Genomic DNA, 129,790 nt, shown 5'->3' on the forward strand with positions numbered 1-129,790 from the left:
CACACAAACTGCCATGTAAACTAGATGACTAACTAACATACAGTAGTGGGAACGAAAATTTTACATCATTTACTGAATTGCTCATTTCACTCTCATTGTGATTAGGTATTAGCGTCTCTTTAAACTTTAATGCTCCTTTGGGTATGCTAAAGTTCCAATACTTGATGTTTCCCCCTATCTCTGACCTTAGATTTATAGCCTGTTGTTTGATGCTTTGAATTGCTAATTTTGTTTTAGGTAAACCACTAAATTATTTAAAAAAAACTGTAATTTTAAATCAAGTAGGAAATCTCTGTATTTTAAAACCTGTTTTGTGTACTGATTATAATAAAATGATTGTTTTTTTTTATAAAATCATCCCGTAAAAATATCCTTTCAAATGGGTAATATGCTCTTTTCAAGAGTTGAAAATGGTAATAATCATTGCAAAACTTAAAATATTTTGCTTTTCAAATAAGTACAATAAGTTACTTATATAATCATCAAAAAAACTAATTTTAGATGTGTGTCTGCTTGTAACTCTTGTACAATGAACTCTAGAACTCGGATTTGTTTTGAACATAAGTGACATTTTGAAATTGAAACTAACTGTGAAAAAAATCAGACATGCCATAAAACAGGTACCTACCCATGTTATAATATTTAAACAGGAAATTATTTTTATTGTATTTTCAAAATTGAAATTATAATATCCCGTGATTTTTTCTGTCTGCTCTAAAATATATTTTTGCCGTTTTGCATTTCGTCTGTCTATAAAATTATTTGTACGTTACATTTCCGTTTCCAGATGGTGGACGTTTTAATGAATCGGAAAAATAAAATATTATTTTATATGGTCGATTAATTTAGACTTTATTATTCGCATTTTTTTCAATTTATGGTACCTACCTACTTGAAGACAGTTTGAAAAAATAATTGTTATTGAATTAGTGACGTTTCTTCGAACAAATTGTTTAATTCCTAACATACTTAAAAAAACGTTCCACAAAATATAAAATGGTTTTATAATGAAGTAGGAAGGTATTTAAGTACCTAATTACAAATCGTATGATTTGTGAAGTAATTTTGGTTTTGAAAATAAGAGAAAATAAGAAACTTAATTTTTTGGACCCGAGGTCCACTGTTGACGGAACTAGTAGTATTACATTCTTATAAGATTCTTTTGGGATTCGTAGAAGCTACACGGGCGCCATTGTTAGTAATTTGCGGATGGAATTCTATGAGAAGATAAATTATTAGATTTTCCCCAATTAAATTAAAGCGGCAATCGCTCAACCAATGGGAGTAGATAGTGATGTGTACGAACACCAACGAAGGCGAACGAATCTTGTATGGCAATGACAACCTTCTAACCAGGGGCATTTAACTAAGCTTTGGCCTCGAAACTCATTTGAAACCGCCACGCCCACCTCAAAATTCTTATAGAAAACGAATAATATGGCTAAAAGCTCAGATCTCATTGGTGAGAACAGAAGGATTGGTTTGATCTCTCGCTCTCTACCATAATGACTCGTGTAACAGAAAGAGATGACGGAATTTTGACAGTTTCAAATCATTCAAACAAAATGACAGTGGTTTATTTATACACGCGGGTTGTCATTTTCTGCCGAAATACTATCATTTCCGTCGAAAATATTGCGTGTTAAAGTTGTTCGTGATAAAAATACAATATAAGCCAGTATAGTGTTAGCGAGTTACAAACATATTATATTCAACCTACCTACGTAAGTTCAAGTTTAAAGTGAATTAACAGTTTTAGGTTATTCGTTCGGTTTTTTGAACAATGCTTCATACTTGACATTATGTCTTCCTCCACAACGTATAAATGTTATTTATTATATCGATAAACTTATTCATGTTATTGATTAGTGTTATCCTGTATTATCTTATTGTTTTGGTGAAATTAAAGATTTTTAAACATATGTAACCATGAGTTCATGAGGCTGAAAAATGTCGGAATTCTTCGTCATACTGTCGGACAATCATGTTTTGGAAATTTTCTTCAGTGTTTTTGCAAATTTCTTGTCATTTTGGGTTTCTTCTTCTCAGATTTACAAGTTTCATCTCAAGGAAATGCACTGTAAAAGTTTATTTTCTTAGTCAGATGAACCTTGCCCTTGGAAAACATTTCGACATTTTTCTGCTTCAAGGACATTTTTATTTTTAAAATATTTTTTTTGGGCTAGTGAATGAATGGAGTAGGCCGAGAGCAATTATATTGTCTATGGTTGCATCTTACTTTTAGATGACCTTGAGTTTTTTCTATCTTGTCTACTGCTCTTTTCCGCACGGTAGGTACTGCTTGTATATCTGTGGTTAAGTATTGTATAATTCTGTTGTATACAAAAAGCCCGAAGATATCGATCTAGAGAGTGGTATATTTATGCTTCTAACTTATACATTCCTAGATCATAATATATAAACACTGTGAATCTGTGACGTCATTCGTACAATCGGCGACGACAAACCGTGTAAAGCAGATTTCTTCAATAAATCTACAGAAAAATGATAAAATAAATATAAAGAATTATTTAGATATAACTTATTGTTATTGTACAATCCAATTTATTTTTTTCAGTTGTGCCAATGCTGGATAAAATGATTTTTAGAGAAGTTTTTCCACCATTTTAGGTACTGTACACATTTAATTGATTTTAAATTTGCCGCGTATTACGTCAGCACTGACGTCCGACTCGTTTGCATTAAAGCGCTCGTTAAATATTGGAATACTATACTTATCTCGTTCTGGTGCGTGGTGTTTATATGAGAGACGAGGAAGAAAGCGAAATCCTTCAGCGCGGATTGGTGCGTAAATTTAACATGACAGAAGGACAGTGTACCAAAGGCCGCGCCGAGCGTAACATTTTGTGGTAATCTCTCGCAGATCGCGGACATTTCGATACATTTTCGATACTTATCAAAGTGCCAGTGCAACGTTGAAGATGCGGTGCGTTTACACGAGTGATTTTTACCCATTTTTAAATAATTAAACGGTCGGCGGACGCTATTTTGGTTTTTTGCTTTTCGCGATGACGTACGTAGACCGTAGTGCCATCTCCACAGGCCTGACCGCACCATTCAAAAGCATTATTTCATCTCGGCGACACAATAAGAAAGGGCCCTAGGATTAACAAACACATTAAAATGGCTTCGACTTTCGCACAAAACACAAAGCTGAACATTTTCCCGGTAGACAAGTTAGTGCGCGTAGGTTATTATGAATTGGAAAAGACCATTGGCAAAGGCAACTTCGCCGTAGTGAAACTGGCTACACATGTAGTGACCAAAACGAAGGTAAGAGTTTTTTCCTTGTTTTATCTTATAAATACATCACATATCATGTTGTTTGTTTTGAAGACATTCTCCACATCAAAATAACACTTTAAACATAGCTAAAAGCGGTCCAAATCTATATTTCTTGCTGTTTTTCTTTCGAAGCAAGTCGAGTTTGACAGGAGCCTCGTATCGATCTTCAAGTGCATTGGATTCTGTGAATGGACTTCTTGTATGGACCCCATGAATGAACTCTCGACAAATCTCTTTAACAAGTATACCACATTTGTATTCAACGAAAACAATATATTTTAAACTATTTCAACGCGATTTATATATAAATATGTCCAAGTGTGCCAGAGTAGGAACGAATCGAGATTTTCACGGTCATATTATTTGACATTTTGAAAAAAAAACTGGTCTGTCTCGAAAAGGCATCGTGATAACGTTTTGACAGTATCCTGCAAAATGTTAACACATTTTAAACAAAATAAAAGTGTTATAAACATTACAATGGTATTATATAAACAGAAACGAAACGATGTGACAATTTGTCATCTCTGCTCAACCCTACACACTACACACCACACACCAGACATAAACAAACACAATATTATTATTTATGTAAGTAGGTACTTAATTAAAAAGATTTTTGTTGTTTTTTTATGAGCTATGGCTTCGCAACAGGTCACAATGTCCGTTATCAGGGCAGAGACGTCCTTGAATGAAAGATTAATAACAACTTTTTTACGAATTCAGAAAATTATCATAACAAACCAGTAAGTACCTAAGTAGGTATCCATCTACAATTCTTGTATGTCATTGGAAGTTGTAAATAAATTGCAATAATTCGCGTGTTGTTTGGGAGATTTAAATAATAATAATAGATGGTCTTGATTCTTATCACTATTACAGTCACGTCATTTTGTCAAAATTGTGTCTCTGAATGCGTGCACTCAACGGTGCCTAATAAATATCACGCTTGATTGTCTCCAAGTCAGTGGCGTACGATTCTTCAAAAAGCAAAACAAAATTATTTTCATTATGATATTTGGCATTTTATAATCAATGTAAATTAACAACGTCAAACTTTAAGGATTGTTGGCCACGCTTAAGACAAAGATTTTTTTGAAGTACTTAACCCATTGATTCCACTTAATTTTTATAAAAACCCACAATTAAAATATTTTTTTTATTATTTTGTATTTTGACTAGATGATCATTTGTGGAAGGGTTTAGTTTTTCCTGTGGGGAAGATTTAACCCGGTCATAAAATCGGAAATTTAAAAATCAAATAATGATTAATTGTTTTGTTAGTAACATATAGAGATAATGATTTCCTCACTGGGATCTCCCGTGCTGAGGATTTCATTTACATATTATAATTTAATTATAAGAAATTAATATTACAACAAAGTAACATATGAATTTAATTATAAACAAATTGTTGCTTTTCTCAAACGTCTCCAGTACGGCACGCCACTGGTATAATAACTGTAGTACATTATTGTATCAACCATCTTTCATTATTATCTGTTCAGAAAACAACACTTGAGTTACTATTAATTATCATCCATTAGACAAACATACTATTAGGAATACGATAAGGTTATACTGAAGAATGGCCAATTATTTTATTATCCCGCTCTTACCACAAAGTGTCTGTTATCCAGCCACTGAGAGCTCCATTGTAGCCACTGTTCGACGACCTCCGTGGCCGGACGGCTAAGACTATACAGGGTGTATCGGCACGTACCCGACAAACTTTAACCAGCTATTCCTTAGCACATTTGGAGTAAAAAATGTTATGGGCACTTTGCTGTCCGGAACATTTTTTTAAATAAAAAAATCACTATTCATATTTTCATCACATGTCACCACTGTTTTATCCTTTGTCAAAGTTTGAAAACCCATCTGGCAATATTTTGTTCGAGTTTCGTTAAATAATGTACGTACGTACCTACATTAGCGCGCTTTTACAATCACAACGAAATGGCATGGCACCATGCGTCTCATTTTTAACTATTATTATTTAGTGTGTATGAAAGAGCGAAGACGCTTATTGACACACTTGTTAATAACAGCTGTTGGACACGAGAAACAATGCCAATGACAGTGACGGAGTGTGGATTTTTTTTATCATTTTTGGTTTGTAATTGAAAAAAAATGTAACCGGACAGCAAAGTGCCCATAACATTTTTTACTCCAAATGTGCTAAGGAAAAGCTGGTTAAAGTTTGTCGGGTACGTGCCGATACACCCTGTATATATGTCGGGACAGTTACTTTGAGCCTTTCCCCAAACTCTCCAAATGTCCCCGAAGTATAGGCGCGCTCGAAAAACTGTCCTCATTCCATGCCGGTCGCGGGCTTAAAATCCGGAGAGCACAAAATAAATGTTATTCATCACTAGCTGACTTGTACCTGGCATTGCTCGGGTATTGTACCTGAAAACTGGGTCTATTTTTAAGGTGGAAATAATATTATTCTAATGAATTGAGAGTTTTTGTTTCCCTCGATCGTGTCTTCCTCGGGCATCCTCGACTTCCACCATTCACTACTGTATATCACATTATTAATATTAAAAAAATACATTATATCAACTTTTATTCGACTCCGTATCTCATTGCAGTGCAGTGATAATTCGTTAATTTTTCCTCTGGCGTCCCCGAATTTTTCTACCGTTCACTACTGTATACCACATTGTTACTATTTAAAATCTACATTATATCAACTTTTATTCGTCACCGACATTTTCTACTCGTACCATTCAAACCACCACTCTTGGCACTAATAAGAACAAACTTTTAAAATCGAAATCGGTCCAGTAGTTTTCGAGTCTATAGGGGACAAACAAAGAAATATAATTTTTATATATATCTACAACCGCACATTCCGAAACGGTTCCAATTGGCCACAACGTCATTTTAACATAGAAAACGTCAGTGTCCCCGACTTCTTCTACCATTCAAATGACTCTCTAATCACTAATAAGAACAAACTTTTTAATTTTCTGCATTATTGGTTTACTTTACATTAAATAATAATGGAACTAAAATAAATGCTATCCGTGAACCAAAAATGTGCGCAAATATTTTCAACAAATTTTTCGCTACCGTCGGTCAAAAACTTGCATATAAAATTGACCAAAATTATCAACCTGATGAAATACATATAGATAAAATAACAAATAGCAATCTTTCAATTTTTAAACCGACTACAGAAAAAAATATTGAAAACATAATACAATCACTTAAAAATGGTAGTGCGCCAGGATACGACGGTATAACTACAGAAATCTTGAAAAAATACTGCAATTTTCTAACCAAACCGATTACGCATATAATTAATGTAAGTACTAAATACGGAATATTCCCGTCTAACTACAAAAAAGCCATTATAATCCCAGTATATAAATCCGGAGATTCAAAAGAAGTAAACAATTACCGCCCAATATCCTTATTATCCAACATTGCAAAAATACACGAAAAAGTAATAAAAAAACAAATTACTGATTATACAGATAACCAAAAATGTATTAACCCTAGTCAATACGGTTTCAGAGATAAACTTAGCACACAAGACGCAATTGCAGAATTAACTAAGCTTATTTACAAAACATTAGATAGAGGCAAAAAGTGCCTAAGTATATTTATTGACCTCCGTAAAGCTTTTGATAGTGTCTCACATTCAAAATTAATTAATAAACTAAATAATATAGGAATTACTGGCAAAGCTAAAACATGGTTAAAAAGTTATCTCTATCAAAGGACTCAACAGGTTAAAGTAAACAACGAATTAAGTGAAATAGAAAATATAGATTTTGGAATTCCACAAGGAACTGTTTTGAGACCTTTACTATTTATACTATATTTAAATGAACTTTTTGAACTCCCAATCATTGGAAACATTATATCTTACGCAGATGATACAGTGATAACTATTGAAGGAAATTCTTGGAATGAGGTCGAAGTATCAGCTAATAATGCCATAAATATCGTTAAACTATGGTTTGACGAAAACTTATTGACACTAAATGTCGAAAAAACCCATTTTATACCTTATAGCCTAACAGGGAATATCTCAAATGTAAATCTAAACATAAAAATTCACGAAAGAAATTGCCTCCTTAGAATCGCACCCTGTAACTTAAACTGTATAAACATTAGTAGTAAAAAAGAAATAAAATATCTTGGAATAATTATTGATAATAACATCAAATGGAAAAGTCAAATAAATTCCACAGTAGACAGAATGCGAAAACTGATCTATATATTTTTTAGACTAAGAAATACTGTATCATTAAAAATACTAAAAGATATTTATTATGCACTGGCGCACTCTGTCCTACAATATGGAATCGTGGCTTGGGGGGGTGCATATAAATCATCCCTACTCCCACTGGAAACTATCCAAAAAATACTAATAAAAATCATCTTAAAAAAGCCATATTACTACCCAACTATAAATGTTTTTCAAGATTTCCCGGTTCCCCCACTTACAAAAATTTATGACAAAATTGCACTCCTACAAATACATAAAGATTTCTTTAGTAAAAATAATTTACCACAATTGAATATTAGCAAAAGAATAATATCTGTTGGAGGACTAACCGTGCCACTAGCACGAACCACAACAGCACAGCATCACTATATATTCAAGGGTGTAAAATTATTTAATAAATTACCCCTTGATATACGATTGGAAGAAAACTTCGAAAAATATAAAAAAAAATAAAATTAAAATACTCTTGTACCACCTCATAACTTTACTTATTGTTTAGAAATATGTTTTTGCCTTTTAAATTCTTTGAATCATTTATTAACTAACCTATATTTTTATTACTTTTATTGTTATTTTTTGTTTTATTACTAATATTTTTTGTTTAATTTAAACAAATGTTAAAATATTTTTGTTGTCCTCTCCTAAACACAAGCAGCTGCTTTATTAGGAGAGTGATTGAAATATTTGTGTTTATATTGTTATAAAATTGTAAATCTTGTTTATATGTTTCAATAAAAAAAAAAAAGTTCTACTTTTCGAGTTGTACAAGCGCAAACATACGCTGGCCGAATTTTTATATATTAAAAAAACTACTCAAAACCTTTTTTTGAGTAGTCTTTTACGGGTTGAATTTTTAATAATATTTTCCGCCACTTATCTTCCTCCCCGAATATAAAAGTTTAATAACCGTCGATGAATTTTGTTTCAGCATTTGATAAAAGGAATATCACCGACTTATCTGCACGCGTTTAACCCCCTGAACTTTAAATTTCACCGCTTCGAGTGATATTATTTCCTGAATTACCTTCTTTGATTACCGTAGTTAGTAATATACGTATCTGCAATAAGCTACTTGCATGTTTTTTTCTTTTCCGATAGCATTCAGTATTTTTTGACTCCCTAGAAAATTCCTGTTTTGACTCGACTCATTTGGCATTTCGTTAAGTTCTGTAAATTTGTTAAGGGTTACCAATAATTTGAAGAGATTCTTAATAAATTAGCAATACTCTTTTTTATGCTTTAAACGGCGCACAGTGGGCTGAAAATCTCTTTTCATGGACATAAAGACTTGAATTTTCAAGGGTATTTTTTTTGGCTAGAAATGGAATTTCTGCTGAATGCAACTTTGAGGATTTGAAAACAAAAATCGCAAGTTGCGCTACAATACGAAGTATATCAAAAAATACAAATAAATAGTAGTATATCTGTGTGTAAGGATATAATGGTCAACCTTATGATTCCAGAGATAGCCTCATTTTTAATGTCAGTGCCATACAATTTTTTCTTAAAAAAATGATAACTCCTTCATTTGTACACGCAATTGCTTCATACGAAATTTTATAGCATAGTAATGATCAGCAGAATCCAATTCTAGCCAAAAAAATACCCTTGAAAATTCAAGTCTCTATGTCTATGAAAGGCGATTTTCAGCCCACTGTGCGGCGTTTCGTTAGGTGTCATTTTTGTAGATTTTTTTAACCAATATAAAACGTGCATAAGTGGCTCGTTAATGTGCAACACGTGGACTGAAATCGTTAGTAGATAAAATTCACCCTTGAATGAATTCCATTGGTAGATAGATTCGTATAATGCATAATGTTGGATTCCCATGTGACCACGTAGTGAAGATATGGTTGTGTAAGGGAAAACTATTTTTAGTTAAATGAATGAAGTTCTGCGAGTGAAAAGTGGATTGAATGAATATACGACAGTATAAATATATATTTTTTTTTCACATTAACTCTACACATACTTGGGGATTACAATGTGTCCAGGAGTGACGTATGTATCCATCTCTCCGACTGCGGTGCAAGCCTTGGGTCGAGAATCCAGCTGGAGAGGTCAAAGGGACATACTCAACCGGCTTCTCCCGTTCCGTCCCGTGGGCAGACGCTTCCGTCAGCCGGACAAATCTCAACCCGGAACTTGTATGTGAAACCGCACAAGAGCCCCAATGTCCCAACCGTCTGGAGCCAGTGAGACTACGGCATACCCAATTGGGGTATGTTGTGAGGCTGACGGTAGTGGGGAGGGGAAGGAGATGGGGAAGAGGAAGGAGATGGGGAAGAGGAAGGTTGTGAAGTATTTCGCTATTCAGATCTGGATACCAAACACGGCCAAAGCCATTTTCTTACACCAGGGCGATACTGAAAGTATCTTCCACTCTGGAACGTGACCCAAATTTATTATTATATTGTTTTTAATATGAGTAATTTGTGAAATAACACGCCGTGATTTGAACCCGCGACCTCCGGCTTGATAGTCGAGAACACTACCGCTCGACCATGGAGGCAGTCGTAGCTTGCCACTTGCGTTGACATATGGCAAAGGTGTTGGTTATCCAAAGAAGGGTTCCCGGGGTGGCGGTACCCATACCTCCCTACCAATATCAAGCTGCTGCATACAAAAAGATTATCCGATTTACAGTTAGGATCGTGTCGTGGATTACCCTCTATTGCAAATTGCTATTATTTATTATTTATTTATTTGGTACAATATTTTTTACATTTTAAGTTTTCCAGTAATGTAGGCCTCACTGGGTGGCTTGCCCGTGCTGAGGCCTTCATTTTATAATATGAAAATATAATCTACATAAAATATAATCTATTTTATATATATAGTGGGTATAGTCCATTCACACGTAGAAAAATGATGCTCTTAAAAAAGGGATGGCATGTCAACTTCCTGATAAAGTATTAGTCATTCAGAATATATCGAGATCACGTGTTCTTTTCCTAATAGATATCATGACGGAATTACGTCAATATCAGTATTTGTGTGAACACGTGTTCCGCCGTCCACATAAAACATTCGCTTTTGACTGATATTTTGTTAAGAACTCTTTCAATTCATTCGTTATAGGCCTGCAGTCCAATTTTTCACAGGAAAACGAATAATTTGACCACGTTTTTAATTAGTTAACAGTGTTTCATATCAGTAAGTGTTCTCCGTGCAATACCTACCCCACCCGAACCACCCAACCCACCCCTTGTAATGGGGTGGCGGTGGTACCACGTGACCAGACCGAGTGAATGCTGCCGCTGTGTATGTGTATATTATATTATTGTAAGTCTGGAGCAGTGACCAGATCTCATCTAGAGAAACGTGGTTTAGCCGTTGCGTTGCGCAACCAAATGGCCTGTATTCGTTATTGATCGGGATTTTAGAATTTAATACGAATCTTCCTCTGTGATAATATGAGTGAATTCAACACGCACCAAGTACCGATTTTATTTTTATATCACATCTGCCAAGAATTCTTCAAATAAAAAAAAAATGAAAATGCGTGACCAAATGGCATGAGTGTACTACTTGAAATTTCTAACTGCACTCGAAACGCGAGAATGGTTTCCCTTGAGTTGCATCTACAATTGAGTCCGAAAATTGAATTTTAAGTTGCGTTCAAAACACACGACTGGTTTAAACTTAAAGAGTAGTTCTGCATAATAATCCACGAGCTTAAATAATCGTTACACGCGGAACAAGCAAATGGTTTTCCTAGGAATTTTGCAACATATGGTGTGAAACTAGTATTTAAACTGCACTCAGAACATGCGAACGGTTTCCTTCGAAAAGCGTCAGCAGATGAATCCGAAATTGAAATTTAACACGTCATCCAAAGACGAAACTGCTTTTAACTTAAGGCGATGCCATACGTAGTAATGCAAAATCATGTGTTTTTGGTTTGAAAATTTGGTCGCCTAGAAATGTTTCAGATGCTTTAATTAAATACTACGAGTAGAATACATCTTAGCCTTTGAAATAATCGAGTATTTTTTAGATAAGTCTTTTTATAAGCCCAGAAAAAAATAATGTATAGGCCTATGAAAACTGCTTTAAAGTTCAAAATCTCCTACTTACGAACCCATTTTCGGTTATGATTTCATTGTATAATGTGGCAAATTAAGTTATTTATAAAATGATCGGAAAAAAATAAATATTTATGCCTGAACAACCACAAAATAAAATTAAAGGCACTTTTTGGCCATGTTTTTTTCTTGCATAATTCAAAACAGGCGGATGGTGTTGAGCGGGAATTTAAACCTTATCGCCATCTACGTAAGGGTTGTTATTCATAGCGGCTCAATTTAAAATATTACACTACGTAGTGCATCGCCTTAATATTGAATCTGTGTGCAAGTCCACAGCTTTGATTATAAAACTGCACCTAGGACATTAAAATGGTTTTTCCGATTTTTGCAGCACAGTCTGCATTTTGACTGCACTTCGAACACGAAAATGATTTCCTCAGATTTTTACAGCACATAGTCTGCAACTAGAAGTTGCCCCTACTTTGCTAGATCCTTTGATAAAAATACAAAAAAGTAATCCTGCGAATCATATTTAGAAAACTCTTCAGGCATCTGATAAAGTCACTTTTCCAGTCTTTAAGAGTTCTTAATGTCAAGCAATTATACCTAAAAATAATAAATATATTAAAAAAAAACCTTCAATGTATAGTAATGACAATGACACAAGAGCAAAAACACAAGAAAGACTTTTGGTACCGAAATATACGACAACCTTTGCTCAAAGACACCATATACCTTGGATCACGCATACAACAAACTGCCACTAAAGACCATAGCAATAACTAATATGTTTTCCTTTAACAAAAACATCAATAAATGGCTAACGAGAAAAGATTACAAGGAAATTGAAGACCTTATGAAATAGGACTTGTTATTCTTTATTATACTCGAAGTACATATTGTTTTTTTTGTTTACATTATTTATTTTTATATTACCTAATCGTCACCTTTTACCATATGTCTAAAAGAGCACTGTTTTTTTTCCTTTGCACACTACATACTTTATTAATTTTTGTTCATTATTAAAACACAAAAGTATTTAAATGTTTTTTTTTTACATTAAACCCACACAGGAGAGGCCCCGAGGAAAATAATTTCCTCATGGGCCTATTTCATCTTTGGGAATGCTGTGTGGGGGTCTTTTTTTGTATTGTGTTCATTTTAAAGTTTTTTTGTTGGTGTCCAAACATAAAAAAAACTCCTGTTTTCACTGTATTATGCGGTAAATCTTATAAAACACTTATCATGTAAAAGCCTATCAGGGCGTTTGTAAAAAGTACAAATAACTTTTATTTAATTTTTATTATTTTTTATTTATTAAATAATTAATCAATTTACAGTACAATAGTATTACAGAGTATAATCGATGTTAGCTAAAATAATTCATATAATTAGTTTTCACTGCTTTTAATGTTCCTCTTCTATAGAAGCTGGCGCTTGTGTCTAGAAGAGTAGTGAGCATCAAGATTAACAATATTTAGTGTTTGTAATTATGAATATAAATTTTTTATAATTAATTAAAAAGATAGTATAGATACTTGAAATGCATTATTTGATAAAAAGGTTTTTAATCAAATAATAACCTCCAGTTTCAGAAACAATGGGCTAGATAATGTTAGACTATCCTAGGTTAGTTAGTTTAGGTTATGTTGGGCTAGGTTACATTAGGCGAGGTTAGGTTAGGTTAGGTAGATAAGTTTAACATTCAATCAACTTCGATTACATGATGCACAACATTAACCAATGTTTATAGTACAACATGCAATTACCGCTGTTGTCACTATTTCAACGTGGAATATTCCCGTTACAGACTAAATTTAGTATTTTGGCACCCGTTTCCACCCCCCAATCTCCCTGAACAATGGGTTCAGTAACGTGGCCCGTAACGTGACAAAGGCTTCCGATTCGTAAACAATACATACCCTACAAAATTGACTATTATTTGTAACGATAATAATATTATAATTAAATTGAAATCGCGTATGAAAATATGCCAAAACAAATGTTTGAAAACGTATACGTTCGGATTTGACATAGGTAGGTATTGTTTTATGTGACTTAGGCCCGGTATATCAGTTGATTTTAAAGTCGGTTTGGTTGGAATGTCGATCATAGCGCGGCTTGGAACATAATCCACATATAGGTCATAAGCCTAGATATCACCAATATTACACGTTTTGTCTATGATTTTAATAAAGGAATGTGCTTCTTTTTTTTATGTAATATCTAATTACTTTCTACGTGAGTGGTATATCTAGACTCTCTAATGTCATCGGGAGATAGAGAGCTTTCAAAATGTCAAACGTTGTAGGCGGGTTTAATTTACGAGTTGATTTTTTATAAAGTTCCACACTTCAATCGCCATGGTGCTATATGCGAGGATACTAATTTTAAATAGTGTTTGTTTTGATGGAGTCAATCCGCTGAAAACTCGCGTCTTGAAAAATCCCTCTTATAATACCTTACCAGACTATTTGTCTATTTTCGATTGACCTCATTGCTCTATGAATATAATAGTCCATACTGAAAAAGTTAAGAAATTTACCTGAATTTCGCGATGAGATAGAAGTATGCGCAATGACGTTATTACTCACGTAAACGTCATATTGGACATTTGTTCCTGCTATAGCCTCAGCGTCTAAAAAAGGAACTATTGTGTGGCTTACCAAGGCTTGAGCGGCCGATTTAGCCCGCTTATATTTGAGCGAGGATTGTCGAACAATAGCGAGGATACGAACCGACTGATATTCCGGGCCTTACGATAATTTTATTGTTCCTTCTGTCCGGAACCAGTGAGATTATGATTATTAAATATTTGAGGCGGAAGGAAATGGTGAAAAATACCCCCATAAAATGTGAATGTTTGTCTTACACTATGGGGATGCTGAAAGGATAATATGTTCCACTGTGTAGTCAGAATACGTATGCATTTTTCAATAATTCCTGTTAAGGCGATGCCATACGTAGTAATCTAAAACATGTGTTTTTGGTTTAAAAATTTGGTCGCCTAGAAATGTTTCAGATGCTTTACTTAAATACTGCGAGTAGAATACATCTTGGCCTTTGAAATAATCGCCTAATTTTTAGATAAGTCTTTTTATAAGCCCAGAAAAAAATAATGTGTAGGCCTATGAAAACTGCTTTTAAGTTCAAAATCTCCTGCTTACGAACCCATTTTCGGTTATGATTTTATTGTATAATGTGGCAAATTAAGTTATTTACAAAATGATCAGACAAAAATTAAATATTTATGCCTGAACATCCACAAAATAAAACAAAAGGCACTTTTTGGCCATGTTTTTTTCTTGCATAAATCAAAACAGGCGGATAGTGTTAAGCGGGAATCTAAACCTTATCGCCATCTACGTAAGGGTTGTTATTGATAAAGGCTCAATTTAAAATATTACACGACGTAGTGCATCGCTTTAACTAACAATCACGCCGTTTCCGCAGGGGTAGGCAGAAAGGACGGACCGCCAAACAACTCGGTCGATTCGATTCCCAGTTGATACCATCACCTTTTTATTTTTCTATATTTTCTTCTTCGATGATATATTACATTGATAGGTATAACCTTTAAAAAAGTTTTTCCAAATAAAGTTTAATATTCTTATAGACTTTTACAAAAAGTCAAGAGGTATACCATATAAATAAAATATTATTATGTCTTGTCCTGTTTCATGTTTCGTTTAGTTTTATTAGTGCATTTTACCTTCTTCTTTACTGATAAAGTATCTTTGATTTGATAGGTCCCTGGCAGCTCTTCTAATCCCAAAAGTGTCCTAGACAATGATGGAAATTATTTCCCCCAAGGCCTCCTTGGTGGAATTAATTTAAAAAATACAATTTTATTGTGTGTTAATTTGACAGCTCTGTTTCTAATGGAGCATAACTTCTTTATGTTTCATTGTATCGCTGATAGATGGCATTAGATGACATATATGGTGCTAAGGTACACGCTTAATTGATGCTTTGTGCAAATTTATTTGCATTTTAGCAGAAGTGTACTCCTACCGCTTTGAGTGCCGTTGTTACCTCTCTTTCAATTACACGCCTCGTTTGTGGGAAAGAGGGAGAGAGGCTAATGAGCTGAGATCTCAGCCTTACATCCATATAATTTATTTTATTGTTTCTTACGTTAATAATTATATATTTTATTCGACCTCATGATATATTTTCGTTGATTAGTCGTTGATTAGTCGGGGACGTCCGAGGAATACATGGCACGATGAAGTGAATCAAATTCTGAGCCGGGCCATTGAAAAAGTCAGAATAACAGAAGAGTATGTATGCATGTTGTTTGGCTGTCTATCTTCTCTGTATACTTCTGCAGGGAAACTGCGTGATGGTTTGTTAGTTAGTTAGATTTTTCCCAGCCAAGTTTATGTACACTTCCCAATAATAGTGTAGGATTAACACAATATATAATAATGTATTTTCACGATGAAAAGGGTAATACATAGTTAGTTAAATAATGTCTCCTTCTCCTCTCCGTTACCTTCAGCTTCACAACATACCACAATTGGGGAAGATATAGTCTCACTGGCTCCAGACGGTTGGGAGCAGTTGGAACTCTAATGCGATATCCACACTAAAAAGTAAAATTCGAGCTGCGGACTCATCTGTGCTGACGCAATTCAAGGGAAACCATTCTCGCGTTCTCGAGTGCAGTTATTTCAGCCAGAATGTCTGGTATTGATAATATACCGTTCAGAAGTTTGTAAGCCATCGGCCGTAATGCGACATCCCTTATAGAATTAAGGTTTCAGATATACCCAGCATTCCCGAGATAAAAACTCTCTTATGTAGAGGTATTGTAAAAATTTATATTAAACTGTGCATTTTCAGGATTTTCTTTGTGAATATTCATATTATTGTTATCAATTAAAATCTCTATTTTATTCTGAAATTTGTCATCTGTATTTTGACTGCACAGTATTGTTAGAACCTGAATGAAGTGATATTAACTTGAATAAAGTGTTGCGCACAGTGCACTAAGATAAGTTTTATTTTGTTTGTAGTTAAAACATTTTTTATTTACTTACTATTTCAACCCCATTTGAGATCCCTTAGACATACTACACTGGAACCTCACTATTCAGATCTAGTCACTAAATAGGTATTCACATAGTCCCATTTACTTTCAGCTGTCCGAAGACAGTGGGACTATAAAATACCCGATTGGGATAAGGAACACTGACTCTGAAAAGTGGGAAAGGGAAGGTGAAGGTTAAGAAGTACCTGGCTATTCAGATTTTTTTAAATGTGAATACTGCACAAGAGTCCCAATTGCTTCCAACCATCTGGAGCCAGTGAGACTCCGGCATCCCCAATTGGGGTATGTTGTGAGGCGAACGTAGTGGCGAGGGGAAATAAATGGGGAAGAGGAAGGTGGGGGAGTACCTGGCTATTCAGATGTGGTCACCAAACACGGCTAAAGCCATTTAAAGCAATATTTAAATTCTGAATGGTGGTATTAACGTGGCGATACTGACAATCTCACACGTGCCGCAAGTATACTATATATTATTTCAAATAAATAAATTCATCAAATAAAATTTACTTGCGCACGCCGGGATTTGAATCCGCGACCTCCAGCTTGCTAGTCGAGAGCCTTACCTTAACCTTACCTTTTGATGTCAACCGTGTACAAATGTTGTAAACGATTTTTTAATTTTTTTTTTTTTTATTTATTTTAAATTTTTTATTTTTTTATTTCTGTATAATATTTACAGTGTTCACATAATTATTTATATTTGTACATGATATATTTAAAACTTATAACTATAGTATGTTGTGTGTAAGGTAGGTTTGAGAAGGTGAACCTGTTTGTGTGTAATATTGTATGTTTCGTGATTCCAAGCAAGGTTTCGATTCTGAATGGTATTCTTTCACCAGGGCAATACTGAGAATATCCATCAATCAAGCATCAAAACAACTTTTTTCAACTGAAAGTGAGAACGTACGCTGATGTGGATTAATATTATTTAATCACCTAAATTAACTTTGGGGCTCACTTAGGGTCAGTTTTTTCACAGAATTTTAAAAATTCCTCAAATTTCATTACTGAAAGTGAGTACGCTGATGTTGATTAATATTATTTAATCACCTAAATCAACTTTGCGGCTCACTTAGGGCCAGTTTTTCACAGAATTAGAACAATTCGTCAAATTTAATTGGTAATTTTCATCTTCTCTGTACACGGATATTGCTGATTTATTAAAATCCTGTTAAAAACGTGGTGGCATGCCATTTTATAATAAAATATTATTACATTCAGAATGTATCAGAATACGTATTCAATATAATGACGAAATGTGAAAATATTCCTCAATGTACTGATAGTTTGTTAGGAAAACTGTCAATTCATTCTTTAAAGTTATTAGTTCATTCCGCTTTTAGTGGGAATACGGATAAATTGACCAGATTTGAATAAATTAGCAATATCAAAATCCACTATGATTCCATTGAAAAAATTCAGCATAAATTCCTTAGATTCATTAAATATAAACTCGGTCTACCAATTGAAACAATAAACTACAATCACTTGATGAAAGAACTAAACTTAATAAAACTCTCAGATAGAAGACTTGTTTCCGACTTGATTTTTATTTATAAAATTGTTAATGGTATTATAGACAGCCCTGCTTTATTAAGTCTAATTACCTTCCATATACCTATAAGAACTAGTCGATCCAAAACTCTTTTTAATTGCAATAAAAATATCAGGACTGAGTCATTTAGATGCTCGCTTGTACCTAGATTGCATGCAGTTGGCAATGTTTTCTCAGAAATTGTAGATGTTTTCAACTGCACGGAATATAGTTACAAGAAGGCTATAATAACATACCTCAGTAATAATAACAATTAAGTTTAGCATAATACCATTCTTCTGTATGGGTTCTGTATAATTTTAATATTGATAACTGTTTCACTGAATTATTATGTTCATATAGGGTTTTCCAATAAGAGGTGTTATTTTGATATTCAATCGTAAAAGATCAATGGTTTCGTTGCGTGTGTGGCACGTAGCGCCGTCTTGTTGAAAGAAAACGTTGTCCAGATCAATACCATCCAATTCCGGCCATCAAAATTAATCATCTCTCGATAGCGCAATCCATTCACCGTAACTGTTGCTCCAGCCTCATTTTCGAAAAAGTAAGGTCCTATGACTCCGCCGGTCCATAAACTGCACCAAACAGTCACACGTTGAGGATAGAGAGGCTTTTCAACAATAACTCTTGGGTTTTCCGAGCCCCAGATGCTACAATTTTGCTTGTTGGCGAAGCCACCGAGGTGCAAATAGGCCTCATCACTCAAGATGATTTGCATTTGATTCACTCAAGTGAATTTTAACAATTTCAATGCGTTGTTGAAGCGTGTATCGTTCCATTTTTATTAATGGCGTAGTTTCTACTTGTCAAATGTCAAAAAATGACATCTTCAAATGTAACATCTACCGAAATAACGGGCTATTCAAAATAACACCTCTTATTGGAAAACCCTATATTATCAAATGTTTGCAAAAAGCTCTTATGGGCGTATAATAAATAAATAAATAAATATTTCATATGAGTGATTTTCCTCCGTGTAGGTTCTATTCATGTTCTGTTATTATGAATATGTCATTATGGGCCAGTTGCTTCATAGAACTAAAATAATAAAACAACATGATTAGAACTAATTAAATTTGAAATTTGATGAACTGTTAAAATTCCGTGAAACAACCCGTTCTTAGTGACCGCAGAAAACAACTTACAGATCACATAATACCTACTGTGACGTCACTGACGTAAAACGTTTTGACTTAATTAAAAAATATTCACCCTTTCTACGGAGGGTGGAAAACGATGGGGGGAGGGGGCTCACCCCCTGCAGCACGTGATGCTGGAAATTAATAATTAATTAAATAATAATTACATCTTGAAGGTTCTTTCGGTGACCTAAAAAGAACAGTCACGTTCATTGAAAGGACAACAATACTATCAAATAAATAAACTCTTTGAAACTTATGTAGTCTAAACATTAAAAACTGTAAAATGGATACTTCAATATGGTAGAGTAGGTACGTCATTATTACTACCTATCATAGGATATATGATGCAAATGCGAATGGTAGCAGAAGTCGGGGACGCCCGAGGAAGACATGGCACGATCAAGTGAATCAGATACTCGAGTCGGGTCATGTCAAGAGTCAGAATAATAGAAGAGTATGTATTAGACGATGTATAAATGTCAATGAGGCAAAAAGTGTGTGCCAAGACCGAGTTGTTTGGCGGTACGTCCTCTCTGCCTACCCCTGCGGGGAAACGGCGTGATGGTTAGTTAGTTAGTTATCATCAATGACATTACAATTACACCTAGACCTGTTTATGTCTCATAAAATTTTTTGACTCCGCATTCCTAATGATAGAAGTGTATGTATGAATGTGAATGAGGCAAGGAGTGTATGTAAAGACCGAGCTGTTTTGCGGTCCGTTCTCTCTGCCTACCCCTGCGGGGAAACGGCGTAATGGTTAGCTTGTAAAATATCTTCTTATGCTATACTATACAGCCGTAATAAGAAAAAAGGCAGTTGGAAAAATGCGATGGTCACTTTCTGGTGTGAAAACTTACTGTTAATTTATAATTTAGTCATATTATTTATTTTCCTTTTAAAAACGGGACTTTTTTTTTTTTTTTTTTTTTTTTTTTTTACAGTAATACCGCACAAGAGTCCCAACTGCTCCCGTCTGGAGCGAGTGAGACTATGGCATCCCCAATTGGGGTATGTTGTGAGGCTGAGGGTATTGGGGAGGGGAAGGAGATGGGGAAGAGGAAGGTGGGGAAGTACCTGGCTATTCAGATCTGGTCACCAAACACGGCTAAAGCCATTTCAAGCAACGTTTCAATTCTGAATGGTGGTCTTACACCAGGGCGATACTGAGAGTATCTTCCACTCTGGAACGTGCCGCAAATATACTATATATTATTTTAAATTAATTAATTGTGAAATAACACAAATTAATCAAATAAAATTTATTTGCGCACGCCGGGTTCGAACCCGCGACCTTCGGATCTGTAGTCAAAAGCGTATACCACTAGACCACGCCGGCCGTCAGGGACTGCAGGCCTTTAACGAATGAATTGACAGAGTATCAGTTAAAATCGAATGTTTTATGAGGACGGCGGAACCCGTGTTCATACAAATACCGATATGTCATAATATGTCTGTCATGATATTTATTAGAAGAATAACACGTGTTCTCGATATATTCTGAATGACTAATATTTTATCAGGAAATTGGCAGGCTATCACTTTTTATCAGGATCATTTTTCTTCTCGCCGGATTGTGACCATTGAATTTTTTTTGCTTATGATGGCAGTGTATTGCTGTTTGTTCAGCCAAAGTAGAAGCTGCATGTAGATAGGTAGGTATTGTGTGTGGTGGGGCAGAGGGGGTAGATTTTTAATTAATAAAGTATGTCTTCCCAAATATCTTTTGTTCGATCAGCGAACACGTTGTTCGCCCTGTGGTCGCCTGATCGTCATCATTTTTGTTTTCTATATTCTTGTTTGTGTACTTCCCAGTAACTGTACATGTGCGTTACAGCATTATTATGAGATTTACGGGGATAACGTATCGTTAGGGATTAGGTATTTCTTAAAGTCTTATCTTTAAAGCGGAAAATCTCCCCTGGATTCTGACGACATGAAAATTAATTGTTTCAACTTTTGTCTATCTGGAATTTCTAGGTTTCTTTTTTAGCAAATTTTGAAAATTTATTAATATTTTGGATTAACTTGGTGAGTATAACCTCAAATTGTAATATTTAATCATTGAAGACATAAGCGACTCTCAAATTTGAAACAAAAAAAGATACGGTAGCTTCTCGGAATCGAACCCATGACCTCAGCCTTGCCAGGGCTCTGCTCTAGAAAATATTCATCCTGAAAAAAAGCAATAGATGTCGCGCATTAAAATAAAAATTGATATATATATATATATATATATACCCAATACACAATCTAGATTGCATTTAGTTCGGGAAGTATCTTGCAATCATATATAAAGATAGCAGCCAATAAAAATATGCGTCAAGAAAATGAAGACAATGCTGGTAGTTCTTAGTTTAAAGTATGATATAGTTAAATATGACCGAAGAGAATAGGGTCGAATTAGTTCAGTGGTAGAGCAGATCTCCGGCAAGACTAAGGTCTTGGGTTCAATTCCTAGATGCGACCGTATCTTGTTATGATTTTTCTCTTTCAAATTTTCGTTTGAGAGTCGCTAATATACAAAATGACGCAAATCGAAATTTAAGTTTTGTAAGAAAAAGTCTCCGAAAATTTGTTTTTCGTTGGGATTTGAACTCATGACCATGAACAACAATCTCATCTTCTTCCCGTTGTTTCTTTCGGAACCCGCTAATACCGTACGAATATGCACTAATACAACTAAATTAATAATCCTTTTTATACTTTTTACTATTATATTTTGGACTGTCATTGACCAAATGACCCTCAAAGAAGAGCCGCCACTGCGTGTAACCCACCTGTGGGATGTTTTGACTCTCGTATCTTGAAAATTTGTGTTAAATGAATTTTATTGTAATATAAATTACATTTGTACAAATGTTTTTACAAAATTATTCATTAAGGGGACTTTTAGTCAGGCACAGTAATCAGAAAAAAATACATAAAGGAAGCCCACTTCGGCTTTTCAACTGTTTTTCACCAATTAACTGATCAATTCACTGAAATTTTCAAGTACAAAAAAAAATACATTTATTATACATTCTCAGGGACCTCTCCTTCGAAAAACTCCCCCATGTTACAAACAATTACTTCCTGGATATCTCGTACGTTATTCCTTTAAAATGACAGTGATCGTGTAAGAAAATAACGATAGGTACAGATTTGAATTAAGAATTAATTGCAGTAATTTTTTGCGTACGCGATATATGTTTGTTTTTTATATATCGTATCATGATTTAAAATGAAGTATTTGTATAAAATTATACTACATATCTTCCGAAGTAGATTTAATTTTTTCAGATCCGAAAATTAACACTTTGCACCATTAGCGATTAAATGCAACTGAGCATTCAATAAATAAATGCGTTTACGCTGGCATTAGTCAAAGCTGACAAAGCTCGTAATATTCGCACCAATTAAGCATGCATTCGTCTCACTGTCTAGCTGGTAATACCCCCGTGACGTCATCGTTCAAGAATTCGAAAGTGCATTTTTAGCGTCTAGCTTAGGATATGAATTGAAACAATGCATCGCTTCTAGTTCGCTTCCTGTCCTGTTCTTTTTCGGTGGCCTCCGTCCATAGCAGGCCCAGCCTCTCCTCGCACACTTTCCCAAATTTTTCCTGACACGGCCCACGGGTTAGTTTTTTTTTCTGCAATTGCCGCCAGTTTTTTTCACGCGGAAGTTACACGGAAAAAAATGAGTATGACTGATTTATTGAAATCCTGTTAAAAACGTGAATGCATTCCATTTCCTAATAAAATATTAGTTAATTCTGAATATATCGGAACACGTGTTCGTGCAGCTGTGATACGGCCTTAGACACATTACGCTATATTATGCGTCCATAAATTGGGCGTGGCATATGTAGGTACTCGTACATATTATATGTTGGGCTGACACACTACGCTATAATCTTCCTTAGGAGAGGGTGTCAGTTAGATTGGGGGCCTGCCGCGGAATATCATTTCTTTGTATGGGAGCTATCTCATTGACAGATGACAATTACGGCGCTCCGTAAATTGTTCTGACCCCTTCTCTAGCCGTATGTAGGAGAGGGGGTCGCATAATTTTCGAATATAGCCTGGCTAGCAGATCACAGCGCATATCGTCGCCACGCCCACACTTATAGCACATCATCATTTTTAGATGGTCTGTATGGGATTGTATGGCGAGCAATATGGAGTTATATAAAACGCTTTGAACTTATAGCGTATATATCACCCCTTTATATATGTATAATGATGAAATGCGACAATATTAGAAATTTTGAACACGTGTTCCGACATCCTATTAAATATATTTGTGTTTTACCGACAGTTTGTTAGGAGCAGTCTCGTTTTTAAAAGGGATACGAGTAATTTGACAAAATTAGCAATATTTTATAGCTGTAAGTTTTTTTTTTATCAGGAAGTTTTCGCAGTGTAGTAAAAAACGTTATAGTACAAAATGTATAAAAAAAATAACTATAAAACGTATTAAAAAAAGCAAGCAAAGCTAAGTAATTAATACCAACCAATTTTATAGACAGACTACAGTACAATACAGTACAGTACTAAGACAAATTGATCGGCTACACCAAACAATATTTATTATAAAGATTTCAAAATATTCTATGAACTCCCCTTAAATGTTAACGAAGTCAAAAGTCTTCGTGGGTCCAGTTTTTCGTGGGTTATGTCTCAATATTGTGAAGTCTAAATACTAGTACGTAGGTAATAGAATATTTTATAGTAGTTTTATAATGGATGTAGATATACTAGATATAGATATACTAGATATAAATTGTTAAATTTTATAACAAAATAAAATATAATTTAAAAACAAAGAATTTTCACACACGACACAAGACAGAAAGAAAACATCGGAAAAAATGAACAAAACGAAAACACAGAATTGCTTACTGTTAAAGGAATCCGAATATATACCTTGGTTCCTAGTGAAATTAAATAATTTTAACAACTTTTGAAATTTTTTGAAATCTAGGAAAATTTGAACAATTCATCAAATTTCAACTTTCATTTTCGGGTTCTGTGAAGGTCCTTTATAGGCTAGTTGCTTGACAGAACTGAAATAATAACAACTAGAAAAATCTTTCACAGAACTTTCCGAAACATCCCATCCTTACTGCTGTAATGTCATCCATGCGTACCGCACATGTCCGCGCTTGTGTACGTGATTATTATATTAGAGAAATGTGTATATGTGCGATTGCCACCAAAAGTTGATGGAATGCATTGTCATCTACAAGGAGTCTATCTGCCGACTTTCAGCTCGATCGGATGTCGGGAAGTGGGAATCCATGAAAACATAATCGAAATTGGACGTATTTAATGACTGTTATGAGCTTTCAAAATCAACTTTCGTAAAATGTATGCATTTGTGTCTTGTGACGTCTCACGCATTGAATGACAGTGCTACAGTACTGTCCCCTGTACCGTGATGTCCCACGGTTTTTGGCCGGTCGCAAATATCAATGAATTTTTATCATATCTTCGGTATTATTTAGTATTAAAAAAAGCTGTCCTCGACATGCTCCAATTAATATAATCAGTTTGTAAATAACACGAAGTTTCGCTGTATAGGGTTTTCCAATAAGAGATGTTATTTTGAATAGCCCGCTATTTCGGTAGATGTTACTTTTGAAGCTGTCATTTTTTGACATTTGACAAGTAGAAACTACGCCATTAATAAAAATGGAACGATACACGCTCCAACAACGCATTTAAATTATTAAAATTCACTTGAGTGAATCAAATGCAAATCATCTTGAGTGATGAGGCCCATTTCCACCTCGGTGGCTTCGTCAACAAGCAAAATTGTCGCAAGCATCTGGGGCTCGGAAAACCCAAGAGTTATTGTTGAAAATCCTCTATATCCTCAACGTGTGACTGTTTGGTGCAGTTTATGGACCGGCGGAGTCATAGGACCTTACTTTTTCGAAAATGAGGCTGGAGCAACAGTTACGGTGAATGGATTGCGCTATCGAGAGATGATTAATTTTGATGGCCGGAATTGGATGGTATTGATCTGGACAACGTTTTCTTTCAACAAGACGGCGCTACGTGCCACACGGGCAACGAAACCATTGATCTTTTACGATTGAATATCAAAATAACACCTCTTATTGGAAAACCCATAAATGCGAAAGTGCTTGTTTGTCCTTCTTTCACGTCGCAGCAGAGCGACTTATCGACGTGATTTTTCACTTGGAGGACTGGAAAGTGACATAGGCCACTTTTCTTTACGGAAAAACATTTCACTCCCTCGGGAAAATTCTTTGTACACTAAGTTCTTCCTTATACCACGCGTAAAAGCTATTCAATAATAATTATTGATACCGGTACATATTTTCGTAACACGTTAATCTTCGTTTAAAATCAGGGTGGCGTGCGCATTGAATTCACATTAGCGATGGGTTATGACTCTTTTTATTAAGAGCAGGAGCCACGGTACCAGCTTATTATTTTCATTCGGCTCAAAGAGTCGACTCAATTAAATTACCGCTCATTTGAACGAGAGCTGTGAGCTCAGAGCGTATGAGCAATGAGAATACTGTGCTCCCCCGGTACGCTACGGATCCCCCGATTCGTTCCCAGCGTACGCGTATGAATCATCGTACAGTTTACCGGGAGTCGTACGAATACGAATCATCAAAAAGAGTTAGCTCAACTGTGCTGCTCGTTCGCGAACGATTCATCGCTAATTCACATTCTATGTACATATTGATCGATTTACACCGATACACCTGTACCTGCCTATTTTACCTGGGTAGGGGTATCCGTTAGCAAACAAAACATAATCATAACAAGGGAATGACATGCGTCAGTGACACGCTTCTCCCTTCTGTGCTCCTAATACCTATAAGCTTCTGATAGGGATTCTACTGTACAATCCGGGTTGTGTAACATTACTATTATGTAATCTTTTCTCTAATACATACGTATCGGGGTAGGGTAACTTAATCCATCGCTTTGATCCCTTTGGGCTAATGCGTTTGCTTTTGGGAAGAGCTCATATGGCTTCACAGAAATCCTTGTGTCTTCCTTACTGTTGTAGTGAGAAATGTGATCTAAACGGTGTTAGAAAGAGAAAGCACCACGCTTTATATTCAAACTAGAAGTTAACCACAGAAGAATTCATATGTGCACCTTTATGAAACAATTATTTAACAAGGTACAGACCGCAATTGAAAAAAAAACGATTTCGTGAATTCTTCATTAATTATTTTTATGTAAAAAGTTTCCGGTCAGCTAAAAAAAAATTATAAGCAGTAATTGTTGATTGAAGTAGGTACTATTACATATTGAATTATTTGGCGTGGTCGAAATAAGCCGACGTAGCTCAGTGGTCCAAAGCACCTGACCGGACATCAGAAGGCGCGGGTTCAATTCCCGTCGGCGGTATTTATTTTTACTCGGGAGATATTTACAATTTGTATGGATATTTCAGGCGACTAATTATTGTTTATAATAATTTGGTAACCTTTGTGCCATACATTAGAAACCTTGTCTGATAAACATTAGTTAATAAGCAATTCAAAGTAAACTTTTAGTGTTTTATTATTAATTACAAAAATAAAAAATATTAAAATTTCTTTTAGGAGTTTGTTGAATCTTTTTTTATAAATATTTCCAATATTGTTTCATTCAACTTAACCAGTGGAATGCCGATGGGCATAGACTAAATTAGACTAGACACGGCATATTCATTTAAAAATAACCCCAACACAATTTTGGTTTGGTTCCCATGCACATTTATGAAAAGGCTCACGCATTATGTTGCAATGCGAAATGGGCACTATGCATTGCGTTTTACCTTTTGTTGGTCTATTTTGCTTCTCAGCTATGCTGGGCAAGTTTATTTTTTCAATCACAAAAATAACCGAGTTCCAAATATTTAAATTCGAATTATGTCCATATTACAACACCTCTGACAACAAATTCTCCGTGGTTTCGCTTACGAGTTTGAACGCTTGTACAAGGAGTTTAAAGAGAGTTGGGTTGTTAAGTACATCTCCATATTTGTGACACGCTACGTGGCGTTATTTTTAAAATGAATTTAACTAGACAGGGCTAATCTAGTATAATACATCAATGCCGATGGGTCTCTGGAGAACATGTCACATTAATATTTTATATTTCACGGGAGATCTCAGTGAGGATATCATTATTTCTATTTGTTAAAAAAAAAATAATGACACTTATTATTATAACTGGCTTTCCGCGCAATCTATTTGAAATTTGTTTTGTCACTTTTGTTTTTGGTAATGAATGAACGCAAATCTTGGAAGCGTAAATGAATCCGCTTCCCGACATCCGATCGAGCTGGAACTCAACAGATAGACTCGTTGTCGACTGCAATGCATTCTATCAATCACACATGCCATGGGGAGGAAGGCTAAATCCTCAGTCAGACCATGTTTTAATAGACATTTTCATGATAGATTATTTTAGTAAAACAAAACATATAATTTGTTTTTTCTCTGGTGCAATGCATTCTATCAATCACACATGCCCTGGGGAGGAAGGCTAAATCCTCAGTTAAACCGTGTTTTAATAGACATTTAACTAATAGATGTATTTTAATAATCAAAACTTAAAATTTGTTTTTACTCTGGTGCAATGCATTCTATCAATCAGACATGCCCTGGGGAGGAAGGCTAAATCCTCAGTCAAACCGTGTTTTAATAGACATTTTACTAATAGATGTATTTTAGTAAAACAAAACTTATAATTTATTTTTACTCTGACTAAGTTGGGTAGTAACAACCAGATTCGTATTAGAATTACAAAAAATAAAATGTTTTCACGATTGTATACAAACTTTTAATATAATTGTTTTGTTGAGATCTTAAGATGATCAGATACAACTCCAGCTTTTGCAGAGGTCACATCCTGTCCATTGTGGTTCCATTTGCTCTTGACTTCTCAATATTAACTCTATTCAAATGCACTGCAATCAGCATCTACTGGGTTTGCCTCTTTATTTCTTTTTTTATCTGTTCGAGAGACCTGATGGCCAGATGCAGTGCATCTTTGTCATCATCAATAATTAATTATATTCAAATCAACTCTTAAAAAGAAAGTTTTTTTTACTATAATATATCTATTTTCAAATGTCTTTTAAAACTTAGTTTTTTTTCTGTAATGTCATACAATTTCAGAGAAATGCTTATATATTCGCGTGATTGCCACCAAAACTTGATAGAATGCTCTGTATTGAGTCTAGCTCGTCGGATGTCGGAAAGTGGTGGTTCGTGAGCGGGTCATAATGATCAGGTAGTTCACCTGATTTAGATAGATCACGAAATACCCGATCATTATAACCCGCTGTGCGGGGTTAATGTAAAAAAAAATTAAATTGAAGAACTTTCGGAGATTTAAGATTTTGAACAAACAAACATTTCAATTTTATTTATATAGAAGATTTACTAAAAGTTTAAAAGTTTATCAGGAAACGGCATGCAGTCCCATTTTTAACCAATAAGAAGAGATTCAATAAATTAGCAATACTCATTTTTCTCCGTGCAGTGGCCATAAGCCAGCCAATCTTGAGACTTACAGATCTTTCGATAATTGCGCGCACCCGTTTTCTTCTTCTTCGATGGCTTTAATTATTTGTGTTCCATTTTCTAACATTTCCGTACTGGAAGAGTTAGTCATCCACAATAGGCTTTCAACTATCCGCTTACAACGTATTTTAAGATACAATGAACACGTTGCTTACCAAACTGAGGACTCCAACTTCTTGGAGAAACTCCTAGTCGATGGAGTGTCCAAGTATGTCCCTGGCCCTCCACGAGGCGCAGAACCGCGTTTCTCAGCAATGAGGAACCGAAGAATAATCTTTTCTATTATATTATTTATAATGAATTATTGTTTGAAATCGGCGCGGCGATGGCTTGACGAATGCCCACATCTCCTAAATGGAAGCGCAAACAAATCAATAAAAAATCATTGCCAATCAATTTCCGATTCGATTTTATTAACGACACTATTCGTTGATGGAATTGATCATCGCATACGGTGTGCCAACTGGGAAATTTTACACATAATTAATTTAGATCGAATTAGCATGAACACGTGTAGCGTTTTTAGTTCAGAAGAAATATCTCAGATTTCTCTACATTTATTTGGCTTTATCCTACCGACTTACTTTTGTGTACGGTCAGAACGAACCGTATATGGGTCAGATCAGAAGGGATGTACACGTATCTACATATTTATTTGGGTACGGTCGGAAAGAACAAACTACGGGTCAGACCAGAAGGGATGTACACGTTGCTTCATATTTATTTGGGTACGGTCGGAAAGAACCATCTACGGGTCAGATCACGAGGGAAGTACACGTAGCCACATATTATATATGGCCACGGTCGGAACGAACCATCTACGGGTCAAATCAGAAGGGATACACGTTGTACATATTTATTCAGACTGATTCGTGGGTGGTTTGGAAACTCGGCTATCATGGAGAGCATTTAAAAAAAGATATATATTCTTTATATTAATCCCACACTGAAGGTCCTGAGGAAAATAATTTCCCTCGGAATCTATGTCATCTTTTGGATCGAAACATCTGTAATCTTAGGATGAAAAATCTGGGATGCTGTGTGGATGGTCTTTTTTAAGGAAAGGAAGAAGAGAATTCTCGGAAGGTAAAAGGTATGAAGGTTGTGTAGGAATTTAGGGATCATTGTGTCCAGGAGTGACGGACATATGAATATATCCCTCGCACCGCGGCGCAAGGCGATGGCTCAAGACTGGTTTGCAACTGGTTGGAGAGGTCTTATCAAACCAGCCTCTCCCGATCTGGCAAGCCACGCATCTGGTGGGCAGGCGCATCCTGAACACACCTCACCCGATGAACCCACTTAGGGTGACTTATGGCAGAGGTTTTGGATATCCATTAAATGGTTCCCGGGGCTATGTTCGCGATGATTATCTCCTTCACCGTCACCGACATCATAGACTGTTCTGTCTCCCAGCCTGCAGAACGAACTTGCCAATGGGGAGAGCAATCTCGCTGTTGAACAGAATCAATACGGACATCGACATGTTTATTTATTTATTTATTAACGGACATCGTCCAAATTATAAAATAATAACACGAATAAAGTAAAATGAAAAATACAGGAGTAGACAAAGGTACATGAAAGCAAAGACATATGGTAGATATAATATAAGAAAATAAAGTGACAAGTCAAATCAAGTCAAGAATACGCCGTGGGTCAGGACCACAGGACACTTATAATATTCCGTCACTTGTTTAGCGACTGCCAAAAATCATTCAGACTTATCCCAAAAAAGTTAAGGTTTTGACTTGAGTTGACCAGTCTACACATTCTGGACAATGGTGAATAATATCCATAATTTGTCGAATTATGGTTGAGGAAGAGCAGTTCATTATTTCTGAGTCTTTGCGAGGGGATATTGAAGGGAATGAGTTGCAGTAGAGTAGGTGAATCAATAATACCATTTATAATTTTGAAGAAGCAAATGAGGTCATTTCTTTCCCGACGGACTTCCAAAGGAGAGAGGTTTAGAGTTAGTTCAATTTCATCATAAGAGTATTTGCCTTTTTCTAAACCTAGCCTCCTAGCAATCCCTTTTAGGAACCGATGTTGAACGAATGACGAATATGGATAGCATAAAAAGGAGACCATATAACACAAGAATATTCAAGATGGGGGCATATACCAAGGAGCAGTAAAGAGTTCTAAGGGAATTTTTTATATAATGTTAAATTTATTTTTTTATTATAATTTTTTTTACTTTGTTTGGCATCAATGAAGCTGACTTTAAAAGGCAAGCGTACTACTAGTATAGGCGATACCCACTGTTTATATTTATGTAATTCTCCTTTACAAATGTTTATAAAAACGCGCAATTGGCAAAGGCATCCATCATGAGTTATACATCTTTGAAACAGCCTCGGAAGCTGGTTATCATCAGGGCTATCCTCAGATGCAGCCCAGAACAACTCAAAATAAATAAATTTAATTATGAGCGGGCGGAGCTCGAACCCGAAGCCTCCATATTTTTAAGTAACGATCACGACCATCGCTCTACGCAGTTTTCTTGTTGTTTTGGCATTCGTCTACTCTTTTCTGATGAAACTCGGGTCATTGTTTTTCTGCCAGTATTGTTTTTCTCGTTCTGTTTGCTCTTTAAATTCAACCTCTCGGCTGATAATGCTTTGTGTTCACACGTTACATAGTTACTACATACTCCGCATCAATTGCCAAAAGCCTTCGTCTTTGACGGTTCTAGCCTGCCTGATGATTTTTGCTGGACCTCTGCACAAGCGAGAATTCTAAGCCATTCTACGCTATACAATTCGAAATGCAGATCTACTACAATCTATATAAATAAAAATGTAAATGTTCGTTTGTTCAAAAGCTTAAATCTGCGATAATTCTTCACCGATTGCTTTGAAATTTTGACAAAACATTGCATTTGAATACGCGTGTGTTTTTATATATTTATATGATATAGATGTTACCTGGTAAAAACAACTGACAGATAAAAACATGTTTAAAAAAAACAGCGCCATCTGTTGGACGTAAAAACAACACACAATATTATTTCTTTTCTTTTCTTTCAATATTATTTCTCTATCTGCACATACAGACTGAGCTACAGCAATGCGTGGCGGGGTACAGCTAGTAAAATGAATACATTTTGCTATGTTTTAGTTTCAACAGACAGACAACAGAAGAGAGGAAGGGGTAGGGGGGGAGGGGTGTTGACCTGTGCATTATGGCTGTGACAGATCACGCTCTATATTCTCTCGACTTGGCCTATTTCAGCATATTGCTCGTTATACGCACTCATTGGGAATGCATGGGGAGCGATAAGCTGAAATTGGCCAAGCTACGAGAATAGAGTGTGGTCTGTCACAGGCTTAAATAAGCCTACCTACCTGCTTCGAAAGTTTGAAAAAACAATTGTCCTTGAGATAGTGATGTTTCTCCGAATAAATTGTATAATTCCATATTTGGATAACTATAAAAATGGTTATAATATTTATAGTTTATAATTAAGTAAGTAGGTATTTAAGTACCTACTTACAAATCTTAACATTTCAGAGGAAATTTTGGTTTTGATTTATTAAATTAAATAAGAGGAATTTAAAAACACACCTCTTTGAACGTGAGGTCGTCCACTGTTCACCGAATTATTAGTTATAGATATTACTAGAAGGAGATTATTAGAGTTGAAGGAGACCTTTTGACTTCTCCAGCCGGACTCTCTCGCACCGCAGTAGAAGGGATCGATTCATATGCCCGTCATTCCTGGATATATTGACCCCCAGATTCCTAATCACTCCTCATAATTTTTTCATTCCCAGAACATCCTCGCCTTCCTTTCCCAAAAAGACCCACACAGCAACCTCAAAGATGACATAGGCCTTAAAATTATTATTATATTATTTATTAGCTTTAAAAAAAGACTTGTCTCTATACCTTCCAACGTTTAACTCACATACTCCTTAGTTTATTTGTTATTTATTTTTTTGACGCATAATAATTACTGTATGCATGTACGGTCATACTTGATATGTATTTTAAACTTTGATTTACTTTACCATTTCAAGTACTATTATTTAAATTCAATATTAATCACGGCGTTGGTATTTTGCCATTACTTATTAGTTTTTTTCTCTTTAGATACAACCAGAGATGTGCTTTATTTCAAATAAATCCATTTCAAATGGAAATGCAAAATGCAAAGGGTCTTCTTTGGTACATTATTATAATGGATAATGAGGGAGATAGCAAATATAAAAAGCAACCGGTGCATAATCACACAACAAGATTCACTGAAAATAAGGGCCTCATTATTCCAAGAGTAACAAATAAGTATGGAAGCCGAACGCTTAAATATTTAATACCAGAGATTTTCAATAAATTTAATAATTATTTTAAACCTCAGAATAATGAGAGACCCTGCCCCAAAAACACTAAGCGTTGGCTAATAAGCGATGAATCAATGTATCTCTGAACATTATTATTGATGTATTCCTGAACATCTCAACGTACCTGCCTAAATAATTTGTATATAGGTAGGTACTTTGATATATATTATTTTGTGATATTGTTTATTGTATAATTTTGTGTCATACATGTATTAAAAATTAAAAATGTTTTATATATATTATTTGTAGAACCTACAGACAAGCCGTCATGTGTGACAGCTTTGTGGGACTGCATATACCTGTATCTTTAAAAATTTATAATAAAAAAAAAAATAAAAAAAAAAAAAAAAGATGTTGTAGGGACGGATTAATTCAGTGGTAGAGTATACCCAAAGGTTGTGGCTTCAATTCCTAAATGGGTCAATTCTATTGATGGATCAGGTCTATTATATATCAAATATTTTGTTTGAGATTCGCTAATATTGTCTTCGATGATTAAATATTATATTATTATCTCTTCAATAAATATGAACGCGAAAAAAAAAAAAAAAAAAAAAAATGGGTATTTTGCATTTTGCATTTTAAATGCTTTTCTAAAAACCATTTTGCATTTTAAATGCTTTTCTCAATGCATTTTCCATTTTAAATGCTTTTTTGCAACATTCTTCCTACTATCTCCACTCATCTTTTTTTCATAAGCCCCAAATATCAGTCGGTCCTCAACCTCGCTATGAGAGATAATTTACATTTGTCAAGTTGCTCCCTGGTAGGAGTCCTGGCAATTGAGTGATACCATTACAAAGAATACTGATTCAAATACTGAAAACATGGGGCCATGACGCTGTAATATTAAATGGTTTCTATGTTTTCAACATAGTCAACATGTCAACATTAGTCCCGCGCAAATTTTTTGTGGTTTCATAATCTGTAGTCGTGGTGTTTTTGGATTTACCATTTGTAATATGTTTGTTCTACATTGATGTCCATTATTAAATGACAAAATTGTTTAAAAATTCTATAATTATTTTGATTGTTTGACCTGAGAAACCATTTTGCATTTTCAATGCATTTTGAAAATAGGTATTTTGCATTTGAAATGCTTTTCTAAAAACCATTTTGCATTTTCAAATGGAAAAATTTTGTCCCATTTCCATTTTGCATTTCAAATGGTTTTGGGTACCCATTTTGCACATCTCTGGATACAACAGACGTTACTTTTCTTCTTATTATATTACATAAATTTATTTTCTAATTACCTTATGAGTAAATTATATTTAGCTATTTTATCCATGTATTATGTTACACTTACATACATATACTGTCAATTTACTATGTAAAAGCCCGATAGGGCGTTAATAAATAAATAAAAATGATTTTTTTCCTCAGGGCCTCTTGTGTGGAGCTGATGTAAAAAAAAAGAAAAAATTAATTTGTCAATTTAGCTCGATAATAAATAAAATATATTTCTCAAAATGAATCGAGTTCAAAGTGTTAATCTATAGATTTCCTCGGTTTGATGAAGTAGGTATTGTGGTAGATTATTGGATTTGACGACGATATTTATAAAATTATAAGTTCAACTTAAACATTATTTTTTTTTTCCTTTTCACCTTCATAATATTGACGGCTTGTCAACAGTTCTAGTTAATTTAACACGATGTTATCTCAACTTATTTTTACTACCGCAAAACATGTAATTTCTGAATCTGCTTTATGGAAATTTTTGAAGATTTTCCTCGTTTCCTTACGCATACATACGTACCAAAATAATCTCTGTTTTAAAAGTTTCAAGACATTAGCATGAAGCTAAAAGCCTTACAGCTTTTCGTGGGTTATGCCTAGATGCTATAAGTATATCTATCTACAGGGTTTTCCAATAAGAGGTGTTATTTTGAATAGCCCGCTATTTCGGGAGATGTTACTTTTGAAGCTGTCATTTTTTGACATTTGACAAGTAGAAACTACGCCATTATTAAAAATGGAACGATACACGCTTCAAAAACGCATTAAATTATTAAAATTCACTTGAGTGAATCAAATGCAAATCATCTTGAGTGATGAGGCCCATTTCCACCTAGGTGGCTTCGTCAACAAGCAAAATTGTCGCATCTGGGGCTCGGAAAACCAAAAATTTATTGTTGAAAAGCCTCTCTATCCTCAACGTGCGACTGTTTGGTGCGGTTTATGGTCCGGCGCACATTGGGCTGAAAATCGCCTTTCATAGACATAGAGACTTGAATTTTCAAGGGTATTTTTTTTGGCTAGAAATGGATTCTGCTGATCATTACTATGCTATAAAATTTGGTATGAAGCAATTGCGTGTACAAATGAAGGAGTTATCATTTTTTTAAGAAAAAAATGTATGGCACTGACATTAAAAATGAGGTTATCTCTGGAATCATAAGGTTGGCCATTCTATCCTTACACACAGATATACTACTATTTATTTGTATTTTTTTGACATACTTCGTATTGTGGCGTAAATTGCGATTTTTTTTTTAAATCCTCAAAGTTGAAAAAAACACTTTTTTATGTTAATGATGCATTTTAATGCTTAAATGCTTTACATATGAGTAGGCTTGCAGTGTAAATAAAATATTGTAAACTAGACAAAGCATACTCATATGTAAAGCATTTAAGCATTAAAATGAATCATCAACATAAAAAAGTCAACTTTGACGATGTTTAAAAAAAAATCGCAAGTTGCGCCACAATACGAAGTATGTCAAAAAATACAAATAAATAGTAGTATATCTGTGTGTAACCTTATGATTTCAGAGATAGCCTCATTTTTAATGTAAGTTCCATACAAATTTTTCTTAAAAAATGATAACTCCTTCATTTGTACACGCAATTGCTTCATACGAAATTTTATAGCATAGTAATGATCAGCAGAAACCATTTCTAGCCAAAAAAAATAATCTTAAAAATTCAAGTCTCTATGTCTATGAAAGGCGATTTTCAGCCCACTGTGCGGCGGAGTCATTGGACCTTACTTTTTCGAAAATGAGGCTGGAGCAACAGTTACGGTGAATGGATTGCGCTATCGAGAGATGATTAATGATTTTTTATGGCTGGAATTGGATGGTATTGATCTGGACAACGTTTACTTTCAACAAGACGGCGCTACGTGCCACACGGGCAACGAAACCATTGATCTTTTACGATTGAATATCAAAATAACATCTCTTATTGGAAAACCCTGTATATAAATAAAAATGTAATTGTTCGTTTGTTCAAAATCTTAAATCTCGGATAGTTCTTCACCGATTGCTTTGAAACTTTAACACAACTTTGCATTCAAATACGCGTGTGTTTTTATTTATTTTTACATAAACGTACATTATATATATATATCACCTGTGAAAAGTAAAACAAGTTTTTTTTAAAACAGCGCCATTTGTTGGACGTAAACTCAAAATGTGGTATTTTTCTTTTTAATGCCGATAAATCGGCGTTTATTAAAATGCTATTCTTATATTTTCATACAAAATAAGAGATTAACATCTTTAGAATTTGCCAAAAGTAATTATTAGAGACACCCATTCATAGCATTAAGGCGATGCACTACGTCGTGAAATATTTTAAATTAAGCCGCTATCAATAACAACCCTCACACGTAGATGGCGATAAGGTTTAAATTCCCGCTCAACACCATCCGCCTGTTTTGATTTATGCAAGAAAAAAACATGGCCAAAAACTTAATTTGCCACATTATACAATAAAATCATAACCGAAAATGGGTTCGTAAGTAGGAGATTTTTAACTTTAAAGAAGTTTTCATATGCCTTTACACTATTTTTTTCTGGGCTTATAAAGAGACTTATCTCAAAAATACTCGATTATTTCAAAGGCCAAGATGTATTCTACTCGCAGTATTTAATTATAGCATCTGAAACATTTCTAGGGGACCAAATTTTCAAACCAAAAACACATGATTTTGCATTACTACGTATGGCATCGCCTTAACTATATTTTCGCGTATTAAAGCAATAAATGGTGTTTTTAGCCATAAATAAAAAGATTTTTTTGGTCGCTACAATCTTGCATTGACAGATCGTAGAACGAACGTGACACACTCTACTGTAGAAACATGTGCCATGTTGAGTTTCAATCAATAATATAATAAACATGTTTCAAGTGATTTTGCTAATTTAATTGTTTTTCCTCTCTTGCCGACTCCCATTCCTTGACGTTATACTATTTAGCCATAAACGCTATGAAAAGCCAAAATTAAAGCTATAAAAGATTTTTAATTCCTAAATAAAAAGAAAATAAAAACAAAAAAAACTATTTTTTCAATAATTAATGCTGCATTTCTTAAAAATTAAAGCTATGAATGGGTATCTCTAGTAATTATCTATATAATTTAATTGTATGTTTTACATTACCTTCCTCACTAGGTGTGACAAGTTCTAAGGTAGGTGACAGGAATATACAGTAAACCACAGACATAGGAATTAATAGACGAGAAGATAATGGCGAGGGGTAAAATCAACTGTTGAAGAACGAAGGGAGTGAAGCTGACTGTGATTCGTCAATAAATCAATCTGACAGTAAATAGGCATCTCGCATTATAATATCACCATTTACTTCTTAAAAGTAAAATCTGCTTTTGAATGAATAGAAATTTTTACATGGGAGCGCAAATTACTCGCCACGTTATGAACAAATTTGCGAAGTCCAAATTCGGCAAAAAAATTCGGTTCTATTTTCAGAGTCGAATATTTCGTTTAAGTATTTAGTTAAGACACTTTTATAAATGTTCATAATTTACTTCCCAGCAACCAACCAGCTTTGTGTTTCGCGTCCAGACGTTTCTCGATGTGATAGTAACAACTGATTCATATTATACGATGTGAATATGCTTGAAATAAAGTAAAATAATGCTTATATATGGAATGTAATACGACAATTGGGTTTATTCTCTTTTTCACATCTATTTTTACAAGTTTTCATAGTACAAGTCAACATTTTGCCGTGTTATTTCGTAAAATGAACCGATGATGCCTCGACCATAGTTCGCACAAGAATGATGACGTCACGTTTTCAAATTTCACTTGAGGCCATACGCGAGCACAGCCGGCTCCAATGGAACCGGTATGGGGAGTGGGGATAATACGCTTTTAATCACTTAGGGCAGGTCTACTAATATTCATATGTCTATGCAGTAAACATATTTCATTGCCATGTTATTGAAAGAACATTAGGGAATGTTAAATTGAGATAAATATTGACGGAGAAGAATTAATAAAGTGTGTAGTGTCTAAAAATTCAACGATTAGGATATATAAAAAGAAATAAAATAATATGACATGAAAATGCAAAACATATAAGCTTTTAATTTAATTAATACCTCCGTAATTGAGAATAACTCGTGTTTAGGGAGTAGTGTTTGTTTCTCTGTCTGCACAGATAGACTGAGCCACAGCAATGCATGGCTGGGTACAGCTGGTAAAGAATAAGTTTTAGATGTAGTGTAAAGTGTGCCTAAATGTTATATAAATAATTTGTTATTAATTCTGAAGGTTTATACTACATATATTTAAAAATGTATTTTGTATAATACACGAATAAAAAACGTACAAAAACAGTGGTATGTAAACGGAGAAAAATGGTTCTGTTAAAAAAGTGACAGCATGCGATCTTTCTGATAAAATATTAGTCATTCAGAATATATCGACAACACGTGTTTTTTTTCTTATAGATATCATACCGCAATGCCACAATATAAGTATGTCAGTATTAATATTCCGCCGTCCTCACAAAACATTTGCTTTTGACTGTTACTTTGTTAGGAACTCTTTCAATTCATTCGTCATAGGCCACGGTCCCATTTTTAACAGGAAAACGAATAATTTGACCAGATTTTTAATAAATCAACAGTATTTCATGTCAGTAAGTTTTCTTTGTGCATACACGACATACTGACTTGTACACGGCACGTTTTGCGAACGTGAAAATCTCCTTTGGATTCGCCGCGTATTTGCACGTGTCCAGTGTTAGTGTTGTATGGGCCACTAGGGAGCTTGCTGGTGCACGACACCGGACGTTTTCACGTTGCGGCGAGGTTTTGTCTTTGAATTTACCTTAAAAATTATCTGTTTTACGAAATGAACCTTAACCCTTAATGTGACGAGAAATCCACCGCGGATTCCTGACGTTTGTAAACGCAGTGTGTCGATGAATCTACCGCGGATTCGCTAGTTAAACTCACCGCACTTTCCCTGGTTTTATTGTATTTTGTAACGTAATATCATTACTAGTTTACTATGATCACTCGATTCGTGTAACAGGCCCGCTAATTTACTAACCTCCAGAATTTGGCTGAATTTAAACGGGCTTTAAAAATAAAATTATTTAAAAAATCCTACCATTCATAAATCTTACCTTCTTGTTTTATAATAAGCCATATTCTCAAACTTCCAGAAATTGTTTGGTTTAGGTTGCCTCCTTGTTGTACCTTTTTAAAATGTCTGCTCAGAAGATTCTAATTTCTGAGCACAACTGCCTCCTGTTTTAATGTTTTTGTTTTAGTTTTAATGTTCTTGTTTTCTCCTGTGAAATAATAGAACTGTTATTGTTATTTTTGCTTTGGATTAACTGTACATTTAGTGTTACATTATTGTATCTGTATTGGGTAAGGCGCACTGTAGGAATAATTTAAAGTACATGATTACTAATACTAAATTACCGTTTTAAGTTTGTTATAGTAAAGCGCACTTGAAGTGACATTATCCTAAACTGCGCTATATAAATGCTACGTTATTATTATTATTTAGCCTCACAACATACCCCGATTGGGGATGCCATAGTCTCACTGGCTCCAGACGCGGTTATATACGGTTTGTATATTCCTTTAAACAACGATAACTGAAGCACGCACCTTGAAAACGCTAACCGTGACTCTCTCGGTTGTCTCGCCGTGTCGTGAACAGGCATGTACGTTTTTCCTGCCGCGCGGTCTGTTAGCAAAACGTGCCGTGGACACGTTCCCTAAACTGTCTTTTCGTAATTGAGATTTGTACCATTGGTCCAAGACTGAAATTTAATGAAGCCAGAAAGTAGACCTTATCTGACCGCATTAGTTAAATTTAAGTGATAATAAATACACAACACATCGTGATGAATGTATCATAGTACAGAATGGGGCAAAAGTAATCACCCTATTGGAAAACGCTATAACTTTTGCAAATGGCGCCAAATGTCAATTCTGTTTGGACATTTGTGAAGTAAACAAACGCAGAATACAAATCAACAAGACATGAATCGGTTTACTCCGCAAGAACGCGAGTAACAAGTAGTACCAAAGTTTATCATAAAAAAATTACAGCAAAACAACATCGGGTGATTACTTTTGCCCCACCCTGTATATAGGTACTCTTGCATTTGGACTATGTAGACCAGTATTTGTCAAAGTGGGCGATAACGGTATGTACAATATGGGCGCTGGAGGCTTTCAGGGGGGCAGTAGAAGGCTCTAAGACAATTAGGGGGCGTTAGGGAAATCTAGAGGGGCGACGGCAGACAAATTTTATCTATAAAAATCCGAAGGAATCTAGCTGAATTAAATAATAATAATTTGTTTTACTTCCTTTACAAAACTTGGTGAACCTCCATGATGATTTTAAGGAACGATTCCTGGATATTTTTCAAATGTCAACACAGCAGGATCATCCCATCAACTTATAGAGCTGACAACAAACGAAAAATTAAAAATTTAATTCAAGAATGGCCACCAAGACTTGGCTGCAGAAGCGAATCTCCCAACTATACCATGGCCCCTGGCTTTTATGGTTATGGTCGGTTGTTCAACGATTTCTGATGACATTCCCATCGTCGTATTTGTGTGAACGTGGATTTAGTACTGTAGCAACGTTGCTAATTAAAAGAGAAATCGGCTGCAAGTTACTGAAGCTGCGACGTACGACTGTTTTTTTAGTGAATTTGAACCTGATATTAACAAACTCGTCGAAATGCATTTTTTTTAATACCTATATATTTTTTAACATTTTTACAACAATATGTTTATTTATATATATGTATAATAGATTTTGATTATATTCGTAGTCCTCCTCATTAGGAGATCCTGTGTTGAGTGGGACTAGGTTTTGGAAGTTTTCAGCGACTTCTATGATTCGACTTCATGTTTTGGGTAAGGATTTCCATAAATTTCTACGACGATGTTTTAAGTATGCTAGTAAGTTCTTTATCCGGTAGTTCCTTAAGCCAAGTGTTAATGTCCTTAATGTAGTTATTTTTTGTTTTTAATTGTTTATACTAAGTGGGAGTTTGTTATATACCGTTACTGCTAAAAGCTCATAGCTTCTTTGTCCAAAGGTAGAGTTACACTTTGGTATATTTAGTATCTCTGTTTGTTTGCCTCTGGTTTTATGAGCATGTAAGGTGTTTGCCTGTGAATCATTTTTGAGGTGATGTACCAGAATGTTTTTGGCATAGATTTTCTGTATATTTGGAGCGTCAAATTATTTAAAATTTTCTGTTGTTGACGTCCTTATGGGAACTTTTATTGTGGTCTTTATGATGCAATTCTGAGTTACCTTAGAAGTTAAATTAGATTCATCCTTCACAATATAATTTCAAAGCCTTATTTTAATGTTTATAAAATAAACTAATATTATTAAGTATGAGTTTTATTTCCTGTCATTGAAACATTCTTTGGTATTTTTTTGATTTTATGGATTCTTTCGTAATCCTCTAACTAGCTAGGGCTTATAACAATACCCTTTAATGTTTCTAACTAATTAGTACTGCGGCTCATTTGGCCTTATTACTATTACCATCTGATGGTTGTATTTACAAGACTGATTTTACGTTACATTAATGTGTTTTATGAGGAAAAATTCTTAACTGGGTAAAAAAACCTTTTACTCTATTATGCCATTATGATTTACTGAATGTAAATATTTAATTTTTTCATCTTTGCTCTGCGTCCTTTTCGCTTTGGTGGTCCTGCTGCACCTACATTCTTTCTTCTCAGAAATAGGATATGGGTCACACCATATCTATCCTGTCCATATAATGATGCATGTATAAAAAATATTTTCAATAACTGTTTTTAAGATTCGCAACAGGTGGTAATGTAAAAAGGTAATTTAAAAAATATGGTTTGCACTAGATTTTTTTTTTGATCTTAAAAGTGGGCGGTGGTCGAAATAAGTTTGAGGACCTTTGATGTAACCAGTGAGCCTATATTGTGTGCAGGCACAGACCGGGAAAATCCCGTGGCGTTATGGGATTTTAGATAATGATTTTTCCGGTTCAATTCCTGCAGAAAATGACGTACGCATTTAATTTTTTCACGACCTTGTGAAAAAATCCTTCACCTGATAATGAGATCTATTCACCGGGTAGTGAGGTCTATTCCTACCCATTTGAAGTGATATCAGTTCGGCACAATTCAATCGTTGTCTCTTCAGTGATAAAAATGATTATTTTTATTTTTTTTTGTTTGATTGGTAGAACTAAAAATAAATAAATTGAAAAAAAAAAATTACAGATTGAATTAGTAAAATTGTGATTGAAATGATGAATTCGATTTTGCGACCATCGCAACACTTTTTTAAACCCATTTTAATAATTTAAACTGACATTCCAAATTTCGACAACTTTTTTGATGACAAGTAGGTAATAATTACCTGCTGTCTATTAGACATCTGTCACGTAGATAGACCTGTCACTGTGACAGCCACGACTGACAGTTTCTTACGCAGTTAAGTTTATCCTGCCTACACAGGGTGGTTTTGTCGAATCACCGACGGAATATATATATATTTTTTACATCTTACAAAACTGAGTAATTTTCAGGTTGATCGTAATAAAATATATTTTAATTAAACTAGTTTTACAATTTTTTTTATAAATTTAATTTAGATTAAATTTGATAATATTATTATTAAGTTCTGCAAGTGTTTTAGTTTTTTATTATTGTGACAGCTGTTTCGGCTTACAAGGCCATTTTCAAACTGTGGTTAGTCCACATTGAGACGACGTAAGCATAAGCATATTTTTACATAAGCTTTATTGTCGAAGAAAAGGAAACGATAAAAACGATCGCGATTAATAACGGCTATGAGGCAAATAACATTGAAAAAATAATAAAAAATAAGAAATATAAAAATAAAATCAATTTAATATATCCGGTAAATAACAAAAATATAGAAAAATTTGCATGTCTCGAATTCCTCGGCCCAATATCTGAAAAAATTGCAAAAGAAATTAAAAAATGTGGTTTAAATATAGCTTTTCGAACAAACAATAATTTAGGAACAAGCCTTAAAAACTCTAAAAGTAAAATCCCTATACTCAATAACAGTGGCATATATGAATTAAAATGTGACCACGCCGATTGTAACGCCACTTACATCGGACAAACGGGGAGGGCATTCTCAACTAGATTCAACGAACATATACGATGTTATAATAATAAAAACACATCCTCAAAATTCGCAGAACATCTCTTGGTGAATAATCATACCCCACTTAACAACAAGGGTCCTAAACCATTGCATATAGAAAAAAAGGGCATTAGATTAAATTTACTTGAACAATTGGAAATCAATAAACGAACGAATGACCCAAATTTAACACTAATTAATAAAGTACGGAAAATAATTTACTCACCACTTCTCAGTATTTTCACAAAACCCAAGCAGTATAATGCACCCAAATAATTCATAGCAATAAAGTCATTAGTAAATAATTAAGAACCCATTACCATTTACTGAGGGGAAAACATAGATTGGTTTAACCAACAATAGATCATGTCATCGGTGTAACCAGTAATAAATCAATGTATGCACCTTCAAAATTTACATTTGAAATAGTATAAAAACGTCGTCTCAATGTGGACTAACCACAGTTTGAAAATGGCCTTGTAAGCCGAAACAGCTGTCACAATAATAAAAAACTAAAACACTTGCAGAACTTAATAATAATATTATCAAATTTAATCTAAATTAAATTTATAAAAAAAATTAAATGGAGTTCTACGAATTAAACACAAAAACAATAAATAAAATAGTTTTACAATGTATGGACGACGCATATTTGGCCCTAAGAGGCTCGAGGGATTAAATAGAAGCCTCTTTGGTGGCCAGCTTGCTTCCATTCTTGTTACGTGTCCTTCCCAGCGGTTCTTCGCCAGAACGATACTGAGAGTACCACTAAATGCTTTACCAAAAAGCTATCACATACATTGATGTTATCTCTATGACCGCATATAATAGTATATTTCCTCATCCTGGTTTGACCGTGTCTTATTTTCTCTAGACATCGAGAATGAATATTATATGATAATAATTGTTTAAATTTGTTTAGGTGTGTTATTATTCACCTTTGTCGTGTTTTTTTGTCGATAATCGAAAGTTAAGGAGGGCAATTACTGTTGGAATATGGCCGACAGCGTCATGCAGTTACTTCTTGCAATCGATTAGAATTTCTGTCTAAGGTCAAAGCATTTTGGTGTGTCGCAGGCTTAGAGATAGGACGCGTTGGGGGCGCTTGTTTCAAAAGTTTAAATATTTGATTTATTTTATTCGGGAATGTGGGTAGCATAAATGAACCACTCACTAGATCAATATCTTCGGGTTTTTAGTACTGAGCCCATGGGTCCTAATGTTTGCCATAGATAAAAGTCTGTAACTGAAAAATATACGTCACTACTACACATACTCACCATCGACTAGGATAGAAACTATAACAAAGGCGTAACCATAGACAATATAATTCTCATTCGGAGCCAACCCATTGGCTAGCCTAAAATCGGCCAATGACAGCGGCCTATAAACATGCATGAAGTTCGTGACAGCGGCCTATAAACATGCATGAAGTTCGTATTGGTTTGTGGAAAATATACGTCACAAGTCACCCATAGAGATTACCGTGTCTTTTTTTCTGACCCACTTTTTTCTCGGAGTTATACCCCCCTGGTGGGTAGTTTAACCCCACAACTGCCGTTCTGTCGATAGGTTACAAAAAATACAATTATATTATACGTAATTCTATGTAGTTTATTTACCTGACTTCGTCCGGGACAATTTAATACGACACATTTTTTATTCAGTCTGAACTTCATTCCAATTTTTCATTTTAATTCCAATTTGTCATTTTCATTAAGTCTGAACTTCATTCCAATTTTTCATTTTAATTCCAATTTGTCATTTTCATTAAGTCTTAACTTCGTTCCAATTTTTCAATCCAATTTCAATTTGTCATTTTCATTCAGTCTGAACTTCATACCAATTTTTCAATTCAATTCCAATTTGTCATTTTCATTCAATCTGAACTTCAGGTAAGTTTTTAGATTCTCACGGCCAAAAGCATTTTTGTAATGATGTGACGCTCCAAATATACAGAAAATCTGTGCCAAAAACATCTTCGGATCTACCGGATCTGCCCTGATGATGGACACTGCAACGCTGTCCTAAACGTCGGCTAAAGAAGGAGTTAGCGCAACACGGCATAACACCCCAAAAACAAACAACAAAAAATCTGAACTTCATTCCAATTTGTCATTTTCATTCAGTCTGAACTTCATTCCAATTTTTCAATTCAATTCCAATTTGTCATTTTCATTAAGTCTGAACTTCATTCCAATTTTTCAATCCAATTTCAATTTGTCATTTTCATTCAGTCTGAACTTCATACCAATTTTTCAATTCAATTCCAATTTGTCATTTTCATTCACTCTGAACTTCATTCCAATTTTTCAAATAATTTTAAAACATGCCCATTAAAATATTGATTCGCCTTCCTTTTCTCCCGTCCTTTGAATAAGTGGCCAAATACACCGTAAATATATCTATATATGTCTGTTTATATGAAGGGGAGTTTCTGTGGCCTGTGGCGGCGTGTATTTGATTTGTATACAAATCTACAGTTTTATTTCGAGATTGATGAAATTTAGCACACTTGACCTTCAAAACAAGAGGAAGGTCGCAGTCTACATGATATTTCGAAAAACCACCATCATTCCCTATTCCCATCCCTAAAAAAGTAGAATGTTGATACTTCTTGATGAAATTTTACATTTTGCAATTAAGATGAAATATACTAGCCCGGTAAACACCGAGGACCTCCGCTAGTATAAATAAAAACGGTTTAGTTGTCATCGAATTTCAAACCCAAAAGACTGTAAATTTGACTATTTTTGAACAACTTTGTAATATTATAACATACATAATTTTAAGGTGAAATGCACAAAACAGTGGTATACAAATCGTAAACATATTATTATTATTAATTTAAAAAACTTTTTTTTTCCGACTTATTATTATTACTTACTTATTATTATTATTATTATTAATTTAAAAAAATATTTTTTAATAATTTTTTTATATATTTTTTTCCGACTTTATGTCCGGGTTAAATCTTCCCGCAGGAAAAACTAAACCCTTCCACACACTTTTTCACAAATGATCATCTAATTATTTTTATCCTATTATTAATTATTATTTTCTTCTTCAGATTAAATTGATGAGCATAACCTTCAAAAGTTATTAAAATGAATTATTCCAATAAAATTAAATAATTTGTGATAATAATATTATTATTTTCGTCTAAAAGAATCTTTCATTCGTTTTAAGGCATCTCTGTGGTTTCCTTACCCAATCTATAATAAACGTCATCCTGTACTTTCAAACATCCGTGTAGTAGTAGTAGGCATTTGTTTTTTAAAAATGATATTATATTTTGATGTAGAGTTATTTCACGTATTTTGGGGTCAAATTTTTGCGCGTCAGTATTGTATACGCATCAGTAGTGTATACGCATCACCTTGATGATTATTCGGAGAAACTAGGCTGTCGCTTGCCCTCACTTGTATTGTTCTTAGGTCAAGGGTAAGGCAGTGGTAGATACTCTCAGTATCGCCCTGGTGAACTACCTTGTGGTGGTTTCCTCACAAGATTTGTATGGATGGGTACTTCCCAACCTTCCTCTCCCCTGACCACTTCCTTTAGCCTCACAATATGGTCATTGTCCCACTAGTTTCGGGCAGTTGGAACTCTTGTGCGTTGTTCACAGAAACATAACACTTCGTTATCGAAATGCAGTTGAACGTTTAAAGCCGCCTAACGAGATTTGAGGTGACCAACACATACTTACGATTGTCCGTATTGGTGCACATCGTAAATGATGTGTATACACTTCCAACAGCGATGTCCGTCACAAAACAACATTGAGAAACAACATTTTATCTTGCTTACATCTACTATTATTGTTATTAGCGAGAAAGGGACAACAAACGATCATCGTATTTGAATATTCGATATTTTTTACGGTGAATTTTTTTGATTATTATTATTATTTTTTCAATTAAACCGGAATTTTCTTTTACAAGTTTCAAACATTCTGTATGCAAGTCTTGCATCTATATGAATACTTTCAATTCAATTGTTCGTTTCAATTTTGACGGCTTTATCCTGTTTTTACCCGGGGAATGTTTTCCATCTGTAAAAATACAGTTCATATTGCATAGGAAAATAGGTTCTACTGTATGAAAATTACACCAGGATCTAAAAAAAACACATTGTTTATTCCTGCACTATTACTGGTTTATTCCTAAGCTTTTACTGGTTTATTCCTACTCTATTACTGGTTTATTCCTACAGTATTACTGGTTTATTCCTACACTATTATTGATTCTACACGTTATTGTTTATTCCTACACATTATCGGTTTATTCCGTCACATATTTTATTTTATTTATACACATCATTGGTTTATTTTTATACTATTATTGGCTTATTCTTACACTATTATTGGTTTATTCCTACACTATTATTGGTTTTTTCTTACATTACTTCCACATATTATTGTTTATTTTAAATTAGGGTTGGTTCACTATTATTCGTTTAATTTTTAATCATTCACTATTATTGGTTTATTCCTACACTATTTTTGGTTTATTCCTATACTATTACCTACTGCTTTATTTCTACCCAATATTATTTATTCCTATACTCTTATGCACGGGGGTGTGAAAAATCTAGGATTCTAATAAGAACGGATTACGCTGTGTGGACCGTGCTATATAATAAAAAATGATTTCGCTGTGTGGACCGCACTACATAATAAGAACGGATTACGCTGTGTGGACCGTGCTATAATATAATAAGAACGGATTACGCTGTTTGAATCGCGCTACGTAATAAGAACGGATTACGGTGTGTGGACCGTGCTATACATATAATAATAACGGATTACGCTGTGTGGACCGTGCTATATATTGTGTAAAAAATACTGCAGAATAATAAAAACATCACATAATTAATTACAATAAACATAATATATTGGTAAAACTGCAGTCCGTGCTAGGTTCTTTTCTAGTATAGTCTGAATGCGCGTTCTGTCTTTTGTCGATGCCATTTTTCTGTCCCGAGCAACGGGCAATGGGCAATGGCAGATAATAATTGGCGATACTTGAACTGGCTTTATTTGCATGGTCGTAATTGCTGATTAAATGCTTCCTCTAACGTTTCAAAGACATTATTATTGATTAGCTAACAACTTCTAAATTGACTCGAATAAGAATTCGCCACACTCAGTGTCGACGTTTACAAACATACCGTGTAATAGGTAGATGTACTCATAGGAAATAAAGTATTTTTGTAGAAAATGAGCAACTTACATGTATTTTTAATTGGCATAAAAATACGGAATTTATAGGAAAATACAAATGATTAAAATCGTTTTTAGCTCGTGGCGTCACTAGGTGTAAAGTTGTTGTTGTTTTTTATTAATTTAATTAAAATAAAATTTAATAATACAATTAATAAGTTCTGCAAGTATTTTTTGGTTTTTGTTGTTGTTACAGCTGTTTCGGCTTTCAAGTCCATTTTAAAACTGTGTTGAAAGTGTTCACAGTTTGAAAATGGCCTTGAAAGCCGAAACAGCTGTAACAATAACAAAAACCAAAAAATACTTGCAGAACTTAATAATTATATTATTAAATTTGATTTTAATTAAATTAAAAAAAATGGAGTTAATAAAAAACAAAAACATTAAAAGTTGTTGTTTAATTATCTTTGTTACATATTTCTTTATGACACAATTAATATTTTTTTTATGATTGGTTTTTTAAAACTGACATTTTAACGATTTTAGGCTGGCACAAAAAATACTTGCAGAACTTAATAATTATATTATTAAATTTGATTTTAATTAAATTTAAAAAAAATAAATGGAGTTAATTAAAAACAAAAACATTTAAAGTTGTTGTTTAATTATCTTTGTTACATATTTCTTTATGACACAATTAATAATTTTTTATGATTGGTTTTTTAAAACTGTTTTAACGAAACCTTGTTTAATTTATTTTTTATTAATGATTATTTTAAAAATACAAAGTAAAGAAGTTTGTTCACAGTCGTCCTCACTAGGTATTCCTTTTCCGAGGCATACTGTAGTTTGTTGTATTGTTACATCATGTTTTCCTCATCTTCATGTTTGATAATTTGATTTACTTCTACTGTCTTGAACTTACAATTATTATTAGTTAAATTCAATAAAGCATATTTTTTGATTTCATTTCCATAATTTGACAGCTGGCTCTATTTTTTAATTTGTATAATCGAAAAATATCCGCTTTTCATAGTTCATAAAAAATGCTTGGATTTCGAAGTTATTAAAAATGTAGAAACTACTATAAAAAGTTCAACAAAATTTTCATATAAAATGTGTGTAAGTGGCTCATTGTGTAAGAATCTGAAAGAACTTAGAAAATCTTGGTAAATGATTAGATAAATTCATAGAATTCTGGTAATGATGGAGGAATCACATATTGAAATGACCAAACCCTGCGCACAAAAGTATCGTGTGAGGTGGGTAAATTATAACAAATTTGTAAAAGTGTTTAACTGAATAGTGTAACGAAATATATAATCTTGGAAACAAGCCCGAACTTTTGTTTATAGGATTTGGGATTTGTAGTTAAGTTTTTACAAGGTCAGCGATTTGTGCGCCATCATAAAAAGGACTTGTAATTTGTGATCACATTTTATTTTCGCAGACTAAAATAGTGATAACGAGTTGCCTGTATACTGTCAGATTCATGTAGTAACGGTCACGCCGCCTCCACGCTCCCCTTACCCTCATGGGCTGGTCCATCAATTTGGATGTCTATGGCGATATATGTTTTCCTTTATGAAATAACCCTATCATACCTTTGCAAGCATCAAACTAAGCGTTCCTTTCTGAATCTTGTTCCAGGTGGCCATCAAAATAATAGACAAGAGTTGCCTAGACGAAGAGAACCTGAAGAAAACCTTCCGGGAGATCGCCATCATGAAGAAGCTCCGCCACCCGCACATCATCCGGCTCTACCAGGTCATGGAGACGGAAAAGATCATCTACCTAGTCACCGAGTACGCTGCCAATGGGGAGATCTTCGGTAAGTTGAGAGATGTACGATCAGTTAGTAAATAATATGTACATTTTAACGCAGTATCACATTCTTTGGTCAACGCACTGTACATAATATAGTTATATATATATATATATTCTTATAAAAATGTAAAAAAAATGTATAATATAGCTACTAAATAAAAAAATAAAAAATAAAAAAAAGTTTAGTATTGGTGACCGATGAACTGGTGCATTCAATCTGTTAGCCATAAGATCTTATAATAGTTTGTGTTGTTAATAATAAGTAATAAGATAGAGCATTAAAGAAATACAGGGTTTTCCAATAAGAGGTGTTATTTTGAATAGCCCGCTATTTCGGTAGATGTTACTTTTGAAGCTGTCATTTTTTGACATTTGACAAGTAGAAACTACGCCATTAATAAAAATGGAACGATACACGCTTCAACAACGCATTGAAATTATTAAAATTCACTTGAGTGAATCAAATGCAAATCATCTTGAGTGATGAGGCCCATTTCCACCTCGGTGGCTTCGTCAACAAGCAAAATTGTCGCATCTGGGGCTCGGAAAACCCAAGAGTTATTGTTGAAAAGCCTCTATCCTCAACGTGTGACTGTTTGGTGCGGTTTATGGTCCGGTTGAGTCATTGGACCTTACTTTTTCGAAAATGAGGCTGGAGCAACAGTTACGGTGAATGGATTGCGCTATCGAGAGATGATTAGTGATTTTTTATGGCGGGAATTGGATGGTATTGATCTGGACAACGTTTACTTTCACGTGCCACACAAGCAACGAAACCATTGACTTTTACGATATCAAAATAACACCTCTTATTGGAAAACCCTGTATATATTTGTACAATCTGCTAGCCATAAGATCTTATGGCTAACAGATTGAACAAATATAGACATCACCATAAGATCTTATAATAGTTTGTTTAGTCTGTTGTTAATAATAAGATAGAGCACTAAAGAAATATATAATATGTACATTTTAACGCAGGATCACATTCATTAGTCAACGCCCTGGACATAATATAGTTTAGTATTGGTGACCGATGAACTGGTGGATTCAATCTGTTAGCCATAAGATCTTCTAATACATAGTTTGTTTAGTCTGTAGTAAATAATAAGATATAGCATTAAAGAAATATATATTTGTACAATCTGCTAGCCATAAGATCTTATGGCTAACAGATTGAACAAATATAGACATCACCATAAGATCTTATAATAGTTTGTTTAGTCTGTAGTTAATAATAAGATATAGCATTAAAGAAATATATATTTGTACAATCTGCTAGCCATAAGATCTTATGGCTAACAGATTGAACAAATATAGACATCGCCATAAGATCTTATAATAGTTTATTTAGTCTGTAGTTAATAATAAGATATAGCATTAAAGAAATATATATTTGTACAATCTGCTAGCCATAAGATCTTATGGCTAACAGATTGAACAAATCGTCGCTGTGAAATCAAACCGGCATATCTGCAAAATGCTTGTTTTTCACCAGAGCGCTTTAAAGATTTCGCATATGATATTTTCCTTTTAACGTCCGTTTGGTTCACCTCAAAGCCACCTTATGAATGAATAAAATTTAGAAGAATACTGCTTATTGAAGTAGTTGATACAAATAAATCGAAAATTGCTTAAATTAAGAGTAAAATGCAGATATGCCAGTATGGCTTTAAGATCAGTTTAATATTTGCTTTTGTGTCATAGTGGCTTCTTCTTTTGGAACCTGTTTTAGTATTGATGTGTCGTATTTAGTCTATGTGTTTTAGGTATATAAAAAAGATAATGTTGTCAATGAAAAAATAATTTATTGCTTCACAATTTTTTTTAGAAACAATTAACATAATACTGCTCTTCCCTTTGCTGGTAACTTCAAAGTTTCCCAATCGTTTATGGAAATCTGAATAATTTGACAGTATTATCCTGGCGGTAACTAACTTTAGGATACCATTTTTCTTCTTCTCATCAATGGTCTCTTGGAATAAGCTTGCATCAAAACAGGATTCACGCTCCCATTGCCCCATTCATACCTTTTCTTCGCCTCCTACCAGGCATGTGAGCCGTAGGATGTTTTGAAGTAAAAGTTGCCGTCGTCTTTGATTACTTTAAACATTCGAATGTCCAAAATGGGTAAAATTACTCGGGGGTCCTTCAGAGCTTTTATATCAAAAAGTCCTCATGACTCAACTCATGAATCAGGTAAGGCTTGCCACTTCTCTTTGCCTTTTTCATGGCCATGGCGTATTGGGAAGGTAAGTATATCGGTCCGCTTCAGAGTGCTCTTTTAATTAATTTTTCAATGGTTGAGTGAGCCGAATCCACCTTGTTTTGGTTGTGGCCCTTTACTAAAAATTTTTGTGTGATAGATTTTATGTTTTTTAATGTTGTAACAGCATATTTGTACATTGCCATCATAAAGTTATTTTTTTGTTGTCCACAACAATTATCGTTGTAAAAGACAACGTCTATTGGACAGTCAGCTTTGTCATTTAAATGTTGCAGTCATTTCAGCACACAGCTCCCAATCTCAATAACGCCTCTTTTTCCCTGTGTCTCATCCTAAGTGTAACAATTAACTGTTTTGTCGCCTTTCAGTTCAGCAATTGTTAAATTGTAAACGGCTAGCTTTGAAATGTAGTAGTAGGCAGACGCCTCCCCTGCGGATATGACAGCACTGCGGTTGAATCTGTGCTTTTATTGGCATTCTCCTTTTCCAGTCTGGACAAGTCCTTTTCTAGAATATGATTCTCAAATTCTGTCGTATTTTGTTTCGTGTTTTGGTAAATGAGACAAACATCACACTGATCTTTCTTCGGTGTGAAAGGTTGTATGACTTGAAAAAACCTCTGTACTGGTAGTAGCTGATTCCTGCAAGGTTTGACTCCTTTCTTTCTGTAGATAATCTCTGTGATCGGCGATAGATTTTCCACCATGGATATACTCCCGAGAACTTTGAGATCTGTAGTAATGAGTTTTCAGTTGTGGCAAGGAGGTTTCATGCTTCGTTGGTTCACTCTTCCATGGGTTTTAGACTCGTATTCCTCACCGCAGTTTCGCATCTTCTTTGCTAAAGTTTTTTTTATTAAATTTGCCCCTTTTAATTTATTTTTTTAACCGGGAGAAATTTTACCCGGGTCAGACATTTTGGCATATATGCGGGTTTGTTTTAGTTGAGGCTGCTATAAACGCTTTTTTTAAGTGCAAACCGGATTATCTGCCAATAAGTCAAACAATAAGTCATATCTGGGTAATAATAAAAATGTACTATTGTGAGATAATTCAGTTTTACTTACATGATGGACGCCTTTCCCCCTTCAAAGTTTTGAAGTAACTGGCGTATTGCGGAATAGGTCTGTCTTCTGCTAAAAAAATGGCGATTCCCGCGTAAATGCATACCGGCCCAACGCCATCTGACAGATTTTTATTCAACTATACGACATGCCGGTTCGACATAAGAATAGAAGGGAAAAAAAGAAATTTTTCGACACCAATAACTCAAAAGCTCCATTTTTGCAAATATGCCGGTTTGATTTAACAGCGACGAAATATAGACATCATCTTATAAAAGTTTGTTTAGTCTGTAGTTAATAATAAGATAGAGCATTAAAGAAATATATATTTGTACAGCGCCCTTGAGGTAACATAAATAATATCTGAGCTTTGGTTATTTGGTAATGTCTTCTAGTTCCTAGGTATCTGTACCTTCATCCTATAATGGCGGGACATTGGCACCGATTAATCGGTGTTTATGAGAAGATCTATAGTTGACAAACTGGTGTATTAATAATTATTGTATTAATTTGTGCAGATCACCTGGTACTCCGTGGGCGCATGTCGGAGCCAGAGGCTGCCAGGGTTTTCCGTCAGATGGTGGCCGCGGTCGGCTACTGCCACTCCAGCAAGGTGGTGCACCGCGACCTCAAGGCGGAGAACCTGCTGCTGGATGCCAACATGAACATTAAGGTCTGTTGTTACTCTGCTACTGAAGACTAGTGTGGTCATGATATGAACACACAACATGTTGTTAGCACTCTGCAGCTCTAAAGTCAGTGTGCTTCGATCGTGAACTATCTAATTATTTTAACCCAATCATTTTAACCCAATCAAGACCCACCAATGATCGATTGGGTTACCTTTTCAAAAAAGATTCAATCACTTGATCGATGAACGAGGACATGAACATGATGGACGAGGCGAGTACGGCAATGAAGCATAAATTTTGTAGGCCGATAGATGGTAAGTTTGTACCTAGTATCCAAATCAGATGATTTTGATACCGATAAACCTTGATGCCACCGGGAACCTGTTCCAAAAGTAACTGTATAAAGAATAAGTTTCATCTAATCCATGTATCAGTCTCTAGTAACTGGAACCTGGAACTGCAGTGACAGTCCACTTTAGAAGTACCCTTTCAAAGATCAGGTGCTTTTTGAAAGGTCTACCTACCAACGTCAAAAGAAAGTACCTTTACAAAGATCAGGTACTTTTAAAAGGTCTACCTACCAATATCAAATGAAGGTACGCTTTCAAAGATCAGGTACTTTTGAAAGGTCTACCTACCAATGTCAAACGAAGGTATCCTTTCAAAGATCAGGTACTTTTGAAAGGTCTACCTATCAACGTGATCGACCCGGGTCGTGTAAAATGATTGATCGACTCAGCTCTATTTGTTATGTTGTAAACGTCCATGTCTCTTGTCACTCTGTCTATTATAAAACCAGCGTGATTGTGAAATGAACATCATAATCTGTCATTACTGAGTTTCTGTTAATCTATTGCAGTTATTTTATGAGGTCCGTTGTTACTTTTCAGTTGGCGGACTTTGGGTTCTGCAACGAGTACAAGCCAGGCGAGCTGATGTCCACGTGGTGCGGCAGCCCGCCGTACGCCGCGCCGGAGCTGTTCGAGGGCCGCAAGTACGATGGCCCCAAGGCGGACATTTGGGTGAGTGGAGGGATTGCCTAACCGCTGATGGGAAATCTAACAAACTTATCAATATTTCAGTCCATTTACATTTTAATCAATTCACATTTCTGTTAATAGTCTTAACAATCCATTCAACATTTCAAACTATCAATATAACAATCCACGATCTTTCACCAGGGCGATACTGAGAGCAATGGCAGCTTGTATTCTCAAAAATTAGTGGTACACTAAAAATATTGTCAGTCTATCTATCCTCTGTGCCAGGTCGTCAGGTAAAGAATATTAGCAACCTGCTGGAATCATCTGTATGCGAACTTTGAACTAAAGTGGTGCCATCTCAACTAACGTTAAACGAACTAAATTGGCTAACGGTGAAACAGATGTTGACCTTGAACACGATGATATTTGTACACAAAATAGTAAACAACCTGCTACCCAAATATTTTTCAAATAAAATTGTATACAACAAGGACATACACAAACATAAAACTAGGACGTACAATGAAATCAGGCTACCAAAAAGGACAAAGCGAATACCCAGAATAGTATATTATATAAAGGGATGAAATACTATAACGCGCTGCCGGAAAACCTTAAGTCTGCCCCAATTGAAAAGTTCAAGATGTTGTGTTGGAGCCACATCAAGCAAGAAAAAACATAATATATTTATATGTAACAAATTAATTAGTCATTTGTTAACTTAAATGTTAAATTACTAAAATAAAATAAAAAATTAAAAAAAATCTCGGCGTGACAAATAAATTTAATGCATCTTCGGGTATTTCCGCCTCGCTGAAGAGTTCCGAGGCTCATGTATTGAAGAAATTTCAATTGATTCACACTCCGTGCACTTGCATCACGTGACTTATGACACTTATGAAATTTTTATAGTATATATTACAGTTATTTGATTTGATTTTTGGTTGGTAGTTATTATTTTTAGACTGAAATTTAGGGAGTGCTCCAATGCTTCTTAGTGCTAGCCGCCACCAACTGAGAGTATTTTCCACTCTGGAACGTGCTGCACATACAATCTATATTATTTTTAATGAATTAATTGTGAATCAACACAAATTAAATTAGTTGGTTGGTATTGGAACCTGCGACCAGTGAATTACTAGTCAAGAGTGTTACTCCTCGACCATTAAGCCGTTGTGGTTTAAATAAATGAAAGTAAATGTAAAATTATTTGTTTATTTATCAATAGTAAGTTAGCTCACATCATTGTGTGCGATAATAATTTTACAAATATAAATATACCAAAACAATTGACATTAATTGGCAAACACATTTTTCAATATTATTAAATTTAAGTTTGTAAACTCAACATCGATGTTTGTGGCAGACATTTATTTCCTTTTTGAAATTAAACAAATTTTCAATCGCAGTAATTTCTTTTGTTCAGTTGGGACTCCCTGGTACATATGAGATTTTTGGGTGCTTGGTTTTTTCCTTGTTGACAATATAATTTGTTTTGAAGTTCGCTTCCCATGTCCGTGTGTCTCGTGATTGTAATTTATTTTTATTTTGAGTTCCTTGTTTGCCAGCGTATCCTTAAGGATACTATTAAAAAATCATTTGTCTGAAGAAAATGAGCTAATCCAGGGAAGCTACTTATGGTAGATTAAATACTATTTTAATTTATATTTTATATAAACGCATAATCGGGTAAGAGGTTACAATTTACAAAAACATCAAGTTATTACAAAAATGGATTCATTTGGCGCTCGCTGAAAATTTTGCGTCGGCAATCAAGAAGTTAAACATCATCCCGATATATATTTTTATGTTTAAAAATGAATACATTTAGATAAATAATTATCTAGATATTTCGCACAAAATATAAATTCTTTTATATTCAAGGTTTTCAACAGTTTTTGTGAGAATCTCCAGATTGAAAAAATTCTCATCTAAAGTATGTAATTAAATATATGTACTAATTTTGGTTGTTGGTGTATGGGTAATGTGAAATATTTAGTAAGGCGTAAGACTATTCAAGTTCTATGAATTTTTAGTTTTCAAAACTGCTTATCACAACAAAGTAGGTACCAAAATTATTTTATAATAAATTAGCTGTACCCAGCCACGCGTTGCTATGGTTGTCTGTCTGTGCAGATAGGGAAACAGTAGCGCGTGTTGCTTTTACGTCCAACAGATGGCGCTGTTTAAAAAAAAAAAAGTATTACCTGTCACAGGTGGCATCTATATAATGTAGGTATATAAAAACGCACTCGTTTCAAAGCAATCGGGGAAGAACTTTTGGAGATTCAAGATTTGAACAAACGAACATTTACGTTTTTATTTATATAGATAATTCTTTATTTGAAATGTGTATTTGTTTTGTTTACATGTTTGACAGATGTTTAAATGAATTGTAAATAGAGTGAAGACACATTGAGGCAACGCATGTGGTTTCACTGAATTAGACATACTTTAGCGTGCCATTCATATAGCTATTTCATTCCTACACACATGTTCTTTGAATGGTTATCCTTTAAATAAGCTTAGCTACATTTTTTGTTCGATTAGTATGAATATAACGTGTCTTGTATTTTTAAAAAGTCATTGAGTATATCCTGACAAAAATATTTTTTTTTATAAATACTCTCCGCTTCATAAATCCTACAATAAGGAAGTTGAGTCCATTTTTTTAAATTTTTTTTATCAATGTTCGCATTCAAACTTAAATAAGTACTTGTATTTTTTTAAAGTTTGTTTTCATAATTAAATTAATTCTCAAAGTTTAAATTTTACTAAGCCCGCCAAAACGAGCGGAATCCGAGCGGTAAGAGGCGGGGTGTGGGTGTGACGTCATTCAAACTGTGAGAACCACGTCGCTTAAGCATTTTGTATGGAAAAAAATTTAATTCTTCAATAAGGAATTCCAGTAATTTTTTTACCAATGTTAACCGTCTATTAGAATTGATGTTATTAAAAAAAAAAGAAAATTGATAAGATTTCATAGTTAAATTAATATTTTAAGTTAGAATATTTGCTTCTCCCGCCCGGCACGGTATTGCTGTCGCTATTTGTTGACGTGCCCGCGCCAATTCAGGACCGCCGCGCAGAAAAGTAAAGACCAAAAGTAAAATAACGGTTTACAGCCCAGTTCACTGGGAGACTTTTCTGCGCGGCGGCCTGAAGTGTAATCACATGTAATGTGACATGTATAATAATAAAAACTTCTAAGCGATGCAATAAACAACATATTATTATAAAGCACTATAAGAATATGTTTCTTTAGAAATCCATTTCATATAATAATAACAACAAATACCTACATATATTTGACAATAGATGGGAGCTATTTTTTTCACATAGATCCTATTGACAAAGGGGTTTCTCCGGGAATGCAGCTGGTTTTCAGCAGTGCCTTATTATATGGTAAACAAAAGATGAAATATTTAAAAGCCATCACCACATTATAATATATATTAATATGTATTATAATGAGTAGAGAATAATTATCATGTCATGCGAAATCAATAAATATACCTGCACAAAACTAGTGAGGTTATGGCGAAATGTCAGATGGGTAGAATACGCAATGATTATTATACTGTAAAAATGTATTATATTTATCGTAACGTACAAATGAACACAATTAATAATTTGATATACATACTTGGAAGCTTTAACTCCACGACCAGCTGTGGTTTGACCCAAATAAACGTTTGGCCTATACACCTCTCTCATCTAAACCGACCATCTCTCATGTAATAGAAAGAGATGCACCATAGGTGATCCGTTGTACGTACAAGTCACGACACATGTGACGTCAGAATTCTTTCGACCAATCGTGGAGCGTATTCAGTTTATTGCTATTTAATGCTTTTTCAAGAACGTTTAACTAATTCTAAGAATAATAATATAAAAATATATTTATATATTTAGAATCGATATTTTTTGATCTACATGAACATATTTTTTATAAGTCAAAATATTTTTCACTCAACTTCCTTATTATAATATCCTTTTTTGTTTCCAGTCACTCGGCGTAGTCCTGTACGTGCTGGTCTGCGGAGCGCTTCCCTTCGACGGCAACACTCTGCAGGACCTGAGGAACATTGTCATCTTGGGGAAGTTCAGGATTCCTTTCTTCATGTCACAAGGTCTGTTACCGATTCCAACTATTAAATCGACGATCAGCACCATTTTGATTTTTTTTACATTTGAGCTGTGAACCACTTGAAGTTCAACAGATACGTTAGTACCACAATCGCACTTGACTCCATTTTATGGTATCTTGAACCTTAAAAAATGCTCCTAACATACTAAAATATATTTTATTCGCTTGGCAGGGAAATGATATATCTTAATATTATTCTAGCTTGTCTTTTCGTGACTTGCAAATATATTTATTTTATCTGTGAAAAAGTGCCACGCATGGTGGAAACGTCATCGAACTTGTGTTTGTTTATGCCAAATTACTATGTCCTATTACTATATTTATTTGGATTCATTGCAATTATTTATTTAGACACTTGTGTAGATTTATGAAAATATATACCATGAAAATATCGTTGGATTTTCTATCATTTCTTTAAATACTATTTCTTTGGCTACTCTAGGAAAACCGCTTATGCAGTAAACATAATTTAAAAAAAAATAAATGGAAAAATATTATTTTGTCTAAACCACTATATTTTTTATATCTAAGCCAACCGGTTTCAGAACAACCGTTCCGTCCTCAGCACAAAATACATACTAACATAACATCACAAAATAGTGCGTGAACAAATATTGTGGGTGAACCCATTATTTTGTAATGTTATGTTAGTATATCTTTTGCCCTGAAGAAGGAACTGTTGTTCCGAAACTAGTCACGCGGAGTGCCACTGTTATCTAGGTATATATGTATTGACGACTTGTAGATGTTGACTTTCATACTAGGGCCCCCCGATCTTTGTTCCTTTCAGTAAATGTTTTTCAAATTCGTATTGTTTGAATATAATTAATATTGTTTCAATAAAGAATAAATGATTTAATTCCAGAATGCGAGCAGTTGATCCGCCACATGCTTGTGGTTGACGCCGAGAAGCGCCTATCTCTGAAGCAGGTGGCGCGCCACCGATGGATGCGCAGTCCTAGAGCGGTGCCCGCATCCCCCACCTCCCCCACTTTCAGGCCGACAGACCTGCCACCGCAGCTGGGGTCCAACCCCTCCCCCAACACCACCCAGCCGGGGGTGACAGAGGGCGCCAAGATCGGGTCTCAGATGTCGCTGGATAGTCCGCCGTCTGATGGCTCTTCGCCTCCTAAGGAATTTGAGGGTAATTGAAACAACATTTTATTTACGATCAATGAAAAAATCTACTGCCTAACAGGGCGGCCACTTCGATAAAGGTTTTATCGATAATGTCAGTAATTTGTCCTGGTTCCCGAGCATGACTGCAGTTCAGACACAGACATGCCCACAGTAAATTCTATTGGTTATATATCTGGTTTAAACTTCGACATGCCAAGAAGCAAAACAAAACAGTGTTACAGTGAGGGGTCTCTGAGATACCCCAGGCAGATCAACCTTTACATACCCGAAAGTAAAAATCACTTATCACCCAAGAGGGTAAATAATATGTAATACGGAGCGTTTGTGCATCTTAATATTCCTTTGGCCCCAGTAACACTCAGATATTAGTTACGATTTTTTTAAGGAATTTAATGTACTAGATGTCCGACAGTGCTATATAAAAAAAATAGTAATCCATGTTCATAAAAATAAAAACAAAATGAAAACACCCGAACACAAACATCAAACCAGAAGTAAGGGAAGAACTGACCTTTCCGTTCCAACAAGCAATAGAACGGCTTATCAAAAAATATTCTTATATCTCGGTCCTAAAATATATAATAAAATCCCCTCTCAGCTGAAACTGTGTGTGTATTATCCTTCTGTCCAAGAGTGACAAAATGGTTGTTGGATCTAGGCAGGACTGATTCCGGAATGTTACTAAAAATGTAATTTGATAATTATTTATCACGAACGCCTTTATGTATCTTTTTTATGAATATTTTAATGTATCTTTTATGTATCTTCGTTTTAACATACTTATTTTATCTAGTCTTAAATCCTGTATTCGTCTAGGATAACTTGAAACCTGTAAATTTGACTGTCCTAAAATGGGAATCCTTCCTAGTTGGACAGTAAAAAGCATAAAATGTAATCAATATTATAAAAAATAACTAAAATAAAAATAAATAAACATGACATCGCCCATCAGTCAATTTTTAAGTAACGCTAAATGGTAAAGAGATAAAATCGTGTGTAGCTCTTATACGTAATGTTATTGTAGCCCTTTCCATATATTTTTAATATAATATCTTATTATTAAAGGTTAAACCAACTAACAAATAGATATTTCGAGCTGTGAGCACCTTTTTCTCATGCCGATTAAAAATTCAACCCATTCAGTGCATTAATCTTTGATTCATCCTATAATAATTTTATGTGACTAGGTCTGGAGCGTGGGTTGTGTCGCTGCTGTGTGTTCTCGCCAGACTCCTCCCCCGATGTGGAGCGGAGACAGGAGCTGAACCGGACGGTTCTCGAGCACATGCTGACCCTGCCCGGTCTTTCTCTGGAGATGGTCAAAGAGGTAAGAACTCTTGGTTCTTTTAAAAGTTGATTTTATTACTGGCTGGTGTGGTGACAGCACGAAATATAAGTTTCCACGTGTTTCTGCTAGGGAACTTTATAATACGCATTAAAAGTTTTTGAAATAGTTTCTCTTGACATTTTTGTATATTATTAATGGAGGATTGAATGCGGATGCTTACAAAAAATTGTCCAAAGAAGCTAAGCTAGTAGTCCACAATGAAGTGCTGGTACCCACCCTGATGTATGGCAGTGAGGCACGGAACTGGCAGAGGAAGGATGAAAGTAGACTGAATGCTGTAGAAATGAGATTCCTGTGGTGTATGTGTGGTAAAACCATGTATGATTGTGTGAGATCGTGTAAGAAAGCAAGGTTGATAAGCCGATGAGTAAGATTAAGAAAGGGACGCTCAGACCGTTTGGGCATGTAGAGCAAACGAACGAAGAAAGGAGTGTAAGGAGAATATATGTCACAAATGTAAATGGTGGAAGAAGTCTGGGACGCCCGAGAAAGACAAGCCCCAATCAAGTGAACCAGATACTTAAGTCGGGCCATGTCAAGATTCAGAATGATAGAATGTGAATGAGGCAAGGAGTGTATGCCAAGACCGAGTTGTTTTGCGGTCCGTCCTCTCTGCCTCTCGCCTTACGGCGTGATGGGTAGTTAGTATACTAAGTATTGCCTATTTATCAATAAGAAATTAATATTTTCTCTTTCAGTCTGTCCAAGGAGCGAGGTTCGACCACATATCCGCCATCTACAGCCTGCTGGTTGAAAAACTGTCACGGCGCGGTCGAGGGGGAAGAAGGCCATTGGGTGCGGGTGGCGGAGAACTCAACGCTAACTCCAATAACGTGAGTATCAGCCAATCTGCCGCAAAGTTCTTTCTCCACATCTGTAGCTATTCCTTTACAGCCGAGCTGATATCAACTCTGTGTTACTGTTAAATTTGGAAAACTCCAGGGTATCGATTCACCAATCCAGGCCGCTCGCAATTGCCGTCGAAAGCACATAATTGGTCGACATTCTTATTCTTGAGTCTCGTCGAAGGTACACACTTAAATATGTCAAAAGTTATTCCAACCGGTCGGTCCAACCACTCGTTGTTCGAGTGGAACGACTTTGTTGAGAACCGAGGCCCTGATTCTACGCAATATACTCACGTATGTAAAGTATGGTAAGATTCTAAGCTTTATTCCGCTTGCCGAACCTCGTAAATCAGACACTAACTAGCTATTCTAACATTTGGGACACGAGCTATTCTAACATTTGGGCGAAACTTTTTATTTTTAATTATTTATTATAGTTAACCTCTCAGACAAAGACTTTTATCTACTATGTGTTCCTTTGAGAACTGTCAAAACGTGATAATTTATGTGTTATTTACGAGTTTTGCTAAAAGCTTCATAACTGACAGGTAAGTTTTTAGATTCTCACGGCCAAAAGCATTTTTGTTGTTTGTTTTTGGGGTGTTATGCCGTGTTGCGCTAACTCCTTCTTTAGCCGACGTTTCGGACAGCGTTGCAGTGTCCATCATCAGGGCAGATCCGGTAGATCCGAAGATGTGACGCTCCAAATATACAGAAAATCTATGCCAAAAACATCTTCGGATCTACCGGATCTGCCCTGATGATGGACACTGCAACGCTGTCCGAAACGTCGGCTAAAGAAGGAGTTAGCGCAACACGGCATAACACCCCAAAAACAAACAACAAAAATTCATAACTGACGTTTTGGGAAACGTAGCCTCATTCTAAAAAATGTTTTGGAAAGATTATGAAATCCACCATAGCATTGTGTTGTCATACGTAAATATTTGCGTTTCTAAATATACATTTTATGAAAACGTCAAAAATATGTAAAAATCGCTTACAATTATTTCAAAGCCTTGAAAAATGTACTTTTTTCTGAGTATCATAAAGAAATAACACTTTATATATTGAAGAAATATAATTAAAAACTATTAGTCACCTCAAAATATTGACCGTCCAAACTAAAATATTTTTAATAAATTATTTAGAAACGCAATAAATTATGAACGAACAAGATGACAGATTCAATCGGCTTAGATAATGCAACTCTACGTTCCATAGATATTCTTGAATACAGACGCGTAGCATTATTCATTATCGATACTCTGTTTTTTAAATCATGGCAATCCGTATACTAGTGATGGAAATAAATCGATTTTTGTAAAATCTCGCGCGTTTCGGTGAAAAGACGTTCTAATGTCTTGACCGCTATTATCATATGTACGTCTTTTGACGTTCTAATGTTCTGAGTGGTTAAACATAATTATAATTGATTTTTCGATGTTCGTCTCAAAAGCAATGAACCCAAATACCTGTAAACTTATATACTTGATTCTGTGCAAAGATTGACATGTACATTGATTGACAATGCTTTGTTAACAGCCGATTGCCATCTCTAATGCACAGACTCAATGTAGGCATGCTGGGTCTATTCTACAGGTATTTCAATGAAACTTGCTCGAAGGATCTATCAGCATTGATCCCCTGTGCACCGGTGCCCATATTCGAAACCTGACGGACACGAGTGAATACCCGTTCACAGTTGATGTTAGCTTCATGAGAAGGGATCGTTTCTTTTTTGTGTAAGTCGGCTCGCATCGTAATGAGCTACCGAGATCGGTTTTTCCTCGTTCATGTTATCCGACTTCTTCAGGACCCACTTACAATGCTGCTCTTCGGGTGGCAATATAGTCCCCCCGTTTATACACTGCAGACAGGGGTGTCCCAGGGACTAATACAATTTTTCTTTTTCAGGCCAAGGCCCCTGCAGCCCAGATGTCGTCCATAGCACTGCAGTCTGACTCCGAGCCCAGTTCCCGTTCCTCCTCTGAGGACAATCCCGACCCATCCGCCATTCTGGAGGCTCATCTGCAGAGCAAGCAGCCTGAGCAAGTTGCCGTGGATCTGCAGACAAACAGGGTAAGTAGCCACCATATTGTTACTGGTAAATAATGTGGTCCTGCCGCAGAGCTCCATTGTAATATCTTTCTGTTTGACATCTGTGGACGGATTGTTTCAAAGAATTCATCAAATTTAAGATTCAAGTTCTTTTTCTAGTTCTGTTATTATATAACCACGGGCCAGTTGTTTTGCAGTACTTGGATAGTAACAGAACTTGAATAGGACATTCACGGAACTTAAACATTTAAATTTGATAAATTGTTCAAATTCTGTGACACAACCCGTCCTACGGGAAAGAGGTACAAGTCACAATGGAACTCTTGGTACAAGCAAGAAACCGGTGAACATACATCGCATCTTTCTCGCATTTTTATCGATTTTTTTTGGCAAAAACTTTTGGAGACTTCGAGGTATTTGAAAAGACATTAAACCTTGGAGGATATATATTTTAAACAGCAGGGTTAATCCCCCTAGCGACTGATTTTTTTCATTCTGACCCAAATAATTCCAACTTCAGACTTGATGCACTCCAAAAGAACCCTAATAAAAAAAAAATTATACCACAAAATCGTGTCAAAGTTTCTTAACACCGTGTATAGTAGTCCCAGAGAAAGGTTGTACATACATTATTGACGATCATCCTCTTCCGTCTTTCACGTCTTGTATGAAAACAAAAAAGACAGAAGATACTAAAACTGCCGGACTTTTTTAAAAATTTATTCATTTAAAAAAAATAAATGTGTCATTATTAGGGATGGTTATGGAGGGTCTTTTTGAGGAGAGGAAGTGAACTTATTGTAGGAGGGATAGAATAAAAACTCATTCCACAGCCGAGCTGTTGAACTAAAGAACGAGTCGTAGAAACGACCCATTGGTCGCGTGTTCCTGGCACCATGATCAATGACACTAGTTCCTCGGAGTGTCTTCCATTGAAATAACTGTATAACAAGGAATTTTACACAATGGATCATATATGCGACAGCCGCGTAGTATAGGTTAACATAAATATGAAGAATTATTTTGTTCTTCCAGCAAGCCACACCGGAGCAGCAGCTCATGATGCACCATCAGGACTTGAAGCAACAACAGCAACAACAGCAGCAACAGCAGCAACAGCAGCAACAGGGCCAGGCGCAGCAGCCGCAACTGCTGCTGGAGGATCCGAGGGACGTGGGGTCGCCGTTTGTGTCCATGCCGGCCATACCCATGTCCGTTTATCTGGCCGACGGGGAGGCGCAGGATTTGGAAAAGGTAATTCTCACCTCATTTTCTTCTCCTTGTCCTATTTGTGAAATTAATAATAACGATAAAGATTGTAAAATTTCTATTGTGCTGAGAAAATCACCCCAAGGTCACTTTACAACTTAATTTATATATATGTACTACCTATACCATATTATGCCATTAGTACGCGAAGGTACTTGCAAGTGACTAGAGTTTTGTGCGCGTAGCATGCGAGTTGCTTGTGATTATCTGCCATACTTTGCTAGTATTCGTGCACAATGCGACCCGTTCATAACAGCTGTTACTGGTAGCACGCTAAGCTTATTGTATATGTATCTACTACTTGTTTGACAGAAATGGTGTCCAAGCGTGATTTGAATGTTAAGTTCTGGACGCTTTAAAATATAAATTTTTATGTGACTATAATTAACTGAAATACGTAAGAAAATATTTTGCGGGGAAGGTTTTAATTGGGGTTGGATAAAAAGTCAATTTGACATCATTTTTATGTAGTTCCTTGGCAGCGACGAATGCCCTATAATTCATATTTATTTCGTTGTATGGATTAACCCAAAATCATCTTTTAGATCGTTTTTAACTCTTTGCACGCGGCCGTATAAACTGTTGTTACGGCAAAAAGTCTATACTCACACGCGGCTGTATCAACAGTTGATACGGAAACTTTGACGGCCGATATTCCAGCGCTCTTTCGTCATAAATGTATTTCTCGCTCACTTGGACATTCGTAGAACTATCACGATGCTGACATCTACAAGAATTTCTCAAAAATAAAATTGAGTTTCATAAAAAAAGATCGATAATCAAGTGCGCCTCTTTGCGCCTTTTAGTCCTTTAGTTTACATTTTTGCCAACGGATGACGTTAGTACTAGTATGTCAGTCACAACTTTTCATAACTAAAAATGATAAGTGCTCATTGTGTCCCACTTGTGTCTATCAACGCAGTGGCCTAAGTACACACACGCCGAGTGAATGGCGCGACCACATTCAAAAGATACGGTACGTCTTTGTATGAAATTTTATGTTTTTGTTTTTATAAACATCTAGAGTGTTGACACACAAGAATTTGTTTTCATATTGTGGAGAATAATCTGTTCTGTCTATATAGTCCAATAAATCATACCAGGATGCTATAATTTGACATTTAATTGCGTGCATAGGTATTTTAAAATATGTGCCGCGTACGGCTATAGATAAAACGGAGCAAATTAACGCGTTCAAAAGGTTAATGCTTATAATAAAGATAGAGAAGAACAATATTGTTTTCATCGATAGAGTCATTTGACATCGTATTAAGTCCACGGCTGCACGAGAAAAATGATAAAGTTCATTATAATTTTATTATACCGAAACCAGCTTTAAATAGAAGCATGTCAGCAGGTGACTTGTGGTTGCATCGAACTTTAGTAGCTTGTAAATATCTCTGTACACAAAGGGCACAGTTGAGATTTGTTACTAGTGACTTACAGCTAAGATTAATAACTAGTGACTTACAACTAAGACTTATAGCTAGTGACTTACATTGACCATCACTTACATCTAAGACTTAAAGCTAATGACTTACAACTAAGATTTATAACTAGTGACTTAAAACTGTACATATATCTGTATATACCGAGTGGGTATTAATATAGAATAAAATCACTCCATCTCTTCAATAAGACACCTTCAGGCCAAGGTCCCTGTCCGGTGCTACTTCGGCGACCTCTGTCCATTGCAAGCCCAGTTTTGCCTCGCACATCAGCCTCTGATGTTACTTCCGTTAGCTTTACCTGGGGCGACCTACTGGATGTCTTCCCTCTGGAACTATCGCCAGAATATTTTGTTAAATCTTTCTATGGATAGTCAAGCTAGTAATTAATGCAGAAATTACTATGTTTGATGACATATCTCTGTTTCTAGTTTGGCGAGATGGATCTGGATCCAGGCCACTCGCTGCAAGCGCACTCGTCCATGTTGGCCAGCGGGCCCGAGCATGAGTGCGGCGGGGACCAGCACGGCGATGTGGCCGCCGTCCAACAGACACACGCCACAGCGCGCCGCCACACGGTGGGACCGCAGGATTCCAGACACGCTGGACAGGTAGTTATTTTCCTATATTCTTTTTCCTCTTCCCTTTACCTACTGATTAGTTTTAAGCAGAGATGTGCAAAATGGGTACCCAAAACCATTTGAAATGCAAAATGCAAAATGGTTTTTAGAAAAGCATTTCAAATGCAAAATGCAAAATACCTATTTTCAAAATGCATTGAAAATGCAAAATGGTTTCTCAGGTCAAACAATTAAAGTTATTATACAATTTTTAAACAATTTTGTCATTTAATAATGGACATCAATGTAGAACAAACATATTACATGATGGTAAATCCAAAAACACCACGACTACAGATTATGAAACCACAAAACAATTGCACGGGAATAATGTTGCCAACGTAAAAACATAGAAACTGCTATCTAACATTTAATATTACAGCGTCATGGCACCATATTCAGTATTTGAATCAGTGTTTTTTGTAATGGTATCACTCAATTACCAGGGCTCCTACCAGGGAGCAACTTGACAAATGTAAATTATTTCTCATAGCGAGGTTGAGGAACGACTGATATTTGAGGCTTATGAAAAAAAGATGAGTGGAGATAGTAGGAAGAATGTTGCAAAAAAGCATTTAAAATGGAAAATGCATTGAGAAAAGCATTTAAAATGCAAAATGGTTTTTAGAAAAGCATTTAAAATGCAAAATGGAAAATAACCATTTTGCATTTCCATTTGAAATGGATTTATTTGAAATACAGCACATCTCTGGTTTTAAGACATAATAAAACTCCAAACTCTGAACTTTTTTTGGTTTAACCTTAATTAACATTAAGGGCCAATATACCTGTTTTTCAAATGTCCGAGGGCCCGGTTTGTTAAGCAAAGGAATTCCTACTTTTTACTATAATATTTGATACAAGAGGATCTGCTAGTTTTTGTTAATCTTCTTGTGACCCAGCACACCAGCGATAATCTAAGATTCCTCTAATAGAGTTTCTCATATCCAGGTGTTGGAGTCGTGCCACTACTCGCTGGCGCCCCCAATGCCCGGGGGCCACGGTTCAGGGGGCCGAGTCTCCGTGTCCACGGGGGCTGCGCTGACGGCCGACTCGGCCCAGCAAGACGCTATCATGGGGGCCTTCGCTAATGGCGGAGGGGGCAAGGTATAAACGCAAACTATTTCCATATCTCTCGGATACCTAGACTGGGGCGTATCAATCTCCATAGCATTTGATGGCCTCCTAAATTGAAGTTTAACGCCATAAAATTTTGAGATTTGAAAGGTTCTGTTATCCCATTTCCTCCAGGCGGTCCATAATTTATACCACTCGACAGTATAACTATCGATTCGATAGTCAAATCAAATGTGACAGAGGTTAAAACTCTCCTACTAAAGTGTTGCAGCCTCCAAAATCAGACCAAGTGAATACATTTTCAGTCTTGTATTGTATATTTGGCTGACCTTTGTGAAACGATTTAATTTTACAGCTACGCAACGCGCAGTATGGCGGAAAGCGCGTCCGCTCCGGCAACTATCACTCGCTGCTGCCGGACATCAACCTGCCCGTGAACCTGCCGCTGGTACAGCACCAGCCCCCTCACAGCTTTAGCGTCAAGGACCACCATCTGCTGAAGCCACCACCCGTCATGGGGCAAGGTGAGCGCCTCGTCCCTATCACTATTCTAACTTTCTCGGCGGGATTTCTAACATACTACTGCTTATTTATTTATTTTATTATTAATGCGCCTTTTAGGGGCTTTTACAAAGAAATAGTAAAGATTATACATTTTTATTATATCTTTTTATACATATCTGAACTGCCCCAGTAACAATCTCTTGTATTTATTTAGTGATGAAGATGTCCACTGGCTCGGCATAATGGCACAAACTATGAATACTGTTGAAAATGTGTGAAAAAATTAAAGTTAATTTTTATGATTCTGATCATTGTACTAAAAGTGTGTAATTTTAATATTTTCATTGATTTAAAAAATGATCTAAAACTACACATACCAAAACGGTTCCAATTGGCAACAACGTCATTATGACACCAACGGCGGTTGTAACCAATGTCGCCCGACTTGACGCCAACGACGAATTCACAAAACAAATGAACATCATTTTGGCAGCCATTTTGAAAATGGCACATTTTAAATCATTATAGAAAATTTATTTATCAACATAATTCATCAATCTCCACTCCCCCTAGGTTCCCCAAAGGCCCTAGGTATTTTTATTTAAATGGTCCATTTTGGATCCCACGAGTATCTAGGGAAATAGAAGGTCCACCCCAGCAGAGATGAGATGGGTTCGCCACCCTCGTTACAATTACCAATTGTTTGATATTTGTTTATTTAATTCTAGTGTCTGCCTTTGGGCGCCGAGCCTCTGACGGAGGAGCCAACCTTCACATGTGCTACCAGCCAGGCACCACCACTCTAATTGCTGGAAACGAGGATCTGTCCACGCAAATGTTCCAGCACACCAACAATGTGAGTAAAAATTATTATATTTGTTTGTTGTTGGGCTACTTCAAATTTTCTTCAACTCTTCCAGTGCTAGAAAATCCCTTAAACTATGTGAACAGGGTGCAAGTTTACCCCCTTACTAATAAAGTGTTTTCATTTTTACACAACTGATAAACAACCATTTACCATACATTAATGTTTGTTTATCAGTTTAACATATTTATTAGTAAGGCCCTTAGAATTTTATATTTTTTAAGTTGGATAAAAAGGAATAGTTGCCCTGGTGTAAGACCACCATTCAGAAATGAAATGTTTTTAGCCATGTTTGACCATAATGAACAGATCTGAATCTCTGCCACATCTCCTTCCCCTCCCCACCTTCAGCCTCACAACATACCCCGATTGAGGATGCCATAGTTGTACTGGCTCCAGACGGTTGGGAGCAGTTGGGTCCACTTGGCTAAATAAAATCAAAATGTTTGCTGTAATTCTTATTTTAAAAGTCTTGTAAATATATGGTTTCAGGGTTCCCAGTCATCAGGAGTAGGTGGCTCCATGGGCTCCGAGAACACCATTGGCTCCGTCGTACCGGATTCCCTCACCAACCTCGGAGACGACCCCTCCTCAGAGACCTATAATACCAATCTTTCCAGGTAAAAACATTTTCACTTCTTTGTTATAATTATTACCAGTAGAGCTATATCTAGGGAATGCAATACCGGTATACCGGGATCCCGAAATACCGAGATCCCGCAGACATTTTGCGGGACTAATCTCGGTCGAAAATTTTGCGGGATCCCGCTGGACTGGCGGAATTACAGAGAAGCTTCTACAACTGCATCGACGTCCAGTTCTTCCACGTCGGCTCATTGTGAACCTCAACCATCAACAAATAAAATCACTGACCATTTTTCAAGCGAAAACAATGGTGTCTAAAGATGGTTTACCGTTCCGAGTTTTCTGTACCTCGTCGGATTTGCGAAATCTTTTTGAAGTCGGGGGTTTTAACTTACCAACATCGTCTAATTCAGCCAAATTAATGGTTATGAATTACGGCAAGACACTAAAAATGATGGTTGTTCAAGATCTTTTGAAGCTGAAAGAGAGCAACTACAGATTTACCCTCACTTACTCTGAATTACTTCGAGTCCGGTGTATTAAAAGGCACATACCTTCAATTCACTTACAATGCGCTAATGACAATTGTGCCAACCAGCGTGGAAGCTGAACGAGCTTTTTCAGCCGCTGGCTACCTTGTGTCCAATATCAGAAGCCGTTTATCAGATGACACAATTAATACTTTAACTTTTTTACGAAGCCATTTCCAAAATAATGTTTAGTTAAACTTATGATGCTCATTGTACAAGAATATTGTTTGTCGTGTGAACGTTATTATTTAAATTTAAGTTTCAGTTCAGTTTCAGTGCCGGCAATCCGGGCGTTTATTTTATTTTCATTTGTGTACATAGATTTCTTTTACCCACCTCACTAGACAAAGTCTGTTCCAAGGAGGGTATGTTATGTAAAGTTATGTCTTATCTTATTCTTTGCCAATTTATGACTTAAACTTTACTTATGTCTAACTAAAGGTATACCTATTAATAAATCATTTAAAATGTCCCAAAGAACTTGTTTTATTATAGGTATAAATTTAAAACTCTAAAAACAAGGTTGGTAGATCGAGGTATTAGGTCTTTATTATACGATTGATTAGATATCTAAGTCCACTCTGCTGGATCCCGCAAATACCTGGATCCAGCGGGACTAAGATTGTTCAGTCCCGCAAATACCTGGATTGACATTTTCTTGCGGGATTGCATTCCCTAGCTATATCCAACCAAGATACTGGCAGCAATTCCAAAGGGAAGACATTCAGTTTTCAGCATCCATAGATAACATAGATAATAGAATCAAGGGAAACGGGTCATGAACAAAGCATTGTGCCAACATCGTTCACCCACTACTGCAATTTGCAAACCGCCTTTGTTTCCGTCTACACACCAAACGCATAACTTTAATTTGTTTCACTACTATGGCTACAGTCGGTACGCTTCCATGCCACATCTTCCATCGTTTCTATTATCTATGTCTGCACAAACTATGTTGGGGAAGGCAGGTGTAGAGGAGAGGTTGGATCTGTAATGGACGGAGGCCGCTGAAGTAGCGCATTTGACCCGACTTGGAAAGGATTGCTCAACCTATTAAATGAAGACTTGAATGTTTGCCTGTTGAATGTTACTTAACTTGTCTATTCCATAGATACATGATGACACGTGGCAACAAGCAGAGACACACGGTGGCCACTACGGAAGATGTTCAGAATACGGTGGGGGCGGGATTATCTCACAGTTCTACGCCGAATTCTATGGTGAGTACCAGCACAACAAATCATATTGGAATATTATTATTTCACTGTAAATAATACATCACCAAAGCTAGTAGTTGAATGACGAAACGTCGTCTAACATTACAATTCCAACAACTTTGTATCTACTCTACACTAAATGTTATTTAACACTTCAGGCTAATTTGTTCGCTTCTGGGTCTCATAGAAATCATTGTGTCTCCCATATCATGGTAAGAATTATGATCTAAACCAGGGCTTCCCTAACTGTGAGTCGCGACGCCCCGGGGCGCCGTGGGATCATCCCAGGGGCGTCGTGAGGCAATCTCTATAGCGTCTTCCACACGCACACTTCGGAGCGACTGAGTCCCGCGCCACTTCAGGCCGCCGCGCAGAAAATCTCTGCGACATATTTAAAAAATTAAATGATCTCAATAAGTCCTTGCAGTGAAATAATACTCACATATTACAACTGGCAGATAAAATCACTGAGTTTCAGAAGAAGTTGCTCTTATGGAAAAGAAAATTAGAAGAAGATCAAGTAAGTTCCGAATGTTTCCCTGCTTTACAAGGCATTCTACAAGAAAAATCGACAGAAATTCTCGATCCTTCTTTAAAAATAATATTTACACAGCACTTTTCATCTTTGAGCGAACATTTTGAAAAATATTTTCCCAAAAATCTGGAGCAATATGACTAGGTTAGAAACCCTTTCCAGTCGACCTCACCACCAACACTTTCGACAGCAGAAGAAGAAGAGTTAATAGAATTGTCCTGTGACTCCAGCCTTAAGCTGCAATATAATAAGGATCAGCTACTTGAATTTTGGAGCTCAGTTTATCAAGAATATTGTTCCATCAGCACTGCAGCGTTAAGGGTTTTATTACCGTTTGCGACATCATACTTGTGTGAGACAGGTTTCTCTGCAGTTGCAGTAATTAAGAATAAGTACAGATCAAAAATAAATTTAGAGGCAGAGACGAGAGTTGCGATTTCGAAACTTCAACCTCGTTTTGAGAAACTATGCTCAGAAAAGCAAGCACATCCTTCTCATTAATACCAAAGAAAAAAATTGCTTTTTTATCTTTTTTGTGTGCTTCCATTTTGGTTTTTGTGTTGTGTTCTTTATTTTATAATAAAAAAATTAGATACTATACTAGTCGCCAAAAATATGGCAACTTCCCAAGGGCGTCACAGTTGAAAAAAGTTTGGGAAGCCCTGATATAACAATGTTAGAAAGAGAAAACACCACGCTTTATATTCAAATTTAGAAATTAACCATAGATGAATTAAAATGTACACCTCTATGAAACCAAAGGTTCCCACCGCAATTTGAAAAACAAAAATTATTAAACTTTGTGAATTGTTTATGTTTTATTAGTGTTTCTCTCTCGACCTTCGGATAGGATGTGCCAGGGCCTGAGGCGTTAACCTTTTCACCGCGATCAAATGTACCGAAAATTACACTCGTACGCGGTACTCACTTTGAAAATCAAAACCTACCACTTTAAACAGCTATAAATCTCTTATTTCTTGACAGATTTATGATTTGCTTATCTTAAAAGCTTTATTAATTCTCTTGAAGTTTGTTGAAACACATAAATAAACAATAAACCACAGGATACAGATATAATATTATAAACAGTGACGCATCACAAGAAATCAACAAGAACTGTCGCCATTCGCATGCACACTGCTATATTGTTTATAGTATTTACTTACCCGGTCTAATGGGATTTGGACCACTGCGCCGATATCATCAAAACACAATTATTTTTATAATTATATCTACTAACAAATAAAGTTTTAATAAAAAGTTAACACGAGGAGAAATATTTACAAATTTTGTTTTTCATGGTAGTTTCTAAAACATGGCCATACACACAATGTCACATTACACTCTGGGCATTTATACTGGGACATTTTTCTTTTTTTAGAAATGGCGCATACTCGGCAGGCTCGGTGTAGTTTTTGACTATTATTTCCCTTTATTGGGTGGGGCATATGTTTTGCTAATGCCTTAGCAGTTAGTCTCAGAGGTAGATCGTGTGAAGAGCGAGAATGAGGCTCAGATCGGGAAGTTTCATGATATTTTTGCAACAATTGTCGTATTACGGCTAATTGGAAATCTGCTAAACTAACATTTTTATTTGTAATTGATTTAAAAGCTATATGAGAGTTCAATAAATATAGATCAATAATATGGAAGGCCACTTTTTTATACCACTTAATTGTTTTTCGCAGGCAATTAATACTACTTAACATCAAGTCCACTTTGTCAACAGAACCCATACACTTATTATAGTCTAGAACGCACTTGGGTTTCATAATTGGTTGACGAGTTTTCCAATCAACTTTTCCCGTCATGTCCATAGAGTCGTCATGTAAGGTTGTTAGCATGTGAACTTCTCTTTTATCGCACCACTTTAAAGCCAACAGAGGTCCACGATGTTGTGCTTTCATTTCACCCTTTTTAAGTTTATTAAATTTTGCCATGCCTTTTCGTGTCTTCCGCACCGTACCACATGCATTGGTTTTGTTCGCATGGAGAAAATCATATAGTTGAGGGCTACTGTACCAATTATCAATAAAAAGATTATGTCCTTTATTTAAATAATCTTGAAGTAGTGTCGTTACTACAGCCCCCGAAACCACGAGACATTCAGAGTCAGTTATGTCAGTCCCTTCGCCACAATAAATAATGAAGTCTAATATAAAACCCGTCTTCACGTCACACAATACAAACATTTTAATTCCAAACCGGTGACGTTTGGATGGTATATATTGTTTGAAAATTAAACGCCCTTTGAAAACAATTATGCTCTCATCGATGCATAAATTTTCATAAGGTATCAAAGTTTTTTTGAACAATTTTCGGGTATGGTCAATTAGGATTTTAATTTTGTAAATTCGGTCACCAGGAATTTGTGTGTCGGGGTTTGAGAAGTGTAACATTCGCAATATAATTTCGTAACGATCCCTAGACATGGTTTTTCCGAAAATTGTACTAGCGAGCAATGGGTCAGTGGACCAGTGTTCTTCGATAGTAAGATGTCGGTTTCTAGTCATTAACATTAACAGTGCAAAAAAAATGTACATTTCTTCGACAGATGTGTCAACCCATTTACGAAGTCTGGATTTTTGGGAAGGTTCTTCTTTTGATATGAGGCTATATAATATCGATTAGTTTCGATCACTATTTTTGTCACTATTTCTTTGTTCAAGAAGTATTCAAAAAAGTCAATTTCCGATGAATTACCAGAAAATAAAGTGGATGGATCAAAACCTGACACAAATTCATCAAATTCATGAACTATTGGAATAAATGGACCAGAGGTCCAAGAAGAAAAGCAGTCTGCATTTACGGTACAGTCTAAGTTAGGTGTACGAGAGTCATGATCTTGGCTTGTCCCGGGGGCGTTTATTTCACTGTCACTAACTTCTTCATTAATTGGTATATCTTGATCATCTTCACTTATTTCTAAATCAGAGTCAATGTCTAAAAATGTTTCATAAATTTCGTCTTCCGTAAGATTGCGGTTTGCCATTTTTAAGGGAGTTCAATTTTGATATATAAAAGGTAAGCCCATAAATATAGACAGATATATTACAATTTAGGTTGTCCACAAAATTTTGAAATAAAATCACAAAAGAAAGTCACTCAAAAAGTCTTGAGTAAAATAACTATTTTTAAAACACTTCACGTCACTTAAGTTCACAAACAAACTAATATACCACAGAAAAATAAATTACTTAAAAAGATTCGCAAAATAGAAATCGGTCAATATTTTACATCGACGCATAAGTCCATCAAAGCAGACTGGATCACCTTAGAAATACTATGGATGACACAACGGTTCAGCGGCGCGACATTCAAATGACTGAATGAAGATTTAACGAATCATCGCCTTCACAATGTTTTATGTAAACAATTTATTATATTTTAACCAGCAAACGCCAGATGTCAGTAAGATAAAGGATTGAACTAATTTTTGGTTCAGTTTTCTGCTAAATTCGTCGCATATTTACGTAGTATACAGCCGCTAAAGTCAAACGCATGATTTGATGCGCGTAGCGCTGGGGGCACGAATTATTTTCGCATGAATTGATGCGCGTAGCGGCGAAAAAGTTAACTAATCATTATTATAGACGATTTTATGGAACTAAAACTTTCCAAGATGATAAGGTGATTAGCACAATGAAACTTGCAAAAAACACAATGTGAGATAGGAAAGCATTGAAGGATTAGCGATGTTTTAATCAATTTAACTTTTCAACCTTAAAATAAACAAATAAGCTCGTCAATCGTAAAATTAAAATTTATAAAAATTACGGAAAACGTTCAATTTCGTGATTACTATTATCAGGCCACTTTTCCACACTATAGCGATTCGAAATAAAAATCTTTTTTCGACCCAGTCTAGTATATGTGCATTCGCTAATAAGATAAAAGGATGTCGAAAATGATGACTGTATGAATGTCCCAGTGGAAGCGATCCAGAGGGACACCGAGGAAGAGGATTGAAAAAGGACCGAGGACTGGAGGCGAATTGTGAGAGACCTCGGCCTGCGAAGAATGTTTGTGGAGAAGGCCAAATCCCATCTCGGGATATGGCGCCATAACGATGAATAAATTCTCTATTTATTTATTTAACGCCCAGAGGGCTTTTACATGTAGGTGGTACAATTTTGATGACAGAAAATTTTGAAAACATGAGAAAGATATTAATAAAAATAAAATTACATTAAAAAATATATGCAAGAAACGAAAATAAAAAAAACAAGAATATAAATTAAAAAATACAGCGATTTGACTGGTTTACAAAAATACAACTTCCATTTAGGAATAGTGTTGAAATAAATCTTTTACGTAATCCACAAAATTCGCGAAGTTAATATTAAATATATCGACATCACCTAAGTATTGGTTTCCCATAGTGTGAAACCGTTGTATTGGGGAGTTCGCAATGTAATTGCGCTTATGTGTGTTGCAGTGGAATAGTGTATTTTGTCATGTTCTTATTGTAGGTATTCGTAAGTTTATGAGTTGCAGAAGTTGGCAACAGTCGAATTTAGAGTTTAGAATTTTAAATAAAAAAAGTTAATTTGTTAATTTTACGCCTGTCTTCCAATGTGTGTATTTTTAGAGTATTTAATAAGAAATGATGGTAAAGGTTACGAATTCCGCTTCACGGTAAATATGGAATGTTTACCTTGAATTAATACTTGATTTAGTTATATTATTACTAAAAGTTACTATAAATGTTGGGGAACCTTTAATAACGCCTGCTCGCGTCCCCTTTAGAGTTATATCCCAGTTTTCAAGTAGTTTGTGGGCTACGCTAGGTTTGTATAGACTGGTTTGTGATTTTATTCTAATACGATATTATGAATATAATCCAACTCTTGATATGAACATAGTCGCCGTCGGCTGCGACTATAACGGCGCCGCATACTAATTGACATATCGCGTAAGTGACTTAATAAACGAAATTAAAATTAAAACTGCACATTTTTCCGTCTCCCCCGACATAATAAATCATGTTTTGAATTAATAAAGCTAAATCCATTTATTTGAAAGTGAAATATTGCGTATTAAGAGTGAAGCGGAATAAGAGAAAAATAATGAAATGATATTGTAAGTCTTCTAGTGGGATATTTAATTTAAAATTTATAAAACGTAAAAATTCTTGTACTAACCTTATGTTATTACCCCTTTTCAGACCAGCAACAGTCCATCTTCATCTTCCAACATCAGAACCCGAAGAACCGGTTTATTAACCGTTACAGAAAGACCTCCAGGTATGAACAAACCACATTCAATAAGTTTATTGAAACATTTTAAATTTTTTTATTTAATTTAATTTAATTCAAGTTCTGAACCAAATCCATAGTCAAGTTTATGTCATTAATAATTTAGCCTTGTGTGTTGTGGTTTTATGCATGTTTGTAGCATTATTCTTTTTATTCAATGTGTGTTCTTAGCTGTTTTGAAATGGTTGTGTTACTTGTTAGTATTACGAGGTACGTAGCCCACAGAATGTGATACGGTTGTAACTCTCGACGAGTGAACAAAATACGGGTTGAAATTAATATTTATACTATAGTACTCGTCAGTATGGGAACATTCAAAATGGTCTGAGCCATGTTTCTGTCGTGTTTTTCTTTTGAAATGACGCATAATATTTGTAGAATTCAACTTTATTTTAATATAAATTTACTCTGTGTTGTTTTTATTTTAAGGCTCATTAGCTTATGATGGAAGAGCGTCTTGTCTTATTGTTTTAACTTGTAAATTGACATCTTAAAAGTCCTGATGGAAATCACATTTCGAGCGGAAATTAGTTAGTAGAAATTTCAAACTGTGCAAATTTCTTGATGCAAAAACTCACCGCCACATCTATTTCTGTGGGCACCCTACTCCAAAAATATCCCCTTTAAATTTAAATTGGCATGGTATTTTTTTAATAGAACTTTTCATTTAATTTTTATTATATTATTTCGCACTAGTAAATGATCTTTTGTTATTCTGACAGTAAATTGCAACAATATTTTGGCACTCGCATATTTTTAACATAATAATTTTACCTTCATGTTAATAACATGAGCCTAAATGAAAATGTTTCCATACAGAAAGTGACCAATAATTTATTCATCAGAATATTAAATGATTTTTATATTAGCATTTTTTTTATTTATTTTTGTTTTGTTTTAATTAGAATTTTTGTTTCCAATTTTATTTTCTAATTTAACCCGACGCAGTCATAAGTCCCGAACTTGTAATGGAAGTGGAAGCCAGGATGAAGCGAAACTATCTGCCGCCTTCCATCCAAACCCAGCAGCAAGTTCAGTTGATGTGTCAACCGGGTACATCCGCACAGTTCCAGCAATATCCCGGCCAGAATGCTGGCTTTATCGGTCAGAATAGTGGCTTCATCGGTCAGAACACTGGCTTCATCGGTCAGAACGCTGGCTACATCAATCAGAACACTCAAATGATGGGTCAGAATGTTCATTCGATTACGCAGGGATTGCCGATGGTTGGTCAGAACATGCATTCAATTACGCAAGGATTGCCAATGGCTGGTCAGAATATGTATTCAATTACCCAGGGATTACCGATGGCTGGTCAGAACATGCATTCGATTACGCAAGGATTGCCAATGGCTGGTCAGAATTTGCATTCAATTACGCAGGGATTGCCGATGGCTGGTCAGAACATGCATTCGATTACGCAAGGATTGCCAATGGCTGGTCAGAATATGCATTCAATTACGCAGGGATTACCAATGGCTGCTCAGAATGTTCACTCAATCACCCAGGGATTACCAATGACTGTTCAGAATGTTCATTCCATCACACAGGGTGTGCCGATGACTCAAAATCCTAACTTCGGACAGACTGCAGGTTTCATGGGTCAGAACACAATACCGGGACAGTCGGCTCAATATCAGCAACAGATCCAGCAGAATCAACAACAGTTTGCCGGCAAAACTGTCCAGAATATCGGGCAGAATGCGGGCGCCAGTATGTTCCAGAGCGGCAACTCTTCGGGTCAACAGAGTCCGCAGATAGTACTGCAGGCTGTGGGGGCCCTTGCTGGTCTGGGATCCATACAGAGCGGACAGCCTCCTAGGAAATATTCTAATCACGGACCTCAGAGATGCAAGCTTCAAACGTTGGCTACCGTACAAGAAATTGGTAAATAATTATTAAATATTTTCAAAATGGTGGTGGATTTTGATAAAGGTGTCTTGTTTTGATAGCGTAATAATACTATACCACAAGAATCTGATATAAAGTTAAAACACACTTACACTCTTGATATTACATAAGTCAATAATTAGAAAGTTCTAAAGTTTGCGCTTTTTGAATGTGGTTAAAACTGACTTCTTTCTTGTATTCGGTTTATTAGTAATTTCTCAGCTTGACTATACTCCTATGAGAATTGTTTGTCTGATGGTTCTACTCTATCCGTCTTACTCATAACGAATAATACGGGGGGATAAGAACGGGTTAGTAGAAAACATTACCCATAATCACGCGCACGCGCACTGCGTATACCGGCTTCAATACGGCAGTTCTACAGCCGGTATACCCCCAAGAATGGGAACATATTACGATCGTAGTAATACATAGATGAAGGACTTTGTTAACAATCTGGTTGATTTGACAAATATCAATCGGTTGCGTAATTAAAAAGTAAAAAATCAGCAATACTCATTTGTAGCACTATCAGAGGAATATTTTTAAACGAAATATCTTTTTATCAAAGCAAATACATAATCGAATTGGCCGGATTACTATGCAATTCAAAGCAGACCGGGTCAATGACACTACAAATGTCACCTGAAAAAACGTAAAGTTAGCAACAAAACGCGAAATGCGAAAATAACCGTGTTTTGAGGTTTGGATCAAAGTGATGCCAGTCTAAAAAAATCTTGCATGAATATTATTATGATATTTTAACCCGAGCAGTATACAGACCTCTTCCTCGTACAGCTATACCAACGCTGCAGCGGCGTGTTAGGGAATCTTTATAAGTAAGAATGTATGAATATAGAGAAAATGTAATATCTTTGACCATTCATTGCCTTTCAAAAGAAGAAATTTACTCATCGAATGTTAGTAAACTTAAAAAATTATGATATAGGGTTTTCCAATAAGAGGTATTATTTTGAATAGCCCGCTATTTCGGTAGATGTTACTTTTGAAACTGACATTTTTTGACATTTGACAAGTAGAAACTACGCCATTAATAAAAATGGAACGATACACGCTTCAACAACGCATTAAAATTATTAAAATTCACTTGAGTGAATCAAATGCAAATCATCTTGAGTGATGAGGCCCATTTCCACCTCGGTGGCTTCGTCAACAAGCAAAATTGTCGCATCTGGGGCTCGGAAAACCCATGAGTTATTGTTGAAAAGCCTCTCTATTTTCAACATGTGACTGTTTAGTACGGTTTATGGTCCGGCGGAGTCATTGGACCTTACTTTTTCGAAAATGAGGCTGGAGCAACAGTTACGGTGAATGGATTGCGCTATCGAGAGATGATTAATGATTTTTTTATGACCGGAATTGGATAGTATTGATCTGGACAATGTTTACTTTCAACAAGACGGCGCTACGTGCCACACAAGCAACGAAACCATTGATCTTTTACGATTGAATTTCAAAATAACACCTCTTATTGGAAAACCCTATACAAATAAAACACATATTATGGTCATACTAATCGAATAAAAAATGTAGCATCGCTTATAAAAAAGGATAGTCATTCAAAGAATATGTAAATGGACAGACTGTTAAAGTATGTCCACTGGACCTAGTTCAGTGAAACCACGGGCGTTGTCTCAGTAACGTATCTTCACTCTATCAATTCATTTAAGCATCTGTCAAGAGTTTGAACAATTATGCATTTCGAATAAAATAATTATGGTACCTACTTTATCGCTTGTCCGAAATGATCAGTAGTTGAATTTTTTAAATTAAATGTTCATTGAACTTGAATAATGTTACGCGCTACTTATTTACCCACGCACCAACAACCGAAATAGCATGTTTAATTTCCGCCACATATTATCTTAATTTCCCAAACACAAGTGTGCAGCAGACTTCCAATAAATTTGTTAAATAAAAAAAAACCTAAATACAGTTATTATTGGTATTGTTATACAATCGAAACGAGTTATTCTTCACCTGCTCCCTGATATTCAATCAAACCAAGAGTGCATTTGTTCAGCCTTGGTGACAACCACAAATTCTGTAAGTTTTTAGTAAGTATGTATTTTGAACTTATAGATGTGTTTTTGTGTGTTGTTTTTGTAGCTTATTTAATTTGTAGTAAAATTATCAGCATGATGTGTGGTTTGTTAGTACTCACGAGTTGTATCAATTTTGAAATATTATTTTGGACAAAGTTATGAATAACCTGTTCAGGTTCTAGGACAATAAAGGGTGATTGGTACTTGATGCTAAACATTGATACTTGGCCTGTTTGCTTCCTGAGGTACATAATATGAATATATTATGCACCTTTCTTAACAATTTTTTTCCTTTCCTAATTTGTTGCGTTCGAATTTGGTTTTACTGAAACTATTAGCTCTGAAGCGTGAAATTGTGGGATTTGTGGAACTGAAAGTATTTTTATAAAATATTTGCCTCAGAATCATTACTTTTCGAAAACAAATACATATTATATTGTCAATTTTACATATTTATAATATACAATTTTTTTTTTACAGAAAAAGGAAATTAAAATTTCCCATTTTCCCAAAGTTATGAAATAATTTTAAGAATAATTATTATATATTTTTTGTTGGCGATCGAAGACAATCAGAAATTTACCTTCTGTAGTTTGTTTGTAATCTCATTTATTGCCTTTCGAATACCTTTAGTAAACTTGAAAACTTACGAAATCTATCAAAAATTTAAACAAAAGAGTTTTTAGTAAAATATTCTCAGTTTCACCCTGGTGCAAAACCACCATTCAAATTGAAACATTGCTTAAAACGGCTTTAGCCGTGTTTAGTGACCAGGTCTGAACAGCCAGGTACTTCCCCACCTTCCTCTTCCACTCCCCGCTACCTTCAGCCTAACAACATACCCCGATTGGGGATGCCATAGTCTCGCTGGCTCCAGACATTTGGGAGTCTTTTGTGATATTCACAAAAAAATTTTCTAGTGTTCTTCTACAATAGTTTGTTTGCAGCGACATAATATATTCTGCATACTAATACCGTGTGTTTTTAGCTCGGGAACACAGCGAACGCTACTCCCCAGTGCGGCGATGTTCTGACAGCCTGTGTTCGGGGGGGCGGAGTTCGGACGACGGGGTGCAGACCACGTCGGCGGGCGACTGCGCTGTATCGGATGTCAGCATGAAGAGCGTGCGCCAAGAATATCAGATGCTGCAGGTGAGTCATCTTTAGACGTGTGATGTTGCATTTTTTATTTTGGAAAAAGTGTGATGAGAAATTCAATCTAAAAAAAAACATTTCTTTGAATATAAGTAGCTATTCTATATAGGGTAGATAAATAATTTTTTTACAAACACGTTGTGTGGTAAATAAGAGTTATTACGAAAATAGTGTCATCCTAAGGGTATAATATTATTTTATTTTGTGTTCTTTTACTTCATATTTATTATCTTACAATCTTTATTTTTACTTTGATTTATTTTTAATATGCACCTCTTGCACAATCTTTTAGACTAACTTTAATTATAATCCTACCGTTTTTCTTTATATGCTTACTGTTATTTTTAGGTACAAAAATATAATGTATACACTTATTAGTGGGTTCCTTTTCTTATTATTATAAAACTGTAATGTCTAATTGTATAAATTGGGAAAAAATAAAGGAAATAAAAAAAATAAAATAAAAATCTGATGGAACGTATTTGTGTACTAATGCTATCTCCCTCTGTGTTATTACAGCGCGGCTTGGAGAGACAGAGACAGGCACAGGTGACTCCTTCTCCACCGTTACTGGATGCCAACACCAGCGCCAATCTTTCCTTCTTGGCCACCAGTACCTCCAGCTCTGTTCCGGGTGAGTTAAAAATATAATATTTAAGAAAAAAAAATATTCTGTGCAATTTTAGTTTTTTATTGCAACTTTTGCATTTTTTGCATTTGCAGTTATTGAAATGTAAAAAAAAATAAAAATCGTCCATTAAAATCAAAGACAACATGTATAATATTACTAATATCTAGAATTCCGACCTATATACGGATTATTTTCCAAGCCGCGCTAAGCTCGACATTCCAACCAAGCCTGGTTTTAAATCAACTGATATACCGGGCCAATGTGTAGTAACTTTGTTGAAGTTAATAAAAATAAACGTGAACAGTTTGATGTAAAGCACGTTTGTATTTAGCAAACCTTTATTACGCCAGATTGGATGTTATTATCCGTTACAGAAGTCAGAAATAAACGCCGTTATCGGAAAGATGTCTGCAAACAGTGCTAATAAAATGGAATGCTTTTAAATCGATAAAATTCAAGTAAATGACACTTTATAGTTGCCTGCTTTTTAAAGTGATCAGTGATAAGGCAAATACTAGTTTTAAAGTGCAAATTTTCTTGTTTCCATTTAACTCTTAAATTCAAGCATCATAAAGCTTCATAGAATAAAGAAGAAAACTGCCTTCCATGTAAATTTGAATGGAAAATAATGTGTAGCACTGACTTAGTACCTTTTGGTTCTAGACCATTTTGTACACGGTCTGTCTCTCTTACACTTGCCTGAAATTGCATATCGCCATCCCATTTGAATTACATAATCATGGTGAAACACAGTTTTTTATGGAAATGAAAGCCCAGATTGGGTTTATATTTGGATCACGAAATACGCCCAAAAGGCACTGCTTGTGTTATTTATTAGTCTATGTAAAATTTGGTTCAGAAAATTCATAAACTCTGTTTGACTCAAAACTCAACTCAATACTCAACAATTTACCCAAAACTCGAGAATAAAATGAAAAAGTCATTAATAACCATTTTAATTATTTTCAAGGCTCCCCAATCCACCATAATTACCAGCAGTACCAGCAGATCCACATTCCTCCGTACCAGCGCATGAACTCCGCCCCCGAGCCCCAGAGCCAACTGTTGGCCGCCATACAGACCTCGGCAGCCATCGATATCTCCGTGCTCCGCCCCGAGCTGGTCCAGTCCATCATCAGGGCCCTCGAACAGCTTCTCCAGGACTCTCAGATCTCCCTGGACTCGGCAAACCACGTTGTACAAAGCGGACAGCTGACCCAAGAGCTGGCTCTAAAGCTCGGTATCACTCCACAAATTATTGCAGATAATCTGAGGTTCAACCCGACTAGCCCCTATCACAGCCACAACGTCTCGCCTGTACACGTTAATAAACACTACAGTGGACACACATCGCCTAACGTTTCCGGATTGATTCCGTTCAGTGGTCTCGCTTCTCCGATTAACTTATCAGCGTCAAGTTCGGCCAATTCCGCTTTGAATATGTCCGTATCGACCCCGTCGAGTAACTCACCGCTGTACGGAAACCAAAGTGCGAACGTGTCACCACACCACTCAGCGAACAGGGCCATGATGAACTCGCCGCTGCATCAGATCACCCAAGGGATCAGTTTCTTGAACACCACGGGAGCGATGGGCGGGTCCATCACGAAGGGAACGCCGCAACCGCAGAACTTCATGCCATTAGATTTGAGAAGTAACACGACTTTGCAGCAGTGTGTTCAACAACCTATTGAGAATGTCATGACGGATGTAAGCATGGATACAACGCCTATGTTCGCGCCTCACGAGCCTTGGCAGGCTGCGCAACAATTCATCGGCTCCGCGAATCCTCAACAGTTTGTTAATAACCCGGGACAGTTCCTGCCGATGGTGCATCCACAAGTCCACATGGTCTCCATAACGGGAACTCACAGATCTTTAAATAACTCACCCATATCAAATCCAGGCTCCCCGGGACTCGATATGATCCAAGAAGAGATCACGGCGAATAACACCGGAACGCCGCAGCAAAAAGCAATCCAATTTTGTCCAGAGAATGTATATCAAACCCAACCTAACCAACAACAGTCCTTTCTAAACAATTTCAATCCAGATGGTTCGAGAGTGCCACAGATTGGACTAACACCTAACGCTAATTTGCTTCTAAATCAGTTTGCTTTGAACCCGGGTTTCATGACTCCAGCGGCTAATGCGCAAAACCATCCTCAGATAAGTTTAACTGACTGTCTCGGTTCTGAAATAACTCTGGTGGCTTCCTCGTCCGAAGACAGCATGGATTCGCTAGAAAATCATCCTAAATATTCTCAGTTTCGATCGGCGCAAGACTTACTTCCACAATTCTTAATATCGGAACCGTCCGATTTTGAAGATCGACCTTCTATTATGAAAGGCATCGGAAGAAAGACGAGTCAAGAAAACGATGCCGCAAATAAAAACAACCAAAATTATACCTCTCCGCTTAGTCAAATATCTTCTAGTGATCTCGAAAAGCCAAATGTTTCCGACTCGTTGGAAAGCAATCCGGACAAAATGGCTCAAAATCCGTTCTCCAATTTTGGTGCTGCCAATCCCACCGAACTGATCTCCCCCGACTGTGATAGAAGTAACCAGTTGTTTCTAGCGCAGAATCCCAATTCAGAAGAAGCCAAGTTCGCCAGGCGAGGAAGCGACAAGTCATTGGGGTTCAGTGACGATTCCCTCAGTAATGATTCAAATCATTCCGCAAATGCCTCCCCGAACTGTGAGCAAAACGTCACTTCCTTGTATTCCAACATCGTTTCAATAAGTTCCGGCTTCAGTGAGAATCGCGGAAGTTTCTCCGAACACCGAGAAAGCTTTTCCGAACGTGCCGGCAGCGAGTATCGCGGATCATTCTCGGATCGCGGTAGTTTCTCAGAGCGCGGAGATTTCGGACGGTCAAGCTTTTCCGAACGCAGCGATCTTGGTACTCGAAGCAGCTTTTCCGAAAAGGGCGAGACTCCCCGATCTAGTTTCTCTGCTCAGGGAACGGGGTATTCGTGCGTGATCGGCGAAGGAGACGAATACCAGAACTTCATGAGCAGAGACAGTAGTCGGACGGGATTGTCCGCTTTGGAAAAGTGCGAAGAAGAAGATTCTCTCTGCATGCAAGGGGACATAGATAAGTTACAAAAGTCTACGTTGGATCTGAGGATAAGTGATGCGGATCAGAATAAATCCAATCAAATCCTTGTCAAGGAGGATTCTCCCAACAACCGAGGCAACGAGTATTATGAAGTGACCCTTTCCGACTTTTGTTCCAAGATGGATTCCAGTAGAATCTTAGAAGTCCTGAAGGATGTCATTAATACGCGCGTACCTCCGCAGAATATATTTGTGTTCCGGAACCCCATGGAGAACAGTAGCAATACCGGCTTCCCCACTCCAGGCCTAGAGGCTGCAAAGCCAGCCAAGTCGGAAGGGAAGGATTCTCCCACGGCCTCCAACGGATGCTCCTCCAAGATGGTGGAGACCTTGAACCTGAACCTGGAGTATTCGGGAGGGGTGCAGATAGAGCTGGTGGTTTGCGAGGGGAAGACCAAGGATAATAAAGGACTTAAGATGAGGCGGATATCGGGAGACCAATTTGAATATGGGAAACTGTGCCAGCAGTTGATCAGTAGCCTGACTGTCTGAGACTCATCGTAATTTTATTCTGTACGGGCTGCCACGCTTTAACCTTCCTACGATACCAACCTAACTAATTTTCAGTCTCTAATGAGATTTCCTTAAGAATTCCTTGAGCTATTTAGCCTTAAGTCCTTAGTCTGTTTTGAAATTAAGCTCTATTTGTGGTATTTCTTTTTACCACTGGTTTATTTCTACGGTTAAAATGTGGCATGCCGTATGACAAACAATATGATAATAATCTTTTAATATTATATATATTGTGAGATTCAAACTAGTGAAATTGTGATCAACTAATGCACCATTCCAAAATAGTTATTTCAATTAATTATTCATACATTTTAGTGAATTAAGTAGGGTTACAAATAATTCATTATATTATTCTATGAAAATATTTAACTATAATGAATTATACATTACATATTATTATCATTGTTGACTAATTTGGGCGTGTTTTCGTTAAAATCCTTTTGACTAAAATTAAGAAAACCTCACTTTTTTAATACAAATTAATGACTTATAAACAATACGTTAAATACTATTCAATGCACTTAAAAGATTTTTTACTTTGATTTTCCATAAAATTATAAATGATTAAAAATGTTCAGGAACAACTTTTTCTTTTTAACTTATTTCGAAAGTTATACCCATCAATGTAATATATCATTGAAGAAGAAGATAATACTAATAAATCTATACCAAACATGAAACAGAACAAGACACAGAAAAATAAAAAGACAACGGTCACAGCTAGGAATTGAACCCAAGATCTCTTGTCTTACCGGGATATGCGTCTTGATCCACTATACCATTTGGATCTATTTATTAAGCGTCATATTTGTCAATATCATATTTCAATTGTGGGTTCAATTCCTAGTTGTTATCGTTATCTTTTTATTTTTTTTTTCTTGTTCTGTTTCATGTTTGGTTTATATTTATTAGATTTATCTTCTTCAATGATTAAAAATGTATTTATGATTTTACAAAAAAAAAGTGTTTTTTTTGTCATTATTTTGAATTGTGACTGTTTTAAAATTTTTAATGACTTCAATTTAAAGAACAAAAATTAAAAGAACTGTAAACACTTAAAACTGATGTAAAATTTTAACATAATGGCTTGAAAAACCGTTTCTATATCGCTTGTAAGAAAAATGTACATATAAATGTTAGCTATTGTGTTAATTTACTACGTAAATATATTAATATTAGTCAAATATCACCTTTGTGCTATTAAATTTTATAGAAAATTCCTCACATTATGAGGTGTTCCAAGACCAGAGAGATTTGTGTAATTATAACACATTTACAGCATTCAAATAAAATTAAAATAATTGCAAATAATGTCATTATGCCATTTTGCTTAAAATGTTTGTCTAAGTTTCTACATTTTAAGGTGCTTGTATTGCACTACGTTATTTTCATGAAACCAGTAAATACGATCTCAATAATGCACATTCAAATGAAGATTTAAGACCTTGATCGTGAGTACTTCGCAATTTGACTTAAATCCTTATTCATACAAAAATAATAATCTAAATAATGTGTTTTTTTTTGTGTTCGTTGCTCCATCTAATATATCTGTGTCTGTGCTACAGATATTGTTATTCTCAGCCCATATGAATAATGCTAGTCCCAAAATTCTATTCAGCAGTCTGTTATCAACGGTATTGATTGCAAAATGTTTTAAAATTTTTAAAATATCTTTTTAAATGTAAAAATCTACTCAAATTTTTTTTTTTAATTATTTAAAATTCTATAGCATATATGAAGCTCTCTCTCAAGAAACTTGATGTATGCAAACTAATTTCAATATTATATAAATGAATTCACATTCCATTTGAAATATATTAATATTTAATCTGCAAAAATAATTAAGATTTTTAACTATACAAAATCAGAGTCATGCAGAGAACTTCTTTACAAATGTACATTGAAAAACATCTTAAATTTAACAATTTTTTCTGTACAGGGTGTCCGGTAAAGTTCACTAATTTTGGGATTACATGAGGATACACTACATGAGAAATAATGCAATAACATCCACCTATATTGAAAGAGGTTAACTTATATATTATAAGTATACTCGTGGAAGATCCCGTGCACACTTTTTTATACTCTGAAAGTGAGGATTTCTGCCTCGAGCGACTCAACTGCTCAACGATTCTGCATTGACCATTGACATTTTCAACGTCACTCACAGACAGTAGAAAATAAAAGTAGAAAATATATATGACTCTTTTCGAAATTCCAACTTTTGAAGGTAGTTTTCAGGTAATAAAGTTGTTTGTTCGTTTGTAAAAAATTCTTCCATGGAAAAATATTTTTGTATGGAAAAAAAAACAAAGGAATTTCTAAAAATAGTTAAGTATCTTTTTTACTTCTACCATCATGTAGAATCACCTCCTGAATTTAGTGCGCTTTACTCCAGACACTCTGTATGATAATTGTGTTTAACATTCCTGTAATAATAATTATTTATAATTCTATCCTTTCTTAGTATAAAATAATGTTTCTGAATTGTTCTTTTTTTTCTGCGTCAAAATCACAGCAGAAAGCCGTTTTTTTCTAACATCTTCCACCTTCAATAATTCTGTATCTTCTAACTTTTCCCTCTTATAATAATAGTTATAATATTTTCTGAAATTGAATGCATCATTTTGGATTTACATACTTACAAAAATTACAATACATTATTATATATATACCGGGGTAACCAAAAAAAATGCACCATTTTTGAGATGCCAACTTGAGTTTGTCGAAAGCGGTTGATTTGTGGGAATAATGTGGGATCAGTCGGGTGAAGGGAGTGAGGAGGAGATAGGAAAGAGGAAGATACCTGGCTATTCCGATCTGGTCACCAAACACAGCTAACGTCATTTCAAGCAAAGGGCAATACGAATATCTATAACTTTTCAGAAAGAGCGTGTTAAAACTTCCCAAAATTGCTGCAGTTTTAATTGGTAACTTATTTATGAATTATTATAGACTCCAATTTTGAAAATGATTTATCACACTGTTACATCTTGGCATACTTAACTTTGCATGTGGCCAGATATCAAAGTAACAAAATAATTTTTTTTTTTTTTAAATCATATTTTTTTGTTTCCACCAAATCTACAATAGTGAAGCCACCGACTACAAAGTTAAGTGTGTCGAGCTGTATGTGACTAACTTAGTTCCTTTGGGTTGCCATGTTGCACAATGATAAACAATTATTACTATGCACATAGCTAGGTACTATAATTAACCAATAAGTATAGATTTACTATGATGGGAAAACTGGTTCATATCATTGCAATTCTGCATAATAAAACATGCCTATACTTGTAACATAATTATAATATTATATTCCATCTAAAACAGAACATCTAATAATGTTTTTAAAAGTTATTTTAGCACAGATTATTAACAGTTGAATTGATATTTCGAAGCCCCGTAGTTCGTGATGGAAGTGACGTTGCGAGTTGAAAGTTGTAGTGTCGCCATGACGGAAAAATTGTGCAAATTTAATGATGCCTAAGCTCGCCAATGACTTTTTAGTGGGACGTAGAAACAAACTTTCGGCTATATTGTTCAGAATTTATTTAATTTCACATATAAAGATTTTTCACAAAAGTGCTCAAATCTCTATTTTTAATTTGTGTTATTAGTTTCCAAAAAACAAAATTAAGTTTTATGACCAGTTTTTCTCAATATGTCCTTGCTTTGAATTTATATAATATTTGTAAATAATAATATTGTGAGATACAAAATAAAGGGCATAGTATCTCAGAAGTGACGGACTGTGAAGTCAATTATAATTTAATAGAATAAGCAAACAATGAATTGTAATTGAATTACTACTGTTTGTAGTATTGTTTCAATCCAAACTTGTTGAATTCCAATATTGTACAGTTTTAAATGTGATTGTTATAAATATGTAAATAAATGTACCTTTATACTTACTACTTTTAGTCCAAAACTACTATTATGCTTGTTGATTTTCAAAATGACTATTAATTTCACACTTTTAATTCTATGAAAAATTTATTGACTTTTTGTTCTACGAAAAATTTATTGACTTTTTGCTCTATGAAAAATTTATTGACTTTTTGTTCTACAAAAAATTAATTGAATTTCAACAAAAAACAAGCACTATGAAAAAATTTATTGACTTTTGTTCTATGAAAAATTTATTGACTTTTTGTTCTATGAAAAATTTATTGGATTTTTGTTCTATGAAAAATTTATTGACTTTCAATATGCATGATGGAATTTGCTTTCAAACTTGTTTACTTTTTATTCTACGAAAAATTTATTGACTTCTGTTTTAAAATTTCTATATTATTTGCTGACTGCGAAGTTTGCTCTCGGAGATGTTTAATTTCGTTTTGAAACTTTTTAAATATAAATTTACAAATTCTGATATGATTCTGCTATCACTGCCATATGACATAGTAATTGTCTCACATTTGTATGTATACAAATTTAATTTGTTACGCATTTGTAAAAATGCCAAGAAATTTTTCTATTTTGTTGCAACTTTCAGAACAATTTATGTGCAATTTTATTGTTAGTTTTCCGTGCCAAAGCAAATCTTGCGTAAAATATTTTCCACAAAAAAAAGCAATTTGTTTTTACTATTTTTAAAGTTTTGCGCTATATTTTACCAGCCCGCAAACGTTTTAAGGGTAAATTTTTATCCTCTAATTACTGAACTATGGATACATTTTATAATTTTAATTTGGTCACTGTTGAGTTTTATGTTTTAAAGTGCCATAGTGCGGACTAATTCAATTATTCACTTAAAAAATATATGTAATATGATATTAAGGTTGAAAGCACAAATTAATATAATACTTGTTGAATTAACTGCCAAAATGACTTTATTCTAGAATATTTCGGTTGCTTTCTAAACATTCTCGATCTAAATATCATAAAAAGCTATGCAATTGTTGGGAATGTTATTAAAAACACAATATTCTCAGTGTTTAAACTGTGTATGCTAAAATCTGCATTTATAATGTTGAATATAAGACGCACATCATTTATCATATTGTGTTATGTGCAATATTATGTTTTCTTTAGGACCTGTTTCATTTGTCTTGAGTAAACCTCCGAGTACTAAATACATGTCATAATCTACATATATATTAAAATTCAGCCTGTATGTTTGTGCTTGCAAAACTCGTAAAGTAGTCCACCGATTTCGATGAAAATTTCAAAGTTTATTCTTATTAGTGTTGGGAGTATTTAGAGAGTAGTTTTAATGGTAGAAGTCAGGGATCCCCGAGGAATACTTAACGCAATATCTCTACAACGGAATCAGATAAGGAGTCGAATTACCCTCCTTTCACAGGGATACACAAGTATCTGATACTCATGTTATGTACTCTCATCGAAACTAATTTTTCCCGCACAGTCCGTGAATGTCACTACTGAAATCACGAGACCAGCGTCGCTATCAATCGTTGTTGAATTATCGGAACGTCAAAACTAGAATGCTTTCATAACACCATTCATAACCGAACAGTTGCTGTAGCTGTCATTCTTTGTTGACTGTTTTGTTGCATGCATTGATCTAAAACACATGCATTATTAGTGACACCATGCTTAAAGTCAACCAGAAACAACTGACGAGTTTGTCGGCAATGTGTGCCTGTGTACAAACCTTGGCGCAGATGTATGGCGGTAGTCGCCGAATCTTCGAGTACAGGATACTTGTGTATCCCTGTGGAAGAAGAGCCAGATTCTGTGACCAGCGGGAGAGTTGGATTGGTATTTACATCAGTAATTATTGTTAATTTTACAAGAGAAGCATTAAAACACATGTAAATTATAAAATAATGTTTAAGTATACAATAAAGGGGAAATATTTAGACAAGTTTGACAACATGCAGAAGTGTCAGAATGACTTGAAATCGCTGCACTTACTTCTACCCAAATTTATAACAATTTTAATGATTTTTCTAAATTTATTTTTAATAGATAGGATACGGTTTACGTATAGTTCCCATGAGCATTTAGGCCATAGGCCCATTGTGCTATCTCCCATTTTACCTCATTCCTTTAACAGTTATTCCTTTGATAAAGTTCACCAGGGTTGCCATTGGATGTGTGGTTATGTCTTCTGATTCTACAATGTGAATTGGAGTCTCTTCATATTTCCTGCATCTATTGGTGTTTTCCACTCCCAACAACCGCATGTGTCTCCTGAGATGGCAATGTCCCGTTAGTAGTCCTCTAGTAGAAGCTATTATCGTGAGCATACAATGAAAAGTTGCCAAGTTAAAATCCATTGTTATTGTGTATTTGGTATTATTACTCAATGGTTTACCCAAGGACCTGAAACAGGACCTGTATTGTTTGTTATTTCTACTTCTAACTAATGAATGGAAGTCGATTAGTGTCATTCATTGAAATGATTATTTTAAAGACTGCTGTGATTAAATTAACACTTTCGTAATTGAATATTATTAATATAAATATCTAATTACTATTGTGAATTGTAAACGTTATGATTACATCCTTTGTAATAAATAAGTACATGATTATAATATTATTATTGTAACTATTAAACATAATTTATGTTATAAGATTCAAAATATATTAAATATTGACCGTTATTAACATGTTTTCTTTTATGATTTTACTACCCTGCTTCATCCTACTTTTACGCTCTTTTCTCATTGATCAATTATTGAAGAATCTATATTGTTGCGATGCAGGGGTTTTCTCATGAACTCATTGATTCAGTAAAACTCCAGCTTCAACAAAACACTTGGAACTTTTATTGTGATAGATTAACAATGGCTCTGATATCTTAATTAGCAGGCGGTTGGAATAATCTGGACCCCGACCTTGAAGTTGCCACCTAATTTATTAGCCTATTATTCTCGACAGCTAACGCCATCTATGGGTGATAATATCAAGGATGTAACATAATATCTATCATATATCTCTAAATAGTATTAAAGAAATTCGCTATCCGCATCTGTCTGTTTGTGCGCTTAGTTCTTCTGAACTACGCAACGGATTATAATAGGGTTTTCACTATCATATAGAGAATTTCTTCCGGAAGGTTTATATATATATATAATACATGGATATTATATTTATAGAATATCGAAAAGTCTCCGAGCAACGTCAGTTACACGACTGCTTGTATATTATAACTAGCTGAATTATACTATTTTGAGAAGAAGAGTGGCGGCCAGGTAAGTGGGCATGGCGTTTTTAAATACAAATCTACAGATTTATTCCGAGACACTTGACCTTCAAAATAGGAGAAAGTTAACTGTCTGCATGAGATTTCGTAAAACTATCCCCACCCCCTTTTCACACCCCTTTATGATGAAATTTTGCAGATTTGACTTTCAAAATAAGAAAAGCAGTAAAAGAGCTTGCAGCAGGCCTTGAGCCAAACGGTGCTTGGTGTGACTAAAATGATGACACCCCTTGTCAAAAACCAGTATACGCCTAAGTAGTAGGTAGGTGATCACTGTAATCAATAATATTCGGATGATTCGTATTTTTGTGTCGCGCCCTTTAGTGAAAAATAATCTCTAGGGCAATGTGTTAGGACTGTTAGATGTGAGGTATCATCATTGCCTTGACAATTCAGCGCCCGGAGCGGAGTGCTCCAACTGCACCAGCATAGGGCCGGCCCTGCATCATTGGTGTACTGACTGACTAAGCATACTTACTAACTTTATTGAAATTCTTTAAAAAAATATTCAATGATCAAAATTTGTATTAAAAAATCAGACCAGTTAAGGCAGCTCCAACCAAAACCTCCTACATCATTAGTCCGGATGTTCTGGGACATTGACATACAGACCGGTCAATGGCTGAGTTGGCATCGCGTCTTGAGTTTAATTCCTTTGCTGGTTGAGTCCTCCATTACCACACAAGGAAATTTAATGTGGTTTTTGATCATGATTTTCAAAAATTGTCAGGTTATTCGTAACCTGAAAATGTATGCCTTCTTTAAATAAAAATCTACTGAATAGTGGAAATATAGATTTTTTTAAACATTAAACCTACATAGAAGGCCCTGAGGAAAATAATTTTCCTCAGGGCCTATGTCATCTTGGGGGATGCTGAGTGGGGGGGTTTATTAAGGAAAGGTTAAATAATAATAATAATAATAAATGTTTTGGGAAGGTTAAAGGTATGAAGGTTGGTAAGCGACCCACTGCAGCGCAAGGTGATGGGTCAAAAGACCAGTTGGAGAAATTAAAGGGTCTCCTCAAACCGGCCCCCAATCTCGCACGCCACGCAGCTGGAGGACAAGCGCGGCCTAAACATACCTCAACCGATGAACCCGGGAACGCTGCTAAATAACCAGACATAGTGAGCCACTTGGGGTGACCTTTGGCAGAGGTGCTGGTTATCCAATAAATAGTTCGCGGCGCGTCGGTACCCAAACCCGACACTTTTATTATATGATAAGAAGATATTTAAATTCCGCGTTATTAGAAGCCCACAAAACATTTCTTTGACTCAGTTCTAAAAGGAACCGGTTCCACGAAAAAATAACATCGGACGATCCAGTTACCGCCAAGTCACCGGGACAGGAATATCGACCACCTCTAATCTCTACATCTGTCACTGTCAAATGTCAAATAAAGTCGAATCTCCGACTGTCAAAGTTGTATGTAAATAAACAGTAATAAACATAATATTGCCAATTTTACAAGTGTTTTACAACTAATTATAAAGTTTGTGTATTTATTTTGATTTTAAACTACACGGAGTTGATGATATATAGTGCAAAACGCGATTCCGTCGCTTGTCACTTTTTTATCGATCGTAATATTCGAGGATGATATTATTTGTATGAAAGAGTTTTTATGCAACTATATTTGGAACTTCTACATAAAACAGTGAATAAATATACTATTGTTGTATTAAATCCAATTAAACAATAAAAATGTACGATTCCGACGAAGATATGGTTGAAATAAAGGTGAGAAGAGAGTACGAGAATCTGGGATATCCTGTCAACAATAATGAAGGAGAAAATGATGAACCTTTTACCAGAGACAGACATGGCTTCAAAACTGACAGCGAAATGTATAAAAAATGTCTAGAAATGTCTTCGAAATACCATGGAAAGTTTCTCAGTTACGAGGAGGCCTGTAAAGCCAATGAATTAAACGAAAAACGCGACCCTCTAGAAATTAAAAACGACATATCTTCTCTTTATACTTGCATATATTGCGATCTTATATTTACCCACCCGAAACGTTATATTATACATTACAAATGGCACAGTTTTGGAGCGACTACGGAAGCCATTGATGCCAGTTCTGTTGTGCCTAAGAAAAAAAAGAAAGCCAAAGTGGAAGAACCAATTGTGGAAGTCAAAAAAGAAGACGAAGAAAATAAATCTTACGAGTGCGATGTTTGCAACCAGGTTTATAGGTAAGGGATGGTTTGATCATTGATAATATATTCCCTGTTGGCAATGATGTTACAATACATCTAGACTTGTCATTGTCTCACAAAAATAAGGAACAGTATGGCAAGTAAGAAACACTCTTATTTCTAGTAAATTCTTAATTCAAACGTTGTTCATATATGACAAAGATAGACATTCATAGAATATGTGTGTACGAATGAAATAAAACGATAAGACCGGACGGTGTTTTCGTAATTTAAAAATTGCGGATGAGACGACATCCTGCCAATAGATTTTCTTTCTTATATGTGTTGCTATGTTCGCTATCTCACTTTTTCTAATGGCTCTGAAAATCTTAGGGAACAATCGAAATAATTGTATTTTTTATAGTAATTAATAATTTGCGGGTATTTACGAATGCAGTGAATTGTTTACCAAGTAATGCATACACTTTCTCATCACACGCGAGGGTATTAATGCAATTGTGTGACAGTTTATGACTAAAACTACGAAATAGAAAGCACTACAATTGACATACTTTTTGCTTGCCACTTTGAGATTTCTATATATATTGCAACGTCATTGTCCGTTAGTAAATTAACATGATTGAACAAGGACAACTGGTGTAGTAAGTAATCTATATTTTATAGGTTGAAATAGCGGACAGTTGTGTTTTAAACAGGCTTGCTAGAGCACAATGCCTTAGTACGGGTTATTTCATTCTAAAGTCTTGGTTTAGTCGTTACATTTGTAGAGCGTAATTTCGTTTTATTCTCAACTTCAAGTAAACCAATTTATTATTTATCCAAAATTTTATATATTTCTATTAATTTCATAATTAAATATTATCTTGAATTCTTTGGAATGTAAAATCTATGCTTGAAAACACACACTAGGGCGATACTGAGAGTATGTTCCTCTCTGGAACATGCTGCAAGTATACTATATATTATTTTAAATGAATAAATTGTGAAATAATACAAATGAATTAAATAAAATTTACTTGCGCACGCCGGGATTTGAAACCGCAAACCGTGGATTGCTAGTCGAGAGCCTTACCCCTCGACCACGGGAGACGAATGAATATTTGAAATTTGCCATTATATGATTGTTTCGGTTAACCGTATAACTGAATGTTCCCTACCTATTATATTCATTTCACACTTCCTTTCTGCAGATCAAAACGCAGCCTCCACAACCACCGCAGCCGCCAGCACCTGATCTCCCCCAAGATCTGCCCCGTCTGCAACAAGATCTTCTCGAGCGATTCGGCCCTCGCTACCCACACACAGAGCCATCTGCAGCCTCAGGTCAACCGCTTCATGTGCAGCCAGTGCCCCAAGACCTTTAAGTTCATGCACAGCCTGCAGAGACACATCCCTACACATCTGGAGGACAAGGCGTTTCCCTGTAGCGGTTGTGATAAGTCTTTCGGCTCCGATTTACTGCTGAAGATTCACGCCAAGACGCATCTTAAACCCATGAAGGGGAAAGGTAATCTGATTGTCCATTTACATGTGTTCTTTAAACTGGAAAGCGTTTCTTAATGCTCTATTTATTATTCATCATATTTCTTTCAGGTCTCTCTACTTACAGTCCATTTACATTATTTATTCACTAACCATTTACACTATTTATTCACTAACCATTTACATAATTTATTCACTAACCATTTAAGCATTTCCTAATACTTTTTAAACAAGTATTTTGTATATTAACTTCACATAGAAAGCCCTGAGGGAAGTAATTTCCTTCCTAGGTCATTTTTTTGGGATGCAGTGTGGAGAGTCTTTTTGGGGAAGGAAGGAGTGAAGTGTGAGTGGTCTTGAAAAGATCCATGTTGTAGGAGGAAGGAAATACAGAGTCAACTATACACATATTATGTTAGGTGCGCATTTGGTAATGACGCTAGTTCCTCGAAGTATCTTCCATTGAAATACCGATAAAGACGGCTTCCCAGCAACCCAACCACACGGATTTCTTCAAAAAAGATCAGTACTAACAAACTTGGTAAATTTTACGGAATATTTAACGTGCAATATGGACAATAGAAACCAAGTAGATGTAATCTACACTGATTACTCTAAGGCCTTCGATAAGGTAAACCATTTCATTTTAATTCAAAAATTAAAACAATTAGGCATACATGGTGACTTACTCCGGTGGCTCACTTCATACCTTTAGAGTAGACTTCAAAGTGTCTTAGTTGAGGGAACAAAGTCCAGCTTCTTCTCTGTGCCCTCCGGTGTACCTCAAGGTTCTCATTTAGGCCCATTATTATTTAATGTGTAAATATACAATATTCACAAATGTTTTTTAAATGCTAATTACCTAGCATATGCAGATGATAACAAAATATACTTAGTTATTAAATCAATCAACGACTGGATTAAACTTCAAGAAGACCTCAATCGTCTTTTTATCTATTGCTTATTAAACAAACTTTTTATTAACATTGAAAAATGCAATAAATTAACATTTACACGTAATAAAAATAAAATATCCTTTGTATACACACTGAACGGCACACACATCAATGAAGTAAAATATATCGGGGACCTTGGGGTAACACTGGATGTTAAATTAAACTTTATCCAACACACTGATGAAATCATTAACAAAGCCAATAAAATGCTGGGATTTATAATTCGCATAGCAAAACCCTTCCACAACATAAACACTCTATATTCCCTTTACACCTCATATATTCGCCCGCTCCTGGAACACTGTACACCGATCTGGACTCCTTTATACCAAGCCCATATCGAAAGAATAGAAAGATTTCAAAAAAAAAATTTTAAACACATAAATTGTAAACTAAACTTACACTTCTCAAATTATACCGAATCCATTAAATTTCATAATTTTAACTCCCTCCAAACACGACGTCTAATTTTTGATCAAATCTTATTGTTTAAAATCCTAAATAATGGTCTGGACTCACCAGAACTTACCAATTTAATAAATCTTCATATTCCGTCTAGATCAACCCGACAATCTGATTTATTTTATCTACCCTCGTGTAGAACAAACATTAAAAAAATTCCCCAATTCCTCGTAAATGTGCACAATATAATACAAAATTTTACAGCATTGACATTTTTGATAATAACATAAAGAAATATCGATATGAAGTAATGCATACGATCGATTATTAATATGAGAGTATGGAATGTATCGGGAGCATCTCCTATCCTCTTCCTATTTTCCTCTTCCTCTCCCCTTCCTTTAACACCAAATTAATTTTAAGATATTAAAACTTCATTTCCAATGAACTTTAAAATAAGAAACTTCTGTGGCTTGACTTCAGTTAACTTGTATATTTATATCTATCATTGTATATTATATAAAAGCTGTTTGTTTCTTCCAAAATAAAATAAATAAATAAACCCACCTGACACATGTGCTAGCACTGCAATTCGTTTGATAAGATAGAGAAATCTACAAAATGGACTGTCCGTTTCTGCATAAAGTCAAAGGTTTTTTCAGTTATTTTGGGGCTTGAGTTCAGAGGTATTTGACAAATTTAACCATGGGACGCACTTGCAATATGCACAGAATCAGTAGTTGTGTATCTGCGGGCCCTGCACTGTAGGCTAACTTGGCTTCAATAAAGCTCCCGTGCCTGAGCTTGTCACTTAGGGTTACACCAGGCAAGTCTTGTTAGGACTGCTCCGTGTATAATCATTAAGTTTGTTTTAGGTTTCTCATGCGCCTTCTGCCCGAAGACGTTCTACCAGGCCTTCAGCTTGCAGGCGCACGCTCGCACCCACACCGGCGAGCGCCCCTTCCCTTGCGGCCTCTGCAAGCAGAAGTACCCCACTAACTCTAGCCTCTCCAGACACCTTAAAGTCGTAAGTAATACACCAACTTACTAACTAACCATCACGTCCTTCTCATCTCGCAGGGGTCGGCAGAGACAATTCCATAACAAAGCAGAACATTAAAGAAAAATACCAAATAAGCAACAAATCTAATCTAATCTTCTTGTATCGTTTTCACTTTTGTCACTGTTCCATTTTATCTGTTATGCATTGCCGCACAACTCTTGCCTTTGTACACCCTTCTTGCTTCATTCACATTTATGCATACTACTTTTGCCTTCCTCGGGGTCCCCGATTTCTTCTATCATTCGTATTCGCATCATTTATACTCCTTACACTCCTTTCTTCATTCCAAATAAGTGTCCCTAATTTAATCTTACTCATTACGCTTACGTCAGTCTTGCGTTCTTTCCGGGTCTAGTAATACGGTACAAAGGAGTTACACTCAAGAGGTAGCGTGAAGGTAGTACATACAACCGGAATTATCTTTGGCATCTTCTAACATATTCTCTCGGTGTCTTGCCCCCAGTCGCACGGGGGCTCGCTGCCCTTCCAGTGTCAGCTTTGCGGTAAGAGTTTCCACGTGCGCTCCGCGTGGGATTACCACATGCGGCGGTCGCATCTCAAGGAGCGCCCCCACGTGTGCCAAGAGTGCGGGCACGCCTTCTCCTGCCGTTCCCAGCTGGTCAACCACTACAAGAAGGTAATTAGATCACGTAGGGTTCACTAGACCAAAGACTTCTATTAGAAAATGGCCGGGCATGCTGAAGGCGTTTCATTTGTTCTGTACGGTGAGGGATACATCATATCACTGTAGACCGGTTTGTGGATGAGTTTCGGGGAACTTCCAAAGATGAAGAGAACTTTGCACATTTATGTAATTATGCATGTTTTTAGATACAAATGATGGCATATTGTCCTTCTGCCAAAAGCTCCATAATAATCTCTCCTTTTATTTCACTTGTCGTTTAAACGAACGAGGGAATTTTCAAAACAGAACTAGCAGCAGTATGAATTTTGAACATTATTTTTAAAGCTAAAGATAAAGAAACTCCTAACCCACCATTAATAATTGAGACAGTGTTTGAAATGGCTCTATTTGCTATGCTCAGTCACCAGTCGGTTTCTTTCAACCTCACTTTTTCCTTTCTCCTACCCTTTCCTCTGTTGCTTTCATCTAACTTCATTACCAATAATTTTGAATGCCATAGCTTCTAGTGTGATATACAAACCCAGCTCCCAGCGTATGTGTATGAATGATCGTTCTACTCCTGGTATCGTTATGCCGCCTCGTACCACGAGAAAATAAGATTGCAGGTAGTCCGTAGGTGTAGTTACACGTGTTCAAGTCCAGATGTCGTACCGTCAGATGCCGTTCACGTCTCTGAGTATGTAATAAAAATTAAGACTTGGTTAATTTTAATAGCGCTATTTTTCTAAAATATCTCCTGATATAAAGAGTAATCGTTCGATTGAGCCGTGGAATAGTTTACGGGGAGTCATACGAATACGACTCATCAAAAAGCGTTAGCTCAATTGTGTGGCTCATCGCTAGTAGGGATGGAAAAATAAAGAAAGAAAAATGCGCACCAATTTAAAAAGAATGTCAGCAGAATCAAAGACTTAAATACTAGTACTGCAGTACAGTACAGTATAGGGTGCCAACATAAGTTTGAGATATTTTAATTTATTTAAAAGAAATCGTTTGTTAAAAACGATTCACATTCGCATTTGTTGGGACATCTTTATAAATTCGAACCAAATATATTTACTACGACAAATTTGTTCATGAACAACTTGATAGCGAGAGCTGTTCCGCAGCTCTCGTCGTATCTTTCTTACATATTATTGTTCCATATAATGAAAGTGAGAAAATGTGAGAAAAAATAGTCCCTTCCGGACTTTTGTGAATTTCGTCCATTGTTGATTTTGTAGCGATACACCGATTATATTCGGCAAAAAATACCGATAAAATAGAAAACATAATTATTTTGGTCTTTTCCAATTATTAGCGGGTACAATCTATAGTATTTATTTTGTAGCTCTCCCGGTCTGCAGTAATGCTTTAGCCTTCCCGTGGCTAATTACCTCATTCCTCTCAGCCCTGAAATTTTATTCTAATATTCGTCACACTACCCTTAAACGCTATAGAAAGGTTTTTTCTCTTTCAGCATCATGAGAAAGTTGACGACTCCATGCTGATTGGCCACTCTGTGGATGAGGCTCCATCTGTTGTGAAGAAAAGGAAACAAAGAAGAAAGCGGAAGGAATATTCTGATGACAGTGCTTGAGATATTTTGTTTTACACTGTTAGTTGATTTTAATGTTTAATTTATACAATATTTTACTGGTGTTGATAGATGTTTGTCATCAGTCTGTTATGTAAAAATTAAATAATATAGATAAGGACATAATACGCTCAGTGTCACAAAAATCGCACATCTTTAAAAACCTAACCTAACCTAACCTAACTCAAACAATATTGATTTATTGAAAGTATATTTAATGAACTCTTATATATATAGACAATAGTTTCATTTCATAAACGATACAAAATTTCCGAGTACGGGACGTTAAAAAAATGTTGCGCACATACTCTTTTCAGCTCACAACTTGTGTCATCTTCCCAGGCTATAAAAGGAACAGTTTAAGTTAAATATAGATCATTCACTATCCGAATGTTGAAGAGGAAACACATGAAAAGTTAGAGCTAGAAAACAACCCGTTAAAATGGGACACCACTGCTGATGAAGTCTCTCAAGTGGTGGCACTACTGCAATCCGGGATGCGACAGTGACATTGCTTGGCAACTTAAGCCATTTTTTAAGAGACTGTTGATTTTATCCGGAGGCGTGGATCAGGGCGACGTCGCTTCACATCCGAAAGAGACGATCGCTTTATTCTCTTTTAAGATTTTGCAATAGGTGCAATTTTTGTGACACCGAGTGTATTTAGATATATATATATATATATATATATAATTGCAAATAAAATGATTTAATAAAATATTTATTATTTTCTAATACTAAGCAGGTAACAACTCATAATCTGGATGTGTATATTTTTATTGAAAATTTGTGATATTTATTGCATTATTATTATTGATATTTAAAAAAATCAGAAAAAGATTCGGTTGAATCTAGGAATTGAACCCAGGACCTTGATTTGACTGAGCTAATTCGATCCTATCCCCTGCGGTCATTAGCTCAGTGGTAGAGCTAAACTCCGGCTGATTGATCGATGAATCTTTTTCTGATTTTTCTGTTTCAAATTTTCTTTTGAGAGTCGCTAATATTGTCTTCAATGATTAAAGATTACAATTTGAGGGTTTACTCAAAGTTATTCAAAAATAAAAATATATTATTCTTTATTCCAGATCTTTGTTTATTTGATTCTTTGTTTTTCATATTTATACCAACACATTTCTTAGAATCATTAATTTCTTAATTTGAATCCATCCCAGGATCCAACATCATTAAAAAAAATTAGTTTCTGTCAGGTTTGTTGGGTTACATCGTTAAGAATGTTTATTTTGTTTGTTTCATCCTAATCCGGGATCCTTTGAAATCATTAAAAAATCGGTTGATGTTAGGTAGGTTAGATTACATTGTAAGTCATTGTTAGGTTGTTTAATATCATGGTTTCAAAGTGACCCAGGATAATAACAACATTAAAACAAATTGTTTGGAGTCAGTTAGGTTAGGTGACATCTTTATGTGAGGTTAGATTGTTTAATTTCTCTCTTTCCGTAACAGGATTCTTTAACATTGAAAAAAGGTTTGCAGTCAGGTTGTTTAGGTTTCATCGTTAAGTATGGTTGGGTTGTTTAATTTCTCGGCTTCAACCCAATCCAAAATCCATCGCGTGGAACCGCAAACAACATGCGATTATCAAATTCCATTGGAATTTGGGTCTTGGGTGTGGGAACCAAATCAAACTTTAATAGTAAGAAGAATATTATAGCTTTAATACTCATCAGGGCGAATCTCGAACCTGGAAAGAAAATTCCCCAATTTATTTATGAGTTCTTTAAAAAATATATATTTTGATTTATTCACCATCACGACCAATGTACAGACATCTTCTTTCGTCCACTTCATTAAATTACTTCAGTGTTAATTTGAGGTTAGTTTTTTTACTGGATGAAGGAAGGGTTCTTCCTGGCTCTTCAACTTGTCAACAGTTTAATACAATAACAAATTTACATGTCTTAGAAAAAGCATCTACAACCTTTATAAAAACGTAGATATCTAAAAGATAATAAGCCGTAAAAAACAACATTTCCGCTTGAACGATTCTACAATATGAGGGCTTAATGTCAAACAACGTTATCTACAAAAAAATATGCAAGAAATTCTACGGATTATAGTCAAGCAATGTTAATTAATTATTTCTAGGGATAAATAAAATCATACAATTATTAGTATATTTTTGTAGATAATGTTATTTGACTTTAAGCCCTCAAATGATTGGTATGTTTTTGTGTAGATAATGTTGTTTGACATCAGAGATGTGCTTTATTTCAAATAAATCCATTTCAAATCGAAATGCAAAATGCAAAATGGGTATTTTCCATTTTGCATTTTAAATGCTTTTCTAAAAACCATTTTGCATTTTGCATTTCAAATGCTTTTCCCATTTTAAATGCTTTTTTGCAACATTCTTCCTACTATCTCCTCTCATATTTTTTTCATAAGCCCCAAAAATATCAGTCGGTCCTCAACCTCGCTATGAGAGATAATTTACATTTGTCAAGTTGCTCCCTGGTAGGAGCCCTGGCAATTGAGTGATACCATTACAAAAAATACTGATTCAAATACTGAACATGGGGCCATGAAGCTGTAATATTAAATGTTAGATAGCAGTTTCTATGTTTTTACGTTGGCAACATTAGTCCCGCGCAAATTTTTTGTGGTTTCATAATCTGTAGTCGTGGTGTTTTTGGATTTACCATCATGTAATATGTTTGTTCTACATTGATGTCCATTAAAATGACAAAATTGTTTAAAAATTCTATAATTATTTTGATTGTTTGACCTGAGAAACCATTTTGCATTTTCAATGCATTTTGAAAATAGGTATTTTGCATTTGAAATGCTTTTCTAAAAACCATTTTGCATTTTGCATTTTCAAATGGAAAAGTTTTGACCCATTTCCATTTTGCATTTCAAATGGTTTTGGGTACCCATTTTGCACATCTCTGTTTGACATTAAGTCGGCTTACCAATACAGTTTCTGGGTCCAACCCCAAAAGGCAAGTAGGCCATTGGGTTTATTTTTCCTTTGTTCTCATCGGAAAACCTTTCCGGGTCAAATTTGCTGGGATTCTCGTAGTACTGTGGATCGTGGTGGATGGCGACGACTGGGATCCATACGGTTTCATTCACGCCAATCTAGAAATAATATCAATTTAGACCAGTTTTTTCAAATGTAACGTCTATCATCTAATTGATTTCTATCATATACGCTTTGTTTCTTTTTCGTTACATTTGATATTTTAAATATTATTTAACGATCCGTTGATCTGTCTAACCACCCGATTTCACATTATTTATGAATATAAGGAATAGAATGGGGTTGAGATGACTTCCTTGCGGTACACCACTAGTTGCATAAAATAACTTTCATTTGAAATATTTAATTTTGCTGAACAAAATTACATTAGATAAGTACGAGGGTGGGTCAATAAGTCCTTAGAAAAGCCGACAGGTGGCGCGACTAGTACTGTAAGCGGTTTGTTTTCATGCAGCGGCACTACCGATTCAGTATGCTGCGAAGTTTCAAGCAGATTGGTCGGGTTGTTGTGTGTTTCTCGTATATTTAAAAAAAAAAAATTTGCTTGTTTACAAAAATGGAGAAAATTGAGTTTAGAGCTGTTATTAAACATTTTAATATAAAAGGGTTAACAGCAAAGGAAATAAAAAATGAGTTGGATTTAGTTCACGGCACATCTGCTCCTTCACTTGCAACTATTTATAACTGGTTAAATGAATTTAAACGTGGTCGTATATCAACAAAGGATGAACCACGCTCAGGACGTCCTGTAGAGGTGACTACACCAGAAATGATCAATAAAATCCACGATATGGTGTTAAGTGACCGAAGATTAAAGTTGAATGAGATAATTGAGGTTACAGGGATCTCAAAAGGTAGCGTCATTTCTATTTTACATGACAAATTGGGCATGAAAAAAATTTCTGCAAGATGGGTGCCGCGTTTGCTCACAGTCGACAATAAACGCAATAAGGTGGTGGCCTCTAAAGCCCTGTTGTCGCTCATGCAACGCAATCCGGATGAATTTTTTCGTCGCTTTGTGACTGTAGATGAAACATGGATACACCACTATACTCCCGAGACGAAAGAACAGTCAAAGCAGTGGATTGCGAAAGGCGAACCATGTCCAAAGAAGGCGAAAACCGTAAAATCAGCTGGTAAGGTTATGGCTACTGTATTTTGGGATGCACGTGGAATTATTTTCGTTGACTATTTGGAAAAAGGAAAAACAATAACAGGGGATTATTATGCATCTTTATTGGACCAGCTAAAAAACAAAATTGAAGAAAAACGGCCTCATTTAAACAGGGAAAAAAATCCTCTTTCATCAGGACAATGCCCGTGTTCACACATGTTTACGATCAATGGCTAAAATTGAAGAATTGAAGTTCGAATTGGTCGACCACCCACCGTATTCGCCAGATTTAGCCCCCAGTGACTTTTTCCTTTTCCCAAACTTAAAAAATGGCTAAGTGGACAACGTATTTTTTTCAAATGAAGAAGTCATCGATCGGACAAATGCTTATTTTGAGGACCTTCCGAAAACTTATTTTTCTGACGGTTTAAAAAAAATTGAGAAACGTCTAACCAAGTGTATTGAGCTCCAAGGAGATTATGTTGAGAAATAAAAAAAAAATACAAAAATAAAAACTGTTTTAATGCTTTTTTCTAAGGACTTATTGACCCACCCTCGTAACTCGGTATGTTGAAGAACTGATGACGAGAAAGGTATTTATTTATTTAATTTTTCTAATAATCTTCACTTATTTTCTGATTTATGTTTTTAGCCCTAGTTTTTACCTTAACTTCTTTAGTGCTCGACTCATTTGAGGGAGGTAGTGTGTAAGGCTTCACACATTTCCTATCCAACCTTAATGCTGCTGGCCAATGTCGCATAGTTTCTGAAAAAACACACATTTCAATCAAAATAAATCATCCAATCCTAAACAATGAATTCAAATTTACACGGAGATGCTTTGCACAGTTTTAAAAGTAATCTGGCTAAGGTACACAGGTAAGGTAAGGTTAAGTTCACCAGATTTGTCATTGGGTATTTGGCGATATCTTCTGATAACATAAGGTGGTGTGTAAATATAAAGGGAACAGTGGTAATAGGGAACGAATCTGACTTACCTTAATTTTTACACTTCACATTTATGAGATTCGATATTATGGCACCGAGGGATCACTGGGTTGATCACTGCACAAATATCCGTAATAGACTGACTTTATAGACTAGTTGCAATTGTCGGCAACATAGGTATGTACTGCACACTGTCAGACAGGGACAGGTAATGGACCACAGGTTGGGTGGGGGAATGATATGTTAAAGGGAGAAGCATATAGGTGTGTCAACAGTGTATTTTCGTCCTCTTCACATTTCCTACAGCTATTGGCGCTTTCCACACCCAACATTTGCATGTGTCTTCTGTTGTGGCGGTGTTCATACGTTAATAGTCCTAACTTCTAGCTATCTTCTAGGTGTATCTTGCAAATTATTAAGTCAAAAGATTTTACAAGTACCTGAAACCACCATGTCCATATACTTCATGGCGTTGATATCATTGTACGTGACTTTCCCATTGTTTTTATTGGCCACCTTGTCCACCTCTTCCTGCAGCCTCTTCTGGATGTCCGGATGTACGGCCAACTCGTGGGCGGTGAAACACTCCATCATAGAAGTGGTGTCGAAGCCGGCTACGAAGAACACCAGAGCCTGGGCTACGAGGGTGTCATCCGTCCATTCTGAAAAGTGGTGAAACGTTTATTGTACATAATTTTATAAGTAAAATTGTCACAAAGGTAGAAATAACTGTCAGCGTCGGCAATATGCGACTGCGCATTGTTCTGGATGGCTATGCGTGCCATCTGTTGATGAAGCGTGGAAGCGCATTAAATTCTCATTGTTTAGTAGTGCCACTTACTTTGTTTGGCTACTTGTTAAAATAAATTCTTGTGAAATGATAGTAGGTAAAAATAATATATATACAGGGTGTCCGGAAACTCGTAGTACAAGCGGGAAACTGGTGAATCTACATCACATTTGGAGTCGATTTTGTAGTATATTTTTTTTTTATTTGAGCTTTCGTTATCGAGTAAATCGAGTTTAAAGTTGATTTTTTTTTTTTTGTTTTTTTTTTTTTGTTATCAAATTCTTATAAATTATTACTGAAGATCAAAGTACCCAACTAATTAAAACTATTTGAAAGTAAAACAAATGAAGAAACTCGGATTTGAAGCATTATTTTGAAATCACCCTTCATTTAACCCGGTGTAAACATAAAATATTTCTGCTCTGCAGGGTTAAAACATCTGTTGTTCAACCCTAAACACCAGAAAAAACTTTAACCCTAAAATAACCGAAAAATATTTTTTTTTGGTTTTTTTTTTTTTTTTTGTGAAAATGCTCAAATCAAAAAACTTTATGTTTTTTTGGGTTCCCCATGTGGTGTAGATTCTCCAGTTTCCCGCTTGTACTACGAGTTTCCGGACACCGTGTATATAATACATATGTCGACCCAATTTGGCACTCATGTAAAATGTATAAAGATCTTACTTCTAACAGAAGAATCTCCTAAGAAAGATTCTTCGACAGTAGAAAAGCCAGTGTCTTTGCTGTGTCCATCGTCTTTGTGATCCAACTTGCCCTTCTTGGCCTCCATGAGCAGGTGGATCATGTCTGGCCGGATAATTTTCTTCTTTTCCCTGGTCTCCATGGAAGACATCACCAGGCTTTTGAAGAAGTCACCCACATGCTTGGGTAGCACGGGAATCTTCATTAGCTGCATAAAACAAATGATTATTTTCTGTCTTTCAGTTTCCCAGTTTATCGGTCTTTTGTTCCCTTCTTTAATTTGTAGTTCCCTAACTATTAGTTACCAAGTTGCTTCCTATAGTTAAGTTTTATATAAATGTCAAATTATGAATTACACTAAATTTAGGTGGCTGCAATATAGTTTCTTATGTTCTTTAGTTCCTCAGTTCTCTAGTTGTCCAGTTATCTAGTTATCCAGTTCCTATGTTTAAGTAATTTAAAAATGTCATAAAGCTTCCACCGTCTTATCTAAAAAGTGACTTGTTAATGAAGAAAAATAGGTGTCACAATGTCACTATGGCAGTTAACTGTCAAGGCGATGATAATACCTAATACGTAATACAGAGTGCTTGAGGTTTTTAACTGCACACAGGAGGCCCTGAGATTATTTTCCTTAGAGCCTATGTCATCTTTGGAATGCTGTGTGTGGGGTCTTATTTAAGAAAATGAAGCAGAGGAAGTTCTGGAACGTAAAAGGTATGAAGGTTGAGAAGGAATCTAGGGATCAATGTGTATAGGAGTGACAGACATATGAATATATCCCTCCCACTGCGGCGCAAGGCGTAAGTCGAGAGACCTGTTGGGAAGGTCAAAGGTATCCCCAAACCAGTCTCTCTCGATCTGGCATGCCCCGCAATTGGTGGGCAGGTGTATCCTGAACACACCTCACCCTGTGAAACCGGGCACCCCTGCCACTTTGGCAGAGGTGTTGATTATATACAGAGATGTGCTTTATTTCAAATAAATCCATTTCAAATGGAAATGCAAAATGCAAAATGGGTATTTTGCATTTTAAATGCTTTTCTCAATGCATTTTCCATTTTAAATGCTTTTTTGCAACATTCTTCCTACTATCTCCACTCATCTTTTTTTCATAAGCCCCAAATATCAGTCGGTCCTCAACCTCGCTATGAGAGATAATTTACATTTGTCAAGTTGCTCCCTGGTAGGAGCCCTGGCAATTGAGTGATACCATTACAAAAAATACTGATTTAAATACTGAACATGGGGCCATGACGCTATAATATTAAATGTTAGATAGCAGTTTCTATGTTTTTACGTTGGCAACATTAGTCCCGCGCAAATTTTTTGTGGTTTCATAATCTGTAGTCGTGGTGAGAGTGGTATATTTATGGTCGTGGTGTTTTTGGATTTACCATCATGTAATATGTTTGTTCTACATTGATGTCCATTATTAAATGACAAAATTTAAAAAAAATTCTATAATTATTTTAATTGTTTGACCTGAGAAACCATTTTGCATTTTCAATGCATTTTGAAAATAGGTATTTTGCATTTTGCATTTGAAATACTTTTCTAAAAACCATTTTGCATTTTGCATTTTCAAATGGAAAAGTTTTGACCCATTTCCATTTTGCATTTCAAATGGTTTTGGGTACCCATTTTGCACATCTCTGATTATATATAGGTGTTACAAACCCGCCTCCCAAATTGATAAGAGTTATAATTGACAGGAGCTTTTTCACCTCAAATATTAATGCACAGATTAATGAAGTAGTTACCTTGACCAGTGGTGGAAATGACAGCAAAAGCATTTTAAACATATTCACTTTCGCGAATCCCACACTTTGCTTCCCATTGGTAAAGAACTCGTTATCTTTCTCCTTATAAGAATCCACCTTGACTCCAAATGCACAGGTGGCTATGACATCATTAGAGTATCTGGTGAAGAGATCTTTCAGTTCTATTTCCACGAGGCCCTTGGCTGAAAACAAGCAATGTTTTTGGAGAAGAACAATGATTTATCAACACGCCTAAACATCAGCCTTCTTCTGTATGTTTGTTACCTTTATGTTCGGGCTCCTGCATTTCTTCCAATAGATAGTTGGATAGTTGTTCCGCACACTCAGTGACAAACTCAAACATCCCTCTCATCTTGGAGCTGGTGAAGGCGGGACTCAGTGTGGACCTCATCTCACGCCATTTCTGTCCTGTAATCAAAGCATCCCTTATAATCTTTTACACCTTGGCACATGAATTTGGGTGTCAAATCTGCGGTCGAACGAATGAAGAAAAAAACGAAAATATTCCGTAGAATATTATTATATTTTACAATACTTTGCTGGGACTTACCCCCTGAGACTAATATATTTTAAGGTTTTGACGAAAATTGACACCAAACCATTTGCGCATGAAACAGAGTTTTGTTTTATAAAAATATATCTATTTTAAAAATCTGGTAGGACTCAGGATTGAAACTTTCCACCCAGGAATTGGAGTCGAAAATTCTATAAGCCTCGCCAAATGCCGATTGGGTAGGACCGACATTAATTTAGCATACTAACTGGTGTAATGTCATCCAATTTCAAAGAAATACGCGTATATCCACGTTTGGACGCGTGATTGCCACCAAAAGTTGATAGAATGCAATTTCATCGAAAATGATTCTATATGCCGAGTTTCAGCTCGATCGGATGTCGGGAAGTGGGTTAACTTTCGCATCCAGGGCAAATGTGAAATTCAAATAAATGCAATTAAAACCTACATGCCATATTCATCTCCGAGGACATGTCTTTCAGCCGATGAATATTATGGCATGTAGGTTTCATTTAAAACCCACATTCATATTCATCTCCGACCACGTGTCCTTCAGCAGCTATATGTATATTTTCCCAATAATTATAATAATAACACAAATTTTGTATAAAATGTAAAAAAAGGTAGGTTAAGGGAACCCACAAAGGCACTGCCTGTGCGTGAGTAATATTAAAAAAAGTAGAAACACACTTTATAAACAAAATAAAATTCACATTTGTTTATTACGACTGTAAGAAATGTTGAGAAATAATGCGAGTGTTGCTTTTACGTCAAACAAATGGCGCTGTTTTAAAAAAACATTTTTTTACGTGTCACAGGTGACATCTATACTATAATATAGCTATATAAAAACACACGCATATGCAATGTTGTGTCAAAGTTTCAACGCAATTGGTGAAGAACTGTCAGAGATTTAAGATTTTGAACAAACGAACAATTACATTTTTATTTATATACATAGAAGATAGATATATATTCCGATTATAGAGAAAGCGTCTTCATTGGAATTATCTATAAACATAAACATACAATTTTTTAATATGTATTTAATTGTTTTACCATCAAGCGAAAATAAATTTTCATTAAACAGTGGTTCCCTGTCCCAGTCCAAAAACACATTATGATCCGCAAAATGGTCGAAATCCTTGATCGTAATCTTCTTAATCAGCTCTAGATCCTTGATGACAATTCCTCCGTAGCGAAACTCTCTGAAGCCAAAGTATCTGAAACAAATAATATTATGAGTTCTTTTGTACATGGAAAGTACCTACAGTAAATAATGATGACTGCTTTTGTACATGGAAAGTACTTAAAGTAAACAATGATTACTGCTTTTGTACATGGAAAGTACCTACAGTAAATAATGATGACTGCTTTTGTACATGGAAAGTACTTAAAGTAAACAATGATTACTGCTTTTGTACATGGAAAGTACCTACAGTAAACAATGATGAATGCTTTTGTACATGGAAAGTACCTACAGTAAACAACAGACTCCGAGACCATAAGTGGTATTACTCGCTATTACTAATGTCTTTCTCTGGCGTCTCCGACTTCTTCCACCATTCACTAATGTACACCATAACGCTACTGTTAAAAAACTACATTATATCCACTTTAGTTCAACATCATCGAACTCATTTCACTGCAGAGATATAGCGTTAAGTATCTCGGGCGTCCCCGACTTCTTCTAACATTCAAACCTCTCTAAACACTCCTGGCACTAATAAGAACAAAATTTGAAATTTTCAGCGATATCGGTCGACAACTTTTCGAGTTTTGCGAGCACAAACACACACAAGTTGAATTTTTATATGTTAAGACTAGCTGACGTGTACCCGGTGTTGCTGGGGGTTAACTTTAGGAGATAGACAAATGCCAAAATGTACTCTTCTGTAGGCCTTTTTAAGATATACAATTCCGTAATATATTATTTTGATGTATCTCATAAGGTTTAGCCAGCGTTAGCAACGTAAGCGCCCAAAAATATTTGATCACAAAACATCGTTTTTTCTCTACTTTCAATAAATATTATATACATGTATTGTATATTTAAACCTTTCGGAAGAAATTATCTAAATGATAGTAAAAACCCTATAAAAATCCGTGGTGTAGTTTAGAATAACTAAGCGTACAAACAGACAGACGCGAATAGCGACTTTATTTTATAGTATTTTGAGATTATATTTAAAGTACAACTTTACTGGTATGACTTCAAATGGAAAAGAGCAACTTATGTGCGAATTGAACTTTTATACCCTCCATTCGCGTCGAATATTCATCAAGGCTTTCCTTTGATCCCTATCCTATTCCTGTAATATAATACATCCTAATCCTCTGGCCTTCCTATCCTTCTCGAAACATCTATCACATAGTTATTCCATTTCATCACTTGTCTGCCTCTGAGTTGCTTCCATCCGGGCACTCACTTCGTTTTGATCATAAGTAACCTATCATCCGTCCATACTTTAAATAATTGTCTAGGACCGGACCTCAAGGACGATGTGTTAGTTTAAAATCAAATAAAACATTTTTACTTTTCTTTCGGGAAAGAGTCGTAAGCGTCCTTCAGAATATCCTTGTAATGCTTTCGACCCAGCAGAGCGTCCACCAAATTTCCTAAGAAAGGAACTGGCATTGGCGGTGTCTTAATACCTCTCCTCTTGAAGTGACCATCTTCCCACTTTGCGAAGAGATAAACAGCTGTCAGGATCCCTACCAGCAGTACTACTAGTATTTCCGTGATGCTTAGGGGAAACATCTGAAAAACAAAAACTTTGTGTCAATATGGAAAGTTTCATTTCCAATTCTGCTAATAAAAAACAGCGAACACATTGAAAGAGCCAGTTTGTGCAGGAATTGTGATGTAGTGTTGATAAATAGTTGTAGTTTCATTTCCGATCTACCGACATCTGATGTCGATAGAGTACATAGATCTAAGTTATTGAACTTTTGTTTTTGTAGTTTTAAGATCTTTCTGTAGGAGGCAGTAGTATCGCCACATGACAGAGATAACATGTCGGCTATATCCGAATGGTTACGAGTACAGCTGATGCTAGGCGATCGCCAGGCTAGCAATCGGCAAATCAGCAAACCGATATCTGAAATGTGGATTTGGTATGCTTAGTCCGTGAACACCGTGAGATGTCACTAAGGCCCATTGTCCACGTAACCGCACGTCATGCGCACGCTTTCGTCAATTGACGATTGCAAGACGAATGCTTGCATCTTGCGTAGAAACAATGAAATCTGTATCCACGAAGCGGCAACGTCGCGTCAGCCGCTCGTCATGCGTTCGTAATGCGGTGCGCGCGGCAACTTGTCACTACTCGACCGACCGCATTTCAGTATTTTGTCTTTGTATCAGTGGTCCAACAGTAGAGACTAAATTTTGGTACGTATGTTTAGTCATTCGGTAAAATGATTGAAATACAGAATCATCTTCTGATAACTCTCTGGCAGCAACAAACAATCTACAATTTATATTTCTTTCGATGTATGGATGAATCCAGTACTTTCTTCTCCTGTTTCGTCGTCTTCTAATAAAATTGTATTCCATTATCACTTCATCCTCATCACTTGACATTTTCACAACAAAAGACGTGCTTTCTCGATGCTAATTGAAAGAAAACTGAGACGTTTTGTAACGTGACTGACTATTGCATGAAGCAGCGTGGACATAACAAACATGAAAAATACGCCTATCTTCATTTGTAGGTTACATGCATCCTACAAAAGACGACTGTGTGGACAATGGGCCTAACTGTACGTTTTTGATTTGCAAATGTTCACGCATATACTTAAATATACCTACTCGTATTTTCTGGATGGGACCAGGGGCGGATTTAAGGGTCAGCATTTCAACAAATGTCTTTATCCGTCTTTACTCTACAGGCACGCGGGGCACGAGGCCCCAGGCCTAAGGGGGCCCTAGAACTCCCCCCCGTAGACAGGGCCGCCGAGAGGGGATCAGGGGGTAAAAATCATCGGACTCAGCCCGGAATTTATTAAAAAAATGACGCCACACAAGTCATTGAATTATTATTAAGGCACATACAATGAATTAAAAGGTTACTTGAAACATAAAACGCCATCGTTGTCATGCACGATTATACGAGTAGGTACTTTAAGTTTATCGAAAAAAATTAAAAACTGATTTAGCTCAGGTTTTTTCATCTGAACTAAAATTATTGATAGCAAAAACACATGTTTTATTAGACAGATGTTATAAATATATTACTGACACCTCATTTTTTTGTCGTTTCGTATTAAAATAATTAATAAAAAAAGTTTTATCATATATTTTTTTTAAATTATGGTCGGAACCAAAGATAATAGAATATGTCGGAACCTTTAGTTTCATAGAGGATAAAGGTGTAAATTTTAATTCTTCCGTGGTTAACTTCTAGATTTGAATATAAAGCGTGGTATTTTCTCTTTCTAACACCGCATTTACCACTATGACAGTAAGGCAGACACAACGATTTATATGGGACCATATGAGCTGTTCTCACACGGAGAAAAATAAGGAGGTACTGCTGATTTATTAAAATCCCGTTAAAAACGGGATTGCAGGCCGTTACCTAATAAACTTTTGGGATGTTCATAATATATCGATACACCTATTCATGCACCTCAGTTGTCCTGATAATATACAATGACAACATTAAAACAAAACAATTCCCAGGGACTGGAGTCAACCCCGCTAACAACGCCGCCAAATGCCGATCGTGTAGGACCGATATTTATTTCTTATATTAACTGCTGTAATGTCATCCGACTTCAGAGAAATGCATGTATGTGTGCGTGGGTTTACTTTATTGCCACCTTGATAGAATACATTGTCATCGATAACGAGTCTATTTGCCGATATCTCGATAGGATATTGGGAAGTGGTTTAATTTACGATTCCAAGATTTGCATTCATTCATTACCGAAAACAAAAGTGTAATTTAAATATATATATATTAAAAAAAAACGGTTCTGTTTTTTAACATGGTATTTCATCACCGTCGGAATAAAACTGTAGATTTGTATACCCATTAAATCCGGACACTCAAACAGAGACTGTCCTTTTGTACATCAAAAGATTTTTAACCATCTTGTCGAAGGCTTCGGTTTCAGCATTTGATCATAATATGAATTTTCGAAAGCTTTTTACCGATCTTTCTTCTTTGATTGTACTTAAAAAATACTGATTTTGCAGTACCGAATGAATTGATTATTGCTGTCATAAAAACAGATACATTGAGAACGTGTTTTTTCACAGAATTTGAACAATTCGTCAAATTTTCAAATTTCGTGAATATTTTAATTAAGGCGATGCCATACGTAGTAATGCAAAATCATGTGATTTTGGTTTGAAAATTTGGTCGCCTAGAAATGTTTCAGATGCTTTAATTAAATACTGCGAGTAGAATACATCCTGGCCTTTGAAGTGATCGGGTATTTTTTATATAAGTCTTTTTATAAGCCCAGAAAAAAATAATGTAAGGGCCTATGAAAACTGCTTTAAAGTTCAAAATCTCCTACTTACGAACCCATTTTCGGTTATGATTTTATTGTATAATGTGGCAAATTAAGTTATTTATAAAATGATCGAAAAAAAAATATTTATGCCTGAACATCCACAAAATAAAATAAATGGCACTTTTTGGCCATGTTTTTTTCTTGCATAAATCAAAACCGGCGGATGGTGTTAAGCGGGAATTGAAACCTTATCGCCATCTACGTAAGGGTTGTTATTGATAGCGGCTCAATTTAAAATATTACCCGACGTAGTGCATCGCCTTAATTTTATTTTTTGGAATAAGTTATAACTAGAAAACTCAATGAGTGCCCCGGCAAGGCAAGGGTCCTGGGTTCGAGTCCTAGATGTAATCGCATCTTTATCTGATTTTTCTATTTCAGATTTTCGTTTAGAAATCGCTTATATTGTCTCCAATATTTAGATATTATTTCAATTATGTGAAGCAAATGGCTCATAATAATATTATAACGAACTTGAATATAACTTCCACGAAACTAAATAAACTTTGAAATTTGATGATATGTTCAAATTCTGTGAAACTACCTGTTATAAGTTATGTAACTGCCCACTTGTGGATTGTAGAATGTAAATTTTAGAGATGTTTCAAAGTATTTTTGTTTTTTGTTGAAATTATTCTGTTACATTTCAACTTATACTATATTGGTAAAATGCGGAAAAATTAACTTTAGTAAAATAGTAACTAAAATAATAATGTTTTTTAAAGTAAGGAATATAGCTAATAGGGAATATGACTGGAAAATACCTTTCCTTCCTACACACAATTTTATTGGTATTTCACAATTTATGAACTTTCCACATACAATTAATTGTTTTGCACACGACAAGAACTGCCCACTTATTACACAGAGTGTCAGAGGAATCACCTCTAGCTTTGTGCATTACAACAACACAGATAAGAATAATTACGAAACAGTAAATACAACGTATTTATAAAGTAGCCTAAGTCCACCCGCTCACGGGGCAACTGAAAAAAAAACAATTGTAAACTCAAGTTGCTATCCTGTGTATTTCAATGGCGGTCCGCACACGGCGCAACCTGTTTTCGACGGGGACGCAAATCGCCTGCACGTTTCAGTTGCCCATAGATATGTCAGATTTTAAGAAATTCGCTATTTGTCCATGCCTAAAGAGTTGTCAGATTACGTCAGCAACGAATGCTCAGCAGTGGATATTTCTTTTAAACGGTTGAACCCAAAATCTTCTTTTAGAGGATTTCGCCTTTGGTGATAGTCATCCATAAATATACCACTCTCTAGATCGATATCTTCGGGCTTTTTGTATGTAACGGAATTATACAGTACTTAACCACAGAAATACAATCAGTACCTACCGTGCGGAGCAGAGCAGTAGACAAGGTAGAGGAAACTCAAGGCCATTTAAAAAAAGATGCGACCATAGACAACATAATTGTTCTCAGCCTACTCTGTTCATTCACTAGCCCAAAAAAAACTATTATAAAAATAAAAATGTCCTTGAAGCAGAAAAATGTCGAAATGTTTTCCAAGGGCAAGGTTCATCTGACTAAGAAAATAAACTTTTACAGTGCATTTCCTTAAGATGAAACTTGTTAATCTGAGAAGAAGAAACCCAAAATGACAAGAAATTTGCAAAAACACTGAAGAAAATTTCCAAAACATGATTGTCCGACAGCACGACGAAGAATTCCGACATTTTTCAGCCTCATGAACTCATGGTTACATATGTTTAAAAATCTTTAATTTCACCAAAACAATAAGATAATACAGGATAACACTAATCAATAACATGGATAAGTTTATCGATATAATAAATAACATTTATACGTTCAAAAAACCGAACGAATAACCTAAAAACTAACAATTCACTTTAAACTTGAACTTACGTAGGTAGGTGGAATATATGTTTGTAACTCGCTAACACTATACTGGCTTATATTGTATTTTTATCACGAACAACTTTAACACGCAATATTTTCGACGGAAATGATAGTATTTCGGCAGCAAATGACAACCCGCGTGTAATAAATAAACCATTCTCATTTTGTTTGAATGATTTGAAACTGTCAAACGGCAAAATTTCGTCATCTCTTTCTGTTACACGAGTCATTATGATAGAGAGCGAGAGATCAAACCAATCATTCTGCTCTCACCAATGAGATCTGAGCTTTTAGCCATATTATTCGTTTTCTATAAGAATTTTGAGGTGGGCGTGGCGGTTTCAAATGAGTTTCAAGGCCAAAGCTGGGAGAAATGCCCCTGTAGTTTTATTTTTATTTTTTTTTTTTTATTTGTATAAAGATTACATACAATATTATTTATACCCGCTAAGCTACTGCAAGTAGCTTGTCAGCAGGAGATTAGTTGCACCTATAATAATAGTATAGTACATAAAATTAAAATAATCATCAACGCTTTAGCGTAGTAATACATACATTTCTACAAAAAAACCAAAAAAAAATAAATAAAAAATTGTGTAATACCTTAAATTTGAAAATACAGAAACAGTGTTGTGGGGAAAAAAAACAGTCTTAATACATGAGGTTACTCCTTAGTAGCCATGATTTTAATATTAAAGAGAATTTATTAATGGAGCAATTTTCTTTTAATTCATATGGCAATTTGTTAAAAATTAAAGGTATTGTGTATTCAAGAGTTCTTTGACCATATTTGTTTTGAAACACAGGTACTTTCATTCCTTTATTTTGTATGAAACGTGTATTGTGTACATGATCCACCATTGTTTTATACGGACTGTCAGATATATGCTGTAATACAATTTTTTGCCACATAAGGGCACGAATCGGTAATACATTTATTGATTTATACATAATACTAATGTCTCTCCTCTGGTTATAAACGGTTTTGCTTACTAACAACTTTACCATGGCATTTTGAATCATTTGTACATGTTTTATGTTGGTTTTGCACGATTGACCCCATGAAGTTATCCCATATCTTACGGTAGATTCTGCAAGAGACAGATAAATCAATTTCATAGTTTTTAAAGGCACAAAATATTTTATTTTATACAGTCTTCCTACAATAGACCGAAGGCGCTTACACAGTTTTGAAATGTGTACATCCCACTTCATGTTACAATCTACTGTAACTCCTAGATAGACATAGTGGTTAACCAGTTCGATATTTGTACACGCACAGTGCTGTGTGATATTGTTGTGAATGCAGTCAAAAGAGTGAGATATGATTAGAGGTGCCTCGCTATACTTGGCATGTGGTGATCTTATATGCATCAGTTTTGTTTTTTTAGAATTAATTAGTAAACCATAATCATGTGACCACCTTAATAAAGAAATAAAGTCTTGCTGCAACAATTTCATTGCAATAGATACATTTTCATGGGATATGACAAGTGCAGTATCATCAGCGTATACATAATATTTAACAAACGAAAAAATTTTTGTCATAAGAGATACAAAGATAATATAAAATGTTGGTCCCAAAATTGACCCCTGTGGAACTCCAGTTTTGACATTTTTTATTTCACTAAATTTATCTGATATTTTTACCTTGATTTGGCGGTTGGTTAAAAAGTTTTTGAATAGTTTGAGTGTATTTCCTCTTACCCCTATTGCCTCCAAAATATTTAACAATTTCGTCGTATCTATAGTATCAAATGCCTTAGAATTGTCTATGAACAGTACCAAAACATGTCTTTTGTTATTCAATTCATTATTTATAAAATTAGAAAAATCCTGTAGTAACATTTCGGTACTTTTTTTTTTTTGGAAACCATATTGATTGGGATCTATTATAGAAAAGTAGTCCAAGTATTTAGTTAGTTTTAAAGATAAGTATTTTTCGAGAATCTTTTCTATAGCTGGTAGTATACTAATCGGTCTATAGTTTCCTATATCGGTATGTTTTCCACTTTTATAAATAGGTCTGACAATACTACACTTCAGCTCATCCGGTATTACAGCCTGAGTTAAAATTATGTTAATCAGATGTGTTAATATAGGGCCTAGGATATCTATGTGTCTTTTTATGTCAAACATTCGTATGTTGTCTATGCCAGGAGACTTTGAATTTTTGAGGAGCTTCACTATGCTCACTATGTCTGCGAGTGACGCTCGTGGTATATATAAGCTATGTTGCAATTCTAGCGGGACGATATTTGATGCCCTAAAATCACATTTGTGTACCATTGAAGAAATGCTGTCTGAAAAATAGTTTACAAATTGGTTTGTCACAATTTCCACGGATTGATCTTTTAGCATATATCTAGATATAACATCATCACAGTTACTCTTTGTGTTACGTCCTAGAATTTTATTTATTTCATCCCAGGTTTTTTTGCTGTCTGTAAAATGATGCTTAAATCTATCATTATAAAATGCCGTTTTATTTTTGATTATTAATTTGGTGACATAATTACGAAATGATTTATATTGTTTTTCATAAATTGTATTTGTTGGTGAATTTTTCCATCGTTTAAATAAAAAATCTTTTTTTTTAATATGTGATAAAATATCTTCGGTCATCCATTCTTTTATTATCCAAGGTCGAGCTTTAGGTTTGACATCTATAATTAATCTACTATTTTCATACAATTCGTTAAAATTGGATTTTATTTGATTATATAAATTAGTGCAATCGTTTGTCTGTAGTAAAGCACTCCAGTTATAATTTCTAATAGAGCAATCTATACGTTTTTGGGATAAAATTGATACCTGCCGTACTTCATTTACAATACGTTTATTCATTTTATAATATGGAATGCTCACACCTGTTGTAAAGTGATCAGCAATAATGAAGTCACATACACAAGCACGTAGCATGTCCGTGTCTTTGTGCTTATTAATATACCTAACAAATATATGATCCAGGCACGTACGTGTCACTTTACCTTTAGCTATGGCTTCCCTCGTAACGTCACTGATACATTTAGTAAAATAATTATTTGAAAGAGTGTTTTCATAGTTGATCGTTATAGCGTCAATATAATTTAGCAAATCAATATTTATATCACCAAATATTAACATATTTTCATTACGGTTCGAATGTTTGGTTAGTAATGAAGAAAGCTCATTTATAAAAGATTGTTTACTAAGATTTGGTGGTCTATAAATAGCAAGAACATTAAGTGTTGTATTATTAGGTAATGTTATTAGGCATGAGATATTTTCGAAAAACATTGTTTCATATGTATTTTGTGTAAAAATTAAAGTATCCCGGATATATAAGCTTATACCCCCTCCCGATTTGGATGTGCGACAGTAACTGATGCTATTATAACCTGGAATTTCGAAAAGACAAGTTTGTTCTCTTTTTATAGATGTTTCACATAACATTAATAAATCTATATTTTTCCAACAATTTTGGAGGTTAGCATGTAAAACATCCCAATATTTAGAGATTGATCGTATATTAACTTGCACACATATAAAACTTCCCACTTCACTGTTTTTTTCTACCATTTCTTCCGTCCATTGGTCTAACCTATTAGTTCTCTTAAAGTCAACATCATAGTCTTCATCTATGTAGTTAGACGCCATAGCTGATCGTGGAGAAATCCCTCGAAAGCGCTGCTAGGTATGCTGGGCAGTTCTCCCTGTCTCCGGTAGGATGAGTGGCGGGCTTTCCAAATCTGATGCAGGTGGCGCAAACTGCCTTCGCAGCAGTATTTGGGCAACTTTCGCGGGCGTGACCATCCTGGCCACAGTGACCACATCTTGTTTGATCTTTACAGAACTTGAAAGAGTGACCGATCATTTGGCACTTGGAACATACTGTGAGGCCAATAAAATCACGTACGCGGCACACTGTCCAGTCCACAAATACCTTTCCCTGTTCCACTAAGATGTGTCGCAGGTTAGCAGGCACCTCGTAGACCCGGTGGCAAGTTGATCCTGTGCGAGCACCAGCTAGGTGACTGAGCCTGCAGCTCGCTATGGTGCTCCCAACGTCAGTTATCCCAGAGATGCCGGTAAGAGCGCTCTGCAGGAAATCATCATCAGTCAGCTCACGGGGAACATTAAAAAATATGACTCTCGGTAGTCTTTTGGTCGGCAGTCGGGCACTCAGGGTTGAAGAATTGACAAGAGCTGGGGCATTTAAAATTTTTTTACAGTCTTCTTTTGTCGCCGTCTGGAGTAACACACCATTATTTTTTATTTTCCGGATCCCCGTCACGCGTACACCTAAATCTGATGGTCGGAAAGTGTCCTTCATAAGCTGCTTTGTTTGTTCACTATCTTTGGCCTTTAATTTGGGAAAAATGCACACCGAAGGCTTTGGGCTTCCCACTTGAATCCTCGTGCGTGTGATTGGGGGATTGGATGCTTTTTCAGGACGATTCCGAACAGCGTCCGCAAAACTATTCCGGGCAATGTCTGCAAAAGAAAGGCTGGCTTCCGTTGCCATAGCGACTCTATGCATGACAGGACCAAGGTCAGACTCCAGCTGAAGGATTTTTTCTTGTAGGTGCTTATTTTCTACTCGCTCGCTCCTTGTTTCTTCTCTCGCGATGTGAAGCTGTGCAGTAACTGTTGCCATATCAGCGCGCATTGCCTCGCGCTCCAGAAGCAATTGGGATACGGCTCGGAGAACTTCGGATACGCTTCTTGAAACTCGAAGTTGCTGGTCCTTTGATACCTTTGAGCTTTTTTCTTAGTCATCACTAGATTGACAGCTGAAGCGTTTTTCTTTATTCTATGGTTAAACAAGCTTAGATAATTTGTGAAATCGTAAACTTGAGTTGCGCCGTGAGAGAAGCTCGATTGCCAACCAGTTTGTAACCAGTTTCACTTGCTCCGTGAGCGGATGGACTTGCAATTACCGATAATTATAGGTTATGGATTGTAATAAAGATGTTAATATTAAAATTTTTTTATATATTCTTATGAAGATGAGATAATACCCTAAAATAAAGCCAGAATCTTAACGACACAAATGAAGCAGCCATTCACAAAGACAAGCAGTTAAATTTGACGTTTCTTAACGACATAAGTGACGAAGTCGTGTAAAACAATATTTGGAGCGCAGCCCGGCGTAATGGATGGACTTATGGTCGACTTTGCCCTAGCATACCTGGAAAATCTCCTTTCTGTGAGATTTATTTTAATTATTTTTAAAGTATTACTAAAATCTCTAGTAAAATTCTAGAGGGATCCCTCGCGAAGTTACTAATTCATCGTCTAGAAAAATAAAATCTGGTGTTTAACGCTAATTTTATGGTTGAATAACGTTTTATAAAATTTTCATACCGTTTTTCATAAAATATTTTAATGATAAGGTCCTGTTTTTATTAATCTTAAATATAAATACGGGGTTTTCCAATAAGAGGTGTTATTTTGAATAGCCCGCTATTTCGGTAGATGTTACTTTTGAAGCTGTTATTTTTTGACATTTGACAAGTAGAAACTACGTCATTATTAAAAATGGAACGATACACGCTTGAACAACGCATTAAAATTATAAAAATTCACTTGAGTGAATCAAATGCAAATCATCTTGAGTGATGAGGCCCATTTCCACCTCGGTGGCTTCGTCAACAAGCAAAATTGTCGCATCTGGGGCTCGGAAAACCCAAGAGTTATTGTTGAAAAGCCTCTCTTTTCTCAACGTGCGACTGTTTGTTGCGGTTTATGGTCCGGCGGATTCATTGGACCTTACTTTGTCGAAAATGAGGCTGGAGCAACGGTTACGGTGAATGGATCGCTATCGAGAGATAATTAATGATTTTTTATGGGCGGAATTGGATGGTATTGATTTGGACAACGTTTACTTTCAACAAGACGGCGCTACGTGCCACACAAGCAACGAAACCATTGATCTTTTACGATTGAATATCAAAATAACACCTCTTATTGGAAAAACCCTATAGCCCTATACCTTATTTCCGTAGGGAAAATGTGAGCCTCGGGAAAACACCGGTTATTAGAGTCTTGTCTCGCCTTAACTGAAGTAACTACTTAATATTAGTAAAACAAGTACATAATTATCTACTTCAACAGATATTATAGATAGCAGAGGAAAACAATTAGGAAGAATAAGATAAGGATTATTCTTTAATAAACCAAGAGTCATTGTAAACAACACACGCAATTCATAAAACAGGTTTAGATCCCATACAACATGGTGTATAGAGTCTACACGTGTTTTACATGTACGTACTATCAATTACTTAGATAGTCCGCACAAACATAATTACATAAGCGGTTCTTATTACCGTTGTCTGCCGAAGTCTCCACGAAGAAATAAAAACAATCGTTGCCGAAAATAACACTAATAAATCAAAACGAAACATGAAACAGAAAAAGATAGAGGAAAACAAGTAAGTTTGTGATTGGGGATCAAAAACAGGATCTCCGTCTTGCCGGGACAACGATTTTAACCACTAAGCTATTAATCAAATATAATTAATAATATTATCTTAATTAATTAATTAATTCCAAAAAAAATATGCGTTCAACTAATGCCCGCTCCATCCATTCCCTGGCGGGATTGATGAGGTTCACATGTTCGCCTGAGGCCCTCGACTGGCTCGCAGAACTAGATGTCCCCCTCTGACCCCCCCACCATACGAAAGAAAAAGAAGATTCCAAGAAATAATTCTGGGTGAACAAATGCTTCTGGATCCCAGACGTCTGATTTCAATTCCTAGACTAAAGTTCTTCATTATTGCAATAGTAACATTTTTCGCTTGTGCGATGATGACTTATCTAGTATTGGATTGAACTCGCGACGCCTGGGTGCGTGTCCGAAGCATTTGTCCATTAGCCGGTTACTCTGCTGCGTTTTAAAGATTTCCATTTCAACAAAACTAAAAGATTTCCATTTAAAATGCTAAAAGGTTTCCTTCTAAATGTTGCTAGGATACTGAATTTCCGATAAATACAAAATCTAAGGTATTGGTTTGCCCTCTGACCTACTTTTTTGCCTTCTGTGCTTTGCTGTGAGTCCCTGTGAATGTCATAATTCATATTCCACTTCCAAATTTTCCACTCTCTTCGCAACACTATAAAGGTAAAGAAAGTCAATATTAAAAACACTGGACATAACGTGATATTTTTTTTACTTTCCGTTGCTTATTGATATTAAATTTATAAGAATTTTTTATTTTTATTTTATTTTATTTAGGAAACAAACAGTCATTTATATATTTAGCATAAAAAGTTCACTTGATATATCAAAAAGGATTATTCAAAGTAAAATAAATGTACTTTGCCAAAATAGTATGAAATTAATATTTAAAAAAATATATTATTTCATATCTTCTGCATACCCCTACACAATTCAATTGTTTTGGTATGTTTACAACATTCACATATAATTAGAATAATATAATCTTTTAATATAATAAATCTCTTTGGCACTAGACTATGGCCTTGGTGTCAAATTAGAATGAAATATTTTATTGCTGGTATTTAAAATGGGCCATGTAACGAAAACTGAGCATATAATGTGAGCCATGCATTGATGTATTATATTTAGATGAGACAAGAAGCAAAAAACTTGGTTCCAATTTTTGACCTCCAATTGACCTCCAACGCTCTAACTAAAACTACCAAAACAGGTCTAATCGTACCGTTTATCGCTTTCTTATACAGGGTGGGGCAAAAGTAATCACCCGATGTTCTTTTGATGTATTTTTTTTAATGATTTTAATGATTTTTTACTGCTTGTTATTTCGCGTTATTGCGGAGTAAACAGATTCATATCTCATTGATTTGTATTCTGCGTTTGTTTACTTCACACATGTTCAAACCGAATTGACATTTGGCGCCATTTGCAAAAGTTATAGCGTTTTCCAATAGGATGATTACTTTTGCCTCACCCTGTAGTAGAAGAAGTTTCGGTGACATATTAGTACGCAGTAGTGCCCATTGTAACTCTATGGAGCCGTGTGACAAAATCGCACTAAAATGCGATTTTTTGTATGAAATAATTAATGTTTGCAATTAATATATCCTCATGTTGAATAAATATATTTTCATAATTTGTTCATAAATAGAAGTGTTATTTTCTGTTTCGTGTTGTTTTTAAACAGTTTTTATCGTTTTTCTCACAATGTACTGAAAGTCACGTAGGCCATATTTGATGTGCAACGACGATATTAAGAAAAAAATCCAATTATGACTTATTATTGACCTATTATTATTATTATTTAGGATAATGACTTGTAGTTTTGTTTGTTTACAATACTGGCGGCATTTTTTTTGTTATCGGGCGATAACCTTTGGTGTTATTTAAAATGTTTGCTAATATTCAAATTTTTGCGTTATCTACAACAAGCAGATAGCAGCCTCACAAAGTAAACAGTGTACAGTAATTAAATAACAATTATTTTATTTCGCCAGTGTAACATTATTATGTATAAATAAATCTGATGCAGATGGATATTGTGATGAGCTAAAGGAAAGGAAATAATAATCAACCCGTAAAAAACAAAACAAAACATATAGATATATTTTTTGGTTTGACTAACCTATTGAACCTTCCTACCCGTGAAGTGCAGTCGAAACCTCTACCCACCTCGCCAAATATTAACTGCTGTAATTTCATCCGATTTCAGAGAAATGCATATATTTCCGTGTGTGTGTGCGTGATTGTCACCAAAATTAATACTTATTACCGTTAACCCACGAAAAATGCAACTCCCTCAAAAATTATGAAAATTCAATTCCTTTATGGCCTATATTTTATAATTTGTACAAACAAACAAATAAAGTAGCAAATGTTCATACTACATATTTTTTAATTATGTGTACTACAGATTTATATAATCCAATTATAATTAATACACCTTATATAATTTTTACAACTTTAAATATTTAACAATAATATACATATTAAATGAAAAAAATACACTTTGTAAAACACCACTTTTATTATGAATTAATATTAACAGACAACCAGGTTTCGCTTAGCTCAAGCTGGTTGGCTGTTAATATTAATTCTTAATAAAAGTGGTGTTTTATAAAGTGTATTTTTTTCACATCACAAAGTGTTTGCTTCCTTCGATAAAATAATATATATATATTAGTCCTCGCCTAAAATGACGCTTGATGTCTTTAAGGCTCATTTATTCATACTTTGAAAGGGAGATGTAAAAAAGGAATGTTAGAGGAAGCGCGCTTATATTAACAAATGATAATAATTATGCGAAAATGGTGAAAATATTTAATAAAACACGACTCGTTTGAAATAGAGCAAAAATTTATCGATAAATTCTGAAGTTGAATTTAAAGATACACTGTAAATTTATTCATACCTTCAACACACACACCCATAATTATTGGTAAACTATATAGGCTTCAAGGATTACTACCCATAAATGTACTAACTTCGGTGTATTATGCCATGGTACATTCACACATATCCTATCTCTGCTGTATCTGGGGCTTTGCCTCAAAGAAACTGATAGCTGACCTGCAGGTGGTCCAAAACCGAGCTCTCAAAAATGTTCTAGGCCTTCCATGGGACACACATGCCAAGGACATCTACTCAATCTCCGGTATCCTTCCAATTACAGCCCTTCCCAAACATGAAATCACGACCACCATCCTACAAATTACTT

General features: G+C 35.4%; 3 protein-coding genes across 6 annotated transcripts; 2 read left to right on the forward strand and 1 right to left on the reverse strand.

The window, feature by feature from the left end:
• Positions 1-2,844: 2,844 nt before the first annotated feature.
• Positions 2,845-94,958, forward strand: Sik3 (Salt-inducible kinase 3). 2 transcript variants are annotated; one of them, XM_089648132.1, is made up of 21 exons: positions 2,845-3,294; positions 50,480-50,660; positions 54,465-54,619; positions 55,469-55,600; positions 59,571-59,694; positions 60,577-60,855; positions 62,039-62,178; positions 62,898-63,032; positions 64,965-65,129; positions 66,144-66,362; positions 68,257-68,436; positions 69,397-69,552; positions 69,878-70,046; positions 70,755-70,882; positions 71,384-71,511; positions 73,118-73,226; positions 78,926-79,004; positions 79,965-80,903; positions 83,961-84,124; positions 84,647-84,761; positions 85,729-94,958. In XM_089648132.1, exons 1-21 carry the CDS (start codon positions 3,145-3,147, stop codon positions 88,371-88,373), a joined length of 6,492 nt encoding a protein of 2,163 aa, XP_089504258.1. In that variant the 5' UTR covers positions 2,845-3,144; the 3' UTR covers positions 88,374-94,958. The 2 variants fall into 2 exon arrangements, with proteins under 2 accessions (XP_089504258.1, XP_089504259.1); XM_089648133.1 differs by lacking the exon at positions 79,965-80,903.
• Positions 94,959-96,971: 2,013 nt separating this feature from the next.
• Positions 96,972-104,787, forward strand: LOC149410492 (uncharacterized). 2 transcript variants are annotated; one of them, XM_089647974.1, is made up of 5 exons: positions 96,972-97,772; positions 98,927-99,243; positions 101,452-101,603; positions 102,103-102,276; positions 103,745-104,787. In XM_089647974.1, exons 1-5 carry the CDS (start codon positions 97,279-97,281, stop codon positions 103,862-103,864), a joined length of 1,257 nt encoding a protein of 418 aa, XP_089504100.1. In that variant the 5' UTR covers positions 96,972-97,278; the 3' UTR covers positions 103,865-104,787. The 2 variants fall into 2 exon arrangements, with proteins under 2 accessions (XP_089504100.1, XP_089504101.1); XM_089647975.1 differs by lacking the exon at positions 102,103-102,276.
• A 170-nt stretch (positions 104,788-104,957) lies between these two features.
• On the reverse strand, positions 104,958-119,171 carry LOC149410493 (cytochrome P450 9e2-like). Of its 2 annotated transcripts, XM_089647963.1 has the most exons (10): positions 119,013-119,171; positions 115,257-115,480; positions 113,779-113,942; positions 112,470-112,613; positions 112,185-112,387; positions 110,404-110,629; positions 109,371-109,592; positions 108,648-108,748; positions 106,798-106,966; positions 104,958-105,566 (listed from the first exon to the last, which is right to left on the reverse strand). In XM_089647963.1, exons 2-10 carry the CDS (start codon positions 115,478-115,480, stop codon positions 105,400-105,402), a joined length of 1,620 nt encoding a protein of 539 aa, XP_089504089.1. In that variant the 5' UTR covers positions 119,013-119,171; the 3' UTR covers positions 104,958-105,399. The 2 variants fall into 2 exon arrangements, with proteins under 2 accessions (XP_089504089.1, XP_089504090.1); XM_089647964.1 differs by lacking the exon at positions 104,958-105,566 and having other exon boundaries at positions 106,784-106,966.
• Positions 119,172-129,790: the final 10,619 nt, after the last annotated feature.

The sequence above is a fragment of the Hesperophylax consimilis genome, chromosome 27 (assembly GCF_061612785.1).
Source record: "Hesperophylax consimilis isolate HC1 chromosome 27, BYU_Hcon_1.0, whole genome shotgun sequence".
NCBI classification, from domain to species: domain Eukaryota; kingdom Metazoa; phylum Arthropoda; class Insecta; order Trichoptera; family Limnephilidae; genus Hesperophylax; species Hesperophylax consimilis.

Excerpts from the sequence above, each read along its gene's own strand:
- LOC149410493 (XM_089647963.1), bottom strand. The coding sequence starts at position 115,480 with ATGTTTCCCCTAAGCATCACGGAAATACTAGTAGTACTGCTGGTAGGG. Across the intron at positions 109,593-110,403 it reads AGGAGATTCTTCTGTTAGAA|AATGGACGGATGACACCCTC; the intron begins GTAAGATCTTTA and ends ACCACTTTTCAG. Across the intron at positions 108,749-109,370 it reads TATGGACATGGTGGTTTCAG|AAACTATGCGACATTGGCCA; the intron begins GTACTTGTAAAA and ends GTGTTTTTTCAG.
- Sik3 (XM_089648132.1), top strand. The coding sequence starts at position 3,145 with ATGGCTTCGACTTTCGCACAAAACACAAAGCTGAACATTTTCCCGGTA. Across the intron at positions 50,661-54,464 it reads TGCCAATGGGGAGATCTTCG|ATCACCTGGTACTCCGTGGG; the intron begins GTAAGTTGAGAG and ends TAATTTGTGCAG. Across the intron at positions 60,856-62,038 it reads GCCTCCTAAGGAATTTGAGG|GTCTGGAGCGTGGGTTGTGT; the intron begins GTAATTGAAACA and ends TTATGTGACTAG.
- LOC149410492 (XM_089647974.1), top strand. The coding sequence starts at position 97,279 with ATGTACGATTCCGACGAAGATATGGTTGAAATAAAGGTGAGAAGAGAG. Across the intron at positions 99,244-101,451 it reads TAAACCCATGAAGGGGAAAG|GTTTCTCATGCGCCTTCTGC; the intron begins GTAATCTGATTG and ends AGTTTGTTTTAG. Across the intron at positions 101,604-102,102 it reads TCTCCAGACACCTTAAAGTC|TCGCACGGGGGCTCGCTGCC; the intron begins GTAAGTAATACA and ends TCTTGCCCCCAG.